Source organism: Hippichthys cyanospilos, chromosome 5 (genome assembly GCF_059441005.1).
Source record: "Hippichthys cyanospilos isolate Australia breed blue-spotted pipefish chromosome 5, RoL_Hcya_1.0, whole genome shotgun sequence".
NCBI classification, from domain to species: Eukaryota; Metazoa; Chordata; class Actinopteri; order Syngnathiformes; family Syngnathidae; genus Hippichthys; species Hippichthys cyanospilos.
The window spans coordinates 21,974,948-22,105,351 of NC_142373.1; the positions used below are offsets into that span (position 1 = coordinate 21,974,948).

The 130,404-nt window shown below is 39.6% G+C and overlaps 7 protein-coding genes across 11 annotated transcripts; 4 read left to right on the forward strand and 3 right to left on the reverse strand.

The window, feature by feature from the left end:
* Nucleotides 1-1,144: 1,144 nt before the first annotated feature.
* On the reverse strand, nt 1,145-8,482 carry scel (sciellin). 5 transcript variants are annotated; one of them, XM_088416098.1, is made up of 20 exons: nt 8,324-8,482; nt 7,215-7,244; nt 5,951-6,035; nt 5,750-5,812; nt 5,223-5,282; nt 4,971-5,003; nt 4,851-4,886; nt 4,673-4,711; nt 4,513-4,584; nt 4,381-4,428; nt 3,779-3,841; nt 3,629-3,682; nt 3,473-3,541; nt 3,316-3,399; nt 3,007-3,072; nt 2,810-2,932; nt 2,646-2,717; nt 2,434-2,542; nt 1,603-1,705; nt 1,145-1,525 (listed from the first exon to the last, which is right to left on the reverse strand). In XM_088416098.1, exons 3-20 carry the CDS (start codon nt 6,031-6,033, stop codon nt 1,509-1,511), a joined length of 1,194 nt encoding a protein of 397 aa, XP_088272224.1. In that variant the 5' UTR covers nt 6,034-6,035; nt 7,215-7,244; nt 8,324-8,482; the 3' UTR covers nt 1,145-1,508. The 5 variants fall into 5 exon arrangements, with proteins under 5 accessions (XP_088272224.1, XP_088272226.1, XP_088272223.1 ...); XM_088416100.1 differs by having other exon boundaries at nt 2,434-2,527; nt 8,324-8,481; XM_088416097.1 differs by having other exon boundaries at nt 2,646-2,720; nt 8,324-8,481.
* A 4,361-nt stretch (nt 8,483-12,843) lies between these two features.
* Nucleotides 12,844-81,917, forward strand: mycbp2 (MYC binding protein 2). Its single transcript, XM_088414661.1, has 84 exons — nt 12,844-13,455; nt 16,980-17,055; nt 20,591-20,806; nt 21,359-21,512; nt 22,313-22,509; nt 24,700-24,942; nt 28,051-28,122; nt 28,280-28,376; nt 28,561-28,634; nt 29,268-29,409; nt 30,769-30,845; nt 31,399-31,603; nt 31,710-31,874; nt 32,250-32,408; nt 32,638-32,842; nt 32,918-33,063; nt 33,822-33,908; nt 36,567-36,686; nt 37,650-37,731; nt 38,570-38,687; nt 38,780-39,138; nt 39,417-39,589; nt 39,681-39,806; nt 39,923-40,050; nt 40,138-40,229; nt 41,782-41,916; nt 42,085-42,168; nt 42,238-42,334; nt 42,413-42,605; nt 42,774-43,048; nt 43,721-43,942; nt 44,025-44,216; nt 45,013-45,219; nt 45,300-45,437; nt 46,665-46,843; nt 46,929-47,071; nt 47,186-47,286; nt 47,371-47,589; nt 48,971-49,193; nt 49,282-49,400; nt 49,505-49,592; nt 50,194-50,243; nt 50,313-50,485; nt 51,050-51,194; nt 51,274-51,480; nt 51,564-51,619; nt 52,049-52,164; nt 52,330-52,427; nt 53,458-53,574; nt 53,950-54,090; nt 56,607-56,684; nt 57,777-58,001; nt 60,033-60,165; nt 60,244-60,369; nt 61,271-61,483; nt 63,230-63,334; nt 64,362-65,999; nt 66,094-66,263; nt 66,926-67,173; nt 67,257-67,424; nt 68,300-68,457; nt 68,538-68,737; nt 70,172-70,321; nt 70,402-70,562; nt 70,629-70,785; nt 70,869-71,093; nt 71,170-71,235; nt 71,360-71,599; nt 72,574-72,663; nt 72,741-72,821; nt 72,896-73,162; nt 73,647-73,930; nt 74,215-74,311; nt 74,390-74,509; nt 74,591-74,692; nt 75,992-76,120; nt 76,210-76,342; nt 76,417-76,520; nt 77,387-77,575; nt 78,608-78,715; nt 78,826-79,035; nt 79,100-79,207; nt 80,115-80,280; nt 81,012-81,917. The coding sequence occupies exons 1-84, from the start codon at nt 13,181-13,183 to the stop codon at nt 81,125-81,127; spliced, it is 14,271 nt and encodes a 4,756-aa protein (XP_088270787.1). The 5' UTR covers nt 12,844-13,180; the 3' UTR covers nt 81,128-81,917.
* A 311-nt stretch (nt 81,918-82,228) lies between these two features.
* fbxl3a (F-box and leucine-rich repeat protein 3a) lies at nt 82,229-88,989 on the forward strand. The gene is made up of 5 exons (XM_088415320.1): nt 82,229-82,533; nt 84,528-84,900; nt 84,985-85,107; nt 85,321-85,492; nt 86,045-88,989. Exons 2-5 carry the CDS (start codon nt 84,529-84,531, stop codon nt 86,683-86,685), a joined length of 1,308 nt encoding a protein of 435 aa, XP_088271446.1. The 5' UTR covers nt 82,229-82,533; nt 84,528; the 3' UTR covers nt 86,686-88,989.
* A 781-nt stretch (nt 88,990-89,770) lies between these two features.
* cln5 (CLN5 lysosomal BMP synthase) lies at nt 89,771-93,893 on the reverse strand. The gene is made up of 4 exons (XM_088415321.1): nt 93,713-93,893; nt 91,851-92,025; nt 91,556-91,781; nt 89,771-90,476 (listed from the first exon to the last, which is right to left on the reverse strand). Exons 1-4 carry the CDS (start codon nt 93,808-93,810, stop codon nt 89,983-89,985), a joined length of 993 nt encoding a protein of 330 aa, XP_088271447.1. The 5' UTR covers nt 93,811-93,893; the 3' UTR covers nt 89,771-89,982.
* Nucleotides 93,894-95,723: 1,830 nt separating this feature from the next.
* On the forward strand, nt 95,724-97,674 carry LOC148424010 (glutamine amidotransferase-like class 1 domain-containing protein 3, mitochondrial). The gene is made up of 4 exons (XM_088415913.1): nt 95,724-95,960; nt 96,037-96,208; nt 96,809-97,007; nt 97,091-97,674. Exons 1-4 carry the CDS (start codon nt 95,766-95,768, stop codon nt 97,284-97,286), a joined length of 762 nt encoding a protein of 253 aa, XP_088272039.1. The 5' UTR covers nt 95,724-95,765; the 3' UTR covers nt 97,287-97,674.
* Nucleotides 97,675-98,191: 517 nt separating this feature from the next.
* Nucleotides 98,192-101,879, reverse strand: acod1 (aconitate decarboxylase 1). The gene is made up of 5 exons (XM_088415912.1): nt 101,859-101,879; nt 101,619-101,780; nt 100,615-100,704; nt 100,330-100,529; nt 98,192-99,512 (listed from the first exon to the last, which is right to left on the reverse strand). Exons 1-5 carry the CDS (start codon nt 101,868-101,870, stop codon nt 98,552-98,554), a joined length of 1,425 nt encoding a protein of 474 aa, XP_088272038.1. The 5' UTR covers nt 101,871-101,879; the 3' UTR covers nt 98,192-98,551.
* A 1,988-nt stretch (nt 101,880-103,867) lies between these two features.
* Nucleotides 103,868-105,681, forward strand: kctd12.1 (potassium channel tetramerisation domain containing 12.1). Its single transcript, XM_088415286.1, has one exon. The coding sequence runs from the start codon at nt 104,045-104,047 to the stop codon at nt 104,906-104,908; it is 864 nt and encodes a 287-aa protein (XP_088271412.1). The 5' UTR covers nt 103,868-104,044; the 3' UTR covers nt 104,909-105,681.
* Nucleotides 105,682-130,404: the final 24,723 nt, after the last annotated feature.

Consider the following 130,404-nt stretch of genomic DNA (forward strand, 5'->3'; position numbering starts at 1 on the left):
TTTTTATATTCTATAACCCTTTGTTTATGAAAGAAAATCCATAATGGCCACATAAATACTGTAAATCTAATTAAAAAAAAAATCAAAAACAAAACATGGAAACAAACACAAATCAGACATTTCCATTGAATTGTATTTCACAAGAATTATTTAAAAATTAACTCATAATACAGGCCTGAGCAAAATAAATAAATAAATTAATTAATTTAAAAAAAATGGAGGGGAAGGGTTCATATCTCCATCAATTAAGCCATACACTACAGTACTGCTCCCCATCCTTGTGTGTCTCATCAGCTTTTCTAACAGTTCCCTAATGAGTGAACAGTGAAGACATAATATCCAATTGGAAAATTTTCTTATTTGTTATGAGCATGGCGTGATTATTGCAGCAGCGATAATAGTGTTTTGGAGCTATGTGTTATAGATTGTTTTTGTATTTAGGTGAGATCTGTAAAGTAGTCTGGAAAACAAAATGTCTTTTTGAGTTTCTTTATATTTTCATATCTGTCAAGATCGTCTCATTGTAGCTTCACAGAGTCTACTAACGTATCATGTTAAGTGAAAGGCTCTTTGTTCAAAAACAGGTAATCACAGAACAACATGTTATGCTGGACACTTATTTTTCTTAACATTTGGAAATGTAAACCTTGAATGGATGGGGACAGAATTGCATGGAGATAAATATTTTAAGATGTATATTTGTCAAAAAAAAAAAAAGTGGGAAAACGCACAAATCATGTATCAAGAATCTTCCTGCTCTAAATGAGGCTTACTGTAACACTGAGTTTTCCCATACTATCGCAATCGTTTTTGTACCGTGACTTCATATAACGTGCTAAAACCAAATCATGTGTTTTGTTATTTTTATATACCTACTGATGATAATAAGGTATAGTCAGAAAGAAAAGACAGATTGGACATGGGCTGTTTTTACATTTTGAATGTATCATAACCATGCACAAAAATACAGACCCTGGTACATGCTTATACCCTGGTACATACTTGTTATGTTCTTACCGTTTGTTCAATAAAGTGATCAGAAGGACAGCGGTATCAGTTGTTGTGATGGCATTACAATATGTTCTTTTCGTATTTTGTTACTGTCTATGCAGTTTTACTATACAAATGACAATGAAACAACAGCTTGATACCAATACAGTGATTGCTTTTATTGCACACAGGAATAACAAACCCGGCCATCTACATCACAGTATTTTTATCACATTACAAACTAAGCGCCCCTTGAAGCCTTCTGAAAATCTTACAGATAATATATTGAAAAATATGTATTGTAGTTACACCATAATTGTGCTACACAGATCTGTCAATCCTTCATGATCCTCCCAAAACACCTAAATTAATACAAGTATAAATGCAGCAGAACCCTTATGATGCCTCACAATTTTTCATTTATTGAATCGCGATCCTAGTGAGGATAAGGGGCTATAGAAAATGGATGAATGGATGAATCACTTGCTTTATTTTGCCGTGGAAGTTGAAGTGCTTGGTCAGTGACGCCATTTCTCTGCGGGATGAGACATTATTTAATTTTTTGCTCATTTGTCTTCTTGTGTATGAAGCACCACGAGATGTATTTCTTACCTCTGGTCACGTCAAAACAGTTCTCGCAGTGGACCATGTGGTTGTACACCCACATGCAGTCGCCCGCTTTTAGGTGACCCAGCGTGCCATTGCACACCTGGCACTGCAGACAACGAAAGGACATGCATCAGAATGAAGCATAATCTGTTCCATGTTTAATTGAAACCCATGAAAACAAAAGATAGATATTCTAAAATCTTTGTTATTTCATGGATTGAAATGTTCCCTTGGGATAAAATGAGTTTCAGTCTGGACTCAGCGCCTTAAGATCTTGGTTTTCTTCTCAACATGTCTGTCTTGTTTGTTGGATGTGTTGTGGCATGGCACACTTTTAGCAATTTATTTTCTTTGTTTCTTTATATTTCGACATGAGTCTACACCAGTGCTTCACAAATAGTGGGGTGGTCACTTCAAGAGATAGAAGTTCTCTCTGATTGGACAGAATTTGGCGGAAAATAAAACCGAACTCTGTGGAATCGTGTAGCAGTGATTTTTTTTCTCAATAAACAAAGCCATGTGGACAGAATTTTTTTACACACAATGGCGGGAGAATATAGCCCTGGTTAGGTGTAGACAAGGCCTTAAAGGTAGGGGCCTGTTGAGGGGTGCGGGAGAAGAACTTTTTTCTATGTGGAATAGTTTATGAGTCTGCACTAACATTAATGTGTGAAAAAATATGAAAATTCAAAAGAGATCTTGCCTCAAGTTTTGTAATCGTAAAATTATTCAAATAATCCTTTCAGCCTTTGCATCTAGCCTATTTAGCCTGTTTTAAATTAAGGTCATTAACACCCATCCCCATGGCACCATATGTAGTTTTAACAAACCTACCTTGAAGCAGAAAGCATGACAACTGATCTTCATGTCGTCCAGGATCATCTTTGCGTCACCGTTGAAGGGCTTATGGCAGTAGGTGCAAAGGTCCCTGTCAAAGGTTGTCCTATGTTTATGACAGTGTAATAAAATACCATACATATATACTACTGAAGTATTTTCTGCAGCATGAAAAGTTTTGAAATCTAATCACAAAGCGCTAGTCTCACCTATCAGAGCTGGAGTAGACAGTCTTGGTGGTCGTCATGGGACTGGACAGCATGTTGTCAGACCTGCTAGTGCTGCTGTAAGAGTAACATTATTCTCATTGTAATTGCTCTCATCTTATCAAGTGTTTAAGTTTAACACTCATTTTCATCCCACTTGCATGTACCTCCTGTATGTAGTGGAGCTGTACTCAGTAGGGCCGCTGATACTGTTGTATTCATAGGTGGGCTTGGATGTGGAAGAGGTGGAGGAGAAATAGTAGTTGCCGCTTTTGCTGCCGTAGTCGTCACTGGGGGCATAAATATGCAGCATGTTAGTGAACAATTTGAATGTGTGAATATGTGTGTGCATGTGTGTATCTACCCGGGCAGGCTGCTGACAGTGTAAGAGGTGACACGGGCGTTGGGAATTTCATCAGTGTAAGAGCGGCTACATGTCAAAGAGGAAAGTATGGTTATAGTCATTAAGTGGTGTAAAGACAATCAAAGGAATATCAAGGAGACGTAGAAAACATCAGCGCTCATGTATGAATAACAGTTATACGTAAAATATAAAAGTTTAGTAAATTCAAAGTAACATACCAAATATTATGACCAAAAGTAATCAACAAAAAGGATTAATACAATAATACAGTAAACAATATGAAAGCATTGCCTATGCATGCACGTTTACCTGGTGGAACGCAGTGAAGACGATGAATTTAGTGGTGCTGCGCTCTCCACCGTCACTATCTCTCTCTTCGTCACGCTTGATGTGCTGAAAAGAAAAAAAAAATTGTGAAGATATTGATTATAGGATTTAGGTTTAACGGGCATCAAAGTCACCTCACCTGTAAGATGAAGACTGAGAAGAGGAGATACCCTTTGGCAGCAGGGTGTCATACAGCTGATCTTCAGCCCTGCACACAAGAGACAACATTCACATGAACCACTCAGATGTACAATACAAATTCAGATTAATTTAGCTGATTCAACCAAATATGTACCCATTAATACTCCTTGTCACGGTCATAGTTTCGCTGCCGGAAAGACTTGTTCTACTGCAGGGAAAATAATGACATTTTCAGACACTTTGTCCATACTTGCAACAAACAAAAACCTTTGACTTAAATTTGATGACTGGATGAATGTCTCACCTGTCTCCAGTTCCATCTCTGATAGTATTGGGAATGAGTGTATCATATAGTTTGTCCTCAGCGCTGAGGACACACAAAACCACAAATCAATCCATGTCATTTGCTCCTCTCTCTCTCTCTCTCTCTCTCTCTCTCTCTCTCTCTCTCTCTCTCTATATATATATATATATATATATATATATATATATATATATATATATATATATATATATATTTCTATATATAATATATATATATATATATATATATATAAATATAATATAAATTATAATTGCAATAAAATGAGGATTGGCATCTTTTTTTTTAAATTTCAGGATATTTTATGAACTTCTTTTTTTTCTGTTTTAGACTAACCTGTAATCTGTAGAGACGCAGTAAAAATAGTAGTTAATAGTTGTTGATTTACATTGCAAAGTTATAGAACCCCACCATATATGGGGGCTACTTTCACCGTAGGACTGATTATTTCAATTATTCCATTCTGTCTCCAGATGTTTTAAATTGGATGTCAACCCGTCAGCATACCCAAATTTTTAGTTGTTAAAAAAATGTTTGTCGATAGACTACGAACACATTTGCCATATTGTTTTAATAGCTTTTACCCTCTGCTATAGGATTGCACCCGCTCGGTGAAGGTCTTGGTAGGACTTCTAGAAATTAAAAACAAGAGTAAACGACATTGATATTATCTAACACATAACAACAATTCAATGATATGACCGGACAATCTCTACCTGACGCTCTGACTGGTAGTGACAGTAGTTTCAGTAATTTTGCCATCCTTGCTCACCGTTGTGGTGGTGGTGCTGAGGACAGGACACACGTTTCAAAAACCTATTTTCTAGAATTATTTTTCATTTAATTTGGATGCATAAATGATTATTGCTAGTGTACCTTGAATCCCCGTCATCGCTTCTTCTGTAGGACGGGGAGCTGGAGGAGACACAATAATACTTATAATTTGCATTAAGGGTGAGGTTATTAGAATATGTGCTGGATATTTGAATACTTGCAGCTGCTTTGTTTCTTTCAAACAAAACTTGTTTGGTTTAGTTTTAGGGGGAAAATCTACCTCTGAGTATAGGAGAGTCTGGACTTGGTGTAAGAGCTGTGTATGACAAGGCAGAAAGGCGATCATCAAAAGGCCTTGCAGTGCTTTCCTGAACATTTTTGACATAAACTTGACACAAACCTGGTTGGCAACTCATCCTGACTCCCGCTGAACCTAGCACAGCAGAAACGACAAAGAGTGGTTCATATGGACGTTCAAGCGCTACCGTTTCACATTGTTAGCTGGGGTAATTTTATTCAATTTTAGTGTTTGGTGGTCTCTTTGTTGGACCAATGCCCTTTCCTTTTAGTTTGTGACTTGCATTTTAACGAAGTAAGGACAAAATCCCTGCAAAGCCTGAAAGGGCTTTAAAAATGAGAATGAGACATTTACCTCTTGCTGAGAGCCTGTACAGACGTTGACCTGGTCATTTGTGTGCTTTCTTTCAAAGGGCTGTAAGTAAATGGAAATAAACAAAGAAATTTGTTAATAAATAAATTAGTCAGAAATGAAATAAAAGTGAAAAATTAGCTCAAGTTCAAAATCCGACATGATGGCAAAACAAAACAATTAACTAATGAAAGTGAATCATTCCACGACACATTCCACTGACATTGTCTGTTATTTTTATCATGACACTATCATATGGTGGAACTTTCAAAGTGGGACAGCCCAATTGGTTTTAATTCTAGGAAAAGAAACGTCTCAAAAGTTAAACAAATGAAGTCTCAGCATGCTCATCATGCATCTGCTTAACACTCCGCAAGTCTAGCACAAAAATTTGTCCCTACAACACTGTTTCCAACAACGTTAGTGAGAACTAGTACATTTTCCTTGGCTGTTCAATGAAAAGCATATGTTTCCTAATTTTGTATTTGTTGCCCCCCCCAAAAAAAAATAAACAATAAGTAACCTTTTACCTGTTAAGACTATCTGTGGATCTGTAGTGGCTGAGAACAGATGTGCCAAAGTTTGGATCTCGGCTGTACAAGAACACAACAACAAATTAATGCTTAAGTAAGTGGATAAAGGAACAACACCCAAAATAATCTGTCTCCAATATGACATTTTCTCTGTCTCCAAGTTTGTGTTATTTTATGTTATGTAATAATTATACTCACTCAACAGCTTCGTAATCATCCTCGTCTTTTCTGATCCAACTGTCGTCTTTCAGCAGAGAGGAAGACATGCTATAGGTGCTCATGGCTTTAAAAAAGATGGTAATAATGGTCACGCTTTGAATGACACTCAAAATGATATCACATGGACAGCTGCTATATTTATGATTCGATAATATTGAGGTGAAGAACTGCACTGCATCCCATTATCTGATATTGTGTAACCTCATTTACATGCAAGTCAAATGATAGAAAAAGGTCTCAGTATGTAAAAGTGCAATTCCAATGATATTCTAATATTCATGATACTAATGTTATGTTGATATATATTACAATACGTATTTGACGTTTTATACAAATAACATTTCTCAGAATGCAATCATAATAAATATTTTTACCCTAAATTACACAATTAACATAATTGTTTACATGCACTACATAATGTCAGCTGTGTTAAATGATAATATTACATTCATTAAATAATATTTCGACTTTTTAAATAATAGGCAACAGCAAGCCTGTGACCCTGGTGAGGATATGCAGCTCTAAAAAATGGGTGGAGGCAAATTATTTGTAATTGCCAGCATAAATTATTGAGTAGAAGAATAGGGATGGGTTGAAAAAAATAAATGAATCGATTTTAATCCATTTTACTTTATATTGTAATTTATTGATTCATAAATCAATCATCAACCGACATAATATGCATGGTACAGATTATCCGTCATTCCGAAGTAATACCTCAATCTGCCACAAGATGACGCATATCTCTGAAATATGGTCAAGAAGATTGGTAAACTTTGCGATAAACGAAGTTATCTTCAATATGAAATATAAAGTGCAAACCGTGCAAATCACGGATTAACTCAGTCCCCAGCATCTAATGACAATAACGCGTTTACTGGCGTGAGGTGCTACTTTCCATTGAACGTGTTGTTTTCTCAGAGGCTAGGCCATAATGCTAATGTGTTCTATCAAGATTTTTGCTGAAGTACATCTTCTTTAAGAAATTCGTTACAACCACTTGATGATCAATACGTTTGAATCCATTTTAATATGATATATCATATTATATTATGTTAAACTGCGATAAATGAATAAAAGAGGAAGCTAATTGGTGATTAAATTGTGGGGAATGTTCATCACTACAGTGCTGTAGTTGGTAACTACACTAGCAGATATATACTGTATATTTCCACGACTCATACTACTACTACAACTACAACAATGATACTAATAATGATCACAGATATGAATACTCACACACCTGATGGCACAGGGTGGTATTTTCTGCTGTCTGTACAGAAAAGAGAAGGACGTGAGAAGAACTAATCAAAATCCGCAGCACACACTAACACATTATGGGCACGAGATGTCACTGTGGACTGAGCTGCTTATTGGCTCTCCCACAGTGCCTCTCCTAGATAATACTTGAGATATGTCGAACATTGGAGCGGCCTCTTTAAAACTGGTTTGTCTGGATCCCAGCCCGCATGAACACACCCCCGCGTTCCATCCAACACACACCCTTGCTAAACACACAGCAATACATAGTAGAGCATATGAGTGACATGAGTCATTAGTGACAATTTCTTGACCCTCTTTGCATTTTTTTGTTGCATGTGAAGCGCGTGTGCGTTTCTAAATAAATGAGATGAGGTCGTAGACCATCCCCAATAAGACAAACCAGTGCATATCTTAAATTTTTACGATACATGTGCTGAAAATGACAAATTTTTCTTTTTTCTTTTTTTTTCATGAAAATACATTTTACATGGTCAAGAAAGCAACATATGCGTGCTTTATGTCAGTGGTGTTGCAACCAACCAACCATGGAGTATCTTTAGACCACCTCCCAGAAAACAAGTGAAACTAAACTAATAAGAAATAAAGCTGCAAACTAACTTTTATTATAATAATATGCGCCGTGTACCTGTGATAATTGCTTGTTAGAGACATCTTCAAAAACGTAGTTTTGTCTTTATTTTGATTTTACAATACTGTATCTTATTTAGTTACACTTGTGTGGCAGTTATCAATGTAGATAAACCAAAGGCCCTAAATGTCTAAAAGAGTTCCTGCTCTTGTTTGGAGCCTCTCATAGACATCCTCTGAATTGACAGCTTACTGAATTAAAACCCTAACCCTCTATGTAATGAGTATGCCAATGAATAACACAAGCAAATCAATGAGGCGCGCACTTCATTACTCATTATTTGTTCTTAATTAACGCATTATAATAAGGCAAGCAAGTTAGGTTGGATCAAGTTAATATTGTTTTGCTAATGAAGTGTGGAGTCTGTTGACATAAAACAGTAAGTCAATATTTGATCTTTTTGGAGTGCAGCGTAATTCAAGGAAAATGCATAGGCCTACCTCTGTGGTAAGTTGCGAGGCGGGCGGAGACCAAATGGAGCTCTAAATCCTACCTTAAAACCTGTAAATTATGCTGCAGTGTGCAATTACACCCTCCTCAAAGCTCTTTTAACCTCAAGGGAGGGGCGAGCAAGGTCACCCTGGAGCAGGCGGAGCTTCACCAAAGAAGAAAAGTGATTGTAGGCTTGTCGTCGCCATGGAGCAAGTTTAGCAGCCAGGTGGAATTAAGGTGGAGCACTTGGAAGGACCTGCACGTCAACTTTGGCGTCAGGCAGGCACCGAGTGGGTGTGGGACGGCATGTCAACACATCGCTAAAAATGTGTAAAATGCAGATATATCTTTTCAAATCAAAAATGTTTGCTAGTAGCCTTTGATCTCCATGACATGACTGTTCCTTTAATAAATCACCTAGGGACTTTGCACTTTACAACAGAAGCAACTCACAAGGCAAGTCCGGTGAATCCTCACTGAACAACGTCAATATGTACACTCAGGTCAGGCCACAATTTTAGGTACAAATGTTCTACCTCAATCAATGATTCCCAGCCACTCTGCTGCAGCATATTAGTGTCTTAGGTATGATGAAGTTTACTTAATTGGACAGAACATTATTTATTTTGTACCAAAAATTGGCTCTACACTATCAGGATTTTGTCACCGATCAGTGTTTCAAAAATCAACTACTGCACGGTAGACCTCGCTGTGCAGGAGAGCTTATGAACGGACCGACCCACAAATATAAAAAATATCGAGGAAAAAACTCATCATCCTAGGACTAGGCATTAAAATAGAATTAAATCAATGAAATTGTCAATTTAAGAATCAACAATTTGAAAATTAGCTAAATCATTAAATCAAAGTTTTGCATAAAAGGTAGACTCCTGAATCAATAGTTTACAAGACATGTTCACAAAAGTAACTAACTACTTAAATGTGACATTTGAACAAGATATACACACCTATAAACAGTTTTTTTTTTTTTTTTTTACACACACTATACATTTTGTTAAAACTGACAATAAATCTTATTCTTGTCTATACTCGTCAATGGCCTTGAACGTGTTAAATACATTTTTGAAAAGTGTTTTTCCGACTAATGCGGATCAGAGATGGTTTGGCTAGAATTATTTTCTTTCGATTATTATTTTTGTAATGCTAGATTGCATTAGTGTACCAAATGAAATTACTGAAAAGATACATTACAGAAGCTAAATAACAGTGGGTTACATATTCATGCCAAAACAAATATCCCAGTTAGTCACAATTAAATAATCATAGGATTGCTGGCACTGACACAGACCACAGAGTCTTTGGATGAAAAAAAAAAAAAAAAAAAAATCAGATAAATCTGTTGAGACATCAAAAGGCTGGAAAAGCGTCCTCATTTTTTTAAATTAAAGTTTTATTGAAGGAATACCACCAACATGTTATTATACAAGTTTGTGTGAGAGTTTCTTTGACTGCTATGGGACTGTCACTACACACTAGTATGTATGAATGTTCATAGCATGCCAGGGTGTGACAAAATGATGCTGATAGGCAAGCCTCGGTTGCAATGACAGGAATGCAGACTACCCAGCAATGAGCTTACTATTGTTTCATGGTATGCTAGCTCAAACCATTAAAATAGTTACAGGAGAGGAAATAAGGAAGCATGTCCCCCCCCCCCCCCCCCCCCCCCCCCCCCCCCCCACACACACACACACACACACACACACAAAAGGAGAAAAAAGGGGGAAAAAACATGGCCATGATTGAGTTCCTCAATGTGATGATAACAGTGCTGTACCTTTAACAGCTGAGAAAACATTAATCACTTTAAATAACTCATTTCTGATTAGCAAAATGTTCTACGATAGTGCTTAACAAATGCAATCAATAGATTAGACACATTCCTCAGTTATTTTGTTACTTATTTATTGTGAATGCTTGGACTCAACATGTATGCAAATGAGCTAACCATATTTCCTGTATATTTATGTAGCATCAGTTGTTGTCTACAACATATATTAACAAATTTCAAAAATTGGAACAAAAAACAAACAAAAAAGCAAATAAAATAAATTGTCAGTATATATTCAGTTTAATGAGATTTGCTGTATATGTTCAAAAGGGAGGAGAAAGAGGTATAAAACTTATCTAGTTCTACTACTTGTATTCTATTTACACAGATATTAATATATTGTTTCACACCACAAAGACAAAACGGATCATATGCCTCTCATTAGATGTCAGCATTAATATAAATAAGCTTCTAATGTGACTCATATATACAGTCGTACAGTGTTTCTATATAAATATATATGCCAATGCTGTATGTATATATACATTGATACTGTATGTATATATACATTGGCATACAGATGCATACACATATATGCATACACACTAACTAACACATTTATACAGTATTTCTTATTTTTTCACCTGTAACTTAAACTTTTACACAAGATCTTACCAAGTTTATACATTATCTTTTGTACTTTTCTAATACTATATTTTCAAATTTCTTTTTGAGCGCAGCCATAGATGTGCATATCTTTAGTTCTATTTCATAGCTATTCCATATATTGACACCTTTAACAGATACACATATATTTACTCTAATTTTCAATTAAAAAAAAAAAAAGTAGCCCTGAAATCATAACAACACTCTTTCTTAATTCAAATGAGTTCATCTTTTTTTTCAACAAGTAATTTGTGAAAAAGTAGGGATAAAATACAACTAAGTCTCTTTTTTCTTTTATACATGTGCATTTCATTTCAGGAAACCACGAGTGTGGATAGTACTATACTGTATATAGACGATGACTTTTCAGACAAGGTTTTTGCTTGCTACGGTGTGAAAGTATTGCCTTTGCTTGACCTTGACTGTAAGAGTTCAACGCTGTTAACTCAAACACATCATTTTAGAGTTCCATTCATTATAATTGTGCTACCAGGAATGCACTAATGACGTTCACTAGACGGTGCTAGTGTGCTGCATTTTAACACATAAAAATAGCTGTGCCACACTGTAAAAAGACAACACGCACATAGGACTGTACAGCTATACTCATATAAATTGGTGTTCAAACTACATTTACCTAAAATACGGGCCTCAGAGGTTGATCAAAACTAGCAGGTAACTATATGTGAAGCCAAAAAAACAATCTCACAAGAATTCAACTAAATAAATGTTTAAAGGATAAACTCCCGTGGATTTAGCTTTTTCATTGACTTTGTCGTCAACACAGTAACATTTCAGTTCAAGATACTATAATAAATGTTATCTTACACTAGAATACTAATACCACTTGTTAAACAAATTAAATCCAACCATACTTATAGATTGCCGCTAAGTGGCAGTATTACTCTGAAAACCCCTTTCAATTTCCTTTCTTGTTTCACCCTTTCCGTGGCTTTAACAGGTGCGTAGTTTCACTTTATTTTAGTTTTATAATCCAGTATCTAATTTCTTGCTAGATAAATGTACAGCGGGTCCATCCATCAATTTTCTCTACCCTGCACTGGTTTCCAGTCAGTCCCAGGGCACTTAAAAAACATACAGTAGCTACTTATAAACTGATGTCTTCAATAAATCAAACATGCATGTTTTTTTAAGGGTATTTGGATTACCTGGGGGAAAAAAAAAAAAAACATCACCGCTAACATGGTGAGAAACATGCAAGCTCCACCCGGATGGCTTAAAAAGACATTGGAACGCAGAAATGTTCAACTGTGAGACAGATTAAAATATGACCGTTAAATTGTCAGTATGTGCCCTGCTTATGGCTGCATATTCTCCTACTAAAGTCCAATAGTGTCGTTAGCTGGAATAGGCTCTACCGCAACCACCCAGTAATTGGGTAGCTGGATGAACTTGTAGGTGTACCTGTAAGGCCACCTCAGGATGACGTTCCGGGAAAGACTCGGGAAAAAAAAAAGAAACACGGTACTCAACATCAATCTCGAGAGGGATGTATAGACAAACCTTTTCTCAAAGAGCCTCATTTGATTTATAAAACGGTCATTCATGTCAGGTGCTTTTTAGATCATGTATATACAACTATAAAATGTTTGTAAATTGTTGATTAATTTAACAATAAAATAGTAGAAAAATGCATTGCATTTTATTACTTAAGTAAGAAATACCAATTGTCACGTATACATGTAAATGTGTTGATTCTGTATTAAAAAAAAAAAAAAAAAAAAGATCACCAAAGAATGCATCCATCCATTCTCTGTCATGGATGTACTGAAGCATACCCGATTTGACTTTGGGCAAAAAGATTGCGTTTTATGTGTGGAAGGAAACCGTAAATGTTAATGTCCCAAAAGAATTATTATTATGCTTTATCTGCAAGCATGCTGCGTAGTTAAAATAACTATGGAGGATGATAATGTTCCTGAAGGCTAATAATAAAGCCTGTAATGAAAGTGTTCCGGCGGCGCGACGCAGCACACAGTGCAGGGGAGGGGAGGGATGATGGAGCTAAGATGGCAGACTGTCTGAGGGTGCAGCAGCTCGGGGGTCAACGCATTTCCGAGGGACAAATGGCAAACAAAAAAACCCCCAAGACTACGAATGCTATCGACGTGTGACAATTTATAGGTAATGTTCTTGTAGCTCGAGGAAGAGACGCGAAGGAGGCGGAGGAGGAGGAGGAGAGGGAGGAGAGGACCTCGGTCGCCGAATTAGCCCTGATAACAAGCGCCGATCCCGGATACAATTTTTGCCATTTTCCGCAACGCTAAAAAGGACACGTTAGAGGCGCGTGTTGGATTTTACAATAGCCAGATTGTACCCGATGGCCGGGCGTGATCTAGCTGCTTTCTGTTTTGCGTGATTCATGTATGCATTGTGCTCCTAAACGATGATGTGTGCCGCTGCGGCAGCGGCCGCCGCCGGTGGGGGGATTCTACCCTCTTCGTCGCCGTCGATGGGGCTGGGAGTCCGGGTCATGTACGGACTAGGAGCCGATCTCTCCACCATCGGGCCGGGCATGGGTCCCTGTCCCACGACCGGATCCCAGTCTGACTGTCGGACTCGTTACCAGCTTTTACTCTCAGGGAGAGCCCTGGCGGAAAGATACCGGAGGATTTACACAACTGCCATCAACGATAAAGAGCAAGGGATCAACCCAGGAAGGTGAGTGGGGCTACTTGGCTGTTCACCCGAGAGGCTGGCTTGTCATTCGCGGGGCTAGCTTGAAGCTAACCTAGCTCAACGTCATACCCCGGCTCTACACGGCGATCGTTAAAGAAATGTCATTCATGTCTCGTCAGCGAGGCTAGCTTTTCTGATTTGTGCCGCACTCGCATTAGCTCCCAAAACAAACAAACGAATAAATAAATGAGCTGTTCTGAGCGAAGGGGTGGGGGACACTCCTGGAGGGGTCAGCTTAATTGCGAAGCATTTGGTCCAGGGACTTCCTTAGCCTTTCGGAGCCCCGTTGTCGATCATGCTAGCTCCGTCCAACATACACAAAGGGGGGCTTGTCTGACCGATGTATTTCTTTTTTAAGCTGCACAACACAATACTTGCCGTTTAAATAAACCCACCAGCTCACACTGTACGGTTTAAATGGAACGCACCTTTCCCCTCATAATAAAGCCAAATCTATGCAGCTATAAGCGCAGATGTCATGAGAGCCAGTTTACATTTTAATATACCAACAGACGTTACCACCACAGCGTAACCCGGCCAAATGTTAACAATCATATCAAGCACTGTCCAGAATATGCACTGGTTTGAAAGTCATGGCAATTCGTGAGTGTTAAGGCCCAACGGCGTCACTATTTCGATTGCTAGCTAGTTAGCTTGCAAGCTAGCTAGATGTCAACTAACATGGAAGTAGCGTTAAGTTTCCTCTTCTCCAGTCATGTTTTGGAGATGCAAAAGTAATGACGGCAACAGGATAAAAATGTCTGCGTGTTCGTGAGGAAGAGGGGATGGCTGATCTCAAGTGGCAGGTTTATTTATTTATTTTGGCCTAATAGAGTTACGTCATTTATTGTCAGTCAGGTTAGAGAGGAGCTGGGTCATTGCAGCATCCTCCCTCACTCTGCTCTTGTGCTCTTGTTGTCAGCAGCCCTCAATGTCAGTTTACAATAAGAAGACCTTTTCTGCTACAAAATGCTTTGTTGATGAAACAGTAGTTCAGTTATTCTAGAAGATGGTTCACACTTTTAAAATCTGCTTATTTTATTTTACAGGCACCACGATAGTGGCTAATAATTTCAAGTCAAAAACAAAGAATATATTCTAAAGCAGTGGATCTCAAATAGGGGTACTAGTATCCCTGGGGGTACTTGAAGGAAATTCAGGGGGAACTGAGATAAAACAAACATGCAAAAATCCTTTAAAAATAAATATTGAATAAATTGTTTCAGCAAAATATAAATTCATAAAAAAATTATGTTCAGTGGATTATTCAATTTCATTACTGTACAAAGCCAGATTCTCCCTTATACTAGAAAGGTTCAGCTTGTCATGTGCCACCTCTTTGTTACCTGTCAAGTTAATGATTTATTTTTGTGAACGCATCTCTACTATGATCCCAAAAGAGGACACTTTAAGATGAATATTTTTCTCTTGATATACATTAATTTATAATGATTTCTTTTTGAGAACAGGTCTGACACTTTATGTTGACTATTTTTGGGGGACTGATATTAATAATTCAGCTAATGATTTATTTATGTGAATAGATCTCAACTAAGCCCAAAACAGGACGGCTTATATTTAATATTTTTCTGTTGACCAATACTTGTTTTTAATTATTTTTATTTTGACAACAGGTCTGACACTTTATATTGATTATTTTTTTATGGAAAAAAAATATTATTAATTATGTTGTTTCTGTTTGATAACAGATTTCTTCTATGATCCAAAGAGGACACTTTGGGTTGATTATTTTTTTGTAGACCAATACAAATTAAGTTAGAAAGGGTCCAAAGTTGAATAAATCTGACAAGAAGTCTGGAAGGTAAGACAAAAAAAAGAAGGTAGAAATTCATCTTCTAATTATTGCAGGTGTTTCTATACTGTTCCATCCATTTCCTAGAGCCGCTTATCCTCACAAGGATCGCAGGCTTGCTGGTGCCTATCCCAGTTGGCGGGGGACACTCTGAACTGGTCGCCAGCCAATTGCAGGGCACACAGAGATGAACAACCATTTATGCCCCCCAATCACAATACAACTGCCATGCATATTTTTGGAGTGTGGAAGGAAGCCAGAGTGCCCGGTGAGAACCCCTTTGGGCTTGGGGAGAACCTGCAAACTCCAAACAGGAAGGCCGGAGCGAGGTGGATTTGAACTCAGGTCCCTGAACTGTGAGGCGGACATGCTATTCATTGCGCCACTGAGCCGCCTACGTTTCTTTACTGTTAGCCTCTCTTAATTTTTTGTGCTGGAAGGAAAAGTATATGTGCTAATAACGTGTTGTTAAACACAATGGAGAGACGTCTCCTCACCGTAATTGCTTTATCATTATCTCAAGTTCACACTTTCATTGACCAACGCACAAGGAACCTGTGTATCATATCAACTTAAAGTTGGCCTTGGAATGGTGGCAGTGTGTGACTCAATTAGAAAGTGAAGACATTTGTACTTTCATTTCCTTGAGGTCAGGGATGTGTTTTCACCGACAATTCTCTGATTGCCACTGGGGATAATGAATCAAAAATTAATTGATTTGTAACCCAATTTTCTGAAATGAAAACCTATTGTGCCATGTTATCTTACAAAAAGCACAGCAGACGTTAAACAAGTCGAGAGGAAATTGACAGTGCCTCTGCCACTTTTAGACAATTCCTACATTTTTTTACAAAAATAATTGGCTGAGTCTAGGATCGTTTGTGGCGATCCTCAAGGCTGCAGTATTGCTACCCATATCAACTTTGAAAAAGTGGTATCAAGCCATCCTAATATAATTAGTTAAGATCTTTTTGGATAGTCCGAGTGTTCATTTTTTGTTTTCAGTGCTTTTACTCAAACTTTCTCTTCCTGTTGTATTGCCACAAAACATCAAATACGTTTCTGTTCGATTCTAAGCAGTGAACACATAAAAAATAAAATAAAAATAAAACTCCACAAAACAAAAACATAGGAAGACCACCAAAACAATGCAAATTCAATATTCACAATTTTTCGAACTTTATAAGATGCGATGTGACAAGAACACTGCAGTTATGGGTGTTCTAGGTTGATTTATGTCTTTTTAAGTAACAATAATCATTTTTGTCGTCAACTACAAAAATGAATTATAAACCGGGCAATCCCGTCGGGGACTTAGAGTTGTTGATTACAAAGCCTAAGGATAATTGCATGCTGGCTTGTGAAGAGCATTTCAATGTTCCAGGGATATACGGTTAATAAAGCCATTTCACAGGTGTTGTTTACACATCAACTTTGATGAATATACCTTGTCAGGGGTCATTTCAGTCTTCATAAGCCATATTAAATGTTTGAAAAAATACATTATGATATGATTATGTATTTGTTAAACGTGTTTTCCCTTTTTTATGACAACATTTCCTCTAAATTAATATTTGTTTTTAGAATTGCATTGCAGAAGGTCAAATGAAATGCTCTATATATGGTCCTCCTGTTATTGGTTTCCCTTGACTGCTTGATACATATTGGTTGTGACGGACCTTTTTTTTTTCAGGGGAAAGAAAGCCTTAAACAAGAAGAAGCTGAAAAGGCGACAAAAGGTGAAGTCCAAAGTCAAATCGAGGACAAAGGTAAGACTTGCTCATCAATTTGTTATTATAACATTGCACAAACAAACAATCATAATTCACACAATCAAGTGTAATCTTACTGATCAAAATCATGTTTGGCGCCAGACTCCATCTCACCCTCAAACACTGCCAGGGGAGTGTCAAGAAGCACAATACAAAACACACCAAAGAGGGGTGGGCTTGGGTGTCTCATTCGTGTTAGGGACGGCCTGTTGCCAAGCAACCCGATGTGTTCCGTATCGCCACAGCAACAGTTGCCTGGCTCCAACTCCTCCATCCAAAGGGGACACCTCGTCAACTTGAGGAGGAACATTTCGTTTTTGTGTGTTACAAGCTCGTTTTTGTTACAAGCTCATCTTTTTGTCCGCTCAAGGCAAAACACAATGTGGTTGACCTCTGAATTTTGAAAGCATATTGCTTCTTGGGAAAGAGTGGAAATAATCAGTTTCTACGTTAACCTGTCCTAAAGTTGAAGTTATTGTTGTGGAAGAGCGTTTTTTTTTTTGGTTGGTTTTGTTTGTGTGTTTAGAGAGGTGTCCATGCGCCACAGTATAGCGTAAATAAATAAATTCAAATGTTTGCAAATGTTTTCTTTTAATTCAGCACATAGAAAATAAGTCTGCTTACATGGAGGACCACAAATAAAAGAAAATATTTTCTGGTGAGAGGCTGAAACACTGAGTATTTGGATATTTTACCTTAAACGAAGTCTCAAAACAATGAATTGATTCTCGAAAATGTTCATCGATCAATTTGATAATCGATTACTTGACGATTAATCAATGAATCGTTACAGCACTACCACAACGTGTCTAGTTGTTTGCTTTCAAAGGGCAACCCTTTCAAACAGGCTAATTTAAGCAAGACAAGAAATAATATTTTTGATCCGCAAGTATTTTTAACAAAGCATGTCATCAACACCAGTGACTTTTAAAAGCTGCCAGCGGACAAATATAGCATGCAGAAATGGCCAGCAACATTTAAGGATGAATTAATTAATCAGTGCTTGAGTCTCTCAATATTTACACAGTTAAGCAAATGTGCACTGGTACTACTGCTTTTAATTTTTTTCTTGCTAGTTTCGCATACAGCATATAATTACAAGTTACAGTAACAGCCTCCTCCTACTCTTCCTCTTACAACTAAATGAGTGTTGTGTCTACACGCTTCCTAATTAATATGCATTTTGAACTATTAAAAGAAGTGTGATATACATTATCTAATCACACCAATGGGAATGAATAGATCACATTAAACCAAACACTCACATGAATGGTGCACTGCAGGCCCGATTACATATACAGTGTTTGTGGGGGAAAGAAAAAAAGTGTCAGACAGACAGTGTCTTCTATAAATATACTGTAAGTGACTTCACTGGCACAGTTTTGCTGTAAAACCTGTTAACGAGCTGCCGGAAAACAATATTTTACAGGTTTAGAAAAAAGCAGCACTATTTATTTCAATCGCAAGAACCACATCCCGGGTACACTCGAACAAACCACAATGTTGCCATGTGATTACTGCTGTCAGTGGCAGTGTTATAAGTTTGTACACGTGTTGTAATTTCTCAGGAAATGACTAATATTAGATGTTGTTGATTGAAAATAATAAAATATAATTCCCTCAGTTCAATGTTATGAGTGAAGACAAGTTGAAATGTATTAAATTTGAATACCACAAACATGTGCTTCTACAAATCGGACCAAAATATTTTGGGAAATATTTAGTACTCTCGTTTATCTATTCCATACCTGTCTGCGATTGGTTAAAAGATGCAATGTGGAAAAAAAAAACATGTACAGTATATTTAAAAAAAAAAGTCTTTAATCTTCCCTCCACCGTGATACTTTTCAAATAACCAAAACACCTTTACAGTAATTAGCACTTTTTTTCGCCTCATTTGCTTGCTCACACACTTTCAAATGAGTTAAAGTGGGCTTGCTTCAAGCTGTTTATTTGTCTGTCTGACTGCGACACCTGCGGCATCTGCGACACAAATTATAATTCCATTTCAACCTTAACTTTTACTGTGTAATTTTATTTATACTGTATGACTGTTACCGGTTGTACTTATTAGAATTGTTTGAAAATGTTGCCGACTGCTAATGAAGATTTTATGATGTGAGTTTGATCCTGGAATAAGCAATTTCTGTTCCCAAAAATTGCTATGAGGAAAACTGTGGATGAACAGCATCTCATACATTATGTACAAGCGTGGAGTTTCTGCTCCATTCAAAATGTGGGAACATTTCAAAATCTGATTCTCGAGCATTCTCTGCTCATTTACAGCAAGAGGTTTCTATTACAGGCCTTGTTCTCTTTAAATGTACACTAAGTGCTACAGGCAAGAGATCAGCAGAAGCCCTGCTCGATGGAACTAATATCTTCCCTGTTGCTTTGCGTTTGAATGACCTCGTCTCAACCCTCTCCTCTGGTTCCCCCCTCCCAAACAGATGACATCACCTCCTGTGATGGGCATGCCCTAAGGGCAATGAGAGGCAGTGGTAATCGATCAATGAGCTTCCTCCTGTGGCTAAAAGTGCCGCCTCAATGGAGAAAGCCAGTCATTCAGTGTGTTCATCCAGGGATCCACCAAAATGAGCAGCACAATTAAAGGAAAAAATAAGAAAAAAAAAAGCGTGAAATTATTTGAAATTGTATTGATTACTGTGTGTTTTTTGGTGCTACTTTTCATATTAAACACATGGCGATAATGTGTAATTTTTGAGGGGGACGCAGGAACCAATGAATGCTATTTCCATCTATTTCAATGGGTCAATCTGATTTGGCATACAACCATTTTTCATGTGGTCAAGGAATACAGTACATTACATACAGCACATTCAACTCGTATCTGACGGCGCCACTGTACAATACTTACATTGTGTACAGTACTTACATTTACCGTATGTTCCGCACTATAAGGGGCACACTCAATTAATGACATATTTGAAAACTTTTTCAATCACAATATAGTAATACTCAAAGTAATAACAATAATAACTCAAATAGTAACTCTAAACTCTCAGTAGCATAATAACTCAACATCAATATGACCAACCTTGTTCAACTGTAAACACACAAAAGAAACAGGTAAAGCTTACTTTATCACTTCGTTCCCCATCTACGAATCCCAATCTCAATATTGATCCATATATAAGGCGCACCTGAGTATAAGGCGCATCATCAGCTTTTTTAAAAAAATAAGCCTTTTAGGTGCGCCTTATAGTGTTCAAAATACGGTAATTTGTATTCAACTTTTTTTTCTCGTGACTTTTTTTTTCCAGATAGAAAATCTTTGTGGTGGCAACGGCAAGTGACTCAACTAACTTTTCATAAATTGTCAGTTTACGCCACTCAATTAAAATTTGGACTGTTCCACTATTTGATTATTTTGATTAGAGTTCCTTCCACGGGCACTTTTCATATGTAAGATCAATACCAGTTCTAATGAGTTACGACCACAAATGCCAACACACAGGAAGTGTTCTCAACTTGACTGACCACTTCCCCTTTGGCACTTTGTCCTTCACAGACAGAAAGTTTTGATGGCGCCCTCTGCGTGCCCGACATCAAGCTACACAGCAACCCGTCAGCATTCAATGTCTACTGCAATGTGCGCCACTGCGTGCTGGAGTGGCAGCAGAGGGAGGCTTCGTTGGCGCTGGCCTCCAGGAGCTCGGTGCAGAGCGGAGACTCAGACAGTGAGGAGGAGGAGGAGTACCGCGAGCCAGCCATCAAGCTGCCAAAGGTAAGGACGCTCTTTTATCATTCTGCAGTGTGCTCCCTATAGGCCTTTACCTTTTCTATCACCTTCCCAGACTGTTCTAACCCCTATCAGGAGGGTTAACAGCCTCACCTGACCCACATTTCGCTTTGACTGGTTTTAATTTCTATTCACAAGGAGCTAGCTACCAGTCTAACATGGGGGTTGGAGATAATGTTAACAAAGATTGCGTCATCACTTACTGGTTATGACTTGCTAAATATAATGTCTACACTCGTGCAATGTTACAGAATGTCACGATGCAGCCAATAATTTGTTTCTTGCATGTTAATTATATTCTATCACAGGATGACTCTGGTACTGTATGTCCTCAAGTTTTACTGTATTTGCTTACAACCAAACCAGGGTGGATTTTACACAGAAGGATATTACTGCCATTGATGGTTTTAGACGCCAAAGATCATTTTTACTTGGCTGGCAGTGCCTCTTTTTTGTATTCTGATGGGCATTTGAGTTGAGTCAAAAAGTTAAGTATAAGTAGTTTAGCTATTAGCTCAGATTTATTTGTGTCCGCAGATCATCGGCATTGGTCTATGTGGGGTCTTTGAGCTGATAAAAGAGACACGCTTTTCACACCCCTCGCTGTGCCTGCGCAGTCTGCAGGCCTTATTGGACATGCTCCAGGGGCAACAGCCCGAGGGCTTCCAGACTGAGCCTCCTGACGTGCTGGGTGAGGAGTGCACACACAAATCATTCTCATCGGTGGTGGTGAAATAACAAGGGAAATGTTTTGCATTGGACTAAATTCTGTGATATACTCAATGTTGTAATTGTTAGGCTACTGCGTAACTTACCGAGTATCTGTAAATTTATAGTTTGACTTTTTTGTGTGTGTACAGAACACAGCCTACAATTTATATTTTTCAAAATGATTTTAGTTTATTTATAAACAGTTCTTGAGATAGCCCGTAGCATGGGAGAAAAAGTGACATTTTTCACTACTATTATTCAATATTAGAATTGTGATTACATCATTGGAATGAAATCAAATTCACAGTTTTTCTTGCAAATGTTTTTGGTTCATTAATAACACTTAACATGTTAGGCCGCCTGTCAAAATTGAAGAGTCAAACCAGCAGCTTAAAAAACTGTACATTTTGATTTTTAATATTTCACTATTTACAACAGTAATGCGATTCAGGAATACAGTACAGGAAAATCACTCTAAATTAACTCTAAATTAATTTAATCCAAAAATGACCCATCAGTGCAAATTTGATTAATTCTTTCTACTTAACGGTGTATTAACCCTTATAGAAAGAAAAAAAAAAATCTTTGGGTACATGAATGACCAATGTGTTTCAACATGGGCAGCTGTGGTTATAAACCTAAGTAATACATTTTAAGCATTGTAATTTTGTGATTGAAAATAAACCTATGCCTTGATGATTCAATACTGTAAAGTGAGTGGATTGGTCCATTTTCTGCTTTCAAATGCCTAACTTTACCTGATTACATGTTGTTCTTCAGAGTCCCTTTTCCAGCTGCTGCTGGAGACCACAGTCCGTAGCACGGGCCCCAACGACCCGACGGGACAGGCCATTACTGCCCTGTCTTGCGCTTGCCTCTTCAGCCTGGTGGTATCCTGGGGGGACACTGGCAAGATTCTGCAGGCTGTCTCTGCTATCCTCACCAACAATGGCAGCCACGCTTGCCAGACGATACAGGTGATTGACTAAAGTAATAATAGCACTACAGCTGTGTCTTGAGATTTAATTTGCCCATTGGCCATGCTAATAACTCAAAACACGAGCCAAATGATATTTCCTCATTGAAATAAATGGAAATGGAATTACATACCATATTTAATGTAGTGTTTGTTTTTAACACATTAATCCCTAGCCATTTTCAGACATTCCTTTACCCAAACACTTGATAGCAAAAATGATAACTACAGTACATAAAAATAAGTACTTGATATTGAATCTCTGAACGCTGAAACGACTTATAATAATAACACAATTCTATACATATGATGTAAAATATTGATTAGTTTGTGCGTCAGCTTTAAATCATGCGCTCCAATTCATTGTGCTGTTTTGGAGGCCACCCGGAAACAGTATATTACAGACATTACTTTTACTACTGCTATACTTGAAGTCATTCAGCAAGATGCTATAATAGTGTGTTATAATAACATGTGTTGCTCCATCGTTTGTGTTCAAATATCTTCCTGGGATAATTGATGCCATCCTTCAAGATTGTTTCATTGTTAGCATTAAGCTAAGAGGCTTTTCCCAAGACCAAGTAATTTGGTTGTTTTAAATGAATTAAACTACTGTAGTTTGGAAATGCACATTTTGTTGGCCAACAGTAGTGAGGAACTGCAGCTTTGTTTAAAAGCTATCATACAGGAAATATCGCTGTTCACCTCCTTTGTGCATTTCTTTTAAGCAATGTGGACAGTTCAAATTGGGTTTGGCAAAATGTCAGCCGGCTTGCTGTCCCCACACTAATTAGTTTACCCTTCCTGATGACTTCTTCTGTTCTGCCAAGTCACTGGTCCTCCTTCCCGTCTGACTGCATCTTTTGCTTTAAACCGTATTTCTTTTAATAGCTATTCCTCTCTTTGGAACTGACACATTCTAAAAATAGCCACGTTAAGTTCATTTAAGACTGTAAATTGTCCATATGTGTGAATGTGCATGGCTGTTTTTCTGTATGTACCCAGATATTGATGGGCAACCAGTTCAAGTTGTACCCCTGGCCCTCAATCAAAATCAGCTAGGGTTGACCAGCCACTGCTGGATTCATTAACCTTTGAATGATGCTTGTTATGGTATATAGTAGTTGTTATGGCCATATAAAGTAAGAGTAGCCTAGGCTAGGCTAGCTTAGCTTTCTTCGTATTTCTTGATTATCTCCAGTCTCGTTTCCATATAAATCATCTTCTTACTTTTCTCTTTAACATCACTAGCAATCTTGGGACTCATGGATAACCAATTCAAGTTTGAATCAAGCACTAAAATGCACAATAAATACGATATTGAAAGCGCTCTCACACAAGATCAAGTCTTTGGGCAGCCATCTTTGTGACCCCGTGCACCGACCAATAGTAGATCAGCATCTTTGTGACCCCATCACGCTGACCAATAGTAAGCCAGTATCTTAGGGAGTTTAGACACCGATATAGCAGACCAGCAGTGACACGCTGCAGCGGAGGCAGTTTGATGCCAACAGAAAATAAGAGCTATTTTCTAAAAATGCCTCAAGAGGGAGGCAAAACAACAAACACAACCAACCTCACAGGTCATGACAGTTGTTGATGTTAATCGTAAAGCAGAATAAATGCCTTAAAGTGGGGATGAAAAAAACTCATTATTCCGCATCGTAACGTGAAAAAAAAACATAAGCCAGGGACGCTGTAACCCTAGGGTCTACTGTATATAGTCTGAGAGTGCCTTATTCAATGAGCATTGTTTTATTTTTAAAGACATTTAGTTTTTGCTCTTGTGTTGGATCTTATTATATCATGTAGATTTACTTAATAAAGTCTCAGTCTGCAGCCTACAGACTACAGATTTTATTTTTTTCTCCTGGGTTCTTGACTTTAAAGCCTTGATGAGACTGAGTCATCTGGCTGGCGGGAAGTGTATGCCTCTGCAGACCACACATGTGTGTGTGTGTGTGTGTGTGTGTGTGTGTGTGCGCGCGTGTCTGTGATATAACTGCTGTGGTAATGTGATGTTGAGCTCTGAGACTGGGGAAAACTCACACTGCAGGTTGTAATACTATTTAAACGAGTCATCAGCAGCGCCAGGAGCATCATTTGCTTCCCATAATAACTACCCATAATGTCACTAAAGAGCCAATGTAATGCATTCTATAAGCTTTACTCACACATGCGCTTCCCTTAGGTGCCCACTATATTGAATGCCCTGCAGAGGAGCGTGCAGGCAGTTTTGGTGGGAAAAATCCAAATCCAGGACTGGTTTGGCAACGGCATCAAACGCGCGGCATTGATGAACAAATGGGTGCTGAAAGGTGTGACCATTGACGAGGATGAACGCTGCCTCCTACAGACTGACGGCTCCTTTCTTTACCTGCTCTGCAAGGACGGACTATACAAAGTGGGCTCAGGATACAGCGGCACTGTCAGGGTATGTTACACTGGAAACAATTTCTGCAGTTGAACCTCAAAAGTGAAAGCAAAAAAAATACCTCTGGGATACCAATTGAAATTCAATAATAACTTCCTGATTAAACCTTTTTTTGCCATTCACAATCATAAACTTGTGTAAACAGAGATGAGTGCAACTAGCAGCGTATCAGATTTTCCATCACCTGGTTATCATCTAATCTTCCTTTGCTATCAGTGATACCCTTTAGAGTTGAGACTACACAAGCAAATGTCAAAAAGCAACAAAAAAAAGCATAAACATTTCTGCCTTTTTTCTCTTGTAGATACTAGTTGGAATCTCATATTTACTGTTTTGCTGATTGATAAATCAGCATTCAAAAAAGATTTTCAATTTCCATACCTTTAGTAGGACTTTTTTTTTCAAAATGAAAGTGCAGAAAATTCACTAATGTAAACTGGTTATGATTTGGTTAAGTGGTTTGGCCCTTTAACATCATAAAATAGGCAAAACATGTTGATCATTTTGTTCCAAAGTACAAACAGATGTTTGTAAATGTATCATTTCGATTTAACACAATGATCGTCAGTTTGCTGTGGAGGACTAAACAAATCTGAAAATATTTACTCTTGAGGCTAAAATTCTGAGGATGTTTACTTTTTTAGGTTTCTAAATGATTAATTAGATTGTCAATAGTTAGAGAGTAAAATACTAATCGCTTTCATACATAACAGTAACTTCCGTTTCTTGTCCAAGGTTTGTGATCACATTTCCTCTGGTACACTTAATGTGGTGCCATCAAAAATGTGTAACTGTTCTCCAGCTTCATATTTTTCGTTTTACCATCACGCTATCCAACTCGCACGGCCATCACCCAAAGGGAAAAAAATATACAGTATATACTTTGGATCATGGATTGGCAACCTTTAATATTCAAATTTTATGCCGTTTTGACTGTTTCTCACAGGAAACACTGGGAGCCGCAAAATATTTTTGACATCAAAAGTTGAGATAACATTGCATATAAAAATAGTGATTCTCCTAATCATGAAATTAAATCAAGCTAAACCATTATTTAAATCATCCACTTACATCCACGCAAAATGCAAATGTGCAAACAGAAAATGCCACCAATTTTTAGCGTATGGATCGTGCAGTCAATTTGAACTAATAACTGTTACACTTAATGTAAAATGTGTGTGCAAGATAACAGCCATACAAAATATTTACACTGCCAGTTGAAAGTTTGAAAACACAGTCAAAGTCAAGTGATTTCATAAACATTTGGAGGTCAAAACATTCTTTAACATTTATAGTTGCAAAGCCGTTCATTCCAGTTATTGAAGCAAAAGCTACATCATAAATCATCCTCATAAATATGAGTGAGAAAATACCTAAATTTGGCATTTCAAGTTGGCTACTTTAAATACAAAATATTTTTGTTTGAGTAATATTTTTAATTTTAGTGAATGATTGCTTGTTTGTTCATGCATAAACATAAACAAAACATAAACATTTTAATTGAATGTAAAAACAGCACCATAATTTTCATATTTGTAATTACAGTGCATCTAGAAAGCCAGCTAACTGCTCTACTTAAAATTTAAATCAAATACTCATTATTTAAAAGTAGACATGGGACAATATCAGATTCTGGTGATATGATAACCTTGAGCAAAAATATCATGTATCACGTATTGAAATTACAGCTCTAAAATAAATAATTTTAAATTCATTTTTCCTAGATGTATCCAATTTTCCACAATGTAAAAACAGTTTTATTTTTAAACAACATATATAATACATCATCAGACAATAACAAACATTTATCATGCGAAATTAAAATAAATATGTAAATAAAATCACAACAAGCCTTCGGTGAGCAAAATGTGTTTTATTCACCAATCACATACACATCTAATTTACAATAAAATATGGGAACGTTGTACAAAATAACTATAAATCTGTAGCACCAATATTTAAAAAAAAATGATTGATTTTAAATAAACAACCATAGAGTGAGTGAGAGAGAGTGAGTAATTTATTGGTTCTTTTCTCCTGTGCACACGCTCTCGATCACTAGCTCATAGCTTACTCGAAAGTTCACCCGGTCTTTTTCGAAAGCTGCAAATTTCCCAGACCCCCGACTTCGTTTGTTTGGATGGGTGAAAAAGTTAAATTTTTTTTCTCTTTGTTGAGACACACTCGAGCAGGCGAGAAAGCTCGCGTCCGACCTCGAGCCATATCATATCAAACACTCTGCGAAAGTAGAATATTCGTATCCGTTCCTGTTCCGTCCCCAAACCGTAGACGCGGGTCAATGGGTAAGTCCTTCTTCGAGAGCCAGAGTTGCCCTCGGGATAAACGGCCCTTGCACGTTGACTCAAAGCGGAGCCCGCAGCCGACAAAACAGGCAGTGAGGAAGCAGGGTTGACAATCAGCCTCCACTTTTATTATATTAAAAAAGCACTCTCTCTTTCCTCTGCCTCAACAACTTCTGTTCTGCCGCCACGAATCTGCGCCTCGTCCTCCGCACTCACTCACTCGCCCACTCCCTTGCTCTCCATTCAGGCACCATACTCGCAACAATATGATTACTTGTTAGCCACGTTACCTGCAGTAGTTTGCAGCAGAAAAATTATATTGATACTGAAGCCCACAAAGCAGGAAATGCACAATGTGATTGGCTGGTGCAGCAGAGGAGGACTCACGTTTGATACACAATGAGAGCGCACTGCCATTGCTCGTTAAGTCAGATGATGCAGGAGGAGAAAAAAAAACTTACAGGTACTGAAGATTTGGACAGTTTTGAATAACTGTGACTTTTAAAACCGCAATATCAAGTTAGTGGCCCATGTCTATTTACAAATCATCGAGAGGCACCTAAAATGATGCAACACCCACATGCGGCTCTGGAGCCATGGGTTGGAGACCCCCGCTTTAGATGCTCAGTGAGCTGAAGCCTCACATGATATGGTGAAACGCTGTGAGGCATCTTATGTTCATGTTCACGTGCATTCATTCAACAGTCTGTGATTCAAATGTATTAGTTTCTTTTTACACATCATTTTCTGGCCGGTGTTTTGAGCTTTTTTTTGCTGAAGTATAATTTATGTATGTCTTCCTCAGGGTCATGTTTACAACTCCACCTCTCGCATCAGGAATCGGACAGAGAAGAGGTCCTGGCTGGGTTTTGCGCAGGTAATTTCAGATTATCTTTTTTGATTCAGCAACATGAATATTGGATTAGTTTTTGGCTGAACCACATAAAAAAAATACAAAATTAATGATAAAGCCGACCTTGATGAAAATTGTTTTAAAAGTAGAGCTGAGCAGCTCGTTTGTTTTGTCCCCTTAGGGCTACTTGCTGTACCGAGACACAGGTAACCACAGTATGTCGGCCATCAAGATCAATCCTGAGACACTCGAGCCTGAGGGGGCTGTCACCATGCCAGGTGCTGACAAAATGTTTATCTACTTCATTCACTGATGACAGTCCTCCATGTATTATACATTCTCAGTTTTGTTCACCTCTTGTTGAAGTAAGAAGACTATTGATTTTGTAATCATTGACACAAAGGTTGATTAAACTAGCACAAGGGATAATCAGTTAATATCGATGGTGGCATTTCTCTCCAGGTCAACACTCGGATGGACAGAACATACTCTTTACGGACGGAGAGCACATCAATCAAATTGCAGCTTGCAAAGATGTGAGTCTTAAGCCCTTAATTCTATGGGAATTTCTCACCATGTATAATATAATGAATACCCGACATACGGGTGGATTCTCTTTCATTATGAATTACAGTTCACCAACAGTCGAACACGCTTTACATTTTATGTACAAAGTCTATTCACCCCTCATGCTGTCATTTACTGTATTATAGCATGAGAACTGAACTATCGTGTAGCTCAGCATGGCGACGCGGGTCGTGCTACGCATTCACCAGTTTAATGTCACAAGCTATCTGTGTAAGCACATAAACACTGCACTGCAACGAAGGTGGGGGGAAGGGATCACGTGAAAGCCATACAACTGCTATTGCGTTAGTGCTTCCAACAACGTAGTAGCTTAGAGGGTAGCAAATCACGAGGGCTGCCGCGCATAGGGTGAAGTATTTTTTTATATCCCCCGTTGCCTGCCAAATCTTGATAGACTATTGAGATTTATTGCCATTATAGGTACAGAGTGTTTTATTATTCACATTTAATGAATATTTGAGTGCAAAGCCTAATGAATAAAGGTCTCAAAGAACAGCCACATCTTCTAGAAATAGTATAAAATACTGTACTATATTATATTGTCACTACAGGTATTAATGTTATCTTGTATATCTCTTTAGCAGGATGGATTTGTGGTGCGCATCTACACTATGAGCTCTGACCCCAGCCTGCAGCAGGAACTGCAGCTGAAATTGGCCAGGAAGTGCTTGCATGCCTGCGGCATTTCCCTCTTTGACCTCGAGAAGGATCTGCACATCATCAGTGAGTGATGCTAAATGAACATGATGGTCTTTTCAATTGAACCTTGTTTTCTCACAGAGCGAGGGGAGTATTAAGATACTATCGAGAGTACTCCATATTACTACAGTCTTTTCAACTGATATTAAACAATATTACCTCTACGGTGTTCCCTCATTATGTCGCGCTTCATCTTTCACGCCCTCTGTGCTTCGCTGCTTGGCTAACAGACAATTTGACTGTAATCGGCCATGCCACGGGCACTCCTCCGATGTCGACCTGGAGTTGTTGACCAAACATGATAACAGGAAAGCAGAGTTGACACTCGAAGTTCCATTTCATTACAACAGCATCTATAACATCTTCTGTATGCTCTTTTTCATCCTCACCATACAGTACTCCTTTAACCACGTGTTCTCGCTTCCGTGTGAGATTCACTTAGAGATAGCTACCGGAGGCACTGTAGTCAACAAATTTTTTATTTGTCTCAAGCACTTCGATGCACTTAGTTATTTTTTTCTGTTATAGACTAAGCTGTTACCCGTATAAACACTATTAAAAAAAAATCACAAATAAAACAGTTGTTGAAAGTTGATTTAAATTTCTCTTTTTCTGGTGTTAATGTTAAAAAGGATACAGGTTTAGGTATATTTATACATGGGGGGGTGTTAATAGGAATAGCTAAAACAGAAAAAAATAACCAAATGCATCAAAGTGCCTGAGACAAAAAAAAAAAAAAAAAGAAATTATTATTTTATTGTAATTACACTTCAAATGATAAAAAACAAAACCTTTTGCCTGGGGTCATCCGCGCCTACCCTGGCAGCATCTGCCCTTACCCAAAAATAAAAATATCCTGTAAAGTTAAGCAAAAACTAAACAAAGTTTCGTAAATCAGTCAAATGCTCTGCCTTTAATTCATATCCTTATTATTGCATGCGGTTTTAGTTAGCAGCAGATTTAAAATGGGCTTAGCAATCATCTTTCTAATTTCCATGTGTTGTGAATGATAGTGACTAATAACTCAGAAAATCACAGTCTGAATTAGATATTTTTCCTGGCGCAAAAAGAAGACATTTATTTGTCCTAGGTGAATGGCACACCTGGCAACCAATTGGAACACAAATTTTATTTGATTACAAAATATACTACTTCATTGAAGCAATAAATTGCTATATGATAAGTGCCTTCTTGAGAGGGGAGATTTGTTAATCAAGTGGAATCCACACATGGGTATGTTTTGATATTTTATTTTTTTTTATGTAAAGATCACTATTTAAAGACATGTAATTGTCTTTAAATAGTTGGCGTTTGTGTATGTTGGTCAAGAAGGTACTCTGGCCCCATGAGGCGATAACTTGAAACGTGGTCTTGATCTCACAGGCACAGGCTTTGATGAGGAGGCGGCACTGCTTGGAGCTGGCAGGGAATTTGCACTGATGAAAACTGCCTCTGGGAAGGTGAGTGTAAATATCCTCTATTACTTATTTAATTCACACACTCACTCACCACATCATTCAATGAAGACTTAAGAGATTTAGATTGATTAGATTGACACACAAAATGGTAGTGAAAATCTAGCTTTGCTACCTTGGGTTTGACTTAGGATTCAAATTAGATGTGTGTGTACCAAGTGTTGTTGCAGCGGATAAAGTGGCTTAAAAGCACATATTCTTCATGCAAACAGAAGTCAATGCCAAATATGTTGTTAGGCAGGCGTGTGTTCAGGGCGTAGTTGGTTGCTTCTGTGCAATGGGTGTGACCAGTGTTAGGCCTCGCTAGATAAGAAGAGGAGGCCAGTTTGGTTGTTGATCATCTCTTTGGACCTGGTTGGACTAAGGTTACCTTGTTTTGCAACACTTACCCCACCCATAGGCAAATGCTCTGTGCGCACACCTCATTGTGAAACACTGCACAGAGAAACTTCAAGTCCTGATTACATTTCTTTATGAATGCGTACTGTATAATAATAGTACATTTTTTCACTTGTCTTCCACCATCTTCCCATCTCAGATCTACTACACAGGAAAATATCAAAGCCTGGGCATAAAGCAGGGAGGCCCTTCCGCTGGCAAATGGGTTGAACTTCCTGTTACAAAATCTCCCAAGATCCTTCAGTTCTCTGTCGGCCACGACGGCTCCCATGCGTTGTTAGTGGCCGAAGACGGAAGCGTCTTTTTTACCGGTTCCGCAAGCAAAGGAGAAGACGGAGAGTCCAGTATGAGAGATACTCATATTTATGTCATTATGGATCAGATTGCAAGATAACAAAATGAATGTGATGTGTCAATTTGATGTGTCATTTTCCTTGCCACCCCCTGCAGCTAAAAGCCGACGACAACCTAAACCCTACAAGCCTAAGAAGATGATCAAATTAGAGACTAAGATGGCTGTCTATACTGCGTGTAACAATGGCAGCAGCAGTATTGTCACTAAGGACGGCGAGTTGTACATGTTCGGAAAGGATGCCATTTACAGTGACAGCGCTTGTGAGTACATCATTGAAAAAAAAAAAAAAGAGTGGTACTATCAAAATCAAATGTCCCTGTAATGTAGCATAATACGTTTCAAATTGAATTATTGAGGAAAGTGTTTTGAATTATTGAGGAAAGTGTGCTAGACATGGCTAATAGGAAAATGTGATGATGACCATTGAAAAGGACATGAGATTTACATATGTGGCTCAAACTCGGAGATATGAAATATAAATACTTACGAGGAGCATCACTAAAGGAGTTGCATTATAAATCGCCATCGTTAGCTTGAGTCACTTGTGTGCAACTATAGTTTCCACTGTTGAACGTTTACATCCACATTGTTTTTATGAATTCCCAGGCCTTACAATCATCTTCTGTTTTTCACAGGCCAGGTGACTGATCTGAAAGGCCATGTTGTGACCCAGGTTGCAATGGGAAAGGCCCACACGTGTGTTTTGACCAAAAGTGGGGAGGTGTGGACGTTTGGTGTGAACAACAAAGGCCAGTGTGGCAGAGACACGGGGGCCATGAGTCAGGCTGGAAAAGGTGGGGAAAATGAAAAAAATGACTGATCGTAGTGAATTCAGATGTTAATCTTGTTGATATATATATATATATATATATATATATATATATATATATATATATATATATACTGCAAACATATATACACATGGCATATCTGCACACGTTAATACTCTTTGTGGTGTGTCAAATATTTATTTACACTTTACTGAGACTTTTAGCTTCATCAATTATTTGAAACTTCATGTAGCTTTCGGCGTGGAGAACATGGCCACAGCCATGGATGAGGACCTTGAGGATGAGCTGGAGGAAAAGGAAGAGAAGAGCATGATGTGTCAGTCTGGCATGCACAAGTGGAAGCTGGACCAATGCATGGTTTGCACCGTGTGCGGCGATTGCACAGGCTATGGTGCCAGCTGTGTCAGCAGTGGGCGGCCTGATAGAGTGCCCGGAGGGTAAGAGGACATTACAGTTTTGTTCATTTTTCAAATCACATTTGTGTGTTTGTCTAACTGTTTTTTGTTTGCCAGCATTTGTGGTTGTGGGTCAGGAGAGTCTGGCTGCTCAGCATGCGGCTGCTGCAAGGCTTGTGCCAGGGAGCTGGATGGTCAGGAGGCTCGACAGAGAGGCATCTTTGATGCAGTCAAAGAAATGATCCCATTGGATCTTCTTCTAGGTAACACAATTTCCTCACTTTGTACACAATTTGTAAACAATGGAGGCAAAAAAGTAATTTCATGAGGATACAAAAGGCTTTTTCCTGGGCATTTTTTTGTTTGTTTTTTTAACAAAATCAAATGTGTCACATTACAAGACATAAGACATATTAATATGTTATAAAAATAAAAATAAGGCCAACTATGTGAGTTATTATCATTATTATTATTTTTTTTTTAAGGAATGGGGTCTTTTTCAGGTAGCCCAAAGGAGGATTTGCTGTGCCCTGCTCCGCAAACTTTACATTGACATTTACTTACAAGATGTCACTCTCACATGTACTTTCATTCACTCTACATATAAGCACGGTTAACTCTCATGCATTTACTTGGTACAATTACACAAGATGTGTAAAGAAGATTTTTCAGTTCTTAGGAGTATACAGGTTAACCTGTAACCTGGGTGAGAGATCACAGGAAAATTTGAAAAAGGATGGGAGAAAAGTGTAGTTGTTATTTCTGAGACTGTATAGCATACAGTGTTGCCTCTGCCTGTTGCTTTTCTGCTGCATTCCATGTGCCTGTGTCACCCATTTTGTTCTCATATTGAGCTGAGTCATTCTTAGTCCATTGTGTCTCTCTCCATCATCATTCATTCATTGATGTGTGTCTTGTTTTGCTCTGCTCCCTCTCCTCCTTCCATCCTGCATCTGTCTGGCCTGGCTGCACCCCCGCGCCCTTTTTTTGTTATCAGCTGTGCCTGTTCCCCCTCCTCCAGGAGTGAACATCGAGGAGCACATTCAAATCCGTCAGGAGGAGAAACGGCAAAGGATCAACCGCCGACACAGGCTGGAGGAGGGACGAGGTAGGAATCAGGTCAAGACAGTTGGGAGCATCCGTTTATTGTATGTTCACAACCAGGCTAAAATTTTTAGTAAGAAAAAAAAAGGTATTTAATCAGTAATTGTTTGGGGTTTTAAATATATGCAGTGAAACATTTTAGTATTTGGGCTACTCTGAATGATATACTGTACAATTTTAGCAAAATTAAATGGAATTTCACAAAACAAATTAAAAAAATATATAAAAACACATTTTGTCATATAATAATGTATATTATGTATAATATTTTCTGATGTTCAAGTCAAAATTTTTATAGAAAAAAAACAATTTTATAAGTTCAAAGTTAGAATATTTTGTGATTTCATGTGATTTTTATCATGGAGAAAAAATGATTCTATAAAAAAAAATATCAGGGGTCATATTTTTACAAAATAAATTTTTTTCAACATTTTAATTTTGTCAGCACAAATAATTTGTATAAACAGTTTTGTGGAACTATAGTAGCAGAATAAATTTAAAAAAATCTTAACTCATTTTCAAAATCATTACATCAAAAATAATCTCCCAAAAAATGTAAAATTTTGCAAGACTGAACTTGTAGTATTGGGGAATAAAAGTACCTACTCAATTACACGAAAGTGATTTTTGAAGAATTTACTGTACATTTACTAAGTTACATTTCTAATATTATTTGAAAGCTGTAATATTACAAAATTACAATTTACGTAATAAGAAAAAAATAATGAGGTTGTCTTGCAAAATAAAAATAAGTAATTAAAAGAACAGTCTTGATTTGTAAGCTTAAAATCATCCTGACTTCATTCTGAATTTTTTTTTTCTCTCACTGTTTTTTTTGTAGTGGAAGATACTGTTCTGTATAACATCACATAACCACTTAATTCCTGGTACACATCCAAACACAGAGCTCCATCACAAACACAACTCTACTTCAAACTAACCGACATGTAGCTCCTAATAGTTTAGCTAGTTGTCTTTGTAACCACATTGCCTATTCCTACTAAATGCTACATCTTATTTGACTCCAAGGTACGGCAGTTTCCATGTTTGTTTGGAAGTATGGCAGCTCTCGGAAAAAATCAGGATTATATGGTTCTCAGAGGTTTTTAGTGTCTAAGTGTGAGGAGTCATTAGGAATCGTGTGAATGGCATGACTATCAATCAGTGCATTCATCCCCTTTCATTTCAAATATCTTTAAGGTGCTGTGCTAGCTTGGGTGCCTTGGTGACTTCCCACATGCTTTTTTTCTTTTTTCTTTTTTTTTGTGCGTGCATGGCCGTGGCATAGCAGTATTTATCCTGTGCTGATTCCCATTGATTTGTGAGCGTTGTTGCATGCATGTGAAAGTTTCTTTCTCCCCCAGGCCCCATTGTTTACCCCGGTACCATTTTAATGAACCAGCGTGAGCAAGCCCTAGCCAGAATAAGACCCCTTCAGGCACTAAGGCATAAACGGGACAAGCACAAAGGTACTACGGTTTTATATTACCTCAACAGGCACGGAGCCTTTTTTAATTTTTTTGTAAAACCTATTTTCCCCCTCGACTGGCTGTCCCGCCCACTTCTTCTCTCACTCTTTGATGGGGGTCACTCTAGTGTCTTTAGGTTTAGGTTTCGTGGCAATACTCACTCCCGCTGGGGTTTTTAATAGAAGTTCCACAATGTTTTTATTTATTTTTTGAATAGTATAATGGCCTGGATCAAATGCTTGTGGTAGACTTCTCCCTGACTCTGTTTTTCATTATGACATAATGTCAGGGAGAGGAAAACTCCTTCACTATTCCGTTTAATAAGTGCATTGGACCCTCAGAAGTAGAACATTGTGTTGTATGCCTTTTTTTTTTTTTTTTTACTTCTTACTTGAATGACAGTTACTCTTGTTGATACATGTTGGATTAAACAAATTACAGTTTTTCATTTTACAAGGATCTGAGTTATCGTTCGACATTCAAATTGCTATTTTAATTAAATTTTCAATAAGTTGTTTGATACAGTAAAAGTTCTGTGGGTCCACTGTACGTATAATTGACTGTTGTCCACTTTTTAGCATCCTTTCCAGAGAATATAGGAATCTGTGTCTTGTTGTAGTCTTGTACATTTTTTTTTCTTTATAAACAGCTGTCACCGACTCGTTCTTGCGCACCACTGCCTTATTTGTGTTTAACTTTCAGGCTTCCGTTTTAAGTCACCAGGCCATGAGCCAGCCAATATTTAGTTTCATAGTGAATGACAACTGGTATCCTCTGATCTTTTGTTTGTTTTGTATACCACAAAGTAGTCCTTTTGTTCAGTGTTATTCATGACCGTTGACAATTTTTTTCCCCACTCCCACACCTCAGGTCAAACCTTTTATACACGATTTTGCACAGATGATTTCCTCACTGTAGTCTTAAAATTACTAATGCAAAAATATTATGTTGTATGCAACCTTTTGTTTTATTTGATTTGATTTTGGGACTTTTTTCCAGAAACCTGTTTTCTCCCCGCTCTTTTATTCGCAGCATGGGATTTCCTTTTCTCCTTTGCTTCCAGCATAGTTTCTCCTAGGATTGTACACACGAGATTTCTGGAAGATGGAGCTGAGCATCTTTCCCAACCCTCCCCTGCCCCCCATAAAACAACCATTAGTTTGACATTACTTCTTCTTATCATTGTATTTTAGATGGCAGTAGTGAGCGTGGTGAGAAAGATGCCAGCAAAATCACAACCTACCCACCTGGGGCAGTCAGGTTTGACTGTGAAATTCGGGCTGTGCAGGTCAGCTGCGGTTTTCATCACTCGGGTAGGTTGCTTTTCATAATCTTATCCTCAACCTTAAACCTGAAGCTTAAGTATCTTTTCAATCAGGGTATCAGGCATTTCAAATCAATAATGTGGTTTCTATGAACCACCACTGTTATCTTATTAGCTGAAAATAATAAACAGTATTTGCATTAATCATATAAAAACGCCAAGCGTTACATTTGGTGCCACAAACTTGATTTGGAAGTGAGGTTTTTGCGGGGTGAAATCTCCATGGGTCAAGCTTTAAGGTCAGGGTGTCAAAGAATGAAAAGTATTTCCTGAGACCACTAGAACACTCTTGCAAATCATAATTGCCATTACAAAGTGATGGTAAGTATACAGCTTTTTGATCACTAAATACAATTTAAGATGTGTAGTCACAGAAGCCCTGTGAATCAGGATTTTATGGCTTTTTCAGTGTGTTAGCACCCTTTGTTGGTGTAAGATTGAAGCACGTGTCCTTTTATTCAAACACATTTCTCATCAAACATATGTCATATAGTGCATGGGGAATTGTGCTACATGTATGGTGTACCCTACTCTCTTTTTTTAATAACATCGCTTCGGGTACCCCTAGCAGTGAGTAACCGCACCTGTTAGGCCACATGTTCTGGTAGGTTCAGAAACATTCAGATTGCTTAATTATAATCTAGTTTTTAAATAACCTCTAGCTGACAGTTTCCTTAAAATTGCATGTACCTGCAAACTTCCAAATCAAGTTTGTGGCACCAAATGTAAAAAGGAAATACATTAACAATGAAAGATGATTTTTAACAGACCCAATGAAAATGTATTGTATGTATCCTGACCTTTAACAGCCATATGCCAAGAAGTAAATACAGACTCTTTATTCTCCTCTGATTGTTAAGGTGTTTCATTCCGACCAATGAAGCATCATTCAGTGAAGCTTGTTGATGCATTCCCCCTATGTGGTTTTTTTTTTTGCTTCCTTGTCTTGCAGTGGTTCTAATGGAGAATGGAGACGTTTACACATTTGGTTACGGACAACATGGTCAGCTTGGACATGGTGACGTAAATTCCAGGTAGTGTTTTGGTTGTTCTCACAAACATACTTAGATCCTCGGTTTATGGCAAAGTTCTGTTCGCATGGTGGTGACATTTGAATTTGTAGTCAAATTGAAGTCACAGTGTGCAGTAGTTATAATTACATTAAATAATTATATGTAAAATATTTTTGGACCAAACATATAAAATAATCTAGCTAGTAACAGCAAAAAGTCCATTATCAGCTGGTAATTAACGCCAAATATCTTAATTACAGTGAATATTTTTATGGGAAACACTCTGAGGCAAGACTCAAATAACTTTCTTTTAGGAGCAATATTGGTTACCATTGACTTGGCTTGAGGAGCAATTTTTAATTTGAGGGATTAATTATTTTCCAGGTTAATTCTAGGGACCCGAAGCAAGGGTTTTGTTGAACAATAAACCAATGACAATATCATGTGGAGATTGAATATAGAGCTGCAGCTGCCAGCTATCCTATATTTCAGTATTTAAGTATTCTAATGAAAATTCTACATAATAATTGTTTATTTAGCTGAACTATTATTTTAATAATACATTTCAAATGATAATGAACTACTTATTGTTTGTATGTTTTTATGTCTTCAACATTGTATTTTTTTCTGGAAACATTTTTAGTGGAGCAATTTCAAACAAATAATACTTTTAATGTAAACTGCATTATTGTATCATAAAAGAGGCATTACATAAAAATAGGATATAATACCCTTTGTGAAAGTTCAATTTGAGGAGATAGCATTTTGGCATGCAACATAACACAGTAGGTTCATGTTTATTAATTTTTTTTGACTAAAAGTGACCTCACAAACTGCAACTCATCCCTCTATCTTGTAGGGGATCTCCAACGCTGATCCAGGCTCTCCCGGGTCCAAGTGTCCAAGTAACAGCAGGCAGCAACCACACTGTTGTCCTTCTAGTGGACGGGCAAGTCTTCACTTTTGGTAGTTTCTCGGTAAGAGAATAACAATATCCACATTTAACTATTAACCATGTACAATTACGTGAGTCATATTGAAACCCCAAACAACTCAATCGATCTCTCAGAAAGGACAGCTTGGGCGACCTATCCTTGACATGCCCTACTGGAACGCCAAGCCATCCCCCATGCCCAACATCGGTGCAAAATACGGACGTAAGGCCACCTGGATCGGCGCCAGCGGAGATCAGACGTTCCTGCGCATTGATGAGGCGCTCATCAACTCCCACGTGCTGGCCACTTCCGAGATCTTTGCCAGCAAACACATCATTGGTCTCGTGCCCTCCTCCGTGTCCGAGCCACCTCCGTTCAAATGCTTACTCATCAACAAAACGGATGGAAGCTGCCGCACCTTCAATGATTCTGAGCAAGAGGACCTGCAAGGGTTTGGACTCTGTCTGGACCCTGTCTATGACGTCATTTGGAGGTCAGTCCAAAGACTATGTGCTATAATTTTCCTAAAAAAAAATCTTCAATAAAACATTTACCATTAAACAAGCAATATTGTGAGGAAAAATGAACATTGTGTCACCAGAAGTAGGGGTGGCTCAAATGTTTGTCCACCCCTGCACTAAATGAACACATCTAACACTACCTTTTATCATATTGCTGCTAGCATGTCCCCATCTCCACTTTGTGCTCCTTCCAAAAACTTTGATGACTAATCTCAATTGTCCTCAACCGTGTTCATGAACGTGCCATTAGGTTTTTACCAGCTTCAAGAGAGATGTGGTGCTACAACGCAGTGATAGCGGATGCTAGAATGCCCTCCGCCACAGACCTGCAGGCCCGCTGCAGCATCCTCAGCCCGGAGCTCGCCCTGCCTGCTGGGTCACACGCCACCACAACACGCTCACATGGAGCCCTACACATTCTTGGTAATGATAGCGTTTCACATCTACTCCATGTTAGCATTTACCAGAACGCCAGATGTCTTTGTGCTAAGGGCAAGTATGCTGCTGTCGACAGGTTGCCTGGACACCCTGGCTGCGATGCAGGAGTTGAAGATGGGTGTGGCTAGTGCTGAAGAAGAAACGCAGGCGGTGATGAAGGTCTACTCCAAGGAGGACTACAGCGTGGTGAACCGCTTTGAGAGTAAGTCTGTACTTCGAAATATAAATCAGTCCAGCTTTGAGCTTTGATTTATGTTAGCTGTTGAACATTCTAGCTCTCAGCACATTGCATAGCCTTAACGATGTGGGATGTTGTAGGTCATGGTGGCGGCTGGGGCTACTCAGCCCACTCTGTGGAGGCCATTCGCTTTTGTGCTGACGCAGACATCTTGCTCGGGGGGTTGGGCCTGTTTGGTGGGCGAGGAGAGTACACTGCTAAGATCAAGGTAAGCGACCTCTTTTTTCAAATTACGACCATTACTTATTTACATCTTATTCCAAATTGATTCATTCTTTCAATAACATTTTGGCAGCTTTTTGAACTGGGGCCTGATGGAGGCGACCATGAGACAGATGGAGATCTACTTGCTGAGACGGATGTACTGGCCTATGACTGTGCTGCCAGGTATGCTTTATTTACATCACAGGTGTCAAACTCCAGTCCTCGAGGGCCGGTATCATGCATGTTTTCCACTTTTCTCCCCTCCCAACACAGCTGATTCAAATGATTAGCTTATTAGCAATCACTGCAGGAGCTTGAAAATGATCCTAATCGTTTGAACCAGGTGTGTTGGGGGGGAGAAAACCAGAAAACATGCAGGATACCGGCCCTCAAGGACTGGAGTTTGACACCCATGAAATGTATATTATTCAAGTATTGGCCAATTTCACTTGTGTAAATAAACGCCTGCCCTAAGTCAATGCCTTGGAACGAAAAAAGAATGGAACTGCTGCATGGCTATAATTATGTGTACTTACTGATAAAATCATTGTGGCGCTCATCTTAACACAAGACACACAGTCTTTTGAGTAGACATAGCATTTGTAATGTGTAAAGCTGTAAAACAGGCTCGTATTTATCACATTTTATCACATTTTCTAGAGCTGGTTTTCTAGAGCCCCACTAAATGTTGCATGGCTAATAGATGCCGGTTACTGTCTGCAGGCAATAAAGTATATATAGCAAAAATATTTATTGTAATGTTCATTTTAACATGAAGAATGATGATGCCATGAATAGTTGCATGACATAAAGTCACAATAGGTAATATTTTGACTGTTATTCATCTTGAAAACCCACTATAAATTTCAATAAGGTGTAAATAAATGCGCTCTATCCAACCAACATAAATATTTAGGTCTAGTAATCGCTATTTATATTACATGGGAGCGCCACCGAGATGGGGGCAGTCATGTTTGTTTTAGCTACGAAAAGTGAAGGAGGAGGTGAAGGAGGAAAACCTTCACCAACGTAATTCAAATCACATTTTGGATGTTAGTTTGTTTATTGTGCAGCCGAGCGAGTGTCCGGTTTGTATGTCAATAGCGAATAAAAATGGTTAAAAAAAGGATATAGATGGATTGTTTGCCAATTGTAAATAAAAGAAGGAGAAGGAAGACAATGGGGCGCTGAGAAATTCATTAGGCAGGGTAAACCCTGAACTGGTTGCCAGCCATTCACAGGGCACACAAAGACAGACACACATTCATGCTTGAAAACACACCTAAGGACAATTTAGTGTACAATTTACCTACCATGCATGTTCTTTTGAATGCGTGATGAAACCTGATGACCTTTGAGAAAACCCACACATACATTGGACGAGCATACAAACTCCACAATGGAAGACCGGAGCTGAAAGTGAACCTGCAAACTCTGAAATTTGATGTGGATGTGTTCAGCAGTCTGGCACCGTGCCGCTGCGGTCTAAATATCTAAAATATCGCGACTTATGCAGCATATAGAAGAAAAGCATTACTGGTAAAAATAATTGTGTACAAATGATGTGCTCATCTGTATCCTGTCATTAATAAGATGTATGGTCCTGTCTTCACTTGAGTGATGATGGGCATTACATGAAGAAAGTCTTCCAACAACTTTTATGCAAGTTGTAGCTTTTTTCTCAATGCACATATGTCAATCATGACTATTTTTTTTTTTTTTAACTGAATTACAGGGAGAAATACGCCATGATGTTTGATGAGCCAGTGTTGCTTCAGTCAGGTTGGTGGTATGTGGCCTGGGCCCGAGTGTCTGGTCCCAGCAGTGATTGTGGATCCCATGGACAAGCTACTATCACTACTGATGATGGGTACAGTGCACTTCACTTCCATCACCAATCATTGTGTATTGTTTAGCTTGGAAGACATATATATATATATATATATATATATATATATATATATATATATATATATATATATATATATATATATATATATATATATTTTATTTTTATTTTTATTTTTTTTCTTTTCAGCGTGGTATTCCAGTTCAAAAGCTCTAAGAAGTCAAACAACGGTACAGATGTCAATGCGGGTCAAATACCTCAGCTACTTTACAGGCAAGTAAAGGATGTAGGTTTATAATTTATATAATCAATTTAATGTAAACACATGTTACTTTACATTAGGCTTCCGTCAAATGATGGGAATGCATCGAAGGGTAAACAGCAGACGAGTGAACCTGTTCACATTCTTAAGCGTTCGTTTGCTCGGACAGTATCTGTGGTAACTACCGTCACAGTAATTTGGGGGTGCGCGGGCGCCAACGAGCTTGGTAGTTACGTATGTTTTTTTCCCCCATAGGAGTGCTTTGAGTCTCTGCTCAGCATTCTTCACTGGAGCTGGACCACTTTGGTTCTGGGTGTTGAGGAGCTGCGAGGCCTGAAGGGCTTCCAGTACACAGCCACCTTGCTCGACCTGGAGAGGTTGCGCTTTGTGGGTACGTGCTGCCTTCGGCTGCTCCGGGTCTACATCTGTGAGATTTTCCCCATTGCTGGTAAGACCACATTGAGCGTTAATCTTTTCAGAAGTCCTTTGTGTTTTTTTCAGTTTCTTGAGTGAAAAAAAGGCCAATTATTGGCCCATTGACACCTACCTTACAATAATAGCAGAGATTTCAATTCAAGAGGTGGTTTTCACTTTGTTTATGTGATCTGGCTCCTAGCCAGCACCAAAGCTGTGGTGGAGGAGTCCAGCAAGCTTGCTGAGTGTGTTGGGAAGACACGCAGCCTACTGAAGAAAATCCTGTCAGAGAGCACGGACAACTGCTTGACCAAGCTGGACAATGACCCACAAGGCTACTTGTCCCAGCCTCTAACCTTGCTGGAGGCTGTGCTCCAGGAGTGCCACAACACCTTCACTGCCTGCTTCCATTCCTTCTACCCGACGCCAGCGCTACAGTGGGCCTGCCTTTGTGACTTACTCAACTGCCTGGATCAGGTTATTCTTTTTTTGTATGTTACTTCACACTTTTAATACAACCACCATCAGCAAGCTGTTGTCTTCCAAAACCAAATTTTTATCGGTATCAATAATGTTACAGCACTGACGATTCTTTTATGAAACATTTATTTTCCATATTAGCATATGTATAACCAATCTAATATTTATTATCAGATGTAGGAATGGGTTTGTTCCAATACAAAGTATCTGAATGATATCTGGCCTTATTTCAAGGTATCATTACTCGTGATGCCAGCAGATACCAGTATCTGCCTCTGTCTTGGAGCAGTTTTATGATCACAAACTAGAAATGACAATCAAAACAGAAAATATACGTGAATTTCATAAACACCTTAGGAAAATTCCATATAGGAATGGTCTCTTTAGAATGCTTTTTTGGAGAAATTGAAATCTGCCTGCTGACATATATTTGAAGGATGATAAAGCCTGGCAAAAATGGCTATTTTCCATGCAAAGATGAAAATGTTGTCGCCAGAAGTGGGAGGTGCCAATGGACGTTTAAAAGACATGCCAAATGCATGTCTGATTGTTCACATATGATGTTTGCACGCAAATAAAGCACCATGCCCAATAAGACCTGTAACACCAATGCAGCATGTTTAAATGAACACCTGAGGAGAATTAAAGCACTTTTGCACACATTTGCAGGACATTGCTGAGGCCAACTTTCGCACATCCAGCAGCCGTTTGCTTGCGGCGGTGATGTCAGCTCTGTGCAACACTTCAGTCAAGCTGACGTCCATCCTGCCCATTGCGTACGACGGCGAGGTCCTCCTGCGCTCGCTAGTCAAGCAAGTCAGCACGGAAAACGACTCAGCCCTCGCTCACCGCTTCCCCCTTCTTGTGGCCCACATGGAGAAGCTAAGCCATGTGAGCATCATTTGCACGGTGTGAACTGTTTTAATTCAGGAAATTGTAGAAAGGATTCAACTGTCATTGCTGTCAACCATAGACCGAGGAGAACCTGATGGGAATGACTAGTTTCCGGGAGGTCCTGGAGAAGATGCTGGTGATTGTGGTACTTCCGGTGAGAAAGAGCCTGAGGAAAGAGGTGGAGCTCTTCTCTCCACACCTGGTGTCCAACACCTGTGGCCTGCTGGCCTCCATTGTTTCGGAGCTCACCGCCTCTGCCCTCGGCTCTGAGGTAAAGAATGTAATCACTTCACATTGGTAGAACTCTATTGCGGTGAAGTTTGTTCTGTGGTTGAGAAATATTTCTTGAAGCTGAAGTGGGTACAGTGTTTGTACGGTTTGCTAAGACATGAAGTACTCAAAGTCTTAGTTATCATCACCTTCCCTCTGCACCACAATGAGTCAAAGTCAGGACTCAGCTGTCCCCATAGTAACCACCACTCAACAGCCCCTCTTAGCATCAGCAATTTGTCACTCTTTGTTTAAGAGACAAATTTGTCCTTCAGCAAATTTTATCGTTTGAAACGATGATCAGCCTGGTGGTCATTATTGAAACTCATTGATTTAAACTCGTGCTTCTCAAATAGTGGGGTGGCACAAGGTGATGGGGGGGGTGCTTTGTTTTGCCATGTGAAATGTAATTGCAATAAAACAAGGATTGGCATCTTTTTTTGTATTTCAGCTATTTTGATGCACCTGTTTTTTGTTTGTTTGTTTGTTTGTGTGTTTGTTTGCTTGTTTGTTTTTGGACTAACCTGTATCCCGGGGTTGTCAAACTAATTTTTATCGTTGGCAACATTGTTGTTATCGTTTCTGTCAGAGGGCTGGAATGACTATGAAGTCAAATAAAGTCTAAATTTAATCACACATAATACTTGACACGACGTAAGAACTTAGCACTTTCGCATGTTTTGTTCTTCTGTTATTGTTGTTTTCATTTACTTTTTTCATTTTGCAGTGTTGTCACAACACCAGAAATAACAAAACGTAGATACATCCTTCATCAATTTTTGTCTCTCCCTTATTAGGTTGATGGTCTGAACTCGCTCCACTCCGTCAAGGCGTCTCCAAACCGTTTCACCAAGACAAGCCAGGGTCGCAGCTGGAACACTGGTAACGGTTCACCGGATGCCATCTGCATGACAGTGGACAAGCCGGGTGTCGTTTTGGTGGGCGTCTGCGTGTACGGAGGTGGCGGCATCCACGAGTATGAGTTGGAGGTGCTCGCTGACGATGTAAGAAAGAGTATTCAGGTGGATTTGTCTTTCAACAGGGATCAATTAAAACTGTTTTTAACTTCTGCGTTTTCACAAAGGCGCAGACAGAGCACCCAGGGGACTCTGCACACTCTCACAGGTGGACATCTCTTGAGCTAGTGAAAGGAACTTACAGCACTGATGATTCTCCCAGTGATATTGCAGAGATTCGTCTGGATAAGGCCGTGCCACTAAAGGTACATATCACCAATGATGTCAAAACTGTACATCGGTACCCGTTCAAAAAAAACCTATTACCTTGACACTGTTAATTTAAGGTCAACACGGATGTCAATACTTTGTTAGGTGTCTGTGAATTAAGCTTTGCAAAATGTATTTGTCCTCTCTGGTGGTGATGGAGGCTGATACCCCATGGGTTTATTCAGCCTCTTTTTATCTGCTGTATGTATTGTTTTACATAATACCCCTAGTTTTTAGAATGAAACCTTTTAAATTGTCATTAATGAGAAGTAGTCAATCAAGAGGAAATTGCCCAAATTTTTTTATCCAAGGATATAGTTTTCTTTTTTGGTGTCCTACTTGACTAATTTGACTACTAATGTTGTAATGGCAAAAGTCAGCTTTACAATGTACATTGTGTGTGAATATAATGATTACATTACTACATATGGGGACTTTCTGCAGTCATAGAATCTGGTCTGACTGTCGTGCGACCATTTTTTTTGACAGTGTTGTTAAAGCTATGTATATAACATTGTTGACTGTGCAACAAACCTTAATATCTTTGTTTTTTTGCTGATACAAACTCAAAATAGAGACTGTGCATGCCTGCATCTTAAACACTATGATTTCACTCATGTGTGGATGTTGGATACTCTAATAATGCATTTCAGGAAGTTCAATACCAGAGGTTCCCTTATTCGATGTTCTATAATATATAGTTATTTATTTCTTTAGTAAGTACTATAGTGTTAGGATCATGTGATTTTCTGTATTTATTTTAGTCATTACTAGTTTGTCACTGCACTGTGAGTGACAGGTGTGAGCTTCTCATCAAAATCTTTTTTTTTTTCTCACTTGATATTTGCTAGAACAATATGGTGTGCTTTGCAAATACTTTTAAAAGTGTAATATGATCTGCTTCCAAAGTGTTTTAATTTCAAAATAATATATCAAGAGGAAATAATAAATATTGAATTATTTTGTTCCATGCAATTAATTGTATTGCCCATACTGTAGTGAGCAGCCAGACTTTTCTTGGGATACTGTAAGTTACATTTCAAGTTTTAGAGCCATGACTGGTATCGTTCTGTGGTGACATCACAAGAAAAGCAAAGCACATTTGTGAAGTTCACTCTGCACTGTAGATGTTCAGTGTGCTTAGCGCTTATGAAATTTGTGACATGTCACAATTGTGGTTTGTGCACCAAGTTTTGTTTGATTTTTGACATCTTCTCTTGTAGGAAGGGGTGAAGTATGCTGTGCGATTGCGCAACTATGGCAGTCGCACTGCAAACGGGGATGGCGGCATGACTACGGTGCAGTGCTCAGATGGTGTGTCCTTCACCTTCAGTACTTGTAGCTTGAGTAGCAACGGCACCAACCAGACGCGAGGACAGATTCCACAGATTCTCTATTACAGGTTTACCAAAAAATTATTTTGAAGAAGACATTTCCTTCCTTCTGCATTTCTTTCCCCTTGACATTTATCTTTTGACTTGATTAAGGAGCGAGTATGATGGTGATCTCCAATCCCAGCTTTTGAGCAAAGCCAACGAAGAGGACAAAAACTGCAGCCGGGCTCTATCAGTGGTCAGTGCTGTTGTCAGAGCGGCCAAGGACTTGCTTCATAGGGCTTTTGCTGTCGATGGTATGACACCTCATTTGCAAACACAACTTTGAGGCTCAAGGAATTGTTTTCTTTCCCCCTAATCTAATTTGCTAAGCCTGGTTTCGGCTTTATCAATTTTAATTTCCCCTTTAGTGGATGACATCCCTGAGCTGTTAAGCTCCTCCAGCCTCTTCTCCATGCTGCTTCCCCTTATCCTGGCCTACATCGGCCCCGTGGCTGCATCTGTACCAAAGGTACGCTTCTAACCATCTTCAACTAGTGTTCCATTGTCGTCCTTCATTTGGATACTTTTGAAATCGCTCCTCGTTTTCACCCAGGCTGCCGTCGAGGTGTTCGGGCTCGTCCAAGAGCTGCTCCCCGCAGTCTCGGCCCTCAACCAAAAGTACGCCCCGCCAACTTTTAACCCCAACCAATCGACAGACAGCACAACTGGCAACCAGCTGGAGCAAGGACTCTCCGCTTGCACAACCTCCAACCACTACTCCGTGATAGAAAGCGACCACCCCTACAAACAGGCCGGGGTCACGCAATACAGGGTAAAGTACTTATCAATTGCAGGCCTATGGTTCTTAGCACTTTTTGTAAAACTGGAAAATCTTCGAAATATGGAGTTTCTACGAAGGACAAGACCATGAAGCTGATGTGACATGAAATGCCTGTGCACACATACAAGCTTAAAAGGAATAACCCTATTTATTTTAGTTATACTGGATATGACCAAACAGCTAGTTTTTCATGGAAAATGGCTTGACTATATATATTCAGGCCAAGTTAAATTTGATATTCCTTACTAAATGAAGGCCTTAGTAGTAGAGCTTTATACAAGACAGTTCCTACATTAATCACTTTTAAACAAAGTAACATAACCCAACAATTATTTATATAAATTTTGATTAGAAATTAAATCATATGCAAAACTTTCATATAACCATAATGTATATGGATTTCAAATCAATGTTAATGCAAACTTAACATTCAGACCTTGTGCAAAAAAAAAGTCATTTTTTGTCCATAACTTATAAAAAATGCTACAATTAAGTACTTACGGTAAGTGACTATTGTAAATGTATCTGGTGAAGCACCTCTCGAGCATTATGCCCATCGTCATGATTTAGATATCTTTCAAATCATTGATTTTTTTAAAATGATGAACTAACTGAATTTGATCTGACCTGGACTTATATACTTAAAAAAGACATTTATTTTATAGGGGCAAAAAATGTTTTCATAAAAATAATTGAATACTTAAAATTCTTAAAAATATTGCAATGTCATCTTATAATTATCATACATAGAAGGGGTCACCAACCTTTTTGAAACCGAGAGCTACTTCTTTGGTACTGAGTAGTACAAAGGGCTACCAATTTATGTGAAGACCCTGATCATGTTATTGATTCCTCACAATAATCGAGAAACACCTATAGTAAATATATAAATCAAGTGTATTATGTAATGTAATGCCATAATGCATAATTAATGCAATTTACAATTATGCATTAATAATGCATAATTGTTAGTAAAATTACTAGAAAATCACAATGTTCTATCACTTGTAAACTATTTACAGGACAGGTCTGCAGGGTACTCATGTGATACTCGGGGCGGTATCCAGTGTCCGCAGGCACCACGTTGGTGACCTCTGATATATTGTATAGCCTGTCAGCGTGAAATACATTTCTCGCTTTCTCTCTTGCTCTCTCTCTTGAAACAAAAGGTAACAACAATGGTATTTACACCACAACAAAAATATCAACATGTCAATACTGTATCTCGTCACATGCCCTTAAGGGTCAATTACAGCTTGACAATGGCATCTCATGCTGTTCACAAGGCAACTTATTGTCTGCTGAGTCATGTCATCTCACTCTTCTTGAAGGGCAGCCATCAGGTCATTGAGGTTATCTCCCCTGTTTTCAGGTCTCGTTTCCTGAATGCGTGCGTTGGACGAGCATCGAGTTTGACCCGCAATGTGGCACAGCTCAGCCAGAGGATGTCCTCCGGCTGCTCATTCCTAGCCGCACCCTGCATCTGTCCTGCTTGGGCGGCAAACCTCTGGTCCATGACACCATCAACACCTGGACAGAGCTCAGGAAGTACTCAGGCTCTGCGGGCTGGCCGACCACTGTGCTTGTGCTGCCAGGTGAGAAGACTGCGTTCTTCCACATCTGTAAAAATTTTTTTGCTTTATTAATAAAAAATATCAATGCTGCGTTAAACTTCCTCTACAGGAAATGAAGTCTTGTTTTCACTGGAAACTGCCTCGGATTATGTAAAGGATGAGAAAGCGTCTTTCTACGGCTTTAAGTGTGTTGCTGTGGGTTACGAATTCAACCCAGGTCCTGATGAGGTAATGTGTGTTTCTTTGCTTTTTTTTACTCCCTCATACCAGTTTCATTATTTTGATATCAAAGATGACTATGGTAGACCTCATGTTCTTTTTCGGCATTTCAGGGCATCATTCAGCTGGAGAAAGAGTTGGCATACTTGGGGAGTGTGTGTGCTGCAGCTCTGATGAAGAAGGACTTGGCCCTCCCTATAGGTATGGGGGGAGAATGTAGACGATCTTTGGCAAGATATGACTCAATGTAATGTTTATATTGGTATTAATTGTCATTTGAATAGTAGTTAGTAGTTAGTAATTAATGCATCCGACTTTCCCTTTATCAGCTAAAGAAACAGTAATCTATATGCAGTGCACACATCAATGGCCATCAACAAAACAGTAGAGGGCCAACAAATCGCTCAACACATGTATGCATAACATGCCTGCTTTCCTTTAACGTTTGTATCTTTCCCCTTTTTTTCCCAATGAAATTGAACATGATTTCATTTTAAAACTCCATTTACTGTATTCTGGTCAAATGATCCTAGCTCTGACCCTACAGCAAAACACAATAAACAATATATTCGCAAACCAACCATGTTTTATCAATCACAATAAAAGTGCGTGGATCTACAAAACAAGCTGTGATCACGAAAAAACACATTTAGTTGTCACAGATGCAGTAGTTGTACCATCATCCAAATGCTATAAAATGCCTTATATATTAGTGCTGTTACAGCAAGAAGTTATACTTTAATACTGTCACTTTTGTAAACTGATTCTGTATCATTATCAAAGTATCACACTTACTTTTCAGGCAATGAACTAGAGGAGGACCTAGAGATCCTAGAGGAGGCCTCTCTCCAGGTAAGTCACTTGCTCAGTTTAAAATGTTTATTCTCATCCTGCCTTTAATTCTCTTCACTCCCTGTTTAGGTGTGTAAAGCCCATGCAGGGATTCTTGGAAAAGGTCTGGCACTCTCCCACCCCCCAATCATCCTTGAGGCCCTGGAGGGGAACTTGCCCTTGCACCTTCAAACCAATGAGCACTCCTTCCTTGAGGACTTCATCACGTGTGTGCAGAACTCAAGCGGAGGACGTCTAGCGAGGTTTAAATCTGTGTTTTTTTTTCTATTTTCCACTGCACAGGACTTACTTTGCTTTACTTGCTCCGTTGTTCTTCAAGATTCAAGAGTTTTTATTGTCATACAGTATGTATAGTAACATTACACAATAAAATTCTTATTCTGTTCACTTTCCTGAGCAGATTTACATTCCACACAATAGAGCAAATAATAAAGTAGACTTTTCCATTTGCAAAATCAAAGTTACTGTGAGGTACATTTTTTTTCTGGTGAGCTGGAGTTCCAAGTGTGCTGAGCAGCTACGCAGTACGTGATGAAAACCTCTCCTGGGTACTCGTTTTCAATTTTCAAAGAAAGCTTATACAAATTGTCAAATGTCATTGTTTTGTTTTTATTTAGGTAATAATTAATTTTGTGTGAGATGAGCATGTATGGAGTATGTGACAAAGGGCTGTAAGCCTGATAAGCTGTAGTAGCTTCATCCTATGCCATTTTGATTGGCAGAAAAAAGAAAAATCTGTATTGCCTGATTTTCTTTTTATTGAAGCTGATTGAATACTTCTGACATCTGAATCTGAATCCTTCAAGGTGGCTGCAGCCGGACTCCTACGCCGACCCCCAGAAGACATCTCTGATTCTAAACAAAGACGACATACGCTGCGGGTGGCCAGCCACTATTGTTGTGCAGACCAAAGATCAATATGGAGTTGTAGTGCATGTTCCAAACATGAAGGTCGGGCAAAATTATGACCAATGGAGAACTGGTAGAGATTTAGCATTTGACTAAATGTCATTATTTGTTTCAAAACCAGGTGGAAGTAAAGGCTGTGCCAGTTTCTCAAAAGAAGTCACTACAGCATGAAAATGTGAAAAAACTGCAGCGACTAACAGGAAGCTCCTCCCCGGTATCTTCTGGTCCTGACCTCACCTTTGGAGGTCTGCCAACACCCAAGCTGGAGGCCACGTACGAGCCCATGATTGTGAAAGAAGCTCGCTACATCGCCATCACCATGATGAAGGTCAGCCTCATGCACGGATTTGGACATCTTTCCTCTAGTCTAGCTCAGATATTGTGACCATTTAATTTAATTTCCCATTCTAGGCATATGAAAGTTACTCCTTTGAGGAGCTGCGCTTTGCTTCTCCCACTCCAAAGAGGTACGTGACATCCTCATTCAAGTACAGTTAAACTTTCTAAATTATTCTCATTTAAAAACATTTTTTCCAGTTAGACATAAAGTGAAAATAAATTGTTCAAGGCTAAAACTATTGGCAGCTCTAATGTACAGATTATGTTTTAAGTAAAATTTTAACATTGTTACATAACCTGCTGTAAAGTCAAACTGAAATAAAATAGAACTACTCAATACACTCATTACTCTCTCTATGAAGACGCCCGACTTGTAATAGAGAGGGATGATGTTGTATATGTTAATCTAAAGTTAAGAAGTCTGTAGAGTAAAAATGATTTGGTTTAGTTTCCGAGTTTATTAGCTTGGTTAAATTAATGTGATGTGTATGGTGTTGATGTCAATTTGATTATATCGCTCATCATCGTCATCTCTGTCATCACATTTTCTTTTTCAGGCCCAGTGAAAACATGCTTATACGTGCCAACACTGACGGAACCTACAGTGCCAACTGGACCCCGGGAGCAATCGGTCTCTACACAATTCACGTCACCATTGATGGAATTGAAATAGGTCCGTGGCCATGCTTGGCTCAAAGCATTGCCTTGTTTAATATTGGTAGTCCACTGGGGAAATATTTGAAATGCACTGGCGTCAATCTTTTGTATGCTGCTTCTGGGGATACTTTCTGGCTGTGTTGTTTAAATGGAATTGAAACAAAGTATATGGCTTCTACAGATGCTGGTTTAGAGGTAGAAGTCAAAGACCCACCCAAAGGCATGATACCACCTGGGACGCAGATGGTCAAACCCAAGGCGGAGCCTCAACCGAGCAAGGTTAGGTTATATTTAAATTACTTTTAGTCATTAACACATTTATGCTTGCAGTCGATCTATGGAAAGCAAACGTGATCTTGCCTCAAACACTTGCTTGCACTGTCTGTAAAACTAAAAGGTTTTGCAATTTGTACTAAAATGTACAAATTGTTTTTAGGAATTATGTCAGGTGCCAGTATTTCTTGACATCTGTCAAGGTATCAGATGGTTATAAAAATTGCTTGAATTTTTGAATGACAGGAATGTATGGTAAAGTACAGGAATGTACAAGAACTAACATGGATTTATGAACTGAAAATTTGAATAAATTTTTCATCAACTAATTGGTCAAAACACTGCTATTCACTAATAATCTACCACTAATCTACTTTTTTGCTTTCAGGTTTACTCATCACAACACAAACTCTAATATTTAATTTCCATTAAAACTAATACTGTATGTTGGTATTATCTTTTACCACAAATTACCATGTTTCCTCTTATGACTTGCCGTATATTTTAAAAATGTTGAATCTTTGCAAAATTCTTCCAGTCAAACCTCCCATGAAAGTTTTTTGGATGATGTTAGACATTTGCTGTATATTTCCCATTTTTTTGCACACTTTAAGACAAATGCCAAAGCAAAACCTTAAAGTGATCTCCAGCCCCCATTTTTTCGGGTTAGTTATCCTTTAAGTGTAATGAACCCAAATGTGATACTCTCCCTGCGGACATACTGTCAGACAGAATGTCCGATGCACTGAGGCACTGGCTGTGTTGCTTTAAGATAAGCTTTTCACAGGATCCTTCATTTGGAAAATGGGGAATCAAGCCACAAGTTGCTCTGTGGATTCTCCTCTCCAGTTTTGGCTTAATGAGAATAAATAAAGAAAGCAGGACTGAAGTAGACTTCATTCAAATGATGTTTGTCCTTCAGTGCATGCGTCCCTGCTTTCTGTCCCCTGTGCTCTTCTTCAGTGCCTGTCCTTCTTTCCTGCCTTGTCTTCTTTTTCTTCTGTGGCTCACACAGTCTCCCCTCTGCTTCTCTTAGGTCCGCAAATTTGCATCCAAGGATAGCGCAGGCCTGCGTGTGCGCAGTCACCCCTCTCTGCAGAGTGAACAAATAGGCATAGTGCATGTCAATGGCACCATCACTTTCATTGACGAGGTAATTAAGCCCTAAAAAAATGTATTTGCTTGTTTTAATGGCTAGATGATCAAAACACAAATGTAATCAAATGTAGAGGTAGCTTAAAATCAAAAGTCATATAATTGGAAGGAATGTTCAAGTCTTATGATCAATTGTCAAGGTTTCTCTGTCATCAACCACCATAGATCTTCTCCAGTTAGTCCCTGTGAATCGTCTTTTATTTCTAAATGTTATGGTGATCACCTCTTGCCCAAAATTCATAGTTTCCTTTTAAGTATTTTCATATATTAATGCATGTGTTTGGTGCCACTTCTGTTTCCATAGTAATGGGATGACATGGCTGTGCTCTGCTCTGTTGCTTGTTTCCCCCTTGCCCCCCTTCACCTACTCTAGATCCACAACGACGATGGCGTGTGGCTCAAGCTCAATGATGAAACAGTAAAGAAGTACGTACCCAGCATGAACGGGTACACCGAGGCCTGGTGCCTCTCTTTTAACCAGCATCTGGGCAGGAGCCTTCTGGTCCCTGCTGACGTAAGTAAGAAGGAGGCTGTCTGACAGAGACTGTTCATTTGGGGGGAAGCTCAGCTCCCCTTTTTGTTAAGTGTCAAATTTGCGAAAAAGGTTAATGTTTTGGCACCTTCTCCCCAAATGTATACAGAGCATGTTTAATTGGATAAAATAGTAGGGGGCGCTCTTGCATGTGATATATTTGAATAACAATTTCTACAGAGGCACAGCAAAAGAAAAGCCTGCATGTAGCTAAGAGATGCTTGAAGGTGGTTCAAGGTTGACCAATATGTACCATATTTCCTCATGTTGAGACCTAGGAGGGTTATTTACTTATACTGCTGGAAGTAAGTAAGGCCTGCCAAGCATTTAAATAGCAATCAGAATATTATAGATACGTACTGTATATGAAATTATGAATAGATTTACAAAAAAAAAAAAAAAGTGTGAACATTGTTAAATGTTATTTTCATGAGGGCGACAAAGTGGAAGACTGGTTAGCATGTCTGTCTCACAATTCAAAGGTCCCATGTTCAATTACAGCTTGCCCAGGTTGCTTCCTGTGTGGAGTTTGCATGTTCTCCCCATGCTCAGATGGGTCTCCCCTGGGCACTCTGGTTTCCTCCCACATTCATAAGACATGCATGGTAGGTGTATTGGACACCCCAAATTGCCCATAATTTTGATTGTAAGGGGGAATGGTTGTTTGTGTGCCCTGCGATTGGCTGGCAACAAGTCCAGGCTGTCCCCCGCCTACTGCCAGAAGACTGCTGGGATAGGCACCAGCAAACCAGCCACCATAGTGAGGATAAGCAGCCATAGAAAATGGATGGATGCAGTATTTTATTAAAATATTACAACACCTAATACAAATAGTAACAAACACGATCATAGTCTTTTAGCGCTGCTATCAGCAGTACCAAGAGTGCCAGGCATCTATTCACCTTTGGACTAGAGTAATGCATACTCATTTACTGCCTTTCAAAATTGGAACTGTTGTCAATTTTGGACATATTGATAACCCAACGTTTTATCATGCATTTCCCCCGATTTTTGCATTAATCCTTTCAAAATGGCAACTCGCGAATGGGGCACAATGGAATTTTTTGTGTTGACACCCTAAAACCACTAGCGGCCAACTTGACATGACATTTGCAAGCCTTTCAATGACTTTGATGATTGGCTTAGCCTGGACTCCCATCATGCTTAAGTCTTCAAAAGTCATAATACTCATAATACATATACACCCATAATACGTCATAATACATAGTAATTGTGACATAATAAACATTGCTCTTTTAATTTCATAAATATAAAAAAACACTCAGTGTAGTTACTTTCGCTACATCGCATTTTTACAGTTTACATGTACATAATGAAAAAAAATGAAAAAAAAATATATACATAAACATTTTGAGGGAGGCAAAGTGAATACATACTGTATTTATATTTGAGGATGTTATGACCCTTTCAAAGTCAGCCCAACTTAGATGATAATTAGGCCAAGCCAGTGAAAAATCCCTGGATACCCAGGGGTTAAGATGCACGTTAATTTTCACAGTTCATAAAACTGCAAAATTGGTATTAATTATTTATATGACAGATTTGTAGGCGCCCTGTCATGTAGTAGTTGTAAAGATTTCCAAACAAGTATAATTGTAATAGTAGTAGCATTCTAACAGCAGTATGTATGGATGTAAATGTATGGGAAAATATTTCTATATGGTAGTATAGTATATTAAAAAGAATTGCATCCATTTTTTAAGTTAAACAATTGTCAAGGCCCCTTTGACAAGTGGTGTTTACTGATGGAATTAATTCACCTTGTGATTAATTTGGGGAGTGTGTCTAGGACGGGCTGTGGAGACCACTATTTGAGTAAATATGGTATATGGTGAAATGAAAGCAGCTCTCCTAAGTGCTCATGCACTCATAAGGCACATTTTAAGTGCATTGACTAACACAGAGAATTAGATGCAACTTTAATCCTGTGGTAAATTAGCTGAGTGGGCTCTTTTTTCATTTCTTCACAGTCCATTAACACTGGTGCATTACGGCATGCCGCAATCAAGGAACTTTTTCCCCCTCCCCCTCCTGCTTTTTGCTGTTCCATGCCACGCACAGCGACATAAGTCACTATGATTGTAATGTGCCTCAGTTGCTTGAGTTCAAGGAAGAAGTCCCAAAAATGAGATTTATACTGTATGTGGTCATGAAGCATTTGAGTGGGATAGTTGCACCTCTACCGTTCCATTCTTGCATCGGGTCGCATTAGGGGCTTCAAGACTTTCAATGCAAGGTCTCTGTCTGAACAGCATGACACACCGTATCATCTAAGTAGGGGATTTTTTTGGAAGTACTTTCCATTCTTCCTTTTTCAAATTCTGCTTTTCCTAACAATCTTCTCAAAGAGCCAAACAAGCGAGAAAACCGCTCTTCTTCCAAAAAAATATTTCAGCGCCCCTTTCCTCGTTCTTCCATTCTGTTTTTCTCTCCCTTCTCTGCTGTGTGTCTTGACTGTCTTACGATCTGTTGCTCAGAGTGTCTTTAACGCTAGCCATGGAGTCAGGGATAACGGCTTTTTGTCATGGACCCCTTTAACAATATTCCCGCCACAGGTGAGTTGTATTAAGGAGAGGGTTGAATAGCTTGTGTGTGCCCCCCCCAACACACACACACACGCACACGCACACACCTATAGCATCTCACAGTCTCCAGTTGTGTCAAAAGGAAGTGGAGCAAAAGTTGCTTGGTTGTCTGCTTTCTTTGATATTGTTTTGTCAACCGAAGGCTCATAATGTCTATTAATGTGTATTAATTGCATGGAGTTAAAGACTTCTATACCAGTGGCATGTTTGGCGGCTGTCATGTTTGTGTTCTAGCATGTCCCCTGTTGGTTTTTATTAAAATGACGTACAGTAATTCATTGTGTGTGGATCTTCCAACCTGAGTCAGTACAGTGTTAGAAAGAATGAGCCTAATGCACTGATTAGTTTTTTTTTTTCATTTTTTTTTAAACAAATGGACAAAATTAGTGAGACACACACCATAATGAATTATATAATAAACCTTTCGTCTTGATTCTAAAAAGACTCTCTGAATCTTGTTCACGTCAGCAGTTAATTCAAGGTACCAATTGTTGGTAAGACATTCTAAAACAATCTTAATTGTTTTTTGTGTAGCAATTTTTTTTTCAAAACTTTTTGTTTTTAGTCCCATTGAGAAAATGTTCAAATTTTCTTTTGAACAGTTTTCTGAGTCATGAAAAAAATTGGAACCTGTTCCAAATGTTCTTACGACTGAAAAAAACCCAAGGCTTTTTCAGAACAATTAAGACCATTTCAGAATGTTTTGAGAACATGAACTATTAAGCTATCTTCCTGTCAAAGGGACAACAAACCCATATCTTGTAGAAAGAGATTGTACAGTAGAAGAAACTGTTGCATCGCTAGGGTAACATAGAAGCAGTTCCTTCGAGGTGTCTCAATACTTTAGTCCATATTGTTTGTGATACAGCATTGCAAATATATTCCATGGAAATTTTTTAAAAGTGTGCTGTTGAAATCCATTGTATTTCATCATTTGCTGGGAATATTTAAACTAGCACTGAGGTGCTTTTAGCTTTGAAAAGACACTGAATTTGTTGTCATTTGAAGGCATACTTGGTGTGCTTTTTCTCTCATCCTAGTTCCCGCTCTTTCCTCTTGCAGGAAGTCAGGGGCCAGACGGAGGACACCGCAAAGGAGGTGAGCAGCTGCCCATCCCACCAAGCTCCCGCTCGGGTGCAGGGCGGGGCAGGGCAGGGCGGCGGACCGGGGCTTTATAAGGTAGTGAAGACAGGCCCCTCTGGTCACAACATCAGAAGCTGCCCAAACCTTAGGGGTATCCCCATTGGAATGTTAGTACTTGGCAACATGGTCAAGGCCATAGGCGAGGTATGCACTCATCCCAAATGCAATGTCTTGATGATGGCTAGGGTTGATGGAATTTTCGTTACTAATCAACTGCATTGATCAAGTAAAGCGATTAACTCCCCTCACAAACAAATCTCCTCCCGAAATTGAATAGCGAATTACTGGTGTAACCTGGGTGTCTTGTTGGTATAAGCGCTTTCTCTTTCAAGCAGTGCATATGCAATTTCTTACTAATTTCTATTTTATTCAAGTTATCATATTCAGCAATGGCTGAAATCTCTGGCATATTGATATTTCAAATGTTCACATTTGTTTAACGCAGTGTCATCCTCCCCTTCTCTTTTTTTTTATTTTTTTTATTTTGACTGCTGTGGTGTGTCATGCTGTTCACTAAGCCTGCACTTGATTGCCTTGTGCGGACTTTGGCGGTGCATCTTACACTCACTGATATACTTGCTATCTGTGCTCTGTTTTTCCCCAAAAATAATGCAGTGTTTCAGGGAGTTGAGTGCATTTAACTTTCAATAAGCAACCCTTTCAACGAGTAAGTTTCGCTCAAGCCACATCGGTTTTGTTAGATAGTGTGGCGTGATAACAGAAAAATGATCCCTTGAGTCCTTGTGTCTCAATATTTTACATTGTGTATTCAAGCTGATTCAATCTGTGTTGCATGTTAAAGATATCATGTCCGATTTGTAAATTAGGCAATGGGCAACAGCAAATCATTATTGTAATTACTCAATCAATAAATATATAGATAATAAGTAGGTAAACATTTCTGCTTGATTATGAAATATATGAGTGCATGCGCATTGTGAGACGAGTGGACGAGAGAGTATTATGTGTGCTCATGTGAAGTCCCAGTATGTTGGAAAAGCTCCCGGTAAGCAAGAGGCTAAAATTAAGTGCTGGCAAGCCGTACTACTGCGTACCCATTATCTTTAAACACTGGGTGAAATTAGCTACATATACGAAATGTAAAAACAGCATTCAGGTAGAAAACAATCAGTTTGTGTTTCACAACTATTTTTTCTCAATAGGAAATGTACAGAGGGCATACTATTTAAAGGTGTAGGGATTGGTCTAGTATTATTGGTGTTCATTAAATGCAAAGGGGTGTTTTTTTTAAATGTCCTGAATTCTTAAAAATCACTGCTTAAAATCCAGTATGCGTTTTTTATGAGGTTTGGGCGATTGGCTCCCAAAAACAAAACAAAGCAAAAATATTGGCCAAAAAAGTAGCTAATAGATGAATCTACATGTCCCAAAATATGAGTAAGATGGGGTCCGCTGTAAATGAAATGTATCTGGTCCAGAGTGGGCTTGTCGTCAATAAAAAACGTTTTCCGATCTCCACAGGCGTTTTAAAACGTCTTAATGTAAAATCCGAACTGTGTAGAAATGCAAAAAGTTAAAACCCCCATTAAAGTTAAACTTTCAAAGATGTTTTTCAGCATTCTATTCCTATGTCAGCAACCTAATGTGGAATGTAAGGTGTCTATCATTAGCACACACTAAACACAGTTGTCGGACATAAATAAACAGAATAATGTTACTTGCATGGTCATAGTATTCAAGCCCTTCCGAAGATAGTCAAAATCCATCAATATTCGCCCCTGTTTGTAATTGCCTTTAGAAGCTTCAAGCGCGTGCCAACAAACTACTTTTGTCTAATGGGAACTTTCAGCTCACCAGTTTGTTTCCTTGGCACTAAGGTGCCACTAGTGAGTGCCAAGAAGCAATTATTCTATTTGAGAATATGGAGGGGTTTGCCATAAATGTTGTCATGAAAACATCTCTAAGCCCTAAATATACAGTAAATGTTTGTATCATATTAAACCAAAGAGTCTTACTCGTGTTTTTTATTTGTTGACATAGCCCCCCTCTTCCACAGAAATGTATACACTTTAAGTTTGTTGCTTCCAAATCCAAAGGCTACATCCACTCTCATATGGTCTACAGTATGCTTGGATTTGAATAAATAAGGCTTAAGACTGAGCGTGTAGTTTATTGCTTAGAGAGTTTGGATAAAGAGGGTTATGTGTGTAACAGGCGGTCAACTCGGAGGGCACATGGGTGCAGCTGGATAAAAACAGCGTGGTGGAGTTCTGCGAGAGTGATGAGGGAGAAGCCTGGTCGTTGGCCAGAGACCGCGGAGGAACTCAGTATCTTCGCCATGATGAGGGTAAGCCACATTCTCCATCATCACTGTAGAACAAATACAATCACTTCCTAAATGACCTGATTACATTTGCTCTGGCAGAACAAGCTCTGCTTGAGCACAGCGCCCAGACCCCGCCGCCAAGCCCTTTCTCAGTGCAGGCCTTCAACAGAGCTACAACATCCAATGGGGCTCAAGGCTTTGATTATGGTATCTCCAACAACAAAGGTCAGCATACAAATGGAATATTTGTCAACACAAGCTCGTATGGTTCTTGGCTCATAATAAGTGACATTTGTGAAAGTTTAAAGTTTAATTTGTTCTACCATGACTGCTATTCATTCGACACTCACCTGTCTCACTTGGGTACACCTGGCTCTTCCTTTTCAAAGATTGTAGTAGGGGCCAAGAGTTGTTTTTTTTCTATCCATCCATCCATCCATCCATCCAATATTCTGACTGCCTTTCCTCACAAGCTCACAAGGGTCGTGGGCGTATTGAGCCTATCTCTGGTGTGATTTGGCAGCAGGTGGGGTACCCCCTGAATTGATAGCAGGGCACATGGAGAAACACAAATGTACATACACGCACACACACACTTAAGGACAATTTAGACTGTCCAATATACCCATCATGAATGTTTTTGGAGTATGAAAGGAAACCGGAGTACCCGAAGAAAACCCATGCGAGTACAGAAAGAATATACAGGAAGACCGGAGCAAATATCGGCCAACACAATTGATTCTCCTTAAAATTGATTTCATAGCTTTCTCCAGTTTTTATGCAGTTAATTTGTTCAATCAAGATCTATGGGAAGTTTGCACTTTCATAAGCTACAGTCCAATGCAATACCACCAATCACGTCATTTTTTGTGCATGTTTTAGCTTTTCTGTAAATAAGCGATGCTCACTCCCTTTGCAATGCCAAGCATCATATCAAGCCAAGGAAGTGTGTTTCTTCAGTCAGCCTGCTGTAGCTTTCTTAGGGCTCTGCCACTCCAACTAAGTGTCGTACTTAAAATGCAGATTGAGCTTCCTTCACTCTCATTTGTGATGTCCCCTTCCATCCCAGTTGTCTCCTATAGTTCAAGCTGTAGTTTCTCCACCTCCTCTGTCTTCGTTTTTGCAGGTGACCGGTTGAGTGCCATACTGAATTCTATTCAGTCTGGGCCCTTCGTCTCAGCAGCTTCCTCCTCAATGTTTGAGCAAGCTGCACAGCCTCCCTCATCTTCTTCCTCTTCCTCCTCCTCCTCCTCTTCCTCTTCTTCCTCCCTTGTCCACAGTCCATTTGTGTTTGGACAGTCCCCCTCCCAAGTGTCTCAGCCGCAACCACAGCTTCTGAGTAAGTGTGTCCAGTGATTAGTCAGCTCCAAATTATTATTATTACCGCTATTATTATTTTTACCTCCCCCTGTGTCTTCATTCGCTCAGAATGTGTTGTAAGGCATTGCCTGCATGTTGATCCTTCAGCGGTAATACCTTTAACAAGTATTCTAGTCTATCATTGAATTATTGTTGTTTTAAAAATAACCTGTATGAATGGCTTGTAGTAAAAATATAGCATTTCCTCAAACAGTGCCTTTTACTCCCAAAAATATATAATATATGGCAGGTAGGGCTATCTGGATCGCAATCATGTGATTAGAAATTGGGCCCTGGAAATTGGGAAAAATTGGGAAAAAGTTTGGGTTTTAATATTTTTTTTTATTTTTACAATGTTTAAGTGCTACAAAGCAACAAAATAATCCAAAGGTACGCAGATATTGCCAAAATGAATACAAATATATAGGTAAGTATATACTTTTTATATAAGTGGGTCTTAACGCGATTTCAATGATGCGCCCTCTGTGAATTTTTTTTCAGCCAAGTACCACTTGATTAGCACAAAGCATATTTTGATTGACTGCATTTTTATTGGAATTTCTAGACATATTTTATTTAGCAACTCCAGAAGAGACTGTACATCCTCCTCTGATTTTTTTTTTCCTGGCTGATCTGGCAGAATATTGTCAGCGACTATAATGACAGATACAATTTAGATAAAATTGAACAAAATAAAGGAATACAATGTTTTGCAATGGAGGCACCATCACACAATTTAACAATAAATTGATTCATTATGCAATTAATTTACTCTTTATTTAAAGAGAAAAAAATAGCAAAAGTAAATATAGCCAGCAATAGAATGTTCTGGTAGTAGTCACAGGACACTAATGTGAAACTAGCATTATCTAACAATGACAAAGCCTGTAATAGAGAAATATTTTAATGTGCAAAGTGAAGACAATGCAGCGGCAACTTTACTTTGTTTAAACCGTTGCTCCATTAGTCATATAGAAGATCTCAATTGGGGCTAGATTTATAAGAAAAGAAAAAAAAATACAAATAAAAAAGACTTTGAATACTCTAATTTTTCCTGCTCTATAAAATGTCGGGGTATTGGATCAGGACTCTATCAACAGATCCTCAATATGATGAAAATACGCGAGTCGCTGTTTTAAAACTCAATTTTGAATCTCATTTGTGGATTAATGTCTTGTTGAAAATGAATATTCATCAGCATGTGCTAACCCAAGTGGCTGAGTGACCCTATGTATTTTTTGTCTTGCTCTGATGATTATTGAGACTTTTTTTCCCCCGCATTTTGAATCCGTTTCCCCCTCTCCATTTCCATTCTTTTCAATTTGTCATTACCCGTATCAACCAACCATGGCTTGCACACTTAAGTCCTTGTAATAACTTTCTCCAGACCTCTTGAAACAGATTTTTTTCTTCACCTCTTAATTCAATTACAGAACTGTCAATGTGGAATTGACATTGGACACAACCCAAATTAGCAACTCTCTCCTTGTCTGGTATTTATTTATGTCATGCTGCTTATTTTCTGCCGTAAAAACTAATTTCTCTATCAACTTTGCCTGAGAACACTTAAATGCATTATTCCTTTCAATTTCACCATCTTAAATTGAACCCATTTCCTCTTGTTCTTTCTTGAGGTCTCTCTCCATCTTTCTCACTTTCTGGCTCTGGTTTTCTCCCTGCATTCCATGCTTTGTTTGTTTACCTTGCCACTTGTTTTCCACTGTAGATGATTCACCACGCAGCCTTGCTTCTCGCGAGCGTGCGCGCAAAAGCGGCGTGACCGCGGCTGGGCATGCCACTGCTCTCTCATCTCTTGCTCTGAGGCAAAAGGGTGGGTAGTCAAATCACGCATGCCCTCCCTCAGATCGATCAGAGGTTGGGTAGAAAGCGATTTTTCTGTGCTTGGATTTTATGAGCTTGTCCTTAACATTTTCTAATCGGATTTCACTACCCCCCAAAAAGGAGGTCTTGACTAACTGTTATTGTTACAATGGTGAACCACTCAGTGCATACTCATGTGCTCATTCTTCCTTTGTTTCGACCTTTCATCTCAAAATTAAGCATCTTTTTGTCATCTATGTCAGTATTATAATAATGCTGAATTAATTAAAGGGGATTTATTATGTTTGCCATGATTTCTCGGTCGTCCCTCAAATGTTGCCTGCTCATATTATACTGTATATTCACTCATGGGAGTCATCAGGTTTATCAAGTCAAACAAGCATTAAACAACTAGCCCATTTTGAACTGCTTTTCAAAGCCGCCATTATTTTTATGTGTCACATGGCTGTACAAAGTTTACTGGCACAGGAGGGACACTAAGTCTGATATCAATGTTCAGCCTTTTGTAGGGTGTATCAAAGCTGCAACTGAGGCGCGTGTGAAGTCATCAGACACTTAGCCTAGTTCTCCTTTGCAGTGTTTTTGTCTTGATTCGTATTTTATATCTTCCACCAGGCACTGACTCTAATCTCATCTAAATGATCAGACTACGAGATGCTGTGTCAGTGTGTGATAGTTGCTCTGATTTCACAACTTTGCTCTATTTTGTGAAAAAAGCAAATACGGATGCAGCAATTTTGGGGTTGACTAATATTTTTTTCTATGACCTGCAAACGTACTTTGACCAATTACTCTGCTTAATATTCATTAGAGCCTCCCTCCTGCCACTGCACACATCATTAATCCCGGAAAAAAAAAAATCGAAGAGAAAATGTATGTAATTTAAATTGTGTAGCCTGCGCAGAAAAATCTACATCTTCTTAAAACAAATCTGAAAATCATCATTATATGTCCCCTTTAAATGTGTATTTCTCTGGAGTTTTCTGTTTTAATGTAACTAAATTATTGGCATTTAGGTGAGCGAGGGAACCTGATGCCCAGTGCACGGTCCTTGTCCCCTGCTTCCAAACGCCAGGAGAACCGTTCAGTGAAACAAGAAAGTCGAGGGAGCCGCACGATGGAACACAGCAGAGTCAAGACTGGTCAAGATGGGTCGCTCTCAGCCAGTGAATCCCTCATTCTGCGTTCCGATACGGCCAAACTGCGCTCTGACTCTCACGGCCGTTCTCATTCACCAAATCATAACACTCTTCAGGCCCTCAAGTCAGATACCAGAACCTCGGGACATAGGTCTGATTCTCCCAACGGCAGCTCCCGCTCCTCCTCACCCAAACAAAAAGGACTGTCCTCTTCTGGCAGGTCCAGTCCTTCCAGCACCCTTTCCCAACATTCCTCGTCAACACATCACGACAAGAACATCCCTCCTAAAGTTAGTCCATCATCCAAAGCCCGGCTTGAACCACCTAGAGAGCGATCTAAGTCAGATTCTTACACTCTGGACCCTGACACCCTTAGGAAGAAGAAAATTCCTCTGACAGAACCATTAAGAGGCAGATCTACCTCCCCTAAACCAAAACTATCGCCCAAAGATCCAAACCAGGCTGTTGTTGGTAACACAGAGAATCGTGTTCCTTCCCCCCATGTTACCCAAGAAAACCTGCACAGCGAGGTGGTGGAGGTGTGTTCCTCAAGCACTCTTCATTCAAATGAGGATGCAAATGATGAAAACGTGGAGGTACCAGACTCTGAGGAGGCCTCGTGCAAGGTGCACTTTAGCATTGGCAAGGCACCAGTCAAAGAGGAGCTGGAGAGCCGATCTTCTCCCAAAGTCAGCCGCAAAACCTCTAGTCGGCATGCCCGGCCAAAGAAGGACAAATCCGGGCCTCTTTTCAAAGGTGAGAGTACGCAGAAGATATGCGAGCCTGCCAAGCAGGCCATGTCCCCATCTGTGGCGGAATGCTCCCGGGCGGTCTTTGCAGCGTTCCTGTGGCATGAAGGTATCGTCCATGACGCCATGGCATGCTCGTCCTTCCTCAAGTTCAATCCAGAATTAACCAAAGAGCACGCCCCCATACGCAGCTCCCTTGGAGGGCAGGGTGCTGAAGAGAAGGAGAGCAAGCTCAAGAACCGCCACTCCCTTGAGATATCCTCTGCATTAAACATGTTTAATATTGCTCCACATGGTCCTGACATCTCCAAAATGGGCAGCATCAACAAAAACAAGGTTCTGTCTATGTTGAAGGAACCACCATTGCCGGAAAAGTGCGAGGACGGCAAAGGGGACGCCGTTTCCTATGAAATGACCTCCCATCCCTCCATGAGAGCAAAATCCATCCTGCCTTTGACGCTACAGCACTTAGTGGCGTTCTGGGAGGATATCTCTTTGGCCACTATAAAAGCAGCGACTCAGAACATGATCTTCCCCAGTCCGGGGTCGAGTGCCATCCTAAAAAAGAAGGAGAATGAAAAGGACAGCAAAAAGGCCAAGAAGGAGAAGAAGAAGCGGGAAAAGACCGAGGTGCGACCGAGGGGCAATCTCTTCGGAGAGATGGCACAGCTCGCAATGGGTGGACCGGAGAAAGATACCATCTGTGAGCTGTGTGGGGAATCTCATCCTTACCCTGTCACCTACCATATGAGACAGGCACATCCGGGTAAAGAGAGAGAACTGATCATTTTATAAATGATAAAGTTGGCACAAAACATGACTCAGTCCTATTTGAAATAAATGTCTCATTCGTTCCTCAGGCTGTGGCCGCTATGCTGGAGGTCAAGGGTACAACAGTATTGGTCATTTCTGTGGTGGCTGGGCTGGCAACTGTGGAGATGGAGGCATTGGAGGCAGCACCTGGTATCTGGTGTGTGATCGCTGCCGGGAAAAATACCTAAGAGAAAAGCAGACAGCAGCTAGAGAAAAGGTATCTTATTTTTAAATCTTTTCTTCGTACGGTACTTTATACTGGCATTTGGTGCACCTTCCATCATTTTCTTCTTCACTAATCTGGGTGTGGTTCATGGAGCTGCATAGGCAGCAAGGGAACTCGCTATACTGATCTGTTTTCAGATGACCTCTTCTGGTTTCGTGGCGGGAACTAATACATTTATTCGGGTGATGTATAACCTGAACAACAACAAAAAATCAACAACAACAAAAAGCTCTCTTGTGATAGACTTGAACTATCCCAGCTGACTACAACCACAGGGCAAATGTGAACGGGAACTGATCCCATGCCAGCCATTTGAATCATATCATGCAAAACCGAAAAGGTTAAGTCGTTTTGGAAACTGATAGATGGTTAGTTAAAAGAAGACCATCAAAAGAAGGCATTTTCAAATGTCCCACAAAGCTTGAAACGTGGTTTCCCTTACTTTTTTATTCGCTGTTTGCTCAGTAAATTTTGGACTCTGTGCCTCATGTAAACACATGGAATCGCTAAAGTGAGAATCAAACTTTTTTGAACGACAGTCCATTTGTGCTTACAAGTGCCAGATTTTTTTGTAGATTTCATTCATGATCCATACGGATGACCTTTAAAAATACGACTGAGCCATACTTAGGCTAGTATCAACTCCTTGCCAGGTGAAGCAGTCAAGGAAGAAGCCACTGCAGGTGAAGACCCCGAGAGCCCTGCCTACCATGGAGGCCCACCAGGTGATCCGGGCGAACGCTTTGTTCCTGCTGTCCCTTAGCAGTGCTGCAGAGCCCAGTATGCTTTGCCACCACCCTCCCCGGCCTCTTCATTCCCAGCTGCTCCCCAGTCTCAAGGAGGGTGTGTCAGCTGAGATACCCAATAAAATGAGCTGCCTGTACCTTCAGACACTTGCCAGGTAGAAAACGAACTTAAAGAAAAAAAAGCTTGTGTTTAAATATCTACGTTGTGCATGACAATTATTACACACCGTTTTTTAAGGCAACACACGGAGAACTTTGGTGCCTACCAAGATGACAATCTCTTCCAAGATGAGATGAGGTATTTGCGATCCACATCGGTTCCTGCTCCTTACATTTCCGTTACGCCCGACGCCTGCCCTAATGTTTTTGAGGAACCGGAGAGTAACATGAAGTCAATGCCTCCCAGGTAAACACATCTTACTCCTGATGTCAAACACATCATTTCAGTTATTCAATTTTTCTGCTTTATTTTTGTTATTGTACCATTGTCCACAAAAGGCACAATATGTTGCTTCTGTTCTTTGTCTGTATCACTGCAGTTTTATTTACATAAAACATTGTTTCCTTCTTTTGTATTTGACTAAAAAATAACATCTTTTTATTGTTGGAAATGGTTAAATGAATGGATTAGCTCTTTAAGGTTGAGATGTTTGGCGAGAAATTGTTGGTTGGTAATGTGTTGATTTTGCTGTGTAGATGCACACCATATATAGTGGACCCCTTTGTTACAACTTCCCTGACTTACGTTAGTTTCATGTTGCGACGTGGAATACTGAGTTTTTTCATCCACTCTTTATGACATTTTCCCGGTTTTGCAACTGTCATGACCCTAGGGGCTTGGATGTATTTGTGTTGTTTTGTCTCCATCTGCAGGCGTTTTTAGGTAATTACACTTATTTTCAGTTGCTGTCCTGCAACGCGTTACTAAAATTCTGCTATTAGTACCAATTTTTAATATGTATGTACAATTTTGATGTTTTTACCTGGGCTTCTAGCGCATTAGCTATTTAACATAGGTTTGGATTGCCCGTCATACGGTGGATTCGCCTTACGACCCCAACCGCGGAACGGATCAATCTCGTAACAGGGGTGCCCACTGTGTTGTACTTTCAAATGTTTTACATCCTTGACTTTTTCCGGTCATGTGTGGGCTTTCTCATGGTTTGGAATTCTGACGGCAATTTTAAAATCTAAACATATGAACCAGGCATTAGGCTAATTGAAAACTGGATGGGTTTTGTTGTGTACCTTAGATCTCATCTACCGTGTGCTATCTTTCAGTCTTGAAACCAGCCCGATCACAGACAGCGACACAGCCAAGCGCACCGTTTTCCAGAGGTCTTACTCCGTTGTTGCCTCAGAGTATGACAAACAGCACTCACCCTCTCCAGCCAGAGTCAAAGCCGTACCCAGACGCAGGGTCCACAGCGGTGATGCGGGTATTTCAGCTTGGCGCGGTTGAACATTTGTATATCTTTTGTGAGCATCATTTCTCATGATCTGATTCTTGTCTTTGCAGAGGTGGGTTCTTCCCTGTTGCGCCACCCATCCCCTGAACTGTCCAGGTTGATATCCGCCCATGGCTCCCTGAGCAAAGGGGAAAGAAATTTCCAGTGGCCTGTGCTGGCATTTGTCATCCAGCATCACGATCTGGAAGGCCTGGAGGTGGCCATGAGGCATGCGCTCAGGAAGTCCGCATGCCGGGTTTTTGCCATGGAGGTGCAGCATTTGCTTCTATAATCTCCAGTTTTATTTGATCTTTAAAATTGTAGCTGCCTTTAGATGCATATCTTATACGCATGCACAAAATATTAGGACACCTGGTTCACATTATATATATTATAAATATGGAGCTGTTCTCCCTCATTGCAGATATTATTAGAGATGTGCAAAATTTTCGCCTATTGAAAAATTTTCAACCAAAAATATGCATTTTCAGTTTTTCAGTGCCAGCGAGTGTCTATTTGAATAGTATGCGCACACGGGGAGAAAGTAGTGTCTCCTGGTTGGCAATGAGGATAAGGCATTTCAGCGGGTCGAGTAAAGAGAGCATTGCCCAGTGTCCACTCTTTTCTTGGGACTACATATGATAAAAAAAAAAAAAAAAAGGAAAATTGAAATTAGGCATTAAATTACTTTGATATTTTACTTAATTACCCAAATGGTACGTTAATTAAAAAAAACGGTCTTTCAAGTCACTCCTGTTTATCTAATATCTAATCAAATAAATAGACATTTGTCCACCGTTCAAGTGGTTAGTATGTCATCGAATCCAAATAAAAGAATGAACCCATCTTTGTTCTATCTACCGGTAATTACATTCACCGCAAAAAAGTGAAGCACACTTAAATTACCCCAAAAAGATGATAAAACAAGAATAATATTTAGAGCCATTTCATCATTCATTAAGAGACCTGTGCAGGACTCTTCGTATGATGTCGTAGTCCGTAAATAAAGTTGATCAACTGCTGTGAGACGATGTGCGAAGAAAGTTTACTTTTTTTCTGTGTTTCAGTTTTACGCCAAGCATTTCTTATCAATTCTTTCTTTCTTATCAATTTGGCCAAATAATTTCATTCTTGTGCATCCCTGTATATCATAGAAATTTTGAGAACTAAATATCTCCAGCTACAGATACATCCTGCTGTACCTACTGTTGGAGCCAAATAGCTTTTTGTGTATTTTAATTTGTTTATATTAAGAGAGTTAAACAAATTATCTGAAGACATGCCAATCTATTATGGTGGGTGAAACCATGGTTGCCATGGTTACATAAATACGTGCCGGTTGGTGATTGCACTCAGGTGCGACAGGGCAAGAGACAAACAGTTTTCGACCATGCGTGGTCATTAAGGTAGAGTTTCAGTTTGGTTTGTAACTCAAATTATTGCTTTATCAGGATATTGAAAGGAATGTTGACGAAAATAAACTGATTGGCATATCCAACGCAACGCAAGAGACTATTGAAATTATTTGATCGACGCACGCGTCCTAACAAAACCTTACCCAGTTGCCCTGCTGTACAGCCTATAGGCAAAGGCTGTACACCTACCTTGCTCATTTCAATAGAAAAAAGTATAGGCAACATATTCAAAGATTACTGAAACAGTATTGTGATAGTAAAAGCGTTCATGTGTTTTGGTTTCCCATCAGGCATTCAACTGGCTCCTGTGCAATGTGATCCAGACCACTTCCCTGCATGACATCCTGTGGCATTTTGTAGCATCTCTTACTCCGTCTCCCTTTGAGCCAGAGGATGAGGAAGATGACGAAAACAAGGGCACCAAAGAAAACTTTGAACAGGTGTCCGATTATTAAAACGTATTGTTTTTATTTGCGAGAGGCTGCATTTCCTCATCATGGCCCGTCATCCTGCCTCGCAGGACCGAGACCTCGGCGTTTGTGAGCACCCTCTGTCCGACATCGTTATCGCAGGCGAGGCCGCCCACCCGCTCCCCCACACTTTCCATCGCCTCCTCCAGACCATCTCTGACCTCATGATGTCACTTCCTAGTGGAAGCTCGCTTCAGCAAATGGCACTAAGGTATGCCTGCTTTTTTTCTAGTTTCAAGCTTTTTCAGCTGTGAAAGGTTTTATCGCACACTTTTAGGTGCTGGAGTCTCAAGTTCAAGCAATCAGACCACCAGTTTCTACACCAGAGCAATGTCTTCCACCACATCAACAACATATTGTCCAAGTCAGATGATGGCGATAGCGAGGAAAGCTTTAACATCAGCGTTCAGTCAGGCTATGAAGCCATTAGCCAGGCAAGAAATCAAGAACTCAGCTACTGCCGTTGAAATCTTCAAAACATGCATTGACTCATGCAACATCTCTTGCTTCTCGATAGGATCTATGCCTGGTGACCTGCTTGAAAGACCTGACCAGCGTGGTGGATATCAAGACGTCCAGTCGTCCCGCCATGATTGGCAGCCTGACGGATGGCTCCACTGAGACCTTCTGGGAGTCAGGGGACGAGGACAAAAACAAAACCAAAAGCGTCACCATTAGCTGCGTGAAAGGCATCAATGCCTCCAACGTGTCTGTGCACGTGGACAACTCCAGAGACCTCGGGGTAAGAGACAACATGGTGTATTCAAGCAACCTGGAATGTTTCATTTTATCCACCTTTTTTTCATCCAAATTTATAGAACAAAGTGACATCAGTGACATTCCTTTGTGGAAAGGCGATAGAAGACCTTTGCAGGATTAAGCAGGTGAGAGTGAGAAAATATTTGTGTACTTTGTGGGCGGTTAAAAATAAAAATCTATGTACAATTGTTCATCAAACTTCTAACTCAATAATGAGCCCTCAATGTAAACGTTTTCCTTCCATCTCAGGTCGACCTAGACTCGCGTCACATGGGCTGGGTAACGAGTGAGCTACCTGGGGGAGATCATAACGTGATTAAGGTGGAGCTAAAAGGGCCCGAGAACACACTGAGGGTGCGCCAAGTGAAGGTGCTCGGCTGGAAAGAGGGCGACAGCATCAAGATTGCCGGTCAGATCTCAGCCAGCATGGCGCAGCAGAAGAACTGTGAAGCTGAAACGCTACGTGTTTTTCGCCTCATCACGTCTCAGGTGAACATAAATGCACGCCACTACATGTGCAAAGAAAATCCCCATTTTCGCTAAATTGCAGCAAGTGGAAGAGCAATAGTTTGGCATTATCTGTATCTGTATGCTACTGTCATCACATATTTTGATCAGGCATAAATACATTCAACGTTAAATGCCACATATTTGAGCAATATACCAAAACTGTGATGTGACTGCACAACGATAACTTAAATTCATGGTGCTATCATTGGGCCTCATTCACTAATATTTTAAATGCGTAAGAATACTTGTACAAATTGAACTTGTGCGCAAAGTCACCTTCAGATTCACAACTTATTTACTGAACCTTTTTTTCGCTACATTGTTTAAATATCGATAAATCAGAAGTCATTCTAAATGATTGTGTTTGCCCACAGGGTTCCAATTTGAATAACCCATGCTCTTTTTTTCATCCAAAAACATATTTGATCCATTTTATTCAATTTGCAAGGGTTTGAAGTTGCAAACTTTCTCAATCTTTATTATTTTTTCAAATGTTTCAAATAAACAGAGAGCTTGATGAACACTGAACATGACAGTATGGTATAGTAATGCAGTCTGGGTTTTTTTTTCAATTGAGTTAAAATTTAAAGTGGAGGATGCTGTACACAAAACATGCATAGAAAAAAATAGATCAGAGTGATGAAATAACACTGCACAAGTTGTAAAGTAATTATGAATGAATAAATAGATTACAGGAAAGAGACATTTGTATGATCGAATTCATAAAATTAGTTCACATTATCAATTCATGTAATTATATTGAGGCTTAAACTGTTGATGTCTTTCATTATTGCCTGAACTTTATTCTAATTAGCTGGAGACAAAAAAAAAAAAATCACATTACTATCTTATATATGTTCATACAAGGCATTGGTGTCCATTATTACAACTAACAAATATGCCAAAATATGATTTAAATGTTTAACTGAGACATTTTTTTTGTATACACCTAGGTGTTTGGGAAGCTTATTTGTGGAGATGCAGAGCCAACCCCAGAGCAGGAGGAGAAAAATCTGCTTTCTTCTCCCGAAGGAGAAGAAAAGGTATGCACTGAGTTCAACTGTATAGCTGGCAACGTTTTTCTGAAGCCGCTCTCAATTTAATAACATTTCTTGAATAGGTGCCGTCAGACGCAGACCTCAAAGAGCACATGGTCGGAATCATTTTCAGCAGGAGCAAACTTACCAACCTGCAGAAACAGGTCAGCTTCAAGACGCAATCAGCGTTGGATTGAATTCAATTCTTAAAATTAAGTTTCCATTTTTTTCCATATAGGTGTGCGCGCACATAGTCCAGGCCATCCGCATGGAGGCGACACGCGTGAGAGAGGAGTGGGAGCACGCCATCTCCAGCAAGGAGAACGCCAACTCGCAGCCCAGTGACGACGATGCCTCCTCGGACGCCTACTGCTTTGAGCTTCTGTCCATGGTGCTTGCACTGAGCGGCTCTAACGTGGGGCGCCAGTACCTCGCGCAGCAGCTGACTCTCATGCAGGACCTGTTCTCGCTGCTGCACACGGCTTCGCCACGGGTGCAGAGACAAGTGAGTGAAGCTGAACAGTGCATCTTGTCCAAAGAACCGATTCCCAGACTTTTATCCAATTTCTAAATTCGCCTCAATAAATGTTGAGAAACACTGGTCTAAAGATGGACTGCATGTACACAATTGCAAGTCCTCAGGTTTACACAGGTTTATCAAAATACACAAACACAATAAATCAGAATACTATTTTTTTTTTATTGGACTTTTTCAGCATGTCACTCTTATGAGACTTACTGTAGCGGTGTAAGAATTTACAGAAAGCAATCTAGAATTAAATACTATTTATTTACATCAGTTATTGTTCTCAGTCACGCTAGCATAACAACAGGAGTCAGAGATTCTACCATCACTTATTAATAAATATTTATCAATTCACCTCTATTTGATCAGTGAAAACTATGCATCCATAGTCAAAAATAACTATAAATCTCACTTTTTCCGCACAGTAACATTCAATGCTGTGTGTTTGCGTACTTCATACCAGGTAACGTCATTGCTCAGACGAGTCCTTCCAGAGGTGACACCGGTGCGCCTCGCCAGTATCATCGGGGTGAAGTCTCTACCGCCGGCAGACATCAGTGACATCATCCACTCCACGGAGAAGGGCGACTGGAACAAATTGGGCATCCTGGACATGTTCTTGGGCTGCATCGCCAAAGCACTCACCGTGCAGCTGAAAGCCAAGGGGACCACCATCTCTGGCACAGCCGGCATGACTGCTGGCAAAGGGGTCACCACTGTCACCTTGCCAATGATCTTTAACTCCAGGTGGGTTGGCTCCCTGTCTCCCCTCTACACCTTTGTCATCAATTAGAGAAAGCATGCCTTATTGGGTTTATACCAAGACCATAACTTGGCCATTGAAAAATTCTCCAGTTGCAGATACTGTTTTACTGCTATTGAGTTCTCTTGAAACTTGATTAATTGAGTGATCTTTTTACTTACTGTTGCTTTTTACTTAGACAAAAATGAATGCAGTGAGACCCACACACTTTCTTCTTCTTGAATCTCTGCTTCATTCTTTATTTTCTTATTTTTGTATTTGTTTTCAGCTATATCAGGCGAGGGGAGAGCCACTGGTGGATGAAAGGATCGACTCCTCCTCAGATTGCAGAGATCATCATCAAACTTGTCAAAGACATGGCAGGCGTAAGCACTTTCCTTCGTGGTCGTCTGCACTCGTACCACCAGTGCACCCCTAAAGTGGCCATGATTGTCATTTTACAGGGTCACCTTTCAGACGCGTGGTCACGAGTCACAAAAAACGCAATCGCTGAGACTATCATAGCACTCACCAAAATGGAGGAGGAGCATCGGTCACCTGTGCGCTGCATTGCCACCACAAGGGTATGTCGTCACTAGGCTTCAATTAAGGGCTCCTTCATTTTTGATATGAACATACTCCATCATTCCTTATGTTTCTGTCAGCTGTGGCTGGCACTAGCTTCGCTGTGTGTGCTGGACCAAGACCATGTGGACAGGCTATCTTCTGGCCGATGGATGGGCAAAGATGGACAGCAGAAGCAGATGGTAAGAATTGCATATAAAGGGGGAAAACATCTTGTCTAGAAAAATAGGGCTAGAGATGCCAAAAGAAAGACTGGATTTAATAATCTGCAATTGAAGTGAAAGATTTAATCACAAATAAGATATTCTGATAACATTTTCATGAGGTTTTTCATTTTGGATCCTTGGGTGAATGAAACAATATTTATTCTAACAACTCTTACAAATAATACTGCCTATTCAAACCATTCATGTTTTGGTTTAGCGCAAATAATATGAAATGACACCATAGACTGGCATTTTTTTTTACATTTTGAAAGTATTCCCAGTTGTCATAGGGTTATTCTTTTGTCTAAATGGAAGTGACTTAGTTCTCATGTTGTTTCAAGTCATTGTAGAGTAAGAGCCTTCGTTACCGTTTCCTTTACGAAACTTAAACTTGAGCACTTCAAAATAACCATTGTGGTGCATAGAATTAGACATATGGTAACAAAGACAGGCAATATGCCAAATTAATGGTCTCATGTAGAGTGAAAAACCATTGAATAAAAATGTGTTTTAAGAGTTGGAGGTGGCTTGCATGACATATCAATGGACGTTGGAGCTAGAGCGTGTGACAAAAAGAGCTCGTTCTCAACTGTCTACAGATTTAGTGATTTTTCTGACCCTCTTGCACCTTTTTCATTTTATTTTTTTAATCAATAATATTATGAAACACATCTTATGATTTTTTTGTGAGTAATTCAATTATGGTTGCTTTAGGAGCCCCCCTGCCTGATCACAGGTGTAGAAACCATGTGTCGGTGCGTTTGTTAGTTTGTTTGTGAGGCAGAAAATGGAAATGGCAAGAAGACAACAGATTTAATAGGTTGAATTTCCACGTTTAATGCGGTCATTCCAGACAGCCAACTGTTTATATACAAATAGCTTAAGTCAAGTTTCCCATTGATACTGTATGCCGTTTACAATCAATTTGTTTCCCATTGATCAATGACTAGTGGCAAGCAAGATCCAATACAGCATGACTCCAAAAAAGAAGCACTGTAAGGATTACTGTGTGAGATGTTTACAACTAAATCACAGCTGTGTAGTAAACATGAAAGGAATTTTAGGATAAAAAAGCTGTCCCTAAATGGAAAATAGTTTATGTTACTTCCAACGCGGGTAGACAGTCTCCATATTGATGGACGCAGCATCAATCTAGGATACAAGAACTAATTTGACAGGAAGGTTTGCGGCTACATAAAAGTATAACCTCCACTTCAAAAAAGGAACGTGGAATAAACAGGTAATTGTCCGTCAATCATTTTTATATCTTCTCAGCCAATGTGCGACAACCATGACGATGGTGAGACGGCGGCCATCATCCTGTGCAACATGTGTGGCAACCTGTGCACGGACTGCGACCGCTTTCTCCACTTGCACCGCCGCACACGCTCTCACCAGAGACAGGTCAGCACTTGGCTGTTTTTTTGAAAATGTCTATTATTATTACATGGGAATTGGTGGTTGTTAATTGCTTTAATGGTGGTGGTTGTCAGGTGTTTAAGGAGGAAGAAGAGGCCATCAAGGTGGATCTCCACGAAGGATGTGGTAGGACCAAGCTTTTTTGGCTCATGGCTCTGGCCGACTCCAAAACAATGAAAGCCATGGTGGAGTTCAGAGAGCACACAGGTGAACAGATGCGTTACACGCAACACACAGCAGAGGTACTTTTGTCTCTAATCTTCCCAGGCATGTTTTTACAGGTAAGCCAGCATCCAGCAGCTCCGATGCATGCAGGTTCTGCGGAACCAGGAATGGAACTGAGCTGTCGGCGGTTGGAAGTGTCTGCTCTGACCCTGACTGTCAGGTAAAACCGCTTTGAGATTAAAAAAAATAATCTATTGTGATGACAGCTTAGAGCAGCATCACTCCTACATGTGATCACGCCACACTGTTGGTGTATGTGTGTGTGAATGTGTGTGTCCTTCCTCATCTTTTCCAAAGACATGCAACTTTATTTGTCACTGCCCTTTTCTGACATTTTTTTTTGTTTTGTTTGTTCCACTTTCATTTGAAGTAAGTTGCAATACCCTGCGAGCATGGTAGTGTTTTCGTCTACTTTATTATTATTAACACGCAAATATACATGTCCTAAGTTTCTAAAAATCATTTTGTTGACTGGGTATGCTCAATGAAGCCCCAATTCAGATCGTGCATCATTTGTAGGAGAATCACGCGACCAGTGACAAATGAAGCCTCGGATTGTGTGGATGATATTTATTTAGTTTATCCAGTATCATTAAGTCACAATAACACCTAATACGGTGTACTGCTTTGTGGGTCTTGTCAGCACCTGTTGTGAGCTTCAAGTTAGTTGTCGAGTTAAAAAGTCACTCTGTGCATGAGGAAAAATTGTTGGAGAAGTACAGTTGATAGTGTGTTGCTCTTCTAGTAACCATGTCGTGGGTTGGGTTCCTGCAATAGGCATGCCCATTTTTAAGGCATATATTTTTATAATCTTGAACATTGACTATAACAGCCTACACTTGTTTTCATTCTGTATGCAAGGGTTTACGAAAGTTCAATTGCCAATTACCTGTAAAATTCAACCTAGCCTTTCTTATATCCAGCCTCTAAAGTTATTTGTTGTACCTTGTTCCTCTCACTTAGAGAGCAGAAATTATATTCAAAGTCTGTCATTTTTGACTTCTCATTTTCTTTTTCCTCCCACAGGAATACTCCAAACTGGCGTGCAGCAAGACACACCCATGCGGGCACCCGTGTGGCGGAGTCAAGAACGAGGAGTCGTGCCTCCCTTGCTTGCATGGTTGCGACAAGAACACGGGCTGCCTGAAGCAAGACGCTGATGACATGTGCATGATCTGCTTCACTGAGGCGCTCTCTGCTGCTCCTGCTGTACAGGTGTGTCCTCCCACCATGGATTCCATCAAGGAAACTAAAGAATGAAAATGTAATATTAGTACTTTTTTTTTTATTCATGCCAAATTAGGTCTATTTATCGAGTAACATTTTGTTTAATTGGACCCTATTAGATTCTGGGCCATTAGGGTAAAGCATTAACTTACAAGCCCATTTGACCTCTGTTGATAACCAAAACAGCAGCACCTACCAAACCATATGGACAGCGTGGAGTCTTTCCTTTTGTTGTAAATAAGTTGTAAATGTAAAATGTGCATTACAAATAATCATAGGTTTCCACAAAGATGGTGCTCCAGTCGACTGACATAATCGCACCACAATCTTTTCTGCATATTCATGTGAACAGTTTATTTTTTTAAATAGTTTCAAACTCCACTTGCGCTTGATTGTTACGCACATATATATGACAAAGTGCATTACATAAGAAAAAGGAATCACTCTGTCCCCAAATTCATGACAGGGGCTGTAACCTGACACAAAATATAAGGAATGGCTTACAATATCTACAATTATTTTGTAAATGGCAGATTGACAAATAAAGACTTCTTGTCTAATAAATGATTTTTGGCAAAAGGCAAATGGTACAAATAAAAGCCTCCTCTTCAATAAATGTACTTTCTGCAGCTGTTTAAATAAGCCTTTATTAGAAAATGTATTTGATTAGTCGAATAGTATACTTGCCTAAGTCTCATTCTATCTTTTTTGGAAAACAAGCTTTTTTATTATTATTTCGGTAACAATATGTCTAAAACGACCTTAGCAATTATGTTTTTAGAATAGTAGTTAGCACAAATAAGGCTTCCTCTGAAATCAACATACAGTATGTGCTGCAGTGCGTTAAAAACACACAGACACTCACCAGTCAGTAGTTGGCGAAATCCAATAAAAAGTGATACTTCCTTTGAATACAGCTGGGATACGTCCATACAAGTCTATCATAGGCAAGCAGGTAACAAACAGTTTAAAAAAAAAAAAAAAAAAACAGCCTCCCCAATGACTTTTTTTTTCCCCCAGCTGGACTGCACTCATGTGTTCCACCTTCAGTGCACCCGGCGTGTTCTGGAGAACCGCTGGCTTGGGCCTCGCATCACGTTTGGCTTCATGTTGTGTCCAATTTGCAAGGTAAAATAACCGATTATCTGTGTGTGAGGCGACATTTAATCCGAGGTTTGTGTGAGACTTTGATTCCTTTCATCCGTGTGCAAAACCTTTTCAAACATTTTATCTTTTAGAACAAAATCAACCACTCGGTGATCAAAGACCTGCTGGACCCCATCAAGGAGCTCTATGAGGACGTGAGGCGGAAGGCACTGATGAGGTTAGAGTACGAGGGTCTACACAAGAGCGAGGCCATAACCACGCCAGGCGCACGTTTCCACAACGACCCGGCGGGCTTTGCCATGAACAGATACGCCTACTACGTCTGCTACAAGTGCAAAAAGGTACCCGTTGAACTAAGCAGCATTTGAAAGGTGGCGGTCTGAGCTAATGTGTGTGTTTTTTCAGGCCTATTTTGGGGGAGAGGCCCGCTGCGACGCCGAGGCGGGGCAGGGTGACGACTATGATCCCAGCGAGCTGATTTGCGGAGCCTGCTCTGATGTCTCCAGGGCTCAGGTGGGTAAATGATCCCTGGCCCGCGCCCCAGATGCGGTGTCGTGTCGTAAACAAGTACCTTGGATCACAACTGTTAGTGGGACTTTTTGGTGCACAAAATAAGTCCGCCCACCAGTGAGATCTTGAAAACAATTCATAAGGGTAAACAGAGGGAATTTTAGGCAAATTTTTGGCACCTGAATTTTATGTATTTATTTATTAGTTAAGGTTGTTGTTATTATTGTTGGTGTACCAAATAAATTTTTGAGTGTTTATAAGTTAAAAAGTGAAGGAATAAATTTAAATACGTATTTGAATATGTAGCACTTTGTAGGAAATTCATGAGAATTAAGTTTTGACATTTGATTTGAACTGAGCTGAATTTTTGTCATTTTCAGTTATAAATATGTTGTTGGAATGCAATGGGACTTTTTTTTAAGTGTTGGGGGGGGTCCACTTTTTGATGGTGAAAGAATTTTAGAAACTGAGTTTTGTTGCATCATTGTTTTTCTTCCCTCCTATATTCAGGGAGTATATATATATATATATATATATATATATATATATATATATATATATATATATATATTTAACATGAAATTCATTCATTTTACAATGCAAAGTGATCACAATTTTATTCTAAATTAAGGCCTTTACCTTACATAACTTTACTTTACAAGCACTTTATATTACTTGGGGCAAAAAAAGTGTTACTGTAACATTATGCGCTGTTCAAAACATTTGACAAAAAAATCATCAAGACAATATGGATGAATGTTCCTTTGGACTGAATGGTCGGCTGTGTACCACTTGCCTTCAGCTTGACAATCACCTTTTTATAGGTGTATCTTGGTCAGCATTACACTCAAACAAGGTATGTGGAAATGTTAGAAGATGATAAAATGTGCTGTCAATATCCTCCCACCAGATGTGCTCTAAGCACGGCACGGACTTCCTGGAGTACAAATGTCGCTACTGCTGCTCAGTGGCTGTGTTCTTCTGCTTCGGTACCACGCATTTTTGCAACGCCTGCCACGACGACTTCCAGAGGATGACCAGCGTCCCCAAGGAGGAGTTGCCGCATTGCCCTGCAGGTATGCAGGAACCCTTCTCTTTGCGGAAAAGTAGTGGAACATTTATAAAGTTGAATCACATGTGCTTTAAAAAAAAAACACAAACCACAGACTTTTATTGCTTTAATTAATGTTAATATATAGGGAGTAACATAAACATCTTAGCTCAGGCATATCGGAAGTCAGAATGGCCAAGACAAATTAATTCAAATCATTCAATCATCCCAGTGTTAATTGATAGATTACTTGTCACGATTTATGTCAGATGATGGTCACCCGTTGGTTGTGACAGGAGCTTCAAAAGGAAATCAAAGGGCAGGTCAAGTTGGATAAACCATGTCTCATTACCACTGCCCTTGTTGCCTTATTACTGTTTTTACTGCCCACTATTGTCTACTTTATTGTTTGCTCTATTGTGTGAAATCTAAGTGTCTAATTGTGTAGTTTTACTATGCACATGACAATAAAACTCTTGAATCTTACACACACTTTTAGTACGATTCAAAAACTCTAGCCAGCAGTTTTGATGTTCATTGTCTCCTTCTGATGGTGCTTTGCTATCAAAAGTAATCAAATTTTGAGAAAAAGCCCGAATACACCACACACACATTTTGCTAGTTTTGTGATGAAAAACTGTATCTATCCATGTGAGGATAAGCGGCTAAAGAAAATGTGTTTCTACAGTGTCATAAACCAACAACACCTTGTACTGTATGTCTGAGGTTGTAACCGTCTCCTCATTTTTGTCTCAGGACCCAAAGGAAAGCAGCTGGAGGGAACCGAATGTCCCTTGCATGTGGTCCACCCGCCAACAGGGGAGGAGTTTGCTTTGGGCTGCGGCGTGTGCAGAAACGCGCACACCTTCTAATCCAGAGTTCCGCCTTTGGGAACTGTTATTGTCCACTGTGATCTCCGGCCTGCTGGCTGGCTGGCTGGTTGCTGAAGCGCATTCAGCATGTAAAGCTTGGCTCCTTCCTGCAGGAAATGCGAGCAGATTGCCGGGCTGGTCAAGAGCCCTCAGGTCTGCTGTTCTACCAATGCAGTCAGTATCCAGGCTCTGTTTATGATCTTTGGGATGTCTGAACGGAAAAGACGAACAAATATGAAAGAATATATATACATAAGGAAAGAAGAAGATAACCTGTGGCGTGTTTGCATGTGGCCGTCGTATTCCCTCGGCTTCTCTCCATGTTGCACAGTCCTGACCACCTAAATTAAATGAAATTTGTCGGGGTTATTATTAAAAAAAAAAAAAAAAAAAAAGAACAGGTTGTATTTCCAGCTTCCCAATTATTATATATACATTCAAAATGTTGTTGTATGTAAAATGCTTTTCGTAATCTTGTACAGTATTCTCCAACTGTCAAGTGCATACAAAAAGGATGTCGGGTAAGACTGTTATAAGAGTATTGTTTGGAAGGAAAATAGTGTACGATTTATCTAATCTTGTATATAATGCTATTATTCAAATTAACTGTATTCCAAAAGTTGCTACTTTTCACTTCACTTTTCTTTGATATATTCTGGATTATGTTTTGAGCCAGAACTTTTAATGAAGTGCAATACTGGGCGTGCCTCCTGTTTTGCAGCTGTTAAAAAAGAAAAAAAGAAAAAAACCTATGGAATGTATGTCAATAAAGCCACTGTACATTTTTAAACAGTCGACGGCTCTGCTTTTCTAATTGTCACATCTTCTGTTATTGAGGATGAGGAAGAATTATGATGGTTACAACATATATATATATATATATATATATATATATATACTGTACACAGTTTTTTTAAGAGCGCTATTATATGGTGTATGCCATTAAATATGAGGTTGCCACATTTCTTTATAGCGTAAAATATTATATTAGTAAAAAATCACTATCCTTTTCAGATTCTGTGAATTTCCTCAAATAAGTGACTCGTGAGGTTGCTAACGTTTACGCGGTCGCCATTTTGCATCCATCCCACAATGCACCGCGGCTTTGAAAACAACACTTCGCCATTTCAGGCTCAAGGGGGCTGGCTGAGCTGGAACGACTGAGCGAGGGAATTAGGTCAACCCAAGCTGAGGCGCCACTGTGGCAGTTTTTTTTTCTTGGAGGGTGCTTGTGTGCATTGTTTATCGGTGTTTTTATTTTACCGCTTCGGAAAGGGCCTGAGAAGAAGTTCCGATGTTTGTTATTTTCCTGGTCCGAATGATCTTTTCTGGCGTTGGCCCGGGCTGAGCTCTCATCTCGGTTGTCGGAAATTTTGCTGCTAGCAAGCTAGCTAATTGTAAACAAGGTAAGGAAACGTCACCGGAACTTTGCTTTAAAAATACTTGTGTGGATCATCAACGTAAATTATTTAAACTGCTTGACTGCACCCAACGTTACCCAAGTCAGCCTCGTACTAACAAGTCAACAACCCGACGTCTATTCTACCACCGTGGTGCCATTGCACAAGCAAATTTAGCTTTAGCTCACATAACTATCGTTTCATTTCTTTGCCTGAACGAACATCGTTCTAGAGTGAACAGTCTAAGTCGCTTTACATATGTGAAAAAAAAACAAAACTTGAAGTGGCATAATGTCAGAAACATGTTGCGAAGCCCAAATAATTACATGCATATCTTTACACATGCCCACTTCAATCTGAAAATATACAGATTCTGTATTTTAGGAGCATGAAGTTAGTTTCCTCCCGGGAGATGTTCGCTGAAGAGAAACAGCTTGACGTAGCATACGAATTGTACCGTTTTTATATTTCAAGAAATATGGCTAGCCCCGTGAAAAAAATGCCATTGATTTAAATCAAACCAAGAATTGTTTTGCTAGTTTAGTGACGGTGAGATGAAATCCCAGACAATCAAAATTCCAGCCAACTGTGCTGCCTAATTGCCCTTCAAAAATGATAGGATCGCAGTAAAAACTGTAAGAAATAGGAATGTACTTGTGTTACTTTATATCAATTCTTTTTAAATAAATAAAGAGAAATACAACATTAGAATCTTAAAAAAACGTTGTTTTTTTTTCAAAGTGGCTTGAGTGAGGTAGTTTTTTTCTGCTTTAAAAAAAAGAGTCCTCTCAGGGCACAGATGATTTTGTTGTAGAAAGGTAAATGAGAGCTAGTGCATTTAAATTATGGAAATTATGTTTTTGCTATTGCTTATACTGCAGTGAACCTTTTATGGTTAGTGTTGACTCGTGTGCTCTCATTGATTTGTTTGTTTTGTGGCGTTCAACGTGTGTGTTTCGAAGTTTCAGTTTGTATCTTATCCCACTTGGTGATTTGACAAAATTCCTGTTGGTCGATGAGCAGGAGCATTGTTGTCCATGAAGGTGAAGTTAGGGGCACAATCACTGGAATAATGATGGTATTCAGGTTTTATGGGGTCGTCACAAAGTGTGGGGCAGTTCTGTACCAACTGGATACCCCTACCCACACTGTTATATCGCGGTGGTGTTATGCCGTAGTGGCTGATGCATAGAGCTCTCCCTGACGACTCCAGCCATCAATTTTGCTCAGCATGAATCGACTTTCATCAGAGAACAGCACTGAGGGCCACTGGAAGATGACACATTTGCCCGGTGGTCAGGTACTCGTGCAGGCCGTCGAGCGCGGAGCCCACGCTGATGTAAACGTTTTCTAATGTTCTGGCGTGACACTTGAGTGCCTCTTACCTCCCTTAATGTGCCTAGAGTTGAGTGGCATCCATCATCACTCAGGGCAGTGTTTTAAATGTAGCAGCCTTCAAAACGAGATGTGGCCAAAGGACGTCCACTTCTACGCCTTTCTGTGACTCTTTCAGTCTCTCGATATCTCTGTTGCAACCTGCTGATGACACTCTGTAACATTCCAAGCTAGGTGGCCACTTGCGTCTGAGAACGTCCTGTTTGAAGCATCACAATTGCAAGGGACTGTTGATCCATTGTTAGTTGTCGTCTTGGTCTCATGATGTCAAAATGTGAACAGCATGATGATTGAACCAGGATATTTATCGGTCAATTCAAGGATCAACCACCTGCTGTGATTTTTGCCGTTATGCTCCTTGTTAGAGAACAACTACTTGTACAAAACTACTGAACCCTTTAATAATTGGACATGTGCATTCAAAAGCTTAGAGAAGGTCACATTAACATCACCTGTAAAGGTTTGAATGCATTTTGGGCTCGTCCTGAAATTTTACCCAAAAGCCCATGATCCCTAACTTTTTGTGAGTTGGTATATCTGTTAAGATATGATAGCCTAATTTGTAGCGTGACCTGTTATGTTTCTATGTTGCTGTCACATTTCAGGATGAAGAGGATAAAAGGCACCAAGGAAGAGGGCAACGGCTCTCCCAGTAAGAGTCCGCCCGAGGCCCGTAAGAAAGCTCGGAAACAGTCGAGCCCCACGTCGGAGGCCGACAGCTCCGTGGATGCCAACTGGGCTCGTCTACCCCAGGAGCTTTTGCTGCAAATCTTTCAGTACCTACCGCTACTGGATCGGGCCTTTGCCTCGCAAGTGTGTCGCGGGTGGAACCAGGCATTCCACATGCCCGAGCTGTGGCGCTGCTTTGAGTTTGAGCTCAACCAGCCGGCCAGCTCTTACCTGAAAGCCACGCACCCGGATCTGATCAAGCAGATTATCAAGAGGCACTCCAATCACTTACAATACGTCAGCTTCAAGGTGCGAGCGCCGCAGGGCATGGGCTGAAAAGCAAAAGGAAGTATCTGTCTTTGAACCACTATTTTTTCGCTTGCCGTTTGCTAGGTGGACAGCAGCACCGAGTCTGCAGAGGCGGCCTGTGACATTCTTTCACAGCTGGTGAACTGCTCACTCAAGACTTTAGGTCTCATCTCAACAGCCAGGCCCAGTTTCATGGAGGTTCCAAAGGTATAATTAATACCTAAACATCCATTGTCTACTTTTTGAAAGAAGGTTTTTGAGCTTTGCAAAAGAAAGAATGTTGTTCAACTTGCTTGTAGATGAGGTCCTTTAGTTAGCAAAGATGAAACAATGAGATATCCAAGTAAACACATTTGCATTATTCTCCAATGGTAGACGGCTTGAAAATGATGTTGTTTTTTTCACCTGCCACCCACTCAGTCCCACTTCATCTCAGCGCTGACGGTGGTGTTCGTCAATTCCAAGTCTCTGTCGTCACTGAAGATTGACGATACGCCGGTGGATGACCCTTCGCTGAAGGTGCTGGTGGCCAACAACAGCGACACGCTCAAGCTGCTCAAGATGAGCAGCTGCCCTCATGTCTCGCCGGCAGGTATGTATGCGATCTAAATGGAACTGCCTCGTCTTATTCAACCAGGCTAAAGTAATGCCTTCGCAAGAATTGTCATTGCCACAAAAAAGCTGAAGGCACACTGCAGCCGGAAGTGACCCAATTCAATTTTTTTTTTTGCTCCTATTCGACCTGTATCTGATCCGTTGATGGCAGTGTGGACGACTCACATCTGATTATTTTTCAAACGGGACCCACGCCACTTGGGCATGTGGTACTAAATTCGATACTTGTCAGTCTGATTGGCCAGATTGCATTTTTTTCGACTTGCGTAACAAACAACAAAACAAACCAAACTCTGGTCACTTTTATTAGAACAACCTCCAAATAAAATCAGGTTTCACTAAAAAGGAAAAAAAAAATCTGATTTGAGCATTAAGCCTTGCAGTGTGAACTTAGCCCAAATGATCCTAAGGTTTGTTTCGAACATTTTGCTAAAGCAACCATAGAGTTATCCTCAATTTTGTTGAAATGTCCCAGTTCTCTTAGCAAGGAATTGAGCGCTTGAAAAGTCGTTGATATCTTGTTTCCCAGGGATCCTGTGCGTGGCGGACCAGTGCCACGGGCTGCGGGAGCTGGCGCTGAACTACCACCTCCTCAGCGACGAGCTCCTCTTGGCGCTGTCCTCGGAGAAGCACGTGCACCTGGAGCACCTGCGCATCGACGTGGTGAGCGAGAACCCGGGCCAGCACTTCCATACCATCAAGAAGAGCAGTTGGGATGCCATGGTGCGCCACTCGCCCAAGTTCAACCTGGTCATGTACTTCTTCCTGTACGAGGACGAATTCGGCCCCTTCTTCAATGACGAGATCCCCGTCACGCATCTCTACTTCGGCCGCTCCGTCAGCAAGGAGGTGCTGGGCCGCGTGGGCCTGCACTGCCCGCGCCTGGTGGAGCTAGTTGTGTGCGCCAACGGCCTGCGCCCCCTGGACGAGGAACTGATCCGCATCGCCAAGCGCTGCACGCAGCTGTCGGCCATCGGTCTGGGCGAGTGTGAGGTGTCCTGCAGCGCTTTCGTGGAGTTTGTCAAGATGTGCGGGCACCGCCTGTCGCAGCTCTCCATCATGGAGGAGGTGCTCATCCCCGACCACAAGTACTCCCTGGACGAGATCCACTGGGAGGTCTCCAAGCACCTTGGCCGAGTTTGGTTCCCGGACATGATGCCCACCTGGTAGGATGGCCATGACGACAGTGGACCCCGAAGTCACAAAAGAAAGTACAGTATGTTCATCCGCGCCGGATACAAACCCGCTAACGTCTCGTCCAAACCGCGAAGCTCATGGGGATTTTTTGTCGCCGTATGGCCGAAGGAGGGGGAAAAAATAAGAAAAATCCCAGGAAATCGGCGCACAGTAATTGCACTAGCACTAAAATGCCCAATGTGGCATCGGGGTGAGAGGGGCCCTGGAATTAATTTGCTCAAGATGGCTGCCGCAAATGGATTAAAAATGTCCTGGACAGAGACAGAAATTTGTATATATGTCTGTATTTGTCACGTGAAGTTGTACAGCGTCCATCCATGGTGGACTTTTTCATTTTCTTGCTCGTTCCCATGGTTATGTTTTTGTTTTTGTCTTTGGCTTTTGTTGTTTTTTATTTGTGCGAGCGGATTCTCCCCTAAGCACCTTACATCAATACCAAATTATCTTAGTATGTATAAAACACATGGTCAAAATCGCTTCTAATCCGTCAATAGTCGACCGCTCGGCTTTTAGCTGCTCTAACTTGGCCGTGCTCTTTTGCGGTCACTCAGGTGCATTTTGTAAAAACTTCTTTTCCTTTCTTTCAACTGTATATTCACGCATCCCCAACTAATTTTTGCCCAATTTGGGTTTGTGGTGGCGTTAGAAAAGGGTGCAATTTCAGAGGAGTGAAACTTGATTTCCTTCTTTAAGAATTATGTATATAGAATGCCGTGTGCTTGATTTCAATGATACAGAAATGTTTGTATTTCTTTTATTTCACACCCATGAGGGATTTTTGCTGTCAACTATACTGCATTTCCACTGCACGATACTTAAGCTTTTAGCATTATTCTGGTGTGTGTGTGTGTGTGTGTGTGTGTGTGTGTGTGTGTGTGTGTGTGTGTGTGTACATAGCAAATACTTTTAGTGGCAGAGCAATAATAAAATTGCCACTGTGTCACTGACACAGGTTTGTCAACCAATTTGGTGAAGTTTTTGCAAAACTCGCCTGAGAATTTCACACCTCACAAATTGGGGATCCCTGCAGCATCCTTATCTAAGCTAACACTAGCACGTTTAACATGGGGTTTCCAGCAAAAACCCCCCCCCCGATTGCATCGCCTTGCTACGCTTGGAAGTTGGAACGCCAGTTGACTAGTAGATTGAAAAGCGCGTATTGTGCTTGTGTTTAGCTGCCGTGCTGTGGAAATGCAAATTAGCTGACTGGTCTTTTAAGTTCTGTCGTCACTAGAGAAGTAATTTATTGACATAAATTTTGCATTTTGGAATGTAATGGGTGTCGTTCACCCTGTAATGCAATCAACCAGAAAATGATAACAGAGAAATATATAATAAAGGATATATATAATATATATAATAAAGCTTTATTATTTTCTTATTAAAAGCTGTTAGTAATGTTGACACTGTCAGGACAATCTAATATGCTAAGTACGGTCAATAAAAGCCATTCGTTGCGACCCTGACATTTAGATTCTAATTGACACGGAGAATGATAACATTGGCGGTACAGTAAGAAATGATGTGTAACGATTGTACAGCAATTCTCGTTTGCTGACGGATAGTAGTTTACAATTTTTAATTCTTTCATTTGATAATTTCATCACATTCAAATTGGTCTCTTTGCTGTTAAGTTGATCCTGTTGTCATGTTTCCACTGATGGTATCTGCTCTACACCAAATAACATTGCGTCTCCTGCGCCACGACCAAGGAGCCCCTCCTCACCTCGCCAGTGATGTCACGCTAAAAGCTACAGACATTAAAAAAATAAATAAAAAATGGTGGGTGCGGAAAACTAAGTGCACCTGGTGCTTGGTTTGTGGTTGTTTTACATGAATGGTTGTTTTGTTTTTGTTAGAGAAGATAACGCCGGTGGAAATGGAGTTGCTTTTGAGTGTTAACATGTTGACCTTTCCCTTAAAGGGCTAGTGTGTAAGATTGAGACCGTTCATCTTTACGGACAGCAGAGGGTGCTGCAGGTGCTGCATTTACTATTGTCTGTAACTATAACAAACATGGCCGCCTCCAGAGTGCCACCCTTCGTGTAATATAACTAGACCTATGATTATATTTAAAACATACTGTTGACCACTAAGAACAAATTCATTTGCGAATTTTTGAAATTTACAATGTAATCCTTTTTCATGAAAAACGGTCTAAATCTTACACACCGTCTCTTTAAACGTGTCATCTTCTTTGCTTTACCGCTCACCTGACGAGATTTGATGGTGACTTTTGGATATGTGATCCACTGCTAATAAACAATCGTGAATGGATGCTTTATTTTGTCTTTAGTTCCTTAGCACAAGGGCTGCTAAATTACTCGAATTTAATCGCGATCACGATATTGGCTGCCACGATTAATTAAGCTGATCCTCGGCGATGTTAACATTTAAAAAGTCAAGCAATTTTTTTTTAATTACAATTCAAATCAAGCACTTTGCCATCCTACCACTAGAGAACATTGTTTCCCAACCATCAATTGAGACCCAATTTTGAAAAAGATGGATAATTTGAATAAATTTGGTGTGAAATTATCAAAAAATGAGTTTGATGGCTTATGATTAAAATTTGCTTAAAAGCTAATAATGTGTGTAGTCCTAAGTAGGCTTATTTTTTTGGTTGGTTTGCACTCAGCAAGTAAGTTAGCTGTTTTGCCCTGTGTTATTATTATTATTTACTTTATTTATTTTAGTTTATTATGATTATTTGTAAGTATCAAACCTTTGAGGCTTGTTTATATACTGCTTGTTAAAAAAGGCAATGAATAGACTTGTTGATGAATACACGATGAATAATTGTGATTAATAATCGGAATTTCAATATTGACCAAAATTGGGAATTGGATTTTCCAGAGATGCATGTGTTGGTTGTGGTAGGAAACAAATCATCCCTTGTAATTTTGAAGCTAAATAGGGATTTAAGAGGAAAAAAAATAGATTAGGATGTTTTTTTTCAAAGTTTAAGTTTGGAATTAAATTCCCAACTTAACCCTTGTTTTGATATCAAGCCATACTATAGGTGAAAACGTGAGAGAAAACTGACAGTAATCTGATCTCATTTGCTTCAGGCACTTCACGCATTGTTAATTACAGCTTTCAAAATCACAAAAATAAATAGGTTCATCAAGACAATAACTCCACAAAATGAAAAAAAAAATGGTTGGAAATGATGAATATTAGCACTGTATAGACAAGCTGGGACATTTGAACTCACATGGTCCGATCCATAACAATCGTCGTATAAAAATAACTTCAATTTCCTGGTTGTCAGTTTGAAGGCAATGGCACCTCCTCGTACTGGATGCGCACATAAGGAGGCTTCATGGGCAGACTCCAGTACTCAAAGTTGTAGTAGAAGTAGAAGGTTTTGTCCATCACCACTTTCTTGTAAGCCTCCAGCATGCTCAGGGCGAACTCGGCCAGGGACTGGTGGGCTCGAAAATCATGGTAAAACGCCCGAATGTCCGCGGCCAGGTTCTTGAGCGCCGGCTGGCCGAAGATGGCGCTGTCATTGCCCAGATAGACGGGCTCCCCGCTGTACAGGTAGATCTTGGTGTAGTTGGTCTGGGAGCGGCTGGACAGCTTGGCCCCCAGCGCGCTCATCTTGCGGTAAGTGCGGTGCACGAACTGCGAGCAGTCGTACGACTCGAACCACATGACGGCGTCGGGACCCGGGTGCGACAGCACCGTCCACGTCTCGTAGTAGATGCCGGTGGCGTTGTCCTCCGCCGCCCACTGGGCGAGACTGTTAAATTGGGCGCCTGAATAGATAAGGACAGACACTGTTAACAAAGCCATCGGCCAAAATCGTAAATCCTATTCTGTTATAGTCTTATGAATATGAAAAGCCTCTATTAAAAAAGGCACGTATCCATTTTTTTTCTCAGTACAGTGAATGATATTTGTAGTTCTTATGGCACAGTATAGAAATACTAGCATTAAAAATCAACAACGGGAACAAGGTCTCTAATACTGACAAATTTCATTAGGAAAAGTAATTGCTGTTTCTCAGTTTACTTACATGAAAGCAGACAGGTTTCATTTGCAAACAAATGCTTTTACTTTGGAAATAGATGACCAAACCAGTAACTCAATCCATTGTTTGCTGATGAGTCTGATGATAACGTCAATCCCTTTCCTGCGGCATTGCTTCATCATTCATCATTTTTTTTCCCGTTAAAAAATACCAATTTCAACAATACAATAATATAAAATGATCGTAAATTCATTTGTCTTTTTTCTGTACCAATATACAACAGCCTCAAATATTGCTATCATAATAAAAGGAACACTTATCTCTAATATTACACTATTAACATACTGACATCAAAGATTGAGGATATAGTGAATCATACTTTTGTACTGTGATATCAATGGGAATAACCAGTATCATTTCACAGCACTGTATCAGACATTGCACATTCTTGGGCTTTTCCTTTTTCGTACAGAATCAATATAGTGGCATCCGATAAGCATATTGTGCTGTATCACTTTGTGACATATTGTACCACATTACATCGTATCACACAGTACTGAATTTTCTCATATCCTATCATTTTGTATCAATGTATTGCATCATATGGTAGGTCAACGTATGATATTCTATGCCATAGAATATATCATACGAATACCATAGAATCTATGGTATTGTGTTATGGTGTATCGTGCACAGAGTATAAGGTGGTATTGCACTGTAATGTGTAGTAATGTATCATATCACACATCCGATTGTATTGTATCATTATCTTGGATTGAATCATATGATATCATATCACATAGCATACGATATGATATATCATATGGTATGATGTATCATATATGTATGATATGGGGGCCTTACCGCTGATTTCTGCTATTTTCTCCAGGGTACCGTTCTGTGCCCAGTGGAAATCGTCGATGCCGTCAAAAAAGCACGCGGCGCCCTGGTTGCACCAGAAGGGGGCGAAGATGCCCGGTCTCAGGTGCGGGAAGGTGCAGTTTCCAAGCTGGAAGAGTTCGTACCACTCCATGGTGTAGTTGGCCCCCGTCTCCGCGCTGCTGAAGCCAACAGCGTCGTGCATGATGTGCTGACAAACAAAGCAGAAACAAGCCTTGCAAAATTGATCCTTGTTATTTTCCCCTCAAATTGGACTCACAAGTTTTCCCAGTATGTCTCCAAACTTGAATTCCCAAACGGGAGTCTGCAGACGATACACCGAAATGACGTCGGTGTCCTTCATGTAGGGAATGCGGCCGTCTCGGTCTCCGGTGGGACAGAAGGGGTAAAGGGCTTGACAGTAAGCGTCCACTTGGGGACGCCGGTCGAAGCGTCTGTTGGGCACACATTTTCATGACAACTTCACCTTCCGCTTTACATTCTTAAGATCTGCTTCCAACGCAAAGAAGCCCACTCTTCATCTGCATCATCAATTTGAAGGTTCTTTTGAGGTCCTAACACTTATTTTCATCATGATAGCAAACACATTTTTCCATGTATAATCATGACTTTTTATAAAAATACAACTTTATCCCCGAAATAAAAATGCTGACGTCACACTGTAAGTTGTAAGTATCACTGGAAAATGTGAACTGTTTAGCAAAATCTGACAAGAGTGAAAGCAAAATGATGTCTTTATGGGTGGAAATGTGAGACTGGGTTATAGTAATATTATAACAATGTTTTATCGCAAAACTTGTTTCCACAATTTCACAACTTTTTTGCCATAGTACAACTTCATCCGAAAAAGCAAAAAATATATTTTGTTCACAACTTAATTCACAGTAAAGTACAACATGCTGTACATTTTTGCCTTTTCACTCTTGTAATATGTTGCAGTAGTACAAAAAATATTCAACTTTATTCTGATGAAAATGCTGACAAGTTAGTGACTGGGTCTAAAAATAGTTTAAAGTTCAACAATTTTCTCAAATTTAAAAACCATTACTTATTTTCACATAAATTATTTTCTGATTTTTTGTATCCAAAATAATTACTACTCCATTATCTGAGAATTACAAATTGTTTCCATATATTTACTGTAAATGATTCAAATTTGAGGAATTATCTTGTAATTAATCCAATAGCGGCTAAAAATCTTTAAAAAGTTTTCTCTCACAATAACTTTTCCTTCAGAAATATTTTTCCACACAAAATATTACGCCTTATTCCTCATAAAATGGAACTTCGTCCTTATATGAGTAATTCAGTTAATCCAAAAAAAAAATCTTTGTTTTTTCTTGCAACATAACTCTTGATATTACGGCTTACACCCCAATTAATGTCAATTATGATGACTTAATTCTCACAAAATTTCGGTCAGGAACTTTTCATTAAGTCATTATGGGTCCAACCCAATACTACAAAATGTATTGTTGCACAGCACCCTCCCACAAACACGCACACGCGCGCACACACGCACACACACGCACACACACACACACACACACACAATAAAGTGAATTATCATATTAAAATCGTTGAAATTCCAGGTGAAGGTACAATTCAGAAATTCTAAGCGAAATTCTAAGCGAATGACTGCTTGTAAACAGTGATTGCCATTGAATCAACACTGCCTCATTGTTGTACCATTTTTTTTTTTGGGGGGGGGGGGGGTAACTGAGGATGACAGTACGGTATTATGACACCAATTAGCTTAAAATTGATTACAACAATAAACATACGTTTAAATCCATACTATTGTAACAGTGTCATAGCAGCGTATTATTATAATTATCACTGTAAAGGCACACGTGTTTATAATAGTCTTACAGTATTTTGGATTGCATTGCGTGTTATTTGCCCAGTGAGGGTGTCGCAATTTCATTTCCCCTTTCCAGCTTTGTCAATCACCAAATTTATTATGGATATGCATTAACGTGGTTTTGGCACACATCTCGTATGAGTTATTCTGTTGTATAAAAATAAAAACAAATAAAAGAATAGTTGGGAAAAGTTTACCAAGTCGCTTACTAATAACCCCAAGTGAGTTGAAAGTAGTGCACTTTTGTCTTTTCCTACCTGTAAGGCACGGGCCAAGTTTGATTCTTGAACGCGTAGGCGACGTGAAGAAACACAATCGCGACGAAGAAACAGACACAAATCTGCGATCGAGGCATGTTCGATGGTCACAGCGTGGACATGAAGTGGTCTCTGTCCAGTGTCCAACACCTCTGTCTCGCTTCAGCATGGAGTACTTACTCACCGCTTGTCACGTGGTTTTGTTGACTAGTTCATGTCACGTGATCTTGGAAACACTGACGGCAGATTCGACACAAAACGTTATGAACAAAAGTTTAATGTTTTTTTATTTACACACACAACAAATAGAACAACGACACGTCGTGAACAAAATTGAAATATGTATTTAATCTCGTAAAAAAAAACAACTTAAAATACTCACTGATGATAAACTCACCCCGTTGTGGCCATTTTTTTAGTGCAGTATTTATTTTTAAATAATTTTAAAAACCATGTTTTCCGTTTTTGTTCCATGACATTACAGGTCACTGCTTGTTCACACTGTTTACTTTCTCGTTTGCATCATCAATCTAAACATCAAAACAAATATTCATAACCTCAAGAATTCCTACATTAAATAGAGGTTACCATTTTCTATTTATGTTCAAACATTCATCGGATTAAACTATTTATCGAGATTTAAGTATAATTTTAAAGACATTAAAAAAAAGACATGTCTATTGTTATCAGTGCCCAGTCTGTCCCCTGGCTGGAGTCAGGGAACACAGGTCCTCCTTCCAAGGCCCAAGTTCTTTTTCCTCTTCTTCGTCTCACTTTGATCCAAGACGAAACCCACAGCCGACAAAACAGGAAGGCAGGATTTACAATTAGCCTTTACTGTTTATCTAAAAACAACACTCTTTGTCAAGATCTCCCCCGAAATGTCTCCTACCTCAACTACTTCTACTGCCACGCATGTACCATGCTTGCGACACTTCACGTTGTGGAACATCATACTTTATAATAGGCATTTAATACATGAATGTAATAATAAACCCATTAACAAACAAACCTAAAACAGATCTGTGCACATACACATAAAACGTACCATAAATGCATACAAATAAGTTACTTTAGGACAATTTAACAAAAAGTTGCTTCCTGTTCCAATTATTGTTTTTAATTTGAAAAGAAAAATGTACTGTTCCTGTCACAATATTAAAAGCATTAAATAAAATTTGATGATACATGCAAGAAACCCTGATAAAAAATAAAAAAAAATCATATACCCCTTGTAGGGCTTTTATGTGCCCCTGCCATAAGGTTACTTGAACCACTGGGTTAGAGTTCGATTGCCGAAAAGGGCAAGCTGTTTTTTAGGAGGCATTTTTTCATGTACCAGAACCTTGACTTTGGGTCCATAACCCCTGTGGACAAAAATAAACAAATAAATAAATAAATAAATAAATAAATAAATAAATAAATATGACGATCTCAATCATCCATTGGCTGTTCTAGGTGAATGTTGAATTTCATCCTCACCCTCTCTGCCCTAGGGGTACAGCAAAGTTTGTGCGTACCTTCACCCAAGCATCTCTCCATGCATAGCTGGTGACTGGCGTGGGTCTGTGTGCAGTGAAACACAAAAATATAGACAGCAAATGAGTCCCTTAGTTTGGGAATTGTATTTTGAATAGGTCGAAATTTGGGGAACAGAGGTCCATGAGATGAACATTTTGAATTTGGAACGGTTTGAGGCAGACAGAAATGATTAAAGAACTTAAATGTGGAAAATATATATTTTTTTAATTTAGGAAATATCATCGAGTGAAAATATATAAATGAAAATCAGGGAAAATAGTAGAGAAGGTGGTCTGGTTGATAAAAGTCTTTTTTTTTTTTTTTGGTACACAGGATATTTTACAATATTTGTAGTACAGTACTCTACTATATTGAGCATTCACACGACAAATCTATGATACATTAAATGCCAAGAAAAGCGTCCTGCAATATCAAATCTTGCGAGATGAAGTCGCTGTTTGTCCAACGCAGTGGATGAATAACCGGAGAAGAAGATTGTCCTCCAGTCTGTTGTGTCAAGCTGCCAGCCGCCATGATTAGTCTACTTCAAGTGTGTGGGCGAAACGTACTGTCCCGCAGCAGCGTTCAAGTCGCGACCAAAGCTTTCTATTCCGCACAGATGAGCAAACGCGTGGCCGTGGTTTTGGCAGGCTGTGGGGTCTACGACGGCAGCGAGATCCACGAAGCCTCCGCCATTTTGGTGCATTTGAGTCGAGGAGGCGCAAGTGTGAGTGAAAAGTGAAAGTAAATTGCACTTGCGACATGGAACTTCCTGCGCGTGTGACGTCGAGTCTTCCTTGCAGGTGAGCATGTTTGCTCCCAACGTGGAGCAGATGCACGTGGTGGACCACGCGAAAGGCGAGCCTTCCCAGGAGAAGAGGAACGTACTGGTGGAAAGCGCCAGGCTTGCCCGTGGAAACATCCAGGACCTTTCCAAACTCAGCGTCAAAGACCATGACGCCATTATTTTCCCGGGTGACGTCACGTCCTCTATCGTTTGCATGCTTGCATGATCGTCAAATGACTTGTGTAACTTTTAATACTGTGGCAATATTCGGCTATTGTAATTGCAGTATGACCATTATATTTAGACCGTTTTCTCACTTGTCTCCCGAATGGCACAATTGCAATATTGCAGTTTTCACTCGAGCCGTTTCAATGTTTTGTTTGTAAGATATCTAATGTGGAGAAATGAGAGCTTTATACTGTTATAGTTTGATGTGCTTTTCTTACAAAAGTATGACTTTGTACTAGTGTTGCCTTGAAAAAGTAACTACTAAGTCCTAGTTTTGAAATGTAGCTTGTGTACTTTTTCTTTTTTCATTTTTAAAGTATCTTAAATTATAATTTACTGTCCTGATAACTTTTACATCTAATTTTGCCAATACTTTACTGGACCTAGCTTTGTATCAGCGATGTTTAAGGAGAAAGCTTTTATTTAAAAAAGAGACCTCCTGATTAACTTGTAAATAACTAAGCTTGTTGTTGACTTTTTACATGTTTCTTTGTCCTTAAAACAAAAATGCTTCTCTATATGTGTTTTCAGTGTACTAACTTGTGGTCATTTTTGGGCAGGTGGTTTTGGGGCGGCTAAGAACCTATGCACTTGGGCAGTACAGGGCAAGGACTGCTCAGTCAACGGCGAGGTAAAGGCGGTGCTGGAGGCTTTCCGTGGCGAGGGAAAACCCATCGGCCTCTGTTGCATCTCTCCCGTGCTGGCCGCAAAAGTGTTTCCTGGATGCGAGGTCACCGTAGGCCTGGAAAATGACAGCAAGTACATATAAACCACTTCAACTTTTTTTCCCCCAGAAAAGCGCAAAAAATTCAAAAGTCAGCTGCTGGTCCCTCCCCTTTTAGGTACCCCAACACGATGGACACGGCGGCCGCCATCAAGCAGCTGGGTTGCAAGCACGTGAGCACGGCCGTGAGCCAGAGCCACGTGGACACCAAAAACAAGCTGGTGACCACCTGCGCCTTCATGTGCGACGCGCCCATCCATGAGGTTTTCGACGGAATTGGCTCCATGGTGCAGGGTGTGCTTAAGCTAGCCTGATTCTACTAAAATAGCTCAAACTTCACAGAGAAAAAAAATGTGTTTTAGCCAGCCTTATTGCTAATGCTAAATTGAGCCAAATATGTAGTAGGAAATGATAAAGCCTTTCCACATACAGTATGCGGCACCTAGCTTGACTCAATTAGTTTGAGTGTATAGATTTTGTTCAAGGAAGTACAGTATAAGGATGCTCTGTGGCTACAATCATTGTTTTTGCAGCACACTGGGAATGAAATAGTTATATTTATATTGATCTCATCATGGCAAAAGCAGATAACTTATGATTCGAAAACAGTGATGGAAAAAAATAATTTGTTACTTTATCCACTGCCTAATGTTGTCATTGTCCAGATGATAATGCAATAAATGTAAATCTATCAAGGTTCAAGTGTGTGTGTGTGCGCGTGTGTGTGTATGTATGTATGTATGTATGTATGTATGTATGTATATATATATATATATATATATATATATATATATATATATATATATGCTCATTGAGATGCATGGGAATGAAATATTTGGTAATAAAAATATATATAGTAATAAAATATATATAGTAATAAAATTACAACTTCTTTATAACATGCTCATTGAGATTCTTTTTTTTTTTTTTAATCATTAGATTGGGTCAAGCTAGAAGTCGAGGCAAACATGGCGTAGCAGCACTTAGTGGTTACTGCATGCTGCACGCAATTTTCAAAATGACAATGTATTCTAGCAATTTATGCAACCTTTGTTTTTATTTTAATTTAAAATGTCTAACCTGTTTTGCTTGAATCTTATGTAAAGGAAATTGAGGTACCTTGTGTACAAGGTGTGTTTTAAGTAAAGGTGCTTTGCCTTTTTCCAGTTTCATTCGTTAGGATAAAAACACGAATGCTAAAAAATGAACAAGTACATGCTTCACATTTAAGGTTTTATTTCATCTTCAAACACAATTTTTCAAAAAGTTCGTTTTTGAGGCGGAAAAATTGGGGTTGTACGTTCCCCCAATACATAGAAAAATAGAAACACTTTATTGCACATTAAGTACATTCTATTCGAATTTTACACCTTTATTTAAAAAAAAATCTGAAATACACTACTTACATGCAATTTGATAAACAACTTGTTTTCATTAGAGCAGAACATTTGAATTAAGATAAGTATTTTCAAATGATTATTTTGTTGCGAAAGTGCTTGATTTTGACTGGAGTGCAATGATTTTTCAGTGTTTTGCTTGGAATGTAAAAAACAAACAAACAAAAAAAGCCTTGTTTTGCTCATCCACTTTGAGACAAAGTCCTGGAGCCATAGCTGTGGTCCCGTTCCTCATTCGTCATTCTCATGTATAAATGCAACGCCGCACATTCTTTTTCCACCTCCATGTTTCCTATGGTGTGCACCACTCCTTCAGCTCCCTCTGGGCTCAGCACTGAGGAAGCATTGGCTATGAACTTGCCCACCAGGTCTTGTTGGCTCAGCGGCTTCCTCCAATGTCCATAGAACGTATCGCACCTCGCAGAGAAGCTCTCGCCTTTGTAGGTTTCTATGACAACCTCGCTGTACATCTTGTCAAAGCTGGCCTGGTTATCCCCGGGAACGAGCACCTCTACTTTGCCTAAGAGCTTCTTAAGGTCTGGTCGCTCCCTTTGAGCTCTGCTGAATGATCCTACAGACATGCTGCCATCCAAGATGGCAGAGCAGGCATTGAACTGGAAGGAATGCCTGGCTTGGTGCTCCGAGGTGGGAAAAGGGCAGTCGATGTATTTGGAGGGCGGAACTACCAGGGTTATGCGTTTTATCTGGCCAACGTCCATGTTGGGGATCTTGGCGCGAGCCGCCAAAGCGGCATCCACCACCCAGTGCATTCCCAAATGTGCGGGCATGCTCTTGAAGGCCACGTCTTGCTCCTCGAGGACCCAACCCGAGTCACCGACACCGGGGAGCGTCATCAAAGACGGGTTGTAATCTTCATAGTAAACCCCAAAGCCGCACTCCACGTCCAAAATGGCCGGGTTGCCCTCCAGGCCCGCCTGGGCCAGCCGAGCGGCCTCCATGCCCCTTTGGGCGGCATAGCCCATGTGCAGGGGTTTGGTTTGCGTGGCGGCGTTGGCGAGCGGCGCACCGGCCGAGCATGCTGCGATGGCCAGAGCGTTGGAGCACTGTTGGGATGATAAGCCCAAAAGTTTGGCTGAGGCCGCTGCACTGCCCATGACGCCAACTACGCTGGGGGGGTGGAATCTGAAATGAGACGCTTTATTGAGAAAAGTGCATATACTGTAGAGTAGACGTATTTGACACAAACAATGTCACTTTTTTTGTCACCATTGAAATAAAAAAAGGAAAAAAAACGGCTGTTTTTGTTATTACTATATAAAACCCACTGAATTTGAAGATGCACGTTTTTTGTTGAAAAGCACTGATTTGATACGCCAAAATTCTTTTTTGTCAAACTAAATGTTTACAGTAAATCAACAAAAAAAACTATTGTGTTTTATGGGTTGTAAAAAACTGCCAGTGTATGCTTTTAATTGGATAATTACTTTATTTTTTTGTTTGGTATGTAACAGTAATAACTTAGCAATACATGCTTTTCATTAAGACAGTCAGTTGTTTTCCTAATATTGGAGACACCAGAATTACTTGGTATATTTTTCTTGCATGGAGACAGATAGAAATACTATACATGCTTTCCATGTGACAGCAGCAATACCAATTGTTTCATGTGTGATTTTGGTTTGCATTTTGAACTGGGAAAACGAACAATTTTCTGACTTAAAAAAATGAGCTGCATGCGTACGGTATTGATATTTTCCAGATTTTTTGAAAATATTTTAAATATCCCCGCCCAAAACAACAGAAATGATCAGTATTATAAAAACACGTACAATTTATGCTAAAACGAGTACTGTACAGTATCATGTGTAACGTTCCCCATTTGAACCGCTAGAGGGAAGTGTGGTTCTCCCACGGCGACCTGACGTTTGACCTCAACGACCATACGCATTGGCGGATGTTCTTGCCCCACGTGCAGATGTATCCAAAGATGGGTAAGTACCTTTTAGGGATGTTGAAGGCCTCCCTGGAAAACCTCATGAGTCTGCCCTGCACCTCGACGCCAACGTTGAAAGCCAGCAGCAGGTCCAAGCCGGAGGGCCTTGTTGGCGTGACCTCTGCCAAGGCTAGCAGCGCGGGCAACACGGCTCCCGAGGGATGAGTGGCAGGGTACCACGTGTCGTCAAAGTCCATGGAGTGAACCTAGACCCGCAAGACAACATGTCAAATCGATGTCACGTGACTCTCGATCTCCCAGTTCCATCCTCAGTCATGTGACCAAACTTACCGCCACGCCGTTGACAAAAGCGGCAAAGTGAGGAGGTGCAGTTACGTCTGATTTGCCCCAAACGCTGCTCTTCTCTTCTGAACTGAACAACTGACATCATCCACACGAAAACAAAAGTAAACGAGTTACTCGTCTTGACATCTGGTTTAGCAGGTGTATTGTTGATTAGTGCACTCAAAAAAATGATCATTGGGCAAATCGAAAAAAAATCTTGAAAAATAATTAACGTGGGAAAGCCTCTGATTACTTTGGCTTTAATAAAGTTTGCATCATTCTTCTAAATAGTATACATCAGTAAATGTTAGATTGGGTTTCAAAATGAACAGGAAACATCGATTTGGATGCTGCAATCTTTCTGGCGTTTGATAAATCTGCCTAGTTGTGTGTAAAATATCTTATCCCTTGCTGCCTATTGGTCCCATTTGTCTTTTTGTCCATTTCAAATATTTATGTTATCGTTCTAGTTCAAAAAAGCTCGACGCATTGAGGTCTTGTAAGCAAGTGTAATGGCAAATTTGATTTTTTATCAAATACAATTAGAGTAGTGTTGACAGGAATGGTTCAATATTTGGGATGCAATTAATAATGATGAAAATGTACATCTTGTATAAAACCGTTGTTAAGTGAACTTGGCTGGTCTGAGTTGCGAAACTCTAAACATTGAGCACTGACAGCAGCTTTCATTATTATGATGTACAAAATCTTAGTACACGCACTTTCCTACAGTGCTTAAAACATAAGTATCCTGTAAAAATGGTGGTGTATTTGTATAGTGCTTATAGGAGGCCATTTTTTAGCATATGGACAGTTTGGTAAAGGTCTGCATACATCATTACGAAGCGTAACTGGGAGAAAAGAAACATTGGTTCTGTTGGATTCGCCTCATTTAAACGTACATCAGTACATCATTTAAATATTTTCAAGAAAAAGTGTAGAAATTAATTATGAATGTGAGAACCCAAAGGCATTTATTTATTGTTTCGGTGTAGTGTAGTCTAATGTACCTGGCTGTATTTGAGAGCTTTGTTGAAGACGTCAGTCCGGGATCCTAACAGGCCCACGCCGAGGGTGTCCAACATCATCCGTTTACTGCGCCTAATCACGCCATCTGTCAGTTGGCCAGGGCCGAGGGCATGGATGGCGGCGCCGAAGCTCTCCGTGACACCCTGCAATGGAAAAGGTAAACACATGCTTAAAAACACTCAAATTGTTTTTCAAATATATAATCGGAAGACACCCATCACCTTACGCAGCATCGCTTGTGCCTCAGCGTATGTGTTGAATGCTAAAGTCCGAAAGGGGAGCTCCTTTTTATTGGGGATGGTCACCCTGCCCAGTGGCGGAACATCAAAATTTCCAAAGTGGCTAAGAAGTCAAGTGATGACCAGTGGGGATTTCACAATGACCAAATGTTGTGTTTGAGTAAGGTTTCACTTTCGTATACAGTACTTTTGTTGTACTGTGCTCATGAAAATGGCTTTTGGGCTTTTTAAATTTTTCTTTTCACTTGCAAAATACTGTAAGCCTTCTCAAGGCCATATCCGATTTAGGAAAAAGAAATGTCACACCCATCACACAGTTGATTTATTTGTTTTCTAAAACTATTTCCCCCTGATTTCAGTCAACATCAAATTGCATAATGCAGAACTCAAATTAGTGTACTTCAGAGTTGCAACACACCATTTTTTTCATTATTGTAGTGTAAATTAGAAAATTTGCAGACATAAAATGAAGGAAAAAAGTAAAATACATAAAAGGTATTAATCATCTTTAGTGGACTTTTCCCTGCTGTGCTGTTAAAAAAGCAGACACACACAACTCATGTGTTTCACAATTGAGTTTTCTTTAAAGAGGACAAAGAGACGTTGAGGAGGAAGTGATACAAGCGTCTTCTAAATCAGGCAAGTCATGAATTTGCGTGACATAAAACCCTGGGAAAGTCTTAAGATAAGGTCAGGGAGAAAAAAAAATCACATTGAGGTCATGGCTTGTTAGTGTGGCACAAAATGCCAACAAAAAAAGCTATTCATCACTAAAACCAAACCAAACACTTGCTGTGTTGGTTGAAAGGTCAATTGTTGTTTTTTTTTTGTTGTTTTTTTTAATGCACTCTGGAATAAAAGTTGAAGTTGGACAACTGAAAGGGCTCTCCCTCTTTCTTAAACCTGACATTTAAAAAAGATGATTATTTTTTCATTTACAAAAGAAAATGTTCCCGATGTGATTAAATGGTGACATTTTGCAGTTATTTTGATGTGCACGCTCAATGAAACACCGACAAAAAAGGTACTGAAAAAAATTATGATTGTAATGCTGGCACCCCCGCTGCCGCATGCTCTCATACTTGTGTCACCTGTTATGTTGTCCTTGAGAAACTTTGCATTAATTACGGCTGAATATCCAACAATACATTTCAAAAGAAGGAATTGGACAAAGTTTGATTGGTGGATGAGTGGTGAGCCGTTCTGCCTCACAGTTCTTGGACCCGAGTTCAAATCTAGCTCGCGCTGGCCTTCCTGTGTGGAGATTGCATGTTCTCCCCGAGCCCGTGTGGGTTCTCTCCAGGCACTCCAGCTTCCTCCTACACTCTAAAAATCAAACATGGCAGGTGTATCGGACAGACTAAATTGACCTTAGGTGTGATTGGGTGCGTGAGTGGTTGTTTGTCCCTGTGTGCCCTGCAACTGGCAGGCCGCCAGTTTAGTGTGTCGGCCACCTACTGCCCGAAGTCAGCTGGGATAGGCACTAGCAAGCCTGCGACCCTTGAGAGGATAAGCAGATGTATAAAATGGATGGATGACTATATTCAGCATTATGTGAGTCCTCTTTGAAAAGTGCTACCCTTTGTTTGATGAAAACAACTTACAGTACCAGTCAAAAGTGGGCAAACATCCTGTAATTCTTTCACAATTTCCTGATTTGTACATATTACGAACAACTGATTGAATTGTTTCAATCCAAACAAAATATGTACAGTATCATATTTTTGTGCACGTTTTTATCTTCTCAGTCAGCTTTATGTGGTGTGAATGGTACTCATGAGCAGGAACGGTTTTGAGTTCACAAGTGCACATTGTCAAGAGCTAGCAGCTCGACTGTTGAGCTCAAGTGTCCGGTTCGTTGATGCAGCATTTCCATCATCGCACCGATGGGTGTCAGTCTCACCACATTTCCAAGCGCGTGTGTCACATGTTCATTTGAACTTCCCGACGGTTAAAAATTATTCCACATTGCCGTTTTTGTAGACTTTTTTTTCCTGCTCCTTTTGTCATCATCACGCATTTACAGGCCATTAATTCATTTAATCGTAAAGAGCACAGCAGCCCCCTCCGCTCCGTTCCTCCTCCGGTCCCGCGCTTCATAAACCGCGTGCAGCCCCTTGAGGCTCAGTAACGAAGCCACGGTCGGAGCCGACACGCACACGGACACGATGGCTTTGGCCGAGGCGTCCAAGCAACGCGACGACTCCCGCTTCCCAGAAATAGTCGAGCTGAACGTCGGGGGCCAGGTGTACGTCACTCGGCTCCAAACTCTCGTGGCGGTGCCGGACTCGCTCCTGTGGCACATGTTCAGCCGCCGGACCCCCAAAGAGCTGGCCAGGGACACCAAGGGTCGATTCTTCTTGGACCGAGACGGCTTCTTGTTCCGATACGTCCTCGACTACCTCCGCGACCTGACCTTGGTGCTGCCGGACTACTTCCCGGAGAGGAGCCGACTGCGGCGGGAGGCGGACTTCTTCCAGCTTCGGGAGCTGGCCAAGCGGCTCTGTCCGCAGGTGAGCAAGGACAACTCCATCAGCGAGGAGATCAGCCACAGCGACACCGAGGACAACTCGCTCCAAGGCGGCCAGCCGCCTTGCGCGTCAGTCGGGGGCGCCGAGGCGGCGTTGCGCACCAGCTCGGCCGCGCGCTCCCCGTCGGTGGACTCCCGAAAGTCGGGTTACATCACCGTTGGATACCGGGGCTCGTACACCATCGGCCGGGACATCCAGACCGACGCCAAGTTCCGCAGGGTGGCGCGCATCACCGTGTGCGGGAAGACGTCCCTGGCCAAAGAGGTGTTTGGAGACACGCTCAACGAGAGCCGAGATCCCGACCGCCCGCCGGAGAGGTACACGTCCCGCTACTACCTCAAATATAATTTCTTGGAGCAGGCCTTTGACAAGCTCACCGAGGTGGGCTTCCACATGGTGGCATGCAGCTCCACGGGCACCTGCGCCTACACCAGCAACGACCCCGGCGAGGACAAAATCTGGACAAGTTACACCGAATATGTCTTCTGTCGAGAACAGTAGCCATGCAGGGCACATTTTTTTAAATGGAATCAAATAAGCCCCTTTATTCCACTATGTCCTTGGAATATTAATCGCATATGACCATGTACGATGTGGAGATTAGAATGCACCTCTGCAAAAACGCAGAACTGCATGGCCGTAGACCAGTGTTTTGCCACTTTTATTGAGCGACATTAGCGCGGCACCAAACAAAAACAAACTATACACCGTGAACCGGCAATCCATTTTCGAAACTCACCCTAAAAAAACAAAACTAAACAAAAAAACTTACCTATCTGCTGATTTTGTGCTCATCTGTTGTGAAGGAAATGTCTGTGGTGATAAAAATCCAATCTAGAGGTGGGAAATGTTTTTAAGATAACATACCAGCATCTGTTTTTCAACTGATTACTCACTGCTATTATTAAATTGATCATTACTAAAAAGATAATAAAATGATATTAAATAATAAAATGTGGCTGCCAGATCAGGCATGCTCCTCACTGTATATAAAATAATTCTTTATTCTTTTTTGCATATCTTCCTTGTCCAATACATAAAACAAAACAATACAAAAAATAAAAACAAAAAAACAACACAAACAAAAAAACAGTGTTTTTTTTCGGAGTGGTTTTCTTCTGATCAAAAAGAAGAATGCAAAAAAAGTCAAACATTTTTAGTGAGTGGGATGTGAATAGCTGCTTCAGCTAATATTGTAGCATCATAGCAGCAAGGCACCATGTAACTCACAGAGTAAATGGCTATTTTGTGTATGAATAAACTCCTAATACTTACTTTACATTGTGTGTAGAGTTTGTTTTCTGTCAACCTTACTAGCAACAAAGTATTTCCGTACCAATGGCATTACCATAATCAACTGATTTTCTCCCACCTTGTGCCAGCCCCGCCTCCGCCTCCTATCGTCCGCTGACCTTTCTAAACAGCAGGCAATCAAAAGAGGCGGCTCCAAAAAGAAACTGCACTGGACCTCATCAGAACCCAGACGAGTCACGTGGCGATTAAACAGCTCAGGCAACAGTAAATATTGTGAAGAAGGAGGAGGGTTTCACATGAATCGAGATACGTAACATGCAAATGGTGCAGCTGTACAAACATGCTGTCATTGTCTGTTGCAAGTGTGAAAGGGTCCAGCTGCACGCTAATATGAGAGACATGCATATTTGAACCACTTTGCTCATTCATTTGCATTGAGAAAATACTGCAGGATTATAAAAAAATTATGATAAAAAAAACGTAAGATAGAGATAACCCCAGCAGGGGATTTAGGACAGATCCCTGAGGTATCACCTTGAAATTTAACTTTGTTAAATTTGTACGCTTTCTTGTTTTGTCAGCTTAGTGGTTGTAATCACCCATTCAGCCCTCCATTTGTTTGTCTTCATTAACGTTATGGGTTGGAATTGAGGAGCAGCCACAACAGAAACAATTCCAATTTATATCAGAATTCTACAACCCAACTTTTGTGGATTCTTCTTAACAATGCTGCCATGTTTAAGTTCTGTAATACATATGTGCGTCGATCATCACTATAATTTTTGTAACGTCACGATTATATATATTGCTGTCAGGAGATTTTAAAAATTGAGGTGAGTTCATTGCACTCTGCGATTGATCTATTAATATTCTCACCTCAAAATTTTTGAGAAAAACCCCCATCCAGAGTTTTTTTTCTTCTTTCTTTTGTCTTTCTTGTAATAGACAGAGTTATAACTATTTACCAAAACTAGTGCAAAGTGTTGATTACAACCTTTGGTTATGCACCATTGTCCTGTTTTTTTTTTTGTTAATTGCCAAATACTTGGAAAATAACATTAAAATGAAACATTGTACATCACGTTGTCACAAACTTCCTCAAATATGGGGTATTCTCGAATTTAGTTTGGCAATGAGCTTAGCTCTGGCGTTCTATTTTGGCGTCTTTGTTGCTATCGTTAGCTGTGGCTGCAATCACAGCTGGGTGCTTTGCATTTATGTGGTAGGCTAAACTTGAGCAGCAAGCTCCTTACAAAGAACACGTATCACTCTACCTTTATCAAAGATGCGGTCAGGCCGTTCTTTACTCACTTGCTCCTCCATTTTCATGTCTTCCTCCTTCCCACACAACAGCAGCCTATCAGGTGATACCTAACACAATAATAGCCAATCTGTGTTCAGGATGTGATTGACCTTTGTCTTCCAACCGCCAACAAGTGAAGCATAAGAAGCCTTGACGCTTGATGGTTCTGATCAGCACACAAACTTAGATTTCAAAAATGAGGTTAACGTGATTTAAAAATATCATACTTTAGGTATTATTCTAATGAATTGATTATAATTCGATTTTTTTGTCATCCCTACGTATATCACAGAAGTATTGTGGGTTAGTGCACATGTGTAGTCCTGTTTTGTGGCAAGCCAGCCAAAAAACATTGACTGGAACTGACTAACATGCAGTACATCTGATAGAGCCTTATCTTCAAATCAGTGCACTGGAGAAAGCACGCCTCCTGCATCTCCTGCCCACTGTCAGGTGACCAATTCATTAAAGGTTAACATGGCATTAACACAGCTGACTCCATTCAATCTAATGAGCATCATTACTCCGCCATTACACAAACAAGTATATTCTTCAAAATGTAACATGTAAATAAGATGATGACATGACACGGTAATTTTCTGGAAGGGATTTTTATTCAAATAGCTTTTAGCTCATAAGTGGGATAAAGTGATCAAATTAAACCTTCTTGTTATCATGTGTACTCTTCTCAAGCTTGACTAGTCCAAATAAGAAATCAATTATTTTACATAAAAATGCATCAGCACATGTGATAACCGTCAAATCTGTTGAGGCGTCCGCAGGAACAACAACACTATTGATTTGGACTCATGGCTCTATTTTCATCAACATCACATCTACTGTAGAGTGTAAATGGCGGAAAATCCTGATTTCCGTATTTGTGCAAGACTCACCGTGCGATTGACAATTTACCACCAAGTTTGCTGGTCCGCCACAGCAGAAAGAGCGTCTTGCAATTGAGTGACAATTTGGCGGCAGAAAGTTTGATTCCACCTTTAGCAGTTTCATAACATGCCTGGCAAGTGTATCAGACACACTAAATTGTCCTTAGGTGTGATTGGGTGGGTGGATGGTTGTTCGTCCAGGCGTGCCCTGTGATTGGCTGGCAACTGGTGCAAGATGTCCCCCGCATACTGCCCCAAGCCAGCTGGGGTAGGTTTCAGCAAACCTGCCACCCTTGCGAGGATGTGGCAATAGAAAATGGATGGATAAAATATTATAAATAAATATCACACATCCGAGGCTCCGCCAAACCCTGAGACCGACTCACCGAACCCTTAGAATATGATCGAACCCAGGTCGAGATTCACTAATCTAAACCTTATGCAAGCTCAACCACGTCCAACACTTGCACAAGGTCGGCATCTAAACAAACACGTCATATTTCATTCATAATTGATACAAACTGTGAAATCATCACACCTAACCCAACGTTTGATCTATCCCACCTTTGCGCAAAAGTTATCCATCAGCTACGCAGCATTTATGCTGAGCATGAGCATCAAACTCTCCGTCTCAAAGTTGCTTGAAGTATCTGGGTCAGCTCAGGCTAATCTTAATTTCTTTTTTTGTTGAGCAAAAAAATCACTATTTTTAAGGTTATCAACCAACTGGTTTTCACCAACTGGACCAAACAGAAATAAAACACAAACCTTATGATGGCTCTGTAAATAATCCTACAAAATAGATGTTTTCAACACTGGTATCAGCTGAGTGTGTTTATCGCATAAATTTAGGAAATTGATTATTCGATGAAACACAACCATAGCTTGGCAAGCTCACCGAAGCTAATGAAGAGCAAATGGCTGCTGAGGTCAAATGCAGCCCAATGACGCATTCAAAATGATTCAAAATGATTTCCTTCTTAAAAATATAAGCGATAGAAAATGGATGGATGATTTTTTTTTTTACTTTGCATTATTATACAGTAGCTACCTTAGGTGACAACTGAGAAAACAACTGTTAAAATGCAGTGGTGGGCCTTCTATTTGATACCTGCTTCTCCAGTGGGGAATTAGCCCACCGGATCCACTTCTTAGTACCAGTTCAAAATATTTCACAAAAACATCCATACTACGCTGCTGTTACCTAAACTATGGCCAGCAAAGTTAGTAACTTACATTTGATATGTTTTTAACCAGAGGCAGCTCAGCAGATCAAATAAATAGAAACAAATAAATAAATAAATAAATAAAATCAGTCTTAACAAAACATGCAAATTATCTTCATGAAGAAAATTGATTCTCTCCTGTACAGTTGACATAGGGGAGGCGGACAGCCATTTCTAATTACCTAAAAAACAGCTTAAAAAAAATCAGAGCACAAAAAGAAGGACAATTATTACTAGCCATTGCTGCAAACATATTGTGCGTCAATGGCTCAGCACACAGCAGCTATTTGACTCCCTCATATGGACTCAGGATACTCCCCGGCTTCCTAACTTATTTTAGATCAAAGCAGCTTTCATTTGCACATCACAACGGTAACTCCGAAGCAAATGCCTCATGATTATTCTAATTGAACCGAGAGTCACACACACAACCTCTCAATGTGAGGATATCTCAAAATACGGTATTAGGAAGACTTGAATTTCTACTTGACGTTCAAGCAGGTTTTCAATTTCAAAGCAGTATGAAAAGGATTCTTAGGGTTAAGGTTAGTATGGGATTTGGGCTAGGAAAGGATTGAACTATATCTCAAGATATTATATTCAGGATCAAATCCAAAATCTTTGCGATATCAACAGTGTACTTGACATTTCATTATGATCACGCCTCCTTGGAAGTCTATTTTTGAGGACAAAACCAAATCAAGATGCCCGCGTTTGATGAGTGCAGCGTGGTTTCCGGATGAATTTCAAAGCAGGCATTGCTCTGGCATTTGGTTTTGGGAGGGGAGTTTTTGTACAAGTCACAATTGCAGGGTGCAAAATAGTACATGCCAACAACCACACGTAAGGCTCAAATCCCAGTTTAGAAGTGAAACCTCTCAATTGAACCTCCCCGGGGTTGTCCAATTAGGACAGTCTCAGGAAAATTACTACGCTTAAGTCGCCATAAACTACAAAAATCTGCTGGGATCTTTACACCCAGTGGTTCCCAAGCCCCGGTCCGCGGACCGGTGCCGGTCCGTGAATCAACTGGTACCGGGGGGGCTGCACCTGAAATACTGTTTTGGAGATGATTTTAGTTTAATGGTACGCGCACACCGAACGCGAACGAGAAGAAAAAGCGGAGAGTTTTGTATTGTAGTCAATGGAGTTCGCTTGACTGAATGCACGTCCGGCGACGGGATGTAGTTACTGTGTTAAGCTAACAATAGCGCAGCATTGTCAGCACAATATTTAGCCCGGTCTCGGCCACTGCGAGATTACGACATTGCAAACCTTTGGCGCCGCCTCTGGCCGCTGTTGATATTACATCTATTACATACATAGTGAGAAGGATGATATGGCTTCTAGAGCAGCCATGCGTTTCAAGTAACCAATGAATGCAGACCAAATTTGCATTTTTTTTCTCTGATTGGCTCTTGGCCAGGAAATGCAAGATAGACAATTTATAATTCCCTAATTAAAGATGTTTTTTTTTGTTTGTTTTTTAAGCAAATACAACCAAGGCAATGCTTTGTTTCACTCGTTGTGTATGTGACAGATGAAATTTAGACAAATTTGAATGAAACCGTCTTCCTTATTTGTAAAGCAGGCATTTATAAATGAGAACCGGGGTTTACCATTTCAGAATCATGTAAAGCATGATAATGCCATCCAGTTGACATGATTGTTAATTGCACAATGATCCCCTGAATTAAACATGATTGTTGTAAATAAACATGGTGTACAGCCTAGTAAACCCCTTGGCTTTGTTTTTGTGTTACTTATATTATTGTGTTATGTTTCAATTGCAGCGTAACTCTACACATGGTGTTAATGTTAAGAGTATATTATAAAACACAAAAAAGAATTAGTATGATTAATGACAGAGGTAGACCTATGCCTGACGAATGACGGACCAGAAAAAAAAAAAAATCAAACGTCCCCCCTCTACTGGTGGCAGAAGGTTGGGCAAAAATACATTGATGGACTGATGAACCAATGATTAAAATTTTGCTGGCTTGAAAAAATGATGGACCGACAATGATGGAAAGGGGGCGGGGCTCTGACAAATGTCGCACGAGAAAAAAAAAGTAAGTTGCCCAACTCTACTTACCACTACCTACAATTTGTTATTTATTCCAAAATGCACATCAAAATTATAGCAATTACACCCTGAATGCAAACAAACTAATTATATAATTCAAATGTATGGTGGTTTTTTTTTTCTGTGTGACACAGTAGTTGGACCAACTTTGCTACGTTACAATAACTTCCATTTCTGATTCTAAGAATGGTCATCATTGGAATTTGGAACCATCCTGTGGATCTATTACAAAAACAAAAAGAAAAGCAAAACACACATATGGACAAATCTGATTCTAGCTGAACTAACAGTCTTGATGCAATGCAGGATGGGTTCAGATTTTGTTTGACTTCCATCACACTTTGCTTGAACTCTAAATTGTTTGGCTGTGGAGGTTCAGCTGTGTAAGGAGAATGGTGACATCACATCTTTGCTGTCAGGATCAACCCGAATGGAATAAAAACATACTGCGCAAGTGGTTTTATACAATCATGAGCATTGGACATTTCAATAAAGGCTTGAGAACTGTATGGAAGCCCCTGCAGTTATTACGCAACGCACTGCAGTATATCAATAAATGTCAACTGGGACACACTGCAGGTTCCGCTGTGCCTCTTTTAGCATCAACAGTTCTCTGTAAGGAGCAACATTCTCAACAGAGAGAAGGGTTTTATCATTAGAGAGGAACCAAAAACCAAAAAAAAAAAAAAAAAAAAAAACATAGGCTGCAGAGGAATTAAAACTTTAAAGAAAAAGTTAATTTAAATGCATGTTTTACTCACATGCACTTCTTTACCCACAGCACATAAAGCATAAGTTCCCAGAGAACATTTGATCTAGATCCAGATTACAGTAATACAAGCTGCATTTGTAATACATATTTGTAATAATAGTGTATATATATATATATATATATATATATATATATATATATATATATATATATATATATATATATATATATATATATATATATATATATATATATATATATATATATATATATATATATATACTTTAATTTTATGATGTTTTATTTTGAAAAATAAGGGTTATGATTATATTATTATGATGGTTATGATAATATTATTATTATTCCACTTTACATTGGTTTGATCAGATTGTTTGTGACCAAATGATACATGACCTTTTATGCCAAATTGGTGTCAGTTTTAACGTCATATAAATCCAAGAGATCAATGGCACCATTTATTGGTTCTGCAAATTACCGGTATATGTTGGATGAATGTTTTTACTTCTTTTATCTGTGCTACAGTGATTGTTCTTTTCCTATTTATAAGAATGTTTGCTGTATTGTCAGCTCAAAATTCACTTGATGCTGTAAAAGTATGAATTTCCAATACAGTAATTTAATTACATTAAGTTGTGGTATCCATTATTTCCATCTCAAGTTGTTTTTTTATTTGAGTAGACTGAACTTTCGCTGTAAGTCAGGCCAGTTCTTAAATGCCTTCTGGAGGTCATCAATTATTTTTTTTTACGTGTGCATCTCTTATATTATTTAGCAAAGCAAAGATAGCTGACCCATTTAGCCATGTCAAAAATGCTTTATTTGATAAAGTTATAACCAAATAGGGGCATATTATATTTTCAAATCACAGCCAATGCTGGTTATTTTCAATGAGGGGAAAGTGTTTGCGATATATTAAAGACACTTTCTCTCTTCACAGTGAATGCACCATACTAATGCTCTAGTATTCAGCCTGTTATTCCTGGGTGCAAGTATGTAAGCTCAGCTGCTTATTTAGACTATATTTACCCAGTATATAGGCGTCTAAACATTTCTTGGGAATGTGGACGGTCTAACTGGGTGACGTTACAAACCGTTGCCAGCAGCAACAGGTGACACAGGTGGCACAGGTGATGATTATAATGACAGCTTGAAATGATAGATCAAATCTACTGTTTGGTTGGTCTCAGTTGGGTGTTTTTAAGAGGTTTTCGTCATTCGGTGGCAAAATTTTGTTCCGACAACCTAGGCCGACAGAACTGATGAACTGGCCACCGCTGGATGTAACTATTCTTGTTGATACTATGTAAACACTATACAAATATACTCAGGTAGGAATTAAACAAGTTATTTAAACAGACATGCTGACCCATCCGGCGATTGAATCAATGATCCATTTTTGTTATGATTATTTTTGTTTTCGATTGTCGATATTTATTTTTGATGGTTGACCGTTGTGATCGGCCCCCAAATTCCAAATTGCATAACTCGAATCATGATTATTGTTATCATTCTTATTCGTAGAAGTAGTAGTATGATATTTATACAGTACTATTTTTAAATTCACTCTTCAATAGCTAAAATTTGTGTAATGTATAAGACTGATATAAGTCTCTGATATAAGACTCATCTTTGATTCTAATCGAAGACGTCCTCAGAGGAACTGAAATGGCCCATGATATGAAAACGCATCGACATCTGCTCCTCTCTTTCTCTAACAGATGTCTGTCTCCTCTGCTTGTTTACAGGTTAAAGCACGAATGCATAACTGGGTCAAAAAGAAGGGCTTCTTTTAATTTTCTCACAGGACACCTGGTGTATTTTCTATATTCATACCAAATGAACACATCTTTATTTAAAATAGCTGCACTTTAATAAAAAGCCATACAATTCAGAGTTGCAGTGTAAGAGCAGAGAAGAAGGGCAGCATCCAATCACCCGCAGGCAAAGCTTAGCTCTCTTGCATGATCTGGCAAACATCAATGGAGCTATTTTGATGCTAGACCAGAGGAAACCTTTCCCAACATATATTTGGAGGGCGCAATACGCATAACTGCAAGGCCACAAAAATCCCCAAGCTTGCTTGTTCTAGTTCTATTATGTGTTGTTTGACTTCATGCATCATGCTAAAAATAGGCTAAAGCAAACATTTAGAAAAACAACATGGCAGAAGAAAATCCAGCCAGTTTTTGCTCTGTCTGAAGCAAGTCTCCCACCCCACGCAAAAATAACCGGTTGGTTTTTTGTTTCATTAGTGCTGGTTTGTGCCGTAATCCTTTTTGTTTGTGCTGCTATTGTTCTGCAGTTATAGGACATTTTTTTAGGCCATCCGTAGTACTTCCAGAACTCTGTCTAGTCCAGTGCTTCTCAAATAGTGGGGCGGGCCCCCCTGGGGGGGACGCAAGGTGATGCCAGGGGGGGCGCGGATGATCCCAGGAAAAAGGCTTTGTTTTTGTCATGTTGAATGTAATTGCAGTAAAGATATAATTTTCATCATTTGCAGGCACTTTGGTGCATTGCTTTTTTTTTTTTCGTTTGAGACTAAGCTATAACCCGTATAAACGCGATAAAAATAATTAACAGTTGTTGAAAGTTGATTTTTCTATTGCGTTTTTCTGTTGTTAATATTCAAAAGGATACATGTGTAGGTATACTTAAACCATTTTCATCAATAATAATCTTATTTATATTCAGTGCATCAACTGGGGTGGGGGGGGCGCGAAACGTTTTCCCTTTTCTAGTGATGATGTCACCCAGTTTCCTATCTATTGCAAAATTGAATCAAAATAGTAACATTTGTTTGGGATGTTTTTAAACACCTTGCTATAAGCTGCCATTTTTTTTTCAATCGACATTCTGTAAGTGGCAATTTAAAGGGGAAACCAAACCAAAACTTTTACAATAGAACTGTATTTTCTCTACTGCCCCGTCAGTCCAACCAATCTACTCTGATTGATATTGCATTTGTGAAATATGAATTATGCAACAAAATCTACCCGGTTTTATTCATTTCAGTGGGTAGCCATTTTACCATTTGCTGAAAAGGACAGGACAATTGCCCAGGGCTCAGAGATCGACCAGTCATGGCTCAGCTTGTAAACGTCACGTGACCACATTCATGAAACAGGTGAGTTGTGACTGGTTACAACAATGAGACTTGATCAATTGGGATGTCATTTTCAGTTGACATCAAGTGACAAAATGGCCGCACTCTGAGATGGGTTAGGCTTAGGGTTTTGCTGCTTTCTACATACACACACAAACAAAATCTTAACCAGAATACAGACCCCCCCCCCCCCCACACTCATTACTGTACGACTATAATTTGGTGTATAAGTGAAATCAAGAACATGTAATGGATAGATGGACGCATGAAGGTAAAATAAGGTAACCATTGGTAAATTGTATAAAAAAGCCAAAGAAAAAAGAAATGTTCCTTTGGGAACTGGCTGTACACAACTTCTGAGATTCCACCATACATTTTCACAATCACGTGATCTGTCAAACACACTTGCAGAGTTATTTAACAAAGCTTTTATAACTGTGGCCTGTTTTTAAAAGCACCATCATGTCAAGACTTGTACACTCACTTCACCTCAGAATGCATCAGAACGCACTCGCAAAGGCCATTAAACCTCCCACTTAACAAACTTGATCTTTCCATAGCTGTTATAGTTTTCGATAAAAGCCTAATACTGCACTCTGTACTGCTCTCGGAATTGCTCGTTAATGACCAGGCTGAACAGTAAAGTTGATTTTATTCCGCATTGAACTCAATTTCAAGGTACTATTTAACTTTTCCCGATGAACCTGTGTTGCAGTTTGTTTCAAACGGCAGTACAACTGTAAATGTTAAAATTTCAAAATTCTCAACTACATGTCATTCAAAACTAAGTGAACACACTCAAACTATTAAAACAATAAAAGCCTATTTATTCACTTCGTTAATTATGGTCTTTCAAAGGTTTTTTTCTTCAAACCATGTTGTCAAAATCTTGTTCTTGCACTGTATGCTCTTTTAGTCATTTTAGTAGATAGTAAGAATTACTTCATCATATATATATATATATATATATATATATATATATATATATATATATATATATATATATATATATATATATATATATATATATATATATATATATATATATATATATATATTGAAGGAATCTAGAAAAAGCTTCCTGCCTTAAACTAGTTCCTAGCGTGTTCGTTTTTGTTGAAAGATCGCCCATACCACAACATAGTGAAACAATCGATTTAATCCAGACAGAGTGGGAAAGTACACGAGGCCGCGGGCCAGTCCTGCCGCGGGTCGGAGCAGAAAATGGCAACGTTTCACATTCAACATTCAGTTCTTATACCCTTCCGGGTCATCTAGTCCCACTGTGGATTGCAAGTGTGTGTGTGTGTGCGTGCCCGTGCGTGCGTGCCTGTCGGTGTGTGTGTGTGTGTGTGCGTGCACGTGCGTGCGTGCCTGTCGGTGTGTGTGTGTGTGTGTGTGTGTGTGCACGTGCGTGCGTGCCTGTCGGTGTGTGTGTGTGCGTGCACGTGCGTGCGTGCCTGTCAGTGTGTGCGTGTGTGTGCACGTGCGTGCGTGTCTGTTTAAGTGGGGATGGTGTCTTCAGAAGTCTTTGTTCTGCCGGCCATTCTTTGAAGCGGGAGGAAGTCTGAGCACCATAAAACCCTGACTGATATCTTCTCTTGAAGGCCACACCTAGCCTTTTGTTCCTGGTGTAAAGTTGGTCGGGGGATGCCATCTGTTCCTTTTGGAGGTGCCGACTTGTCCCCACTTCCCCTGGGCCAGGACCATATCTGCTTTATACTGACATTACATCGTCTCAATCTTTATTAGAATAATACAGTTCCATGTACACACTATTTTATTGATATATTGAATTTGAAAAATATGAATTTCCTTCAATATATATATATATATATATATATATATATATATATATATATATATATATATATATATATATATATATATATATATATACCTATATAATTTATTTATTTATGTATTTATTTATTTATTTTTTGAGAGAGCGAGAGAGAGAGAGAGAGAGAGAGAGAGAGAGAGAGAGAGAGAGAGAGAGAGAGAGAGAGAGAGCTGGTCTGACACTTTAGGTTGATTGTGGACCAGTACAAATGAAGTTTGACAGGGTCTATAGTTTAATAAATCAGACACTGATGGCATGTTTTAAGATTGGCTAAAGTTGGCTAAAACTATATTTCACAGGGTGTACATCTCTGAAAAAAGATTAAGAACCACTGCTCTAGATAACTCTAGAGCTAATAACTAATTAATACCTTCATTGAAAATGAATAGTCCCCCCCTCCTGTTTTTTTGGTTTGTTTTTGTTTTCTTCACTAAAGACAATATAACTTAAGAACACATGATGTCATCTTACTGGTATATACTGGTCTTATCAGTAAAAGCATCACGGGTGTAGCAGGTGCTGCTGCCCTCAAGTGTCCTTCTGCTTTGACACCCCCGCTGTGTGTGGCTGCACACCAGCTGCGTCTCCTTGTTTATTGCGAAATGGACTCCACCACTTCTTTGTGGCTCACTGTCATTCAATTGTTGAATTTGAAAAAAACCAAAACAAAACGAAAACCGTTTCAACCCTACGCTCAATGTGTTCTCACACTGCCTCTCAAGGAGATTGTGTGTGCATGCTAGTGCATATTTGCGTGTAGCCGCCAGTGACAAGAGCTCTCTAACCAGATAACCGCTTTTGTTGTTTGTGCGGAACCCGACTGCATGTGAAGTCCGTCCACAGCATGAGGTGCCGTCTGTGTCCTGGCGCCAGTGGCGTCATGTGGCTTGTCAGCAAATAGTTATGTCCTCTAACCTATGGAGATAAAACGACTGTGGCTCTCCTTTCCCAAAAGAGAGGACATCATCGTAAGTATAGTGTAAAACAGCTCTAAAAACAATGACTTCAACATCTGTGACACACTCGTTGAATGAAAGGGGCTGGATAGAACCATATAAGGTTCTTTGGCTCGTTCCTTTTTGTCAATACCAATACAATACCCAGGACTTTCTGAAAAGGTTCCACCCAGAAACCTGGGTTTAAAGTTCTCTGTTTCATCATTGTAGACATGCGGATTCATTTGTTTGGATTGACCCCTTGGGATGAACCATTTCGTTTTAGAGGGGTTCCAACATAAAAAACACAAACAACCACAACAAAACAACACATGCAACACATCTCGGCCCAAAGTCAACCACCCCTCCCTCTTCAAACATATACACAGGTAAAATTCCACAATATACTCTATATCAATCTAACACAACCCCCCAAAAAAATGTTACTTATTGAAATTCTAATAATGATAACTTGTTCAATTTCTGAATGCCGACGTTGAAAGTGAGTATGTGTATGATGTGGTATCCTTTGGAACCAAATTTTAAAAAAGTCTTACTCAATATCACTATGTACAGATGCAGCACCAGCACTCATCCAGGCCACTCAAAGAAGAAAATGAAACATTTTGCTCAGTAGCGGTGTTTTCATTGAATCATATAAAGTGGAAAAAAAAAAAAAAGATGGCTAAGTTGCGAATCAAACCCTGCTCCTCCGCCAACAGACTCAAGTCTCCCAGTTGAGCTAACACTGCCCTGTTAACCACTCCGGAATGAGACTAACTGCTATTGAATCTCTTGTTTAATGCTGTGCCATTCAAAATGTTTTGGGATTTTATTAGTTTAAAAAGTTGAATAATGCAACTAAAACATATGTCGTAATAAAGTATGTACATAAAATACGTAATAAAGTATGTGAAGATTGTTTTTGAAAAAAAAAGAAAAATATATCTTTATTTGGTTTTGATCCAAGCATTTTTTCTTAAATTAAATTGATCAACAGTTATATATTACTACATCGATTTTACCCACTAGTTTAAATAATTACATTTTTTTTTCATATGCTTACGTTTCTTTATCCATGGATTTTTTTTTTTTTAAAACGCTTGACCCAAAATGAAAATCCATTTCCTGTCGACCGAACCTTACATTTTGCAGCTAAGCCTTAAAATGAATGCTGGTTTGCATTGGCCATGAAGTCAATTGGATTTGCAGGGAGCGGATTACCGGCCTCCGCTTCCTCATATGATTCATCTTTTTTTTTCTTTCGGTGATGTCGCACATACCATTTTCGAAGGACTCGACATTTCCTTTCCTTTTCGTGGTGTCTCTTACAGAACAGGATATCCTTTCAGCTGTTGAAAGTGTCGTATGAGTTCTACTGTGAAATACTGATTCGTGATCATTCTCACTCCTTGAAATGCAAGTGTTTCATCACGGTGACTTCATTACCAAAAGCTGCTCTCACTCTCAATTCCTCTGAGAGAGTTTAAGCACTTTGAATTCCTGCCGTGTGATGTAACATACTGATACTGTACATACGCAAAAGTTTTTTCTCTGACTACCTCTGGTTTAAAGTGCAACAATTTAACTTTTGTAGAAAGCACAGTCAAATTTGGTTGGCCAAATCAAGACACTAGCAATTAAAAGAATTAATACCTCATTGCAGAAAAATTAAAAATTCATGTGAAAATAGATAGGCGTAAGGGGTCAACCCTGGTAATTTTCTATTCTCTCAAAATCAATGGGATTATTGCTTCAGTAAAGAAAATCAATCCCTCAAGGTTGAGAGTTGAAAAGGAGCATCTTCCCATGGACATTTGGCTTTGGCTACTTCATCACCCGCTGTCTGACCGCCATTGAAAACATTGAGATTCTTGTTTCAATAAAAAGCAACAATCCTGAAAGGTCTGAAATAGATTACTTCAAATAATCACCATCAATGAATGGGCATACAGCAAGTAGGCTGCCTTAGCCTTGATGCAACTACAAGCCCCAATGAATTAAAACAGGGGTGTCAAACATACGGTCAGTGGGACCATTCTGGCTTGCGCACAGGTTTATTCTGGGCCATGAGATGATGTGGTCATTTAAAGTATAAAAACGATAAATGAATTAATAAAAGAAAAACTTGAAATGTTTTATGAAAAACAGTAATGTAAATGTTTTAAGATCAATAGGGATGTTGTGCTTGTACTATTTTGGACAGAATTAAAATTAATATTAAATCTGAAGTTGTTGTTTTGAAGTTATATAAATATGTACCATGGTTTTATTGGACCGGCCCACTTGGGAATGGATTTTCCTCTATGCGACATGTAAGCTAAAAATGACATCCCTGAATAAAACAATATAAGATTCTTGCTTTGCTTTAACTAAAATAGCAAAACACAGACATCTTGGGAAATTGATTAAATGGTATTATAAGTTAAATAATATATCAAAACACCGGTGCCTTCCGTCTTGAGATACAAGTTAAATTTGTTCCTCAAATAACTCAACCCAACTCAAATAATCTTTTTTCGTTTTAAAAAATGAGAAAGTTATTAATCTACTTTTTGTCCAGCTTCCCAAAAATATGTACACTTATAGCACATATAGCACTCCATAAAAGCAGACAGTTATGTAATGAATGAAACATGTTTTTTTTTAGGCCATACTTTTGGGTCAGTTCAGTGGACAATGTACTGCTCCTTTTGCTGTGTATCTCTTTGGCCTCCTGGGGGCGGTAAAATAGAGAGCGCTACATGAAGAGAAGTTTCACAACTAACTCCGGTAAGCTCAATCATTAAAAAAAACAAACAAAAAAAAAACAGAAAAAAAACAATTTGCTTCTGTGTTAAATTGTCTGTCTAAATGTGTTGCTCATTGCTTAAAAAGCTTCATAACGTCACAGATCTAAAACTATGACAGTAGCACATTATAGTGTTTTCTATACATTTTATTTTACATATTTTATTTCTGATTTTTGAAATATGCTTCTTTTGTGTTCTAAGAGTGTGCTTTAATACAGTTTTGTAGGACATTTAACTGTCGAAATAATTTTGTATTGTCCCAATACTGTAGATTGAAATGTTCGCTACCTGTTAGCGTTTGGCTTTGCCTGCCTAATCTAAGGTCAGTACAATTTAAAAACGATGACTAAACCATATGATTATTAACAAAAGAGAGCTTGTGGGATTTTGTAGCTCGCCTCTTGAAAAATAATCTTGTGGCGTATTGATTTAAAGCTCCCGGTGTTATCACTTTGACTGATAATCATATTGAGCGCGCCCTGTTGCGCTTCCTACTGGTCTCTTGACATCCAGCTTTAGGATCTACCGGTTTTCCTCCTGGCCTCCCGCCAGCTCTTTACAAGGCTGACATCCACCCCCCTCCACCATCCTGAGGCCAAGAAAGGTCAGATGGTTTAACATATTAGCAGTATCAACCGCTAAATGATTTTCAGTGGAGAGGAGGAGGGGGGGGCTTCTCCAAAATCACTCCCAACTTTTTTTTGAGCATCTATGGCTTCTGAGGGGTATTTGAAACATTCTGACGGCGAAGCTCACCTCTCACTGTTTGGCATTAGTGTCATATGTCGCATCCCCCTGAGGACACAAAATACCGGCCCGCCAGAGCGTGAAATTAAGTTTGGAGACAAATGGAAGCCAGTGATGTGATAAAGTGAAGCAAACATCAGCGAGTTAACAAGGCAAACAGTCTAATTAGCTTGAGGCGTCCCTTTTATTCGTTTTGCTTACCACTCCGTAGGCGCTGATGGGTTTAATGCAGAACATGGAGAATGGCTGGACGAGGGTGGACGGGTGGGGGTTTCATTACTGGGATATTTGTGCTCCATTTTCGTCTTCCTAAGTGCATTAAGGGGATGCTAGGTGATGTGAGCCCGGCTGGAATTTGACTCGAGATAAACCCTAATCCCCCAAAAAGTGGTTCAAACAAGATTTCAAGACGTTTCATTTGACTCCCGGTTCAAATGTTGACAGATTAAACATAGAAAAATGACTATGCCTTGTATTTAAAACAGCCAATCACCTGCATCAAAGAGAGCCCTGCTAGCGTCCATCTAATGCTAATTTGCGTTAGCATCATGAAAAGTAAAAATCTGTATAAAATTAGCAATCGTTAAAATGCCTTGAAAAATGAATTATTTCGGGGAAATTGAAACATTTTCAAACATAATTATTGGTAAAATACCCCTGCCTCTCCTACATAAAACAGTTGGTGAAAAAAAGAAAAAAAAAATTCAAGTGCTGACATGTAATATATGTTGTAATGATTAAACTAATTCCTTTAAAACATTGAACCATCGTCATCATTGAATAATGAATTAAGTCAATTGGAAAAGAAGATTTTGGTTATGAGTGTTTGGAGTTACGAGCATGGTAACACAACTCGAGGCACCGCTGCAATTATTGTGAGCACTGTAGTATTCGTGATGGATGATGGGCGTGGCCTAGTGGGTGACATCAAGGTCTAGAGTGGGGTTTGCTTGGTTGTTTTAGTCTACTGAATGTGCTCCAGCGACTGTGGCTCTCCTTGCCGACATGCAGGGGCATTAGAGTAGTGTTTTTCAACCACTGTGCCAGTCAGGTGTGCCTTATTCAATTTCATTTTTTTTTTCTCAATGTAATGCCATTGTAGGCTGTGAGAGCAGTGAATTGTAGACCAATCGTGTATTTGTAATAAATACTCTTTGCCTAATAGGTGGCAGCACAGTACTTTGAGATGAAATCTTAAGGGGTGATGCTGACGGACGTCAGTCTCGGCAATCACCGCCACCTGTGCCTTGTCTTAAAGCAACAATGTGTAAGATTTAGACCGTTTTTCATTACGGACCGTTTTTCATTACAAGTGCTGCATTTAGCATTGTCCATAGCTGTAACAAACATGGCCACCTCCGGAGACCTAACTAGACCTATGATTATATTTAAAACATACTGTTGGTCATTAAAAACGCATGCACTTGCAAATTTTTGATTTACAATAATTTGATGTATTCTTTTTTAATGAAAAGCTGTCTAAATCTTACACAATGCAGTGCGTCGCAATTATATTTTGCCAAGCCCTCCCTAGGAAAGAGAAAGGTCCCCCCCCCCCCCCCCCCCCACACACACACACACACACATGCAATGAACAGACTATAAACATGATTATTATCTCTAAAAATTGTATCGTATAAAAGCATACCTAAACCTGTATCCTTTTTAACATTAACAAAAGAAAAAAGCAATACAAATGAACTTTCAGTAATTTAATCATTTTTTTTACAGTGTTTATTCAGGTTACAGCTTAGTCTAAAACAGATACAAAATAGCCAAGTGCATCAAAGTGTGAAACTAAAAAATAAAGGAATTATTTTAATGCAATTACACTTCACAAGACGAAAACAAAGCCTTTTCCCTGGGGTCATCCGCGCCCCCCGGCGTTTGAGAAACACTGTTAAAGTACTGTGGTAAATGAGAAAGCCCTTAATCTTTAAGGATGGGAACTCCAGTTCTTTGAGAGCCGTTTCCTGCCTGTTTTCATGTGTCCATCTCCTATCACACCTCATTCAAATGGTCAGTAAGATCTGTGGAAACCTGATAACAATCCTGATTATTTGATTCAGGTGTGTTGTAAGGTTTAAAGGCACCGCATTAGAGTATTTTAACCACTTATTTTTTTATTTATCACATATGAGGTTCACTTGAAACTCAAATTTTAATACAACACAAGATTTCAGCTGCTTATAACAAAATGAAATTGAAGTATGTTTTTATTTTAAGGGTAATGTAAGACTTGAATAATATTATTTTCTATGATAAACGAATGGCAGTCATCTTCTTTATTAGATTTTATCAAAATCGTGATCCGACTCAGATACTGTTATGTTTTAATATTGGATTACCAAGGACACGCGAAGAAAAACTATGGGAATTCCATTTCTTGTCTCCCTCAAGAGCCTTGGATGTGTGAATTGGAAAGAAGGTCATTCAAGCAAAACAAGCAGTCACCCAGGATCCAGAAATGTGGAAGAACCCTCGAGGGCTCGCCAGCTAGTTCCCTCTGGAAGAAGACAGCAGATGGCTCATGTTCTCCTGGGACTTTGGAGGAAGAAGTCACCCTGATAAATACAATATGGAGCCTCCGAACATGGAATTCCTTTACTACGATGCTATCTTAGCCTATTACAGGTCTGAAGAAAGTCATTCCAAAAGGCACATAAGCCGAATGAAAGATTGACAGTCTATCCATCCGTTAGCTAGATGGTTTGTACTCATGACTCACATTCACACCAAATTCAGTCTTCAATTACGATCAAGACAAAGATGATTATTTGCAATATGGTCACAGCAGAGCTGAAGCCTGTTTAGCAGACTTTAAGAGAGAGAAGAATACAACCTGTATGGTTGCCATCAAATCCCAGGACACAGAGAGCAACATCTTGGACAGCACATTATCTTTCGAGGCACATAATAGCATTACACGGTCCACATACTTTTTACTCAATATCCACTACCCTTTTCTATCCATCACACTTAACAGCATTGGCATTCCTGTAACTGTCTCTCAATCACACGTTGTATGCTCATTATTCTCTATATCTGTTGTAAGGTAACCTTGGACTAGCCTGAAAAGCATCTATGAATAAAATATATTCATTAAAGCCCACTTACCCTCACACCAATGGTCAAATTATGGCCTGTAATGAAATGATCACGAATGTTCTGAAAAGTACAGTAGTTGGAAATCACATGAAGGCCACAGCTGAGATTATCAACCAGAATTTAAAAATTGTGAAGCACGCGTGCAAACTGCTAGCCTACGATGCTGCCTGTTTTCTAAAGAAAACGTCAGAAACAAACTGGACAACATGACATCAGCTATAAGTCAAGATGAACTGGAACACCTTAACACGACACTTGCATTGAACAGTTTGAAACATTCATGTATGAAATAATAGATTAAAACAACATCAAACAGTATCTATCTATCTATCTATCTATCTATCTATCTATCTATCTATCTATCTATCTATCTATCTATCTATCTATCTATCTATCTATCTATCTATCTATCTATCTATCTATCATAGCTAGCTTGCTAGCTAGCTAGCTTATCTAACTATATATCATAGCTAGCTTATCTATCTATCATAGCTAGCTTATCTTTCTATCTATCTATCTATCTATCTATCTATCTATCTATCTATCTATCTGTCTGTCTGTCTGTCTGTCTGTCTGTCTGTCTGTCTGTCTGTCTGTCTGTCTGTCTGTCCGTCTGTCCGTCCGTCCATCCATCCATCCATCCATCCATCCATCCATCATCCATCCATCCATCCATCCAGCTATCTATCAATCACCATCCTCCCTTCCTCCATCCAACAAAATTTACCCTTTAACAGATAGTTATTTCGTTTTGTATTGTCCAACAAGGAAAAGTAGTAAATGGCCATCCCTCCTCTTGAACATGTCTCAGAAATGTTCCATTTGTACATATTGATGCAGGTTTTCACTCCAGCCCAGTGACACCATCGATCCTCCACCGAGATGGCGACGTAAGAAAACTTCATATCCATAAATCGACGTTAGCCGAATGCTCCCGCGTCCGTGCAAACAAAACGAGGTGCTTGACAATACAGCAAATAATGGGCCACTGGAGGCTACTCGCACGGCACTACTGTAATTACAGCACTGCAAGGGTGATAATGATGCTGAATGGAGCATGCACAAAAGAGTGGACCCCAGGCTTTATGTGCTCCCGGGGAAATATCCCAAGGTCGACACAATAAAGCTGTATGGGCTGCCATCTTTATTTCTTTGCCCCAGGTGGGTGCTTCTCCACTGTCAAGATGACATAATCAATTGGCAGTCAGGGGAACATTTTAGACACAATGACTACTTTTCCTCAGATTAAAAGATACATAAATTAGTGCACATTTGACATTTCCAACCGTCTTGATATCTAAATACAATGTTAAGATCTCTCTGGATGTTTCGAAAACCTGTATCGATATAATTTATAATTATAATTTAATCGATATATTGTGCTTTTATCAATAAAATAAAAGAAATCTTAAAATATAAAATGATTTTAAGTTTTAAAATAAATCTAAAATCTCAAAAACTATGAAGAGTGTTGCATCATGTGTATCAAAATATTTCTTCTAATCAAGCAGTTTTTGTGTTAAAGCCTTTTATTTTTTTGCCTTTAAAGAGTATTGAGGAATATTTAGTGTACATTAGTGATCTTTATGTTTTATTGCAGATTATAGGGAAGCTTGAAATATATAACAAGAATTCAATTCAATTCAATGGAAAGGCAAAATAAATACATCAGTTTTATAATAATTTTTTTCTCTCTTTTCCTTGTTTTAAATTTTCCACCGACTGAAACATTGGTTATCTCCACTTCCACCAGCAGATGGGAGTTTTTGAGTTCACGAAGCAAAAGAGAGGCAGCGTCTCACATCCGAAGGGCTCAAACTAAAACAAAGCTCCTGCTTAGCATCCTATTTCTGGGGTAGCGCCCGCGGGAGGCCCGTTTTGTTTCCGATAACAAACATGTTCTCCTCTGTCAAAAAGCGTGTGAGGCAGAACAGAACCGAAGACGGATTGTCTCCAGGAGGAGCTCTTTTATTATTTCCTCCTTAAGTGCTCCGCAGCCTGCGGGCGTCACACGGCGTCCTTGCCTCATTTGTAGCGTTGCCCTTTAGTGCGCTGAGGATTAGCGTGAGGGGCTTTGGTTCATGACTGCTCGGATCTGTGCTGATCAGCAAAAGGTCACAAATCAATATCTCAAGAGGGGAGTGATTATCTATCGATTGGCAATATTTTAGAAACGTCTGAGAGACACCTTTAAAATAAAAAAAATAATTAAATATGATAAACACCACTGGTTTGGTTGGTATGTCTGCCCCAGAGCTCTGAGGTTCAGGGATTTTGTCTCGATTTTAGCCATTCTGTGTCAGTTTGTTTGTTCTTCCTGTGCTTGTGTGGTTTTCTTCCTAACGGATTCCAAAGCTGTTCAGTTTATTTCGTAAAACCTTGACTGGACGGTGAGACAATAACTTTTCAGCTTCAGAGGATGTTACCAAAAAATGTCTAAAATGGTGTGGCATACAATTATGTCCACCTCCAAGTTCTGTGTTGTGTCACTATGGCCATCCCACTGAAAAAAGGCCAAAAGGTAAGCAGAGCTGCAATTAATATTGCTAATTGAGATATAGATGCCACAAGTTGGTGGCAAAGCACTAGCTGCAGCTTCAAATGGTTCATAATGGTTAATAGTGGAAGAAATACTTCTATTAATTTTAAATTGCATCCGTGTTGATGTGCACAGCATTTCGTTCAGAGATCAAATGACAAGTTGTCCCTTTTCATTGATTCATCTTTTGCAAATGCCATTGATTGTACCAACTTCATGGGTGTCAAACGGACATAACAATTGATTTTAAAAGACATCTTATGACTAGAGCTCAAGGTAGCCATGGTCAAATTAGCAAAGAGGGATAACCTTATTCTTTGCTCAGCTAAGTTTGAGCAAACCTTCAAGGTCTAACAGCAAAAAATAAAAAACAAGGCATATAAACATAAATTTGAGGCCACATGGCAACAGTGAATTCAACATGGTTCACAAACAACAATTTGGCAGATAATGGATAATTCTTCAAAAAAGGGCTTTTATTAACCACTCCAGGTTGGGCTTCACTGTCGAATAAAACATTCTGTCAAACTATTAAATTACTCATGATTTAAATCTACCACGTACCTTTGGCTCAAAGGTCTATGGCTTAATGCTATTACATCAAGGGGAACACCAAGAATTGGCTACCTAATAGCTTCCACATGATGGTGTTTCCACCCTTAAAGCAATGGATATGTGAACACAAACAATGGAGTAGCACATGTAGACAGATGATATCATAACATACACAGGCATATATAGTCTCTTCCATAATTTTAAGCAACCCTGGCTAAGATTAGGAGTGAAACAAGTTCGAGTAATTTGAGTACTTTAAGGCGTTCTTTTTTTCCGTGCATACCCGTGTATTAGTTTACACGTCAAAAAAATGTCAAGCCAAACATAGCAATTGTTAATCCTCTTCATGACAGTAAAACACACTTCTCACAAGGTGAGAAGGCAACTTAAAAAAAACAAATCTTAGTTTACCAAATAATATATGGACATGCTTTTATTTTGAAGCTATTCCTGGCAGCATGTTTTGGCGTGACTGCTTGACTAGTCGTTCTACTGCAACTGTTGGTCCCAATTCCTGATAGACCCAACATGACGTTGTTCCGAAATCAGGTTCAATCGCCAATTCAGAGCTTTAACCACCAGTTTATTTATGCTGACATTGACATATAGCACCTGTTGCAAGTGTTTACTGGCTTGGGTGCAATTATAGCTTTAAATAGCATAAATTAGCCCAAGCTAGCAGTGTTCAAGTGTGCTTCATACAGGCTGGTGTGAAAGACGCAAATGACTCTCCACACTGATGCTAACAGTTGCTGTTCCTCCTGATCACATTTCAATGCTGACTCAGATGTGCCTCTTCAGCTAGAAAATTCATCTCAAAGACCAAATTTATGAGGAGGATTATGGAGGAGAAGGAGAATAAGACGCAGGTAAATGCAGTTTAGATTTAAGTAAAAAACAAACAGAAAAAGTCAAAATCTTCAAAAATGTATGAAAGATAGTCCTTCATAATTAAGTGGAGATGTGCTATTTGTTCTAGTGTATTTAAAGTTATATAATCACCAAGCAAAAAAACATTAAAAAACAAAACTTATCTGACTATTCAATATTTCCTTTGAATATTTTGTAGGATATCTATCCATTTTGCACAGTGCTGGCATGCTGGTGCCTATCCAAGCTGCCATTGGGCAATAAGCATGGGATACCCTGAACTGGGTGCTAGCCATTTGCATGGCACACAAAATTTTTTTAGATCGTGGGAGGAAGCTGGAGTGCCTGGAGGAAATCCGACACAGGCACAGGGAGAACATCCAAGTTCCAAACAGGAAAGCTTGTTAAAAAGCTGTATAATAAATTCAGGTTTTTACACAGTAGCATACACTCAAATTGCAGAAATAGTTCACCAAACCCCCCTGGTCATCTCAGACCTCAACCCCATTGAAAACCTGTGGAGGGGGCTAAAGAAGAGCACAGAGGAGAGGACAAAGGTCGATGGATGATTTTAAAAGATTGTGTAAATGATTAGGTCCAAGATGCCTATTTCTCCATCTTCACATCTTGTGACACATTAAAGGATAAGGGCCATTCTTGTCCACGGCATATTTTCACAGCTATTTAGTCTTTCCTGCGGAGGAATAAGATTGAAAGGCACCAAGTTTATTCCTAGAACAGGCACTTAAAAAATAAAAATAGATGGATGCATGTTTTCTCCGGAACAGCTATAAAAATTCTATGGTTCTCCAGAGAGGGTGGCATTTACAATTTGACCTCAGGTGGTCTTTATTTTCCCTTTAAAATTTTGTACGGTCCATTGACTTTATGATGGGCGACTAGCATGGTAACAGGTCACATGACTAATTATCAACGCATCAAGTGGTTTGGGGCTATCATGAAGTCATATGTTTAACAGTATTCAGAGTAACATCACAAACGTGTCGCGCAAATATGATTTCACACTTGTTTAAGTCATTTTCTATTTTTACACCCTTTCAGTCAATGTTCTTTATGCATGTGGTCCACCAAGAACGTTTGAAAGTCCAAAGTAAAAAAAAAAAATAAACCTTCCCTATCTAAAAAAAACCCCATTCACTATAAAAAAAAGTCTCAAGCAAAAAAAGCGATACAGCTAACAAGTGTGATATGACAATTAGTGAAGCCGCTTCATTGAAAAAAAAAAATCTGTATTAATAAAAAGGTTGCAGGAAAACACTCTCCTGACACGTTGGAAATTTGTGTCCTTTACTAGTCTGTCGTTTTTAGACTTGAGACTCCAGTACCCTCTATTGGTGAGTTTAAGCTACAGCAACAAAACCCTCCTCTTACCACTGTGACGTGTTCACTGAATAATTACGATTCATTATTGAACGGTATTTCTTGACAATATACTGGATGTATTTTCCATTCATCCATTTTCTATAGCTGCTTATCCACATGAAACTTGCTGGTGGGCACCAGAAAGGCTGTGACCCTTGTGAAGATAAGCGGCTATAGAAAACCGATGGTTGGATGATACAGTGTCGGGTGGCGTGGTTAGCACATCTGCCTCACAGGGCAGATGTCGTGGGTTCTGGCCTCCATGCGTGGAGTTACATGTTCCATCTGTGCCTGCTTGGGTTTTCTTCTGAATTCCCAAAACTTGCGTGATAGGTGTAGACTCTAAATTGCCCTTAAGCAACCAGTTCAGGGTCTACCCTACCTACTACACAATGACAGCTGGGATAGGCTCCAGCGCGTCCGGATAAACCATCAAGATAATGGATGGAAACAGAATAAGTATTTAAGAGGAACCACATTTTGCCAAAAGTTGGTAAAAATCAATTTAACATTCTGATGTACAGTAAAATTTGAGGGGAAAAATAGTCCTGTCTGGCTTCATATTCCTCATCCAGGACAACATTGAGGTTGAGTTTGTTTTCCAAGCAAATGGATTTAAAACCTCTACTGCTGCAG

Excerpts from the sequence above, each read along its gene's own strand:
- mycbp2 (XM_088414661.1), top strand. The coding sequence starts at position 13,181 with ATGATGTGTGCCGCTGCGGCAGCGGCCGCCGCCGGTGGGGGGATTCTA. Across the intron at positions 33,064-33,821 it reads CCCATTGGATCTTCTTCTAG|GAGTGAACATCGAGGAGCAC; the intron begins GTAACACAATTT and ends CCCCTCCTCCAG. Across the intron at positions 42,335-42,412 it reads TTGCTCGGACAGTATCTGTG|GAGTGCTTTGAGTCTCTGCT; the intron begins GTAACTACCGTC and ends TTTCCCCCATAG.
- scel (XM_088416097.1), bottom strand. The coding sequence starts at position 6,033 with ATGAGCACCTATAGCATGTCTTCCTCTCTGCTGAAAGACGACAGTTGG. Across the intron at positions 2,721-2,809 it reads AGCTCCACTACATACAGGAG|CAGCACTAGCAGGTCTGACA; the intron begins GTACATGCAAGT and ends TTACTCTTACAG. Across the intron at positions 2,543-2,645 it reads GTCTACTCCAGCTCTGATAG|GACAACCTTTGACAGGGACC; the intron begins GTGAGACTAGCG and ends TCATAAACATAG.
- acod1 (XM_088415912.1), bottom strand. Across the intron at positions 100,705-101,618 it reads AAGCTCTCAAATACAGCCAG|TTGTTCAGTTCAGAAGAGAA; the intron begins GTACATTAGACT and ends GGATGATGTCAG. Across the intron at positions 99,513-100,329 it reads GCCTTCAACATCCCTAAAAG|ATTCCACCCCCCCAGCGTAG; the intron begins GTACTTACCCAT and ends GTCTCATTTCAG.
- LOC148424010 (XM_088415913.1), top strand. The coding sequence starts at position 95,766 with ATGATTAGTCTACTTCAAGTGTGTGGGCGAAACGTACTGTCCCGCAGC. Across the intron at positions 96,209-96,808 it reads TGACGCCATTATTTTCCCGG|GTGGTTTTGGGGCGGCTAAG; the intron begins GTGACGTCACGT and ends ATTTTTGGGCAG. Across the intron at positions 97,008-97,090 it reads GGCCTGGAAAATGACAGCAA|GTACCCCAACACGATGGACA; the intron begins GTACATATAAAC and ends CTCCCCTTTTAG.
- fbxl3a (XM_088415320.1), top strand. The coding sequence starts at position 84,529 with ATGAAGAGGATAAAAGGCACCAAGGAAGAGGGCAACGGCTCTCCCAGT. Across the intron at positions 85,108-85,320 it reads GTTTCATGGAGGTTCCAAAG|TCCCACTTCATCTCAGCGCT; the intron begins GTATAATTAATA and ends CCACCCACTCAG. Across the intron at positions 85,493-86,044 it reads CCCTCATGTCTCGCCGGCAG|GGATCCTGTGCGTGGCGGAC; the intron begins GTATGTATGCGA and ends CTTGTTTCCCAG.
- kctd12.1 (XM_088415286.1), top strand. The coding sequence starts at position 104,045 with ATGGCTTTGGCCGAGGCGTCCAAGCAACGCGACGACTCCCGCTTCCCA.
- cln5 (XM_088415321.1), bottom strand. The coding sequence starts at position 93,810 with ATGCCTCGATCGCAGATTTGTGTCTGTTTCTTCGTCGCGATTGTGTTT. Across the intron at positions 92,026-93,712 it reads ACTTGGCCCGTGCCTTACAG|ACGCTTCGACCGGCGTCCCC; the intron begins GTAGGAAAAGAC and ends TGTGCCCAACAG. Across the intron at positions 90,477-91,555 it reads GAAAATAGCAGAAATCAGCG|GCGCCCAATTTAACAGTCTC; the intron begins GTAAGGCCCCCA and ends TTATCTATTCAG.